The sequence below is a fragment of the Falco cherrug genome, chromosome 4 (genome assembly GCF_023634085.1).
Source record: "Falco cherrug isolate bFalChe1 chromosome 4, bFalChe1.pri, whole genome shotgun sequence".
NCBI classification, from domain to species: domain Eukaryota; kingdom Metazoa; phylum Chordata; class Aves; order Falconiformes; family Falconidae; genus Falco; species Falco cherrug.
The window spans coordinates 107,604,671-107,748,849 of record NC_073700.1 but is presented as its reverse complement, the minus strand read 5'-3'; the positions used below and the strand labels follow the sequence as shown (position 1 = coordinate 107,748,849).

At 39.4% G+C, this 144,179-nt stretch overlaps 1 protein-coding gene across 7 annotated transcripts; it reads left to right on the top strand.

Moving 5' to 3' along the window:
* The first annotated feature begins 38,244 nt into the window (after nucleotides 1-38,244).
* PLCL2 (phospholipase C like 2) lies at nucleotides 38,245-142,154 on the top strand. Of its 7 annotated transcripts, none has more exons than XM_055708496.1 (7): nucleotides 38,484-38,817; nucleotides 39,479-40,008; nucleotides 93,965-96,451; nucleotides 99,889-100,092; nucleotides 116,846-116,921; nucleotides 131,439-131,548; nucleotides 140,878-142,154. In XM_055708496.1, the coding sequence occupies exons 2-7, from the start codon at nucleotides 39,688-39,690 to the stop codon at nucleotides 141,055-141,057; spliced, it is 3,378 nt and encodes a 1,125-aa protein (XP_055564471.1). In that variant the 5' UTR covers nucleotides 38,484-38,817; nucleotides 39,479-39,687; the 3' UTR covers nucleotides 141,058-142,154. The 7 variants fall into 7 exon arrangements, 4 of the variants coding, with proteins under 4 accessions (XP_055564473.1, XP_055564472.1, XP_055564471.1 ...); XM_055708499.1 differs by lacking the exon at nucleotides 38,484-38,817 and adding an exon at nucleotides 69,769-69,849 and having other exon boundaries at nucleotides 39,899-40,008; XM_055708497.1 differs by lacking the exons at nucleotides 131,439-131,548; nucleotides 140,878-142,154 and adding an exon at nucleotides 118,445-118,484 and having other exon boundaries at nucleotides 38,251-38,817.
* Nucleotides 142,155-144,179: the final 2,025 nt, after the last annotated feature.

Below are 144,179 nucleotides of genomic sequence, written 5' to 3'. Positions count from 1 at the left end.
GGAGCTCAATAATGTCAAACCAGATGCGGTTACAGCGAATATATCATATCCCATGAGTAATTAATTCTGCTGTTACAGTGTTTGTCTCGCTTTGGTTTGAATTTTTCCAGCTTCAGTTTCCATTAGTTTGCTATCTTCTTCTGCTAGATGACAGACAGGATAGGGCAATATCAATTTTTCCTATGGATTTGCAGGGGGCTGCAACAGGGTGCATCTGCCTCAGTTTTCTGGTTCATTCCTGCGTCCGTGCCCAGCTGGGCATGCTGCATGCTCGTTGCTTCAGCCCCAGCTTCTCTTTTGGATCAAAGCAGCTGGGTCCCTGCAGGAGAAAACAGGGGTGTGTCTGGGGGCCTTGCCTCAGTTACCGTTCCAGTTGGCAGTAGAGATAAGGCTGCACTAAATTTGTCTCCTTGCTCTCTCCCCAGTCCTTCATCGCTGTCCCAACATCATCCCAACCCCTACTTGCCCTCATGGTGTGCAGCACATGCCCTCAGCATCATGTTACAATAACACTGTCCTTGCTTTTTTTTTTTTTTTTTTTTTTGGCACTTGGAATGGAAAAAGACGGGGGAGGGTGGAAAAAAAGTGATGTTTTAGGATGGCAAGGACAACAGGGGAGACTTTAAATCGGTGCTGTGTGCATGAGCACAGCCACCGCTGTTGTTCGGTCCTGAGCCGCCTGTACACGCGTTGTTCTGCACCCCTGGGCTCGAGGCTGCCTGGGGAGGGTATGTTCAGAGGAGTGGATGTTGCCTTTGAATCGAATTCCCTTCTGTGACAACCAAACATTTCCACTGATGTAAATGGGCTGCTTTAAATGCATGTAGAGGTTGACGAGGCCACAGTGTAGTCAGTGGAGGGAAGGGATTTTCTCCGTTACGCTGCCACAGTGAGCTGGGATGTGCTCAGGGGACAGCCTGGCCACAGTGAGGGCTGTGCAGGTGAGGGCAGATCCTTCCCCGTCCTTCTTTCTGGCTGTCTTTGAATGATGCTGTTCAGATCAGCAAAAATGAAGAGTCTTGCGCTCTGTATTTCATTTAGTTGTGGTTAGCAGTTAACAATTATTTTTTTAAAAAAATAAAATTGCATTTTCCTATCTATCTTTCCACCTCCCTCTTAGTAAAAAGTATCCTTGAGTGAACAAATGAGTGACAGGGACATACCCTGAGTGGCAAACCTTGAGCTCCGGAGACAGATTGGACAGTTCTGTATTTCTAATTAATGACATTCTTCTTACAAGTTTTGAAAAGTATGTCTTTAGTAAACTTTCTACAACTATGTTTAAATTTGTGAACAACGTCTCCACTATTGAAAAATGATAGTTATGCCCGTCATCTGTAAGGCTGTTTACTAGGAAAGTACGCTACATCAGGTAGAGATGAATGCCATGATTAATTTTATAAGATAATGGAGCCCTGAGTTTTTCTAGCTCTGTTTGTGCATTAGCCTGAAATGAACTTTCTTGCTCAGTGGTTTCATTTGTGTCATCATTTTCAGTCACTAAACCATAAAAAATGTACACTTCAATTCCCTGATCAGTTTTGAGCACTTCCTGAATTAGAAAAAGATGTCATGACTACTTCTCAACTGAGTATTATCTGCATTTCAAGTATTGTCTTATTTTATGCATTAACTATTAAGACTTTAGTCAGTTACGATGCTTTTCACTGTATTTTCAGTCTTTTCTTCCTTGAACTGTTTTGCCTTTCTCTGTTATCTGCAGGGACAATCTCAGCCCTGGCAAACTGCTGCCCCTGTTAAGGCTGGATCAACAAGTCGTTATACCAACGTGAGGAGAATGTGAGGCGCTAGGGTTACAATTTCTTTTCCAGTAGAGCTATGTTGTGCAATTCCTCGTGTGCACCATTTATAGACAAGCTAACTGCTATAGTTTATTCTGCTGTTCTACAAGAGAATGAACTATTACAAGGCGAGCACCTTTGAATCGATGTACCAGAGATGACACAAGCTACTCATATTCTTCTGAATTCTGTAGGATAAAATGCTGTAATTTTGGTGTGTAAACACATTCTCCTAAGCCAAAAGCTTAAAACCTGATCCCTCCGGTCACCGTGTTTCTCCACTGCTTTCCTTCACCCCTATTTCAGGCCACGTATACAAAGTGTGTGGATCATGGTATGCTGCATATCGGGTGTCTCTGACAGCTGCCAACACACTTGTAGTACATACATAGCACCAATATTTCCAAATGCAAGAGGGAGCCCAAATACTTCAAAGGTTTTATAAGGTTTGCTCATAAATTATGTTTGCTCCAGGGGGTCTTTCCATGTGTTTTAAAGTTTGAAAAAAATATTCCTGGTTTTCAACCCAATCTATTCTATGATTCTATGAACAAATGATCAGCGCCAAAAAGCAGACACTGCACTGACCACACACAGCTCTTTCTGAAGTCCTGAAGGCCACTCTGGGAACTGCTGGGTTTTTTTTGCCAACAGTTCTTTAATATACTTTGTATTTTAATTTTATATGTAATTTGTTGTGCTATCTATGCAGAGTTGGGTTTGTGGTGGTTGTTTTTTTTTCTTCAGTAAGGAAAATCTCTGTGAGAAGTGGTAACTGGAGCCAAAGCAAGTAAACCTGACATGATAAAATCTAGAAACTGTATAGCAATGGTACTTCCCATTCCTTTTACTGAAACCAATGCCTGTGCTTCCTTATATTTTACTATGGTATTGTAATGTATTGCTTCATATTGGAAGTTATTTTTCAGCATTTTCAGCTATTGTTTTGTGTACCTTTTTAAAGTGACATCATTTCAACTATTTATATAACGTTTTCTCTGATGGTTGTAACTGGAAATCCCAGCTGAGTTTCTGTCTTCAGTATGCTAATTACTAGACAAACAGAGCAAAATCAAATGGTTTCGTCTTGCAGCATGCTGTCTGTTTTAACTATTTAATATGCTCCCTCTAAAAGTGTTTACAACTTACAAAACAAATTGTAGGTTGGTCTTGGGGGATTTGCTGCAATATACAAATATACAAATAAAATATATTATTTTTCCTACCTAAAATGCAGTGGAATAATTTCAAAAGTCACTTGCCTTAAGTGTAGCTGTCTGAAGTTCCGACTATTGAAAATAAAATTTAAATTGGATGACAATAGAAGGTTTTGGAGAGAATTCAGATAATTTAGTTTCATTATTTAATCAGAGCATGACAGGCATATGCATTTATTGATGTAATACTGCTGACTAGAAGAGTCAATGCGTGCAGAAAGACCGTTGCAAGCAGCAGCTGCCACTGTCAACAGATTAAAGTCAAGGGAGAATTTTAAGCATGTTTCTATTAATTGAATATGTAATCATTTTAGTTAGAAGGATTTTAATTACACTCAATCTCAGGGTCCTCATTATGCACTTACATGGACTAGATATCTGTGATCCTGGAATAAAATACACTTAGAAAGAGAAGAAAATGGGACAATAGCAGAAAAGACAGAGCACTTCTGTAGCTCATGTTCCTTGAGAGAGTTGTTTTTATTAACTTGTTTCAGAGAAAAAAAAAGTTAAAAATCAATTAAAAAATCACACGCTGAGTGAAACAGATTTCTGTTTTATTCCATGGCTTTGATTGAACTCTGGGGCGGCAGAAAAAACACTGAGTGGAAACAAAGCAGTATGAGAGAAAGCAATGCTTGCGAGTGATCTAAGGCAGGAAAGCCAGTTTGCAACTAAGGACAGGGGACAGAGATCCTATTAAAAGAGCCCAGATTGTGGCTGGGACACCACAGGGAGAGACTGCTTCCAGACAGGGAAATAAATCTTGTAGGCAGCTTCAAACCATGCACAGTCTGGGCAGTGCCGCAGACAGCAACCCTTCCCAGAACTACTGGAGAGCATTGCTGCAGAAACCGAGCGGGCTGTCATTTGCCAAGCAAATAGAAAGTGCTTTGTTAATTTTAAGCAGGAGCCAAGTGCACCAGTCGCTGCTGCAGCTGTAACAGCCGCCTTAGCTTGGGAAGAAAAGCCACTGTCAGCAGAAGGTAAACGGGTGAAACTTGAGTCTTATTTTTGAAGTTGAGAAGATGTGCAGACGAAGAGGGGAAATGTTTGCCTCGTCTCACTGCCACCATGGAAGGAAGCTGTCTTGCTGCAGAGGTGTGAAATCTGGAGTGCAGCACTTGAGCATCATAGTCGATACTAAAAAGTGAAAGCCGGTAGGCACGCAGCAGGGCTGCAGGCTCTGACAGGCATCTGCAGGCAGAAAGGCCTTCTGTCTTTGTGTGTGAGAGGTTAACATTAGGCAGGGCTGGTCATAAACTGTTCATGTCAAAAAGACCTTGCTGAAAACCTCCCTAAGAATGCAGGGGACCTGTTTTCATCTACAAATACATGTTTACAAGCAGACCGCACCTCCAGAATAAACTTCAGTGGTGGCAAACACTCTGTCTTCAGCATTGGATAGCAGTTCAGTGGAATAAACTGCTTTATAGACTCGTTAATACATACATTAATCTGAAAAGAAAAAAAACAATCAAATAAACCTGGCTGGACATAGGTGAAATGTGGAGTCTAGTTAACTAAATTACTTGTGAAGTCCTAAAGATTTGTCCTATAGGTATTATTGTGGAGTGACCAGAACAGTGTTACACAGCTCCGACTTGACAATTAAAGGGGCAGGTTTCAATTTTATCCATGTTTTGAAGGAAAAAGGACAGAGATTCATAAGGTGTTACATTAAAATACATTAAAATGGATACATGAAGTAGAGACAAGCAAAAGAGTCCAAGCTGGTAGCAGGGAAATTGCTGGCCTCTTAAAGCAAAACAGGTATAGATTTATTGAGACAGGTTGAAAAAATAATCTAGCCTCATTTGTCGCGCACTAGCAGCAGACTGCTGCCGTTCCGCAGTCCATCCAGACAATTAAAGGAAGATTTTCAGTCCACTCACCAGCTGGTTTTTAAAAGGAAGAGGGCGAGGGAATCCCTTGTGATGCTCGATATTGATACTCCTCCGTAAGGGTGAATAGCAGTTCCATCTTGCCACACCACTTCAAAGGAAAAGCAGAGATGGAGTGACATACTGTGTCCCCTGAGGTGTGAACTGATTGCCAGCAGCTGAAGGCTACATCAAATTGACACTCTGCCTACTCCAGATCAGAAAATCTGTGGGTGAGATTTGATCGGACCTTACACATCTTATGCACCTGGATTCTTCTGTTCCTTGCATCCTGGAGGACGGGATGGTATTTGGGCCAGGTCCTTCTTTTCCGTTTTCTCCTCTCCATTTCACACCCATCAGTCACTCTTTACACCTGCCAGGGAAGGCTGTTCCTTGGGGACTGGGGCACCAGGAGCGGGGGATCCCCTCAGAGGGCCAACAGGGCAGGTGCGGGGGGCAGCTGAAGTCAGCCCAGAGTCCCCATCGCCAGGCATATCCCCGCTAGCACGCAGGGACAAGCTCAATCCACAGGGTCAGGATTGGGATCCAGGTAGGTGGGTCCCTGGCCAGGCACAGAGGCAGCTGTGACACAGCTCAGGCAGGAACCGAGGGCAGGAGCCTCAGCTTCCTGGGAAGCAGGACAGCCCTTGCTGAGGTTTCTTCTCTTTCTCTCAAGACCACCAGCTGCACTATCTCAAAACTGGCCTTGAGCCCAGGAGGCTGAACGCGCAGGAGCTCCTGGGTGCTCCGCAGAACTCATTTCATCTATTTGGTGAGGGACTCTATCCTACCTGCCGCTGACGGCTGGCCTGGCTTTCATCGCTTTGTCCTTGCTGCGGTCTTCAGAACTGCCTCACCTGCTCCATGCTACCGCTGAACTGGGTTCAAGGCAAGTTAACGCTTTCTTTGCTGCAAGGTCAGCTTTTCCCCAGTCATTTTCTTGCCCGTTTATCTAGTCAGGTGGCTCTTTGAGCCTGCAGCACCACAAGAATAACAGTGCTTTCTGTTGAATCTATAACGTGTGTGTACAACTTCAATTGCAGATACATCTTTGAGGAAATCTGTCTACAAAGTAAGTATATTCTGGTTTGCCACAAGCTACGGTTTATTGGGCGTGAATTTAAGTAGTTTGCAGAGGAGTTCAGTTGAGCTGTACAAATATGGGTTACCCTGATTGTCAATATTATGGGTTGGTGGGAATGTCAAACAAACAATTAAAAATATGTGAAGTTAAACTTTGAATCATATTTAGCAGGACCGAGTTAGAGAACAGGAGGAGTGAAACCTAGATTTTCAGTACTTACAATTCATTCAGCGTTTGGGTTCATAAACCAAATGTGACCATATGATTGGGAACCGGTGTCAGAAATGCCAGGGACTCACAGAAAGATGGAGACAGGTAGATGGAGCAAACCACCAGTCTGATTTGGCGCTTGAAGCCTGCCATTTCCTTGTGAAAATGACACCCTGCGCATACCTACTGTAGAAAAGAATGTTTGAAAAAGCAGTGCTACCACAAGAAACAGCCAATGGCTACATCGTTGTTTTTACATCAGAAGGATGCAGATTATGGAGATCTAGTGTCTTATTTAAATACCAGGAAGGAGGGAGATAAGGGCATCGATTCAAGGATTTTGTATGAGAAAGTCGCAGGCAGCAAGTCCAGTTATGGAGCAGCCTTAACAGCAAGAGGTGACTGTTCCTAAACACAGCAGCAGCGGATTCAGGGCCACCTGACAAAGCTGGTGTTGATGCTTCAAGGCAGCACCTGTAGGCTCAGGCAGCATTTCAAAGTGATGGAAATATCATGAGCTAATATATCAACCAGTATGTGAAATTCTGAAGTATGTTAATGTTGTCTGTTAGCATTGCTCTGGTTAGGAAAGGAAGTTATGAGTAACTGTCTCCCAAAGGGGCTTTCCTATAAACGCCTTGGGTTTGCTATAAATGCCTTGGGTTTGCTATAAACCCCTTGGGAACAGATTTTATTCAGAATTTCATATGGAGGACTGGAACTGAAACTATGAAAGAAATAGATCTCTTTCATTTTCTCTTTCTTTAAAGCATCATAACTAAACAGACCCTGTACAAAGAAAAGTCTAGGCAAGGTGGGATTTGGAGTCTCGTGCTCTCTATGCAATTTAAATGGTTTTGAAAATCCTACTTATTGCAAAATACATATATTAATGGATATCAGAAAGACTGATAAAATGAACAGAACTTAAAGGAACCGCTTTGGGGCTTAGCTGGGTAACTTCTGTTTTGCAGAGTAGGAGGTGTGGTGTATTGAGTCAGAGAGAACAACATTACCAAGGCTACAGCCTCTGGCAAGTGCAAGGTCATGTTCTTGTGTCCACCATGCATATCTGTGTGCACCGTGGACATACATGAGTCTTCATAGAAGATCGATGTCTCAATCTACTGGCTGAGAATAGGTACCTATTTGCAACTTCTTTCAGTAGTTTTTTAAATAGATTTTCCCTCCAGATGACTAGGCTACGACACTGTCTGTGCCATGGACACATTTTAACCAGTACCATTTGTGAGTGCAATTGGAAATACCGGCTAACTTGGAATTTCAATGCTGTGCATGATGAAGGATGCTTGGGTGCTAGATGGCACAGTTCTTTATGTGTACTGAAGATGACTTCCCTGTCATGTATTTTGCACTTTAAAAATACTAATGGATGTAAATAAAACCACGATTAGCAATTAAAATAACATTTTCAAAATCAAGTAAAGCCCTTATCTGTTAAATCAATAAGTAGTGATTTGATTCATCTGATTCTGAGGATTAATTCTGTAAGCCAGCTTACTGTTCAGATCTGTAGAGAAAAAGGAAACTTGAATGCTATATTAAGGTAAGTTCCACTCAGAGCAATAAATGTGTTTTAAAACTTGTCTGCATCAGAAAAGCAAGTTTAGCTGGCCTGAAATTTTTCAAGCTTTTGGTCTATTAGGTTATACTGGTGGCAAAAGAATTAGTATTCAATTTAGGAAGCAAATGCTACAAATCCTAATACTTCTTTGACTGAAATACAAGTGAATACAAAATGCAAGTTTATGTAACAGGAAAAGTAACCAAAATTCTTCTTTGCATATGAAAGGAAACAACCTCGCTCAGTAAAGATCTTTCCTTTAAGTTATGGGATAACATCTGCAATTATTATAAGTTTTGGCCAGACATTTGTTTTTAAAAGGGCTATTTGTCCTTCTCAAACTGAGACAGGAGAGCAGCTCTGTTGTTAGAAGATATTCTCTGAATGAATGAGGTGAGTTATTCCAGCAGACAGAGAGCAGATGTACTGCAGATGAAATCATTGCCCTGCAGAAAAACTGAGGAATGTTACACGGTACGTAATGCGTTGTACTGGGGCTTGTACGGGGTGAGTGAGCTCTTGTGTTACTCGTAACGTCCAAGGGTTGGTCCGCTCTGGATGCAGACACTGATGAATAGTTTCCTGCTAGGAAGACACATATGCAAAAAGTTTCAAGTGACTGAGCACCTAACTTTGGATAAGCGTTCATATTACTGAAATCAGATCTGTAAAGATGCATATACATATTTCAAAATCCATTTGTATGTTGCTTTGGTTAGAGTATTTAGAGGTGAAAATATAATGTAAATTCTTTATTCCTTTCAAATGCCTAGTGAGTCCTTGGGCTGTGAAGTGCTATATTCCAGCAGTGACCTCTGCCCAGGGAAAGCTGCTGTCCTTCTCTGCCACTGTGATGGCTTTTCTATACGCTGCTAGGGCTTTGTGTTCAATCAAGGTATCTGACTCTTGAAAATTGTCTGGATATTTTTCTCTTCAAAAAATAACCGTAGGTGAGTCAATAATAGGTTGATTAGCTTTCTCTAGAGATGTACCTTTTTAGTGTCTCTTTATTGATTTCTTCTTCTAGCTACAGCACAATAAAATAAAATGACAGAAACAATATGCCCAATTTGCTGATTCCCACTTAAGCAGTACACAAAAAAGGAATTAATTTTTCCTCTCTATCATTGAAATCAGACAGTACATGAAGGACGTTCACATTTTAGAACTACTCCTTATACCAATCCTGAAGTCTTTCATGTTCATTTGGCCATGTATTCATGTTATCACTGGGCAACACAGAGGGGAAAAAATCAATCAATTTAAAACCTTTTTTTCATACAGTCCCATTACTCCAGCTTCATCTTCCCGACTGTGCTTGCCACAAGTTGCTGTATACAGACTTTTTGTATTTCTGCCATTACACTGTTGCCTAATTATAAGGGGAAAAAAACCCCAAAGTGAAACTCAAACAACCCTGCGTCTCATCCAGGCCTTTCGTTAGTCCACCAAATAACTTCTTTGCCCATCAACAACCAAAAGAAAGTTTGGATCCTTTGTGGCTTGGGTGGTTGCTATGTGCCACCCTGCAAAGTAGCAAATAGTCCAGAGGTGATTTTTTTTCTTGCGGCCGGTCAGTTACACAGACAACACCCAGTTCTTGGCTGTGGGGGCCACCTCCAAGAAATGGTGTTTTCCCCAGTCCTCTGACGGGAAGGTGCTTGTGGGCGAGATGTCTGTCTGACATGAGCACTGGTTGCCTGGGGAGAAGGCACGGGAGGCCTGGGAGCCCCTGCTGGGCTTCCCCTCAGGTATGTCCTTCCAGGCAACATCTTCCTGGTCCTCCAGCAGCAGTCAGACCTACGGGAAGGCTTGCTGGGGAACACCATGTGGGAAGTGTGCGGAGGAGAACGGGGAGGTCCTCACCCTGCTGAGCTGCGTCTTTAGTGGTCCACCCTCATTATTTGTGTTGTATATTGTTGTGCTACTCTATTTCTTTTTCCACTTTTCTTCCCAGCTTGATGGACTTTCAACAAGCTACTTTCCCACCAAAGAACTTGTTTCCCAATTTGCCGACTGGTTTTACTTATATGAAGTCTCTTCTGAGCTCATCTAGGTTCACTTCACAGAAAGGGTGTTGATGTGCTGTAAATGCTATCAAATGCTTCCTGGACAAGTCTCAGCATCTCATTTGTCCACCCTGTGTAATTTTTTAATTTATCTTTTCTCTCTTTGTGATGTAAAATGCATTTGTGGCTTTTCCTTAGTCCACAGAAATCCCAGAATTTACTTTCCTTTTCTCCTGATTGATGCAGCTTTTAGACTGGTGTAGGACTTGTGGCTGAAGTTGACCCACTCCAGACTTATTCTAGCATAATCAACATCAAATTTGGACACGCTATTCACTTGCTGTGAGGCTGTTATGCTTCTAATCCTGTTTTTCTCTTCCTCCTGTTTGTTTTTATTATTTATAAGCAACAGTAGACTGAAGTTCTTTGCAACAAAAAGCATTTCCTCGTATGTATTTGTACAACCTCTGACATAAAGGTACCTTGTCTTAGGATCTTTGTGTAATGCCTGTGGTACTATGTAATACACTACAAAACCAATAAAAATACAATAAAAACAATAAAATACAACTGGTGGTAAATAAAATTGGGTACACTAGGGAGGCAAAGTTTTCATTTAATTTCTGAACAAGATTTTAGGGAGTCTTGTTTTGATCTCCCATCCCCTGACCTAGGTAAAGATACAGGCTCAGCTTTAAAAAGGGGTCAGCAGACCTCGTATGCAGGCAGCCAGGAGAGCTGTGGTTCTACCTGTCACACCTACATCATCTCATCCCTTTTGGCACCGAGCATTTCTGAAGAGCATTTCAGTGCCATCCACCCTCTACCTCTGCTCAGCGTATATATGTATATATAAGCCCAGAAAACATTCCTCACATACTTTTTCCCCTCTTCTCTTGAGGCATTTCATGTAAAAGCTTGGCAGAGTCTTGCCCAAATTACCTGAAGTCATACAAAACAAACAGCTGGAAGGTGGAGAAATACAAATCGTGGTTTCGGTTTTCTTGCTTATTTATACTGAGTGAACTGAGTTGAGGGCAATTCTGCAGTAGGTCAAGATGGGAATTTGATAGTAGCAATTGTAACTCCTGGTACACTGCTCAGAGTTTTATTTGGTCTTGTGGGCTTTGATTTGTTCCATGTAGAGCTTCAAAACTCTCAAAAAAATTGTTATTCTTTTCTGCCTTCCTTAGCTTAAGTTTAGCTTAGTTCAAGTTTGTAGCACTAGTGGTCCACATTAAAGTTTTGTTGTTGGTGGTGGTGGTGTTGGTGTTGTTGGTGGTGGTTTTTTGGGTGTTTTTTGTTGTTGTTTCTTGCTTGGGTTTGTTTTGGTTTTGTTTTTGTTTTTTTTTTAAATGCAGGCAAAAAGCTGGATATAGGCTTTTTCACAAAGTAAGTGAAACTGATCTTTTTTTCCCCTGTAGTTTCTACCTATGCTAACCCAGATTTTCACCAAAATCAAAACATTAACCTGTCTATATTATTTCACAGCCTACATTTCTAGGGACGAGGCATTATGTCTGACCTGGGATGTCAATCAAGCCTTGTCCTTCTATTTGAAAAGGAATAAATCTTTCCTTTTTTTGTCTGTGCCTGTGGCCTACAACGAGCATGGCAGTCTGTGCACAGATCCGCTCTGTAAACAGGAATCTTGAAGATACATTGTCTATATGCACTTCCATAATTTACTTTCCATCCTCTCAGGGTCTCTAATTCCTTGGGATTCTGCAAGTGAGCAGGCGTAATGCACACTAGATACCTGTGCTTGCTGCAGAAGGAGAGACAATATGTGTATACATCCTAAAGATACTGCTAACTGAAAAGCACTTGACCTTCAATGTCTATGGCAACGAGCTTGAGGACGACATGCCTGAAAGAATTCCAGATACCTTTTTTCTCTCTAATTGCACCTCACAAATTTTATTCCTCGAAGTCTACACCAGCCACGCATCCTGAAATGTCAAATTTCAGCTATATTTTAACTTTTTTAGCAGATTCCCAGACACAACACAATGGAACAAGTGGAATTTCAGAAACTCTGGACAACCACAAAACCATATTCTTCCCACTTACACAGACATTTCTCAGACATTGAGAATAATTAGAGGTAAAATTGCTGCAAGTATTAACCAAGCGCAGTTTAACCCTGAATGCGCTTCATCTCCAGCTGCTGGAAGAATGGGTGGTATTCCCTCCCTTGTAGTTTCAGATTACCATATTCCTCAAAATAGAACTATAAAACCCAAATTGTAACCAGAGTAACATCCAAGCTAGTAAAAATGGCTTTTAATTGGAAGGGCACTTTTGAAATCCCTGTCCTGAAAAGCCTGAAATCATTTATGGGTGTCTTGGAGGGGAGGGAAGGAGGAAATGTTTCCAAGCAGAGCACACTTTTTCCAATAATAAAATATAATCAAACCTACTGTTTAACATTTAGAATTTACAAGCTGGCAGTGGCATGCTACATGCTATATAGACAGTAATGAAAGTAATTGGTCAGGCTCTTTAATGCAGAACAACCACTTTGTGCTATAAAATAATGCAAGTAGCTGCCCCCCGACAGAGTCACTGGCACAGGGGGATCACTTCACTGGAAGTGCCTGTGAGCTGCACAGACCATCTAGCAATGTCACTGCTTCCCTCTCCTCGTGGTTGGTATATCAAAGCAAGGGAAGGGGGCTGAAGGAAAGGAATTCTCTGGCCGGGTTTATTTGGAGACTTTTCCATTTTCTGTGACCTACAAGAAGCTTCCTTTAAGGTAAGAGGGGTAGCCCTTAGCAACAAGGAGCAGCGGCGATCACAAGTGCAAATGATGTGCAGGTTTAATCTTCAGGTTCCTATCCTAACTTTAGAATTGGCAGCACTGAAAAACAGTGGAGGGTGCATCCCTGGTTATTGTCGCAGACACATTTCGAAGAAGTTGAGATGAATATCTGTCTATAGTGAAGGCAGTTTGGATAAGACCTTTTCAGCAATTGTTAGGGGAAAATGCAGAATTTGCCTTCATTGAGAAGTAACGTCTTAACATTAATATACTAGATATGATGTGACCGGACTTTCTAATCACTGGGTTTGGGGTTTTTTATTTGTTTGTTTGTTTGGTTTTTTTTTTTATTTTGTTTTAGCCTACTTGCTGATCATGAATCATAACTTTGTTCCAAGAGGAAAGGCAGATTCCAAACTTTTTGCTTTTCAGATACTTTTGCAGTGACTTTCAGGGTAAGAGCCCTCAGGACCGGTGCTTACTGAATCTCATAAATACAGTTTGACTTTGAAGTCTAGACTAGAGGAGTTAACTGTAAACCCAAGTGAAATGTTTTTTTTTCTCCTTGAACATGAAAGGTTATGATCAAAATTATGTATAAGGCAGTGACCTTATAAGCAGAAGTGACCAAAACAGCAGTTATCACCTAAAAGATCTTTGATATTTACAAGGAACATTGACATATGAATGAGGAAATGAGGGAAAAACAAGATATACAGAGAAAATAACTACTAGTTCTTTGAGGATTTTAATGGGGCCAACATGCTAATGCAAATTTCTGTTATTGGTTTAAATGCAAAACACTGCAGAACACCAAACTTCATTGAATAGGATTTTCAAGTGTACCTTGGAGAGTTAGTGATTTCCATACAGAGGAAAACGTCAGTCATTATTCTACAGTGAAACTTGACCTATAAATAATTTGTCTAGCAAGAACTGTGTCTCACTAAATCTGTACTCTGGGAGGAGTTTGAGGTAAGTTGGTTATCTGTATTTGATGTTGGATTAGTTATACATAAAAAAGGCAGCTATACATTAAGGGTAAATGATGCTGTGATACCTGAACCTCTAAATGACAGAAAGCAAGGCAGAAATTTAAGAACTGCTAGGACTGGTGAGCAACAAAAGTGGAATATAAAAGAGAGACATTTGATGGTGAAATTGTATCCAGGAAGTGAGACAGGAGATGGAGATTGTTTCCTTGCCCAGGAATATGAGAACTAGATCATTTTCTGGCAGCAGAAATAGCCAGAGTATAGAGCAGAATCTGGATGGGCTTCAAGAGCTTGAATGAATAGTGGAAGGGATAATAGGAGAAGATTGCAGGGTATGCATGTACAGAAAGCGTTCTGAGGAATAGGGGACAGGGGGAGGCTCTGAGAAGGGAGTGAAAGATGCAGGCAGACATTTATGGTATTTCTGATACTGTGTGGAGGTAGGGAATAACGAACAGTACAGAAGGAATGATTTTGTTTAGGGTGGTAGTACCCATGAAGTTCCCGGATGTCAAAAGAAAGAACAAAGATAACAAAAATAGTGCAAAAAGCTGGGGAAATGGAGACTGGAGGGAGGGAGGGAGAGCATGGGGGCCAGGAAATGTGGGAGGTATTTAAAAATACGGAAAGGAGTGGAAAAGGCAAATAAGGACAGTAGGGAGAAGGGGGAGGAGAAATTTTACAATTATTTACTTCATACCTGTAAGTATGAATCCACTGAAAAAAGCAATTTGTCTCAAAAAATTGTATCAAATACAATATCAATATACAATACAATATACAATTTATTACATCTTTTATCAGCTACTCCCTAAGCAGCCCTTTGCAGGGCTGGAATGCATAGGATTTGAATTCTCTGCAGTATAAACTGTCTTAGAGAGGTAGGCAATAAATTAACCATTTAAACAATAATCCCGCTCTATTAATTCAAATCCCAGTTTTTGGAGTTTGTGTGATATGGCATTTAGTTAGTTGTAACATCTGTGTAGATAGACTCCACTCCAGTAAAATGCACTGCTTCTCTTTGTGGCTTGTGGTAAATTTTAAAGCTATGCTACTATTTATTATTATATTTTAAAATTATGTAATAAAGGGGAAAAAAAATCAAATGCAATCTCTCAGTTGATGGACCCCACCGGCAAGGAAATGAGTCACACGGCTCCTGTGTCCTTAGCATTACAAATTATTTCAGCCTGCTGGAGAAGAAGAAAAGAGGAGGGGAAGAGCACTAAAACTAGAGTGAAGAACTAGTATCTTTGTTGGACATAACCCAAAAAGAGTATCCAGGCTTGATGCATAGATGGCTGTGTAAGGTTCTCTGACCTGTCATGCCTGTGGTCAGACTAAACAGACTCGCCCAATACATTCAGTAGAAGATAACATGGAAGATAAGAAGGCAAACAGTGAGAAATGGGATACATGAAAGAGTAATAGGATGAAAAACTGATACTAGGACTTATCTGTTAAAAAAGTCCCTTCAATTAATAGATTTGAAATAACTTTTCCAAAAAATTATTGAAAACTTTCATTATTCTCATTACAAACGGGAAAACTACGCTGAATATTTGATTCTTTTATAAATCGCTAGGTAGAATCATAGAAACATAGAATTGCTTAGGCTGGAAAACACCTTTAAGATCATCAAGTCCAACTGTAAACCAAGCACTGCCAAGTCCACCACTAAACCATGTCCCTAAGTGCCACATCTACACCTTTTTTAAATACCTCCAGGGCTGGTGACTCAACCACTTCCATGGGCAGCCCGTTCCAATGCTTGACAGCCCTTTTGGTGAAGAAATTTTCCTAATATCCAATTTAAGCCACGCCTGGTGCAACTGGAGGCCATTTCTTCTTGTCCCATCCCTTGTTACTTGGAGAAGAAATGGACACCACCTCGCTACAACCTCCTTTCAAGTAGTTGTAAAGAGCAATAATGTCCCCCCCGAGTCTTCTCCAGACTAAACAACCCCAGTTCCCCCAGCTGCTCCTCACAGGACTTGTGCTCTAGACCCTTCACCAGCTTCATTGCCCTTTGGACATGCTCCAGCATCTCGATGTCTGTCTTGTAGTGAGGGGCCCAAAACTGAACACAGAATTCGAGGTGTGGCCTCACCAGTGCCGAGTACCGGGGGGATGATCACCACCCTAGTCCTGCTGGCCACACTGTTTTGGATACAAGCCAGGATGCTGTTGGCCTTGGCCACCTGGGCACACTGCTGGCTCATGTTCAGCCGGCTGCTGACCAGCACCCCCAGGTCCTTTTCCACCAGGCACTTTCCAGCCACCCTTTCCCAAGCCTGCAGCACTGCATGGGGTCATTGTGACCCAGGTGGAGGACCCAGCACTTTGCCTTCTTGAACCTCATACAGTTGGCCTTGGCCCATTGATCCTGCCTGTCCAAATCCCCTCTGTAGACCCTTCTTACGCTCAAGCAGATCAACACTCCCCCACAACTTGGTGTTTTCTGCAGACTTACTGGACCCTCATCCAGATCATTGATAAAGATATTAAACTGAATTGGCCCCAGCACTGAGCCCTGGGGAGCACCACTTGTGACAGGCCACACACTGGATGTAACTCCATCCACCACCATTCTTCCAGCACAGCCACCCAGCCAATTTTTCACTCAGCAAAGTGCATGCCCATCTAAGCCATGAGTCACCAGTTTCTCCAGGAGAATGCTGAGGGAAAGTGTCAAAGGCTTTTGACACTAAGGTCCAGGTAGACAACATCCACAGCCCTTCCCTCATCCACTAAGAAGGTCACGTAGAAGGAGATCAGGTTTGTCAAGCAGGACCTGCCTTTCATAAACCCACACTGGCTGGGCCTGATCCCCTGGTTGATTCTGCATGTGCTGTGTGATGGTGCTCAGGATGATCTGCTCCATAACCTCTCTGGCACTGAGATCAGGCTGACACGCCTGTAGTTCCCCAGGTTCTTCTTCTGGCCATTCTTGTGGATGGGTGTCACATTTGCAAATCTTCAGTCACCTGGGATCTCCTGGGTTAGCCAGGACTGCTGATAAATTGTAGAGGAATGAAGCTGGTTAATTAGCATTGACAATATACAGCTGTGGGTGGGCTTCAGGGGCCGCCGGTTGGTGGATGTAGATAAGGTGCAGGTGAGGCTGGTTCTGTTAAATGGTTGAGAGCCGATGAAGAGGGAGCAGCTGAGGAAGGGAAGAAGAGAGAGAGGCAGAAGCAAGAGAAGAGAGACCGGGCTCTGGATGAGGCAAGATGAGGAGAAGGCAGCAGAGGGACTGGCATGAAGAGTGTGCTGGTATGAGATGGTAGAGAACTTGTTTCGGCTTGATAGTTTGGAGAGTGCTGCGACAATAAGTGATGGAAAGCGGCTCATTGAGCGCTTCTGCCAGCTCCCTCAGTACCCTTGGGTGATCCCAGCCAGCCCCACAGACCTGTGTGTGTCTGAAGTGGAACAGCAGGTCACTGGCCGTTTCCCCTTGGTTTGTGGGGCTTCATTCTGCTGCCTGTCCCTGTCTTCCAGCTCGGGGGCTGGGTACCCCAAGAACGACTGGTCTTACTGTTACGGACTGAGGCAAAGCTGGCATCAAGTACCTCAGCCTTTCCCTCATCCTTTGTCACTATGTTGTCCCCACATCCAATATGGGATGGAGATTCTCCTTAGCTCTCCTTTTGTGGCCAGTGTGTTTATAGAAACATTTTTTTTTTTATTGTCTTTGATGGCAGCAACCACATGAAGTTCTAGTTGGGCCTTTGCCCTTCTAATTTTCTCCCTGCATAACCTCGTGACATCCTTGTAGTCCTTCTGGGTTGCCTGCCCCTTCTTCCAAACTTTATAAACTCTCCCTTTTTGTCCTGAGTTCCAGCCAAAGCTCTCTGTTCAACCAGGCTGATGGTCTTCCCTGATACCTTGTCTTTGGGCATGTGGGGACAGCCTGATCCTGTGCCTTAAGATTTCCTTCCTGAGGAATGTCCAGCCTTCCTGCACTCCTTTGCCCTTCAGGACTGTGTCCTTCTGAGGGACTTTGCCAACCAATCTCCTAAACAGGCCATAGTCTGCCCTCTGGAAGGCCAAGGCAGCAGCTCTGCTGACCCCTCTCCTTCTCCAAGAACTGAAAACTCTGTTACTTTGCGATCACTATGCCCAGGATGGCCTCCAGCCAGCACATCACCCACCAGTCCTTCTCTGTTCACAAACAACAGGTCCAGCGGGGCACCTTTCCTAGTTGGCTTACCAACCAGCTGTGTCAGGAAGGTATCTTCCACACGTTCCAGGAACCTCGTAGGCTGTTTCCTCTCTGCTGTACTGTATTTCTAGCAGTCATGTGGTAAGTTGAAGTCCCCCATAAGAGGAAGGGCTGGCGATTGGGAGATTCTCCCAGCTGCTCGTAGAATGTTTCATCTGCCTCTTCATCCTGGTTGGGCAGTCTGTAACAGGCTCCCAGGAGGATATCTGCCTTGTTGGCTTTCCTGCTGAGTCTTATCTAGAAACACTCAACCTGATCATCACCATCATTAAGCTCTGGACAGTTAAAACACTCCCTTACGGAACTACCTCACCTCCTCTCCTTCCCTGCCCATCCCTTCCGAAAAATTTAGGGCCATCCACTGCAGCACTCTAGTTGTGTGAGTCATCTCACCATGTTTCTGTGATGGCAACTGTGTCAGGGTTTTACTGCTGTGCAAAGGCTTCCAGCTCCTCCATGTGGCATTCATTGGTGTAGATGCAATTCAGCTGGGCTATTGATCCTGCCACCTTTTTTGGGGGAGAAGCCCTAATTCCTACATGACCATTCTCAGACGCTTCCATGGTTTCTAACACATCGATAAGCCCTGTGTCTTTGCTGCCGCATGGATCTCCTTTCTAACACATCGATAAGCCCTGTGTCTTTGCTGCCGCATGGATCTCCATCCCCTACCTCCTTTGAGATGGCAGACTGAAAGACCTTGCTAGCACACTGTCCCTCAAACATTGGCATGCTGCCCTGAGGTTTATCTCTAGCCAGCCTGGTTTCATCCTCTTCCCCTTCAAATCTCCATCGGGTGATACTAGGGATATTCTTCAGCATCAGGATGTGTAGTGATACTGACATCTCACAGCTCCTTTGCGACTCCTAATGTATGTAAGTCTTGGGCCAGTGCTCACTATACACAGGGGGAAGATTCACCCTAACTTTGCTGGTGTTACAGAATCATGTCCTGGTTGCAGAAGTCTTTTCTATCTCAACAAAAATAAAAGGAATACTGTGGTTTCTACCTTTGCCTTATTCAAATCCAAACTTACTGGTAACACAGTAATTTTGTTGAATCATAGACAAACAAAATAGCTTCACCAAGTTACAGAAGCACAAGATGTTAGAGGAATACCATCAGGGTAGATTTTGATAGCTCGATTCTTTCTAGTCTTTTATGGTGACATCTCCAGCCATATGTTTGTTGGCTTGTTTATCTATCGATTACATCTATTGGGGATTAAAGCATTATCAACAGATTTTCTTTAACAGATTATATTTGTTCTTGGCATCTGTTTGAATACTGGCTGGGACTGTTTCCTGGTTAGCTTTGGAGCACAAACTGCTTGGGGAGATAGGGGGTAGGTGTAATTTCTCATGACCGTTTTGTCCTCAAAATGCTTCACAAAGCAAGGATTTCCAAACTGTCAGTCATAAATTTCTCTCTCTTCCTTTACCAGGGAGAAAAAAACCACATTTTGAAATAATAGAGGTTCAAAAGTTCAGTAGGAAAATACTGGTTTTCATTGCTCATTGAAAAAGCTTTTAATAATATGTAACTGTAATTCAGCATCATGTTAACGTCATCAGGGTCCATCACACAGTAAATGCTTGCATGTTTTAACTAAAACTCCAGCTAATTCTAAGCTAATTAGTAAAATATGTTGATGGTTTCTATGGCATTCTACATCATGTTCTTGCCGGTTTGCTCAGGCTTCTCCAAGTCATTTTTGTTTGGATTAGGATGCTGGTATTTTTCCTTGAAATACCCCTGTCCAGAGTGACTGTATTAGCTGACTGTGACAGCTAAGAGTCTCAGTTTCTTGGCAGTGTAATTCCAAAAAATGCATCTGGAAATTTTCATGGTCCTGTAATCAAATAAAAAAGATTCTAAGTAGGCTATTTTTAAAAAGGTTTGGGACATACTGCTGGAGTTTAGGCTTCTGATTGTGAAACTAAGAGGGAGAATAATAACTGCTAGAGTAAGGGAAAGATCTGACATATACGTTTGTAAAAAGCATATTAGATTTCTCTAGTATGAAAATGCAAATTCTGAGCAGGTTTCCTTCCCACATGGACACTGCCCCTTCCTAGTGCCTTCTGCTAAGCTTTGATTTTGCTCTCCGATTGGAAATAAACCTTCCCTTGAACATTAGTGTTATTCCCAAGCCTGGATTCTTTCTCTCTCTGCTCTGCTGTTCCACTCTGCATCTTCTGTCACAGAAGCCAGCAGTTGTGACATTTAGGGAAACATAGCTCTTATATAGTGTGTATTGCTCCATTCCTTTGCCTCCATTCCTGCTTCTCGCTACAGTGTGACAGTGCACGGTGTTAGGCTCCCTAACTGATGCAAGACATCCAGCCGAAACCTCTCCCTGCAGCTGCAGGGAATGGAAGCCTCTCCTGAGCCAGCTCCTGAGCCTTGCTGTCCTTGGGGTGGTCTGGCTGTGGCTGGGACAGCCTGGTTGTGGCTGTGCTTGAAATGCACAGATAGAGCTCCAGAAGTGCTGTAGGCTCCTGGGAGTGTGCTCACTGTGAAGACGGATGTTTTGAGAGGGTGGCAGGTGTCTGCTTCTTCCTAAAAATCCTAAAACTGGGATGGGGGGGAAGGGAGGAAGAACACAGTACTTAGCTAGAAAGAGGGGTTTTTTTCTCTTTCTTCAGCTTATAGTTTTCTTTCTCTCAGTGCAATGCTCTGCAGCCTTCCTGCTGCTGCAGTCTTCCTGAGACACCTCTATGTCTCCCGGCTCTGTGCCTCCAGGGCTATGGCTTCTCTGCTCAGCACCAGCAGCCCACAGCTCGGAAGAAGCCTTTGGAGAAGGCAGCCAGGCCCCCAGGGCGTTTGCTGGCAGTGATCATCCCCTCAGGCTCTACCAGCCTCCAGCTGGCAGCTGTGTGCTCCTGGGAGCATTCAGTGAAGCCACCAAAATACAGATGCTGCAGAGCCATCAGGCTGTAAAAATCCCACAGGAGTTAACTATGCTGTTGCTCTTTTGCCCCACTAGGCAAGCCTGCCCAATATGTCTGAATCAGTCACTACTGGGATCTTTGCATTTTCCCCAATATAGTAGAAATCCAGATTATAACCAGTAGCTGAAAAATAGCCAAACTGTTGGTTTGACTGCAGTGCTCAAACCAACTCCTCTATTAATCCACTAAGAGAAGACATTAATCTACAAGAAAAGCTCTCAATGTTTTTAACCTTTCTCTGTGCCCTAGTCTTTGCTAAAATACCCTGTTTCTCCTTCTCCCTGGTGTTCAGGGCTACGGACAGGAGTAAATGATACCTGACTTTTCCTTCCTGGACCTGAAAAATGAGTGGAGAACCTACGTAAGTGCAGGTGGCCAGAGATGGACAGTGGACAAGATAGGATGATGAAGCTCATTATAGGCTACAGGTACTAATGCTGGGAGAGACCAGTATGAACTATAGGACTGGTATGTATGATTGCAGCTATCACCATAAAAGACAGTTTGAGTTCAAGATGAAGTGTGTCAGTGTGAATTATGAGGCACTGTAATTATTGTCAGGCTGAAAGGGCCAAAATAATTTATGGGACTGAGAAGGTACAGGGTTGAGAAGCATACAGTTAATTAATGTTGAGATGGTAGGCATGTGAGAACCTCTGAGTGAGGATAAGTGATCCAGAATTAGCTATTTGGAATTTAGGGAAAAAAATGAGGCTTTTGTGTAACCAAACAGATGTCTGTGCAAGTATATGTAATTTATGTGAGTTATAAGATATTTGTCATTGTTGCAAAATATTGCCTGTTTTGAAATGCTAATGGCATCTTGCATCACTTGGCCAAATTCTGCTTCATTTACACTACTGTGCTGATAAATTCACCAGAACTGCTCAGACAAGAGAGTGAAATGTAAGCAATTGACTTTTTAATTTTTGGAGTCATGTTGCCTAGCAGTCATTGAGAGCATGTTAAAAACATCTACATTGCAGTTATTTAATCAGTATTTTTTCCAAGCTACAGAAAACTTGTGAAAATTCCTACTGTCTGACTCTGAAATCACTTCCATGCATTTCACGCTAACGTAGAACTAAAGATGCCCCAAAAGTTACTGCAGAATTATATGATAAAGGGGAACTATTCTCTATACAACCATATTATGCAAAATCAAATGCAAAGGAAATGTCGACTATTTAATAACCGCAGGTACCTCACAAAGATATTTGAATCCTTACTACATGAATGTAAATGGAAAGAGGTACTATTTACAGTTGAAAAGACATGCATCCATAGTTTTCCATGTAAAAACTCGTGCTGCCCACTATCTCTAGGACCTCGTGCAGCAGCACATCTAGCAAACACTATTGCAGAAACAGGAAACGCAGTGGTGTGGGATGGGGCAATGGCAGCAGCGCTCCAAGGCCAAGCTGCCTGCTGCTGCTCTCGAACCTACCAGGGAGGATCTGCCTAGGACCTGTCTTCTAGGGCAGCATATGGTTTGCTAAACATTTTTGCAACTGTAGGATGGAACACATCCAGGCGGCTTTCATTCCCTGCCAGAATTTTAAAGAAATGTTAACAATGTTTACACTTTTCAGTTTTGACAGTCTCTAAAAATTACCTTTTTAAACCTTCTCTCTCTCTCTCTCTGACAACACAAGATCCAGCTCCTCCTTCAGATGCGAAGTACCACAGTACTTACTCAGTTCTCACTGCAGGACTCACAGGAGAGGAATCCTGTCAGCAGCGCCGCTCCCCCTCTGCCACACCAGTGGAGCTTTGGTCAGTGCTCGGGCTGCAGGAGAGCCTGTGCCCGTGCCACCCACAACTGAGAAATGGGAACATTTCTGCACTCAACAAATTCTGTGCCTCAGATCTCTTTGGGGGAGCAGCAGTGAGTTTTTAACAGCTGAGGGGTTTGTGTATTGTTCAGCCTTCTGTTTCTCAAAAAAAGGATGATCAGTTTTAGAAGGAGATCCATCCGTAATATAGGTGCAAAAGAGAAGCATGCTTGCTTGACCAGGGTGTGAGTCTTGACAGTCAACTCTCTTTAAAGATAAGTAACTGCCCCTCATTGCTAAGTCAGGAACTTTCCCCTCATCTCCTTCTGAATAAACTCTCAAATAAATAAATAAGTAAAATCTCTACTGTCAGAACGACGAAGGCTGTATGATGTGGGGTGGACTAATGAAAGCCATGGAAAGTACCTCCCTCACTATGTTTGGTAAAGGAAGGTAACGAGGCTTCGGGGAGATGCTGTTAGTGGAATATTACACCACACCAGGGGACGTTTAAATGAAATGTAAAGACCAATAGTTTTTGTGAGGTTAAGGACAGAGACCATAGCCAGAATGTTTTGTTTCCAAATGGACATCTGGCGGATATTGATCTACAATTGTATTTAGTGTGGAATGGAAAGTACAGGTTGTGACATGAGCAGTCAATAGTTTTTTAGACTATTGATCCTTACAGTGGCTATTGATTGGTTTTTAGGAGATAGCACAATTTATTTTTTTCATTTAGCTTAGCTTAAAATAATTGGATTGCAAGGGTGTGTCTGTATGTGTGGAAAAAGACTCAATATGCAAATATTGTTTCTCATCATTGGCAAAGTAAAAAAATAAATACTCATTTTTAAGTGTTTTTTTTTTCTCCCCTGTTATTTAGTGAGACTACTCAAATATAACTTTGATAAGATAAAAAGTGAAGTTGGCTTCAGGGGAGTCCAGATGCCATCATCTCCCCTCTGCTGTCTCTCTTGAACTTCTTTCTCAAAAAAATTGTACTTCCATGAATAAAATCAACTGTTAGAATGAACACGTAAGGGATCTAGCTGATTTCTGTAGACACATCATCTTTTCAGTCGCTCTCATCCCATCTAATTTAATTGTTTGCTTTCTTCTGCAGAGAAAATATGCTGTTGCCTACCACTTGGGGATTTTATATAAGGTTCAGTAAGTACTCTGGAGTGTACTGGATTTTACGAATTGTAAAATAAGCTGATGATATTTTTTGTTCAGTTAAAAGAAGCTGTACATGGGGAAGGACTGGCATACAAGAAACGGCAGTAAACTACAAGCCAGGTCATGCCTTGAGGTGTTAGTTCTTGTGATTGCTATTTATATTTCAGTCCAGACTGGAGTCTTTCTTTTGACCAAGGCATAACATTCCTACTACAGGCAATAGCCAGCTAATGCTCCAGCCATTCTGTAAATAAGTTAGTAAACCAGCGTTTGCATTTGGTCCCTCTTGTGAGAGCTAGAAACAGAACTGACATGTTTATTGTACAGACTCAATGCTCATCTATGCTGACTTTTGGAGTAAATAAAGTGTCAAATGTATGCATTGAGCAATGCTATTTCTGTTATCTAGACAAGCTGACAATGCATCATTATGCTGTACTGCACATTCCCAAACCCAAGAAAGCAAACCACAAATCTTTCTGCTGTTACCTAGCAAGTAGTTGTATACCACCTCTACATCAACAGCAGTAGGAATGGAACTATTTTTTTCAGGTGTGATACATATATTCTGACGCACTGCCTGTCCTGAAGGTCATGATTCAAATCATTCTGGTAACAGATTTTTTTCTAGTCTGAAAACATTAATCACTTACAGTTTTACATCTAATATAAAGCAAACAAAAAAAAGTCTAATAGAAGTGTAACAAAAATGAAAGCTACCCTTATAAATTTGAATAAAAAATGTCTTATAAAATGATGCAATTTCACCACTGCAGAATCAAAAACCAGGCTGTTGAGTATTCTGAGACTTCACCCTTGACATCATTTTAAGACGACTTTGTGTAACACCTGTGAGGGCTATTCACTAACACTGCTGCATACCTTTTTAGTATTTGAGAATTAGGGATTAAGAATACAGTACATTGCATATTTTGATGGGATTACATGGGATATTTGTTTGTAATTACAGACTTCTGTTTTGAGAGTGAAAAAGTTGCAAAAGCCTTTAATTTCTTATCTTAGTATTAAATAAAGGTGAATTTGACCTACAATGTGAAATCTGAAACTGAATCACACAAATGGACCTAGAGTTACTTAGGTCAGGACCTAGAATCAGATCTTTCTTGAATGCAACTTAATTCCAGATGAAGGGCTGCAAACCATGCCTCCATCTCAGTGATGATTTGGGTTAAGGGAAGGTGTGTGGTTAGATTGGATCTGGGCCGATCTTTCATAACTGGTATAAAACTCATAGATTTTTAGGCAAACTGCTGCACTCTTTTGACTTTTATCAACAGCAAACAAAACAGGTGAAAAAAGAGCTTTGTCATACAGGCAGCATTTTAGTCTTTTGGACACTGAAAAGAACTTTAACTTGATGTCTTAGCTGCTTTTTTTTTAAATTAGTTTTGCCTTGATTATAAGATAAGGGTTTGCTCAAGTGGCTGTAGAACCTAAAGGTTGTTAATTGTCTGAAATAATTACTGAAGCAGCAATCTTCTGCAGTGTGGTCTGTTTTAGTGTTACACATTCACTTCGCATGGGAGTTCCTCTATTAGGAAAGTTGGGTGGATTTTTTTTTTCCAATCTCTGCATTTCTATGATGAAAGAAATCAGCATTTTAAGCATTTAAATGTCTTCTGGGCAGTGGCTATTTATCACATAAGAGTACTTCAGGACATCTTTATTTTCTTTGAGAAACTCTGCAGAAATACAGTATAATGTCAGTTATTGCTGGATGTGCATGCAGAGCAATATTGTTCTGTTGCCTGGTAACCAGTGAGAGGGAGGCACTTTGGAAACACTGATAGAAAAAGAGAAAGAGAAAGCTTGACTGCACACACTTGAGCAGAAGACTTATAAAACTGCTATTTGTTTCCATGTAGGTTTGAAGAGGAGTTTGGGTCCAGATTCTCATTGGGTTTTGTGAGGCTTTTTCCCATTAAAAAAATCCAGTAGGTTATTTTCTTGTGCTAGAATTTAATGACTAGGATTGTTTTTTCAAACCATGTTTAAAATTTGCATACTTTGGAAAGAGGAATGTTCCTTTTTCTTGACACACATTCTTGAATCCTTTTGGAAGGTGTGTTCTCCTTAGAATAGTACACTGATAGTGTAACAAAACAAATACACAGAAGTGTTTCGAACTGATACTGTTAACGACTCTGAATGATCGTGAATGTATTTTCAAAGCTCTGACAGTTCCTGGATTATGGAAGTGCTAGGTATTGTAGTAAAAACAATTTAACAAACAATAGATTTGCTGAGTCAAACAAACAGAGAAAGAAAAACAGAAAATACTTTAGCTGGAATTCAGTCTGGCCATTGCTTCCTGTTTTACTTTCAACAGAAAGTCAGCATAAAATCAAGGCAGAGATTAGCTCATAGGAACCAGTTTAACCTTTAGCCAAGCTCAGACAAAGTGCTTGTGAGGACTTTACCAGGCTGGGTTATGGTGTTTTTCTCTGATGCCTCCCTGACTTCCTGCTTCTGCCCCGTGTCAGAGGCAGACGGGCTGTTCGGTGTGGTCTTTCGTATCATAGAGCCAGCAGGAAGTGCTCAATGCCTGCGAGGCAGTTTATTGCTGCAAGATTTACAACACTGTTTTGAGAAGTTCAAAGGGTTGTGTAGCCCAAGTGTGATTCGAGATAGTCTTCGAATTTCAGGGTGTTACTTTGAATGGAACCGAATGAAACATTTATTTTTTCCGGGAGCTAGTTAAACTCAACAGCTTTGTAAACTTTGCTGGTTTTACCCATGGAATAATGTTTTACTTCATGCTGAACATCGGTATACTATGAAGGAGTGACACATCTTTAGATGTTGATCAGTCCACTGATTATTGTGTAGCAGAAAAATTAAGGTCAGAGATCAACACCTCCGTAATAACCTTCTGTGGCATTCAGCTGGTGGCAGAGAATTCAAGTGCAGGATGAAGAACGCATGAAGAAGATGATACCCTTCAAAGCAGTGTGTTAGCTTTTCATTTTTCCTCTTCCAGAACAACTGGGATATCAGAAAAAAAATAAAAGTACACAAGCACTGGGACATTCTTACTTAGGATGCCACTGATTAGTATTTCCTGATTACTTATATAGGTAATGTATACATATCAGGACCAAGAAGAAATTTTGCTCTAATAGAAGGCCTTGGAATTTTTGCTAAATTGATTGATCTAAGTAATTTGATGAAAGTCTGAAGGAAGCTGAAAGATGAGCACTGTTGTTCTGACTCCATGATTGTGTCACTTGTTAACAAATTAATTCCCTCTGATAGAGTAGTTCACTGAGCCCTTCAAGCCTTGTGCCCTGCACCCTTTGCAGCAGAAACAAGCAGCACTGGAGAGGACTGTCAGGGCCAGATGTGGCTGGACTTCCCTGTCAGGCCTCATAAAAGGTGCAGACTTTTTCCCTTCTGTGCTTGGTACCTCAAAGAGAGAACTGGTAGGTGACCACAAAACCTCATTCTTTGTGAATTTCTGCTAATGATGCTACACAGGAAAAATGTAACGGTAATGAGGGCAGCCAGCCATTCAGTTACTGTAGAGGAAGAACAGAAAACTAAATCTAAGCTATGATTTACACTGAATAGTCGACTTGCTGGATCATAGGGCAAAGAGCCAACATTCAGCTGCCATCCTACAATACTAGTTTATGATTAGACAGGCAACATAATGCTGGGGTATCTTGATGTTCTGTTTCCATCAAAAATGTTAGCAAGTTTGGGGTCTAGACATTTGCTTTGTTTTAAAAAAAGCTCCCTCACATGCAGGAACTAGCACTGCTGTAAGCATTTGCCAGAGAGCAAACTAGGGGTGACAGAGACTTAGCCAGTCCTATCCTTTCAATCTCCACACCTCACAACACAGCAGAAATACAGAATGACAATTAGAAACACCTTATACTTATTGGAAGTAATCACATACGTTTTCCATGGGACTGGATTGAAACTTGATGCAGTAATTGTACACTCAATTGTTCACTGACATATTTCAAACAATTTGGAAGGCAATTGTTATTGCATGAAGTGTTTGTGCAATAATAATTGTGTGTGATCTCATGAAGGGTTCAATCACTCAAAGTGCTGAGTAGTCTGCGTCCATCAAACAAAATATTTAAGGACAGGTTTAGCTTTACACAAGTAAGTAGTCCAGTTGACCTCACTAAGGCCACTCATCTACTTAAATGTCAACATGCATCTAAGTGCTTTCCTGGATTAGGGCCAGAACATTTTGTCTTTTGTAAGACAAGGCCCTAAGAAGACCTGTTGCAAATGGCTGTAGTCTGCAGAGCCCTGGAAAGGTGAAGTAAAATAAAAAGGACAGCATCACATTACAACATAGCTGTTCATTTATTTAAGGAATGTAGTTTATCGTTAATGATTGGCATTACTGCAAAGAAGACTATTACTCTATAAAGACAGCGATACTAGGGAATGGAGAGGTAACATCATTAGGTATTTGAAATGTGGAGTATGCCTGGAAAGCAGAGGGACTTGGGCTGACGATGATTATTTTGTTAGTGACTCAGAGTTACAGGGTTCTTTGGCACCCATTTTGCAGTGAGGGACTATTTTGTGCATTACTGCTTCTGGAGTCCCAGCAGTTATTATTACAGCTTCAAAATTGGCTTGCCTGAAGGATTGACTACACCCTTTTGCTCCTGATCCTTAGTTTTCTGAAGGGTCTGAAGCCCTTGAACTGCAGTCCATAAAGGTTCAGCTGAGTGCTCTTTGCCCCATTAAAAAATGGATAAATCTAAATACAAGCTATCCTCTACCTTGATCAAATTGAATATAATGTGAGACCCGGCATGTCACTATGAATCAAATAGAATTCCCTTCAAGGTAGCTAAATGTAGCTGTGGAATGTAAGAAGGTCATACTCTCAGATGGTGTAGCCAACCTAACTTAATGTATGTAGACAGGCATATGTTCATGTATGTAGACAGACAGTCTTCAATTTATGTGTTGAATTTCTCAACTGCTGCCTTTTTACAAGAAAATAAAATCCTGCATGTAATTCATTTTAGTTGAAAGCATGATAAAGAATACCCTGAGAGTAGGTTACAGAACAAAATACAGATATTCAGGTAATTTCTGTAAGTTTTAACTAAGCAATCACTTGCAACGTGTAAACTATGTAATGTCAAGCTGCCGCTCAGCACTTTTTGCTTCCCTGGGAACAACTGTCATCCTGTTTGTATTATACCAACTTTTTTGCCAGTCTGACAACCAAGGAACCCATATATCAACTTAGCTAGCACTCCTCTTTTAGGCTAAGGTAGAGCAGAAGGGAGGCTATAGCTAATTATAGTCTGCATTTGAAAGAAAAGCAGCTCCGTATGTAGAACAGTATGTTTTAATACTTGGTGGATTTGTAATGTTCAAAGTGTTGTATTAAAGTGTACTATCAAGATGGAAGCTTTGCTTTACCTAGCAGATATTTAAGAGAAAGTTGTGCTAGTGAACTGAAAGGTCAGTCTAACTACAAGGAAAAGGAAAAACTACTATGCAGTTTGTATATCTTACATTACTCCTATTTAAATTTAAGAATATACTAGGCAATTTCAGGAAAACTAGTTCATATATAATGGAACAATCTCAGTGCCTTAGGGTAAAGACCTTTTTTGCTGAATTAATTGTGGATTCCCATTGGATTTGTAAGTCATTCACATATTAAAATCTTAAGTTGATTCCAAAACCCAGAAATTCAAATAAAGTACCTATTTATGGAATCTACTGTTTTTCTGGCCATTTTTTCTCTTTTCCTTTGGCAACTCATGTTTACATTTACAACCAGTATTTGTGATGTGATTCCCATGCTTGGTGCTGGAGAACAATGCTGTGTGTTATTCTTAAGCTTTATTTGGTTCTTTCACATAGTTTGTCTTGCTGGAAACCTGTATTTCATCTGCTTCATCTAACTTTTTCTGGTTTTTTTCCAGAGCACAACTTTGTTTTTTATTGGGAAAAACAAAGGATACTCACCACAGAATGTGGTAACAAAGAAAATAGTCATAAACATGTGTGTGTGTGCATAGTCATCATCCAGAAACCATGCTGATAAACAATGTGAAACAAAGCATTATTAATAATTCAACAAACTAGATTAAAAAAAAACCAAACAAAGAAACTGGTTTTTTTCCAGTTGAATTATATTTAAACATTTTAAGTGGTATCTCCTCAGTCAGAAGTAATGACTGAAATCAGCAGAATTGAAAGTTCTGAGATAATTGGTCAGAAAAAGAGCTGAGCTTAGTTCTGAGGAGTTGGAATAAACACACCTGCATTTCTAAATGCCCAGGGTACCTTTGTGAGGCTTTAAAAGATAGGAAGTAAATCAGTCCCTGAAATTCATTGCCTATCCTATGATAAAATGCTGCACTTAATGAAGATTAATCAAGATCATTTTCCTTTCATTGACACCACCCCCCTTTGCACTTGTACAGAATCACTTCTGTAAAATGGCTGGTATTATTATAGCGCCTCTTACTTGAGACTTCGAATAAGCTTAGTGTATGAGCTGCCTAAAAATAATTAAACCAAATGAAAATACAAAGATGCAGACTGATAGAAATCAGTGAAGCCCATTGATGTACACTGGTGGATCCTTTGGGCACACACAGTGCTTCAGTTCTTCACTGCTCTTTGTTCTAAATGCCTTCTAGCTACACATGTATGCACCAGAAGACATTTTTCTCCAGAGGAAAAAGATGATCAAGTGCTTAGAAAGGGAGTCAGGAATTTTGGAGGTCTTGGATCCATTTTCAACTGTTAGACATTTACTAAATTACCCAAAGAGTGTTTGTGGTCTTTTGTGAGCAGATGCAAGATCACACTGTCTGTGTTCCAAGCTGGATGGCTAGGTGCCAGCTCTGAACTGGATGATGCCATGTATTTATCCAGTGTCAGTGTCAGTAAGCCTCGATCTTGACTGGGGCCCTGAGTCTTCTCTGTAACACAGATATAAATACCATTAATTTAAAAAAGATTAAAATCAGTAATCTGATTGTATTCTTTGTAGATATGCAAATTCATGTTCTGTTTCTTGCTTAGGAAGAACTTAGGAACTGACGTGGGAAAAAAGAGGAATTTTAAATGGAGCAAAACCCCAACATCCCCTTGTCCCAGAAAGTGACTTTATTAAGTACTGAAATGACTAATGTAAAATAGTCAAGTAGCGTGCATTTAGGCCTCAGCTGCTTCTGCTGGACAAAATGCATACGGAACATATTAATGTATGCAGTCTGAAAGAGAAAATCCCTACTTCAGCCTGTGTCTGTTACTTCCTGATTGCATCTGAATGTAAGGAGCTCTTGCATTCATAATTATTTCATGAGATTGGTCTGGTTTTCTTCTTCCCCTGTACAGTCATAACCCTTGACAACTACGCTTGTTCTTTGAATTTTATTGTAATATTGGATCTCAAGACAGTCTTTGCATTAGTATGTTTTTCTTCCAACTGATCAACTTTTTATTATTTCCCCCTCTTGTCTTCTGTCTTCCAGTCTATTTTCCAATTCCAGTGGCTAGCAGTTCTTGTTCCCTTTGTTCTACCATAGCTTTCCATTTACAAATTCCTTGGCTTCATTTCCCTCTCCAGTTTTGGTTTGTCCTTTACCTTACAGTTCACTCTTTTCTTTCTCCCTGTCGCTATATTAGTGCTATGGAATATGATGACAGGAATCCTAAAAATTGCTATAAGTAAATGTTAATAGTTTCTACCATAATCTACTTTTATTCTTCCCTGCTGTCCCTTTTCATTAGTTTTCTTCATTCATCCTCTTCCCCTATATACTATTTTCCTAACTTTTCTGGGGTTTCTTCTTTCTGTCCTTGAGCAGTGCCTTAGGAATGCTTAGGGGATCAAACTTGGCGGTAGATTCTTAGACGAAGGAGGAAGCAGCACTTTGTACAATGAGTTTCAAGAAAAGTGAAATGTATAGATCCCTAACAAAAAGGAGGAGCTGGATGGGAGGATGAAGTATGGAAGTATTTTTTCTGTACAAAAAGGAGTTAGAGGAGTGCCAGCTGGAACAGCTTTGTTTTCCAGACTCCTGATGCAGGCAAAAAGGTGAGAGAAATAGAAATTCTTTAAGTACTGCTTAGACTTAACCATCGTCCCACTAGAGATTCCCCTTCCTGGTGACTCTTCTTCCAGGAGTACATTGTCATAGCAAAGAACAGAAGCAGAGAATTTCCCTTCTGTTTTTTTGGCAGAAGTGGTGCTTTCCCCTTACTTGAGCTGCTGTTTACTCAGAAAACGAAGTTGCCATATATTAACAGTGAGATTTTGTATATATACATTGATCTGAAAATCCAGAGAATATAGGAAAAGTGACATTAAAAGTCAAGACCCTGATGTTCATGGGTGGTTTATGCAAAATGTAAATGTTTCAGAGAAATTAAGAAGAGTATTTTCTGCCTACTGCACTCCTATCAGTTTGTGGTAATAGTACAGTAGATGCTTAGTTAAGGTCTTCTGACCAGATGTTTCAACCATAAAGCTATTTCTAGTAAAGTTTTGAATATGCATGTGAAATCATCTATAAATACTGTAACTTCTTAGCATTTTTTGAGCTAAAAATAAAGAAAACAAATATGACTGTTGACTTATGCTTCAGAAGTTGAAAGACTAGGTAATAAATTAAATGGTGGAATTGACTTCTGTTAAGACCTGTGCTGGTTAGTGCAACATACGCAAGCCTACCATCCCTACGGGACAAGAACTGATGTTAATTTTATGTATGTGAACAATATGAAAGAAATTAATGGGATTAAGGAACTACACTGCAAGCTTTAGGACAGGATACAATCTCACCAGCTGTTGTGATGCAGTCTACTAGTCTCTGTGTCAAACAGCAGGAAAACCTATGTTCCACCATGTGTTTAGTAACCTTTTTAAAAACTGTTTCAAATAATTTGTGCTGTGTGATTTTTCTCAAATGACTAAAAGGAAATGCATTGGTGTCATGGGGTATGATGAACTTAATCAACTCCTGTTCTCCCTCCACCTCTTTTGTGGGCATATACTAAGAATACCATATGATTTCTTGTAATTCAGAAAAGCTACTAGGCTAAAGTGAATAATGTGGGTTTTGCCTGCCATTCATTAAAAGAACTTCATTCCTCTTTTGTACATATCTTTTCCTTTTTCTGTGGTATTGCATGTCCTAAGCTTTCTAACAATAGAAACTGATACCCACATGCAGTTAACTGTTTATCAGCAGAAATGTGTATGTGTTAACTTTCCTATTATGTCTTCACAGTGAAGACATAACACACTGCAATTCCTGCTAAGCACGTGTAGACCCAGTGTTTATCCTCATGGACATGATAAAATGAAGACAATATTAGAAGGAATCCGGCTGACAAAAATCAACCTTTTTTATTTACTTACTCTTCTATAATGGAAGAGATGCAATTTTCCACAAAGCAGTGAAAGTGTTTAATATTGTACTATGAAGAGGATTTTCAAAACGTATCATCCTGAAATTACAAAATAAAAGCTTTATGTTTTTTCTGTTTGAGAATTTAATGAAAGGTTTTGATCAGTATTAACACTTTGGATAGTTTGTAAGAGGAAAGTTTAGGTTTGAAGAAGTTATAAAAGCTCATTGTGGGCTATTTTATTTGCATGCTCCTTTAATAATAGAGTCAGATGCCTCAAATTACAAAAATAGATGACTTATGAAATGCCTTATGTCCCAGAAGTCAAATGCCTCTGTATATAACCGATAGTTACTAACAAATATAAGGAGGGACGAAATGAAATCCAATCCTTTGCAGGATTCTGGCTCTCAGCCCATTTTGTAGCTCTGTAACTTCTCCTTAGAGGGCAGAGTACAACCCCAGGAGATGGCAAACACTGTTTGTATGCTCTTTTTAATGATACACCAGAAACACTTCAAGAACAGGTTTGTTGTTGCAGTCTCTCTGGTAAAACATATGTGCCTCAGCTGAAACGCGCATGATACAAGTCTTATCCACTGTGTCTGTCTTTCCTAGTAGAAGAAAATACATATTTTGCTCCACGGAATCCTTACCCAATATAACCTCAAATATTATTGTGACAAAATAAGTTTTTCCAAATGGTGATACTACAATCAAACAAAAAAGATATAATTTTCAGCCTTTTACAAAGCGGCAAACAGAACACAATGAAATCTCTTTTCCAGTTAAGATAACTTCAGGATCCTCAACAGAGTTACTCAAAATTAGTGCCTAGGTCAAGACTTCCAAAAGACACTTAATTTCTAGTTCACAAACTGAGGCCTTGAGGAAACCTCATTTCCATAAAGTCCTTCGTGTTTGCTCTTTAACTTTCCATTAAAGTGTCTATTTCGCTGTTTTAAAAGGCAGGGGATACTGTTGTTTATTTTTGAAAGATCTTGATCTTTATTAAACATATAAACAAAGAGTCTTATTTTCAAAACAATGTGATGTAAAGCTACATTGTAACCAGCTAGCCCCACAGATTGATAGTTTTAATAACATAGTTTAGAGAAGACCTTTTGAATGATTTTAATTTGGGAAAACGCTCCTTCTGGATTCAATAGTCAGTAAGGGAAGAGTTGATTTACTGTTACACTCTTGTTAGTCCTCAACTGTCAATTTAGCAGGCTGGTAGCCAAACTAATTGGTATGATAGGTAGGATACAGAGTAATCATTCCTTAGGCTGCAATTAATAGGCTAAAATGGTTGATCTGCTTAATAAAAAAAATAATCTTCATACTTACTACTAGTATGATGAACTTTGCAAAATTATAAACATAATTAATTTCAAGTACACAATGTTAACAAATGCTTTCCAGTAAACAAATCTGTCAATTTAGCCTATGTTTGTTTACCTACATTTTTGCTGCCTTCAGTGCACATCCTTTCGTATCTCCCCACTTGTACTGTCTGCTCTTTTTATGTGCATACGACACACCTGCACTTTACAGATGTTGTATACAATAATGCATTATTTATAGCTAAACTTTGCTTTGGATTAATTATGGATTAGATTCTGACTGTAATGGGACTGCTTAAACATGTATTCTTAATTATAAACAAGTATAATAAACAAGTACTTGCAAGACTGGGACCTGAACAATCAAGTCAGGCAATTTAAAACATTATCACTGGAATTGTAGAGATCCTTATAATAATGAAAAAAACATATTCCAAGCAGAGATGTCAGAAAAGCAACATTTAAACAAGATAATTGCTAATTAAAGTTTTTCATGTTTGGAATAAGAGGCATTTAGGATATTAGTAATAATCTTTTATCCAGCTTATTTAAATACTGGTCATTTAGTCACTGGTTAGGGGTTTAAACATCGCCTGTTTCTTGGCAGGTTTCTACTGCTGCATTATTTGTTAGAAAAGTTCAATGGGTAATATTAGCTTAGCTGTGGAACTCTGATATTTAATAGGATTTTATGAATATAACTAATATGTGCATATGACAGTCAGTTCTCACAGTTAAATATTGTCGTAGAGGTGTCTTGATTCCGTTATAATCCTTGTTTCATTTAACAATTAAACAAATAGAGCCTGCTGAGGCCACTATTGAATAATGTTAATGGGAAAGTTTCTTCACCCCACGATCTTCAAAAAATTGTGGCACAGAAAGTATGTGGTTTATGTTGAACTACTTTGGAAACCTGAGGTCACTAGGATAAACAAGGTCTCTATAGAGTAGCCCAATCTCGGTGGCCATTTCTGGGACCTTTGGTTTATCAGAAATGTTTCATTTATCACATGGAAGTATTTTACAACTTAATGCATTCAAAATGCATCTGAACAAACACTTTGCTAATGTAAAGGAATTCTGTAAAACAGAATGGGGCAATAATAAAAATCAGTGAATCGTCATCAGAAGAAATCTCAGATTTGGAGAAATATTTGCTACCTCCACCTTTCTAGCACAGCCATTCTAGTTGAGTGTCTGGTACCATGTTTTTATCAGTAATTAAATTTCAGTAATTAGAATAAGCATAATGCTGGTGCTATTACATTGACTTGCAGGCATGTGCCCTTAAAATGAAGTTTACAAGTTTTACTTGTTCCTTTGTAAATCATCACTTTTACAGCCAAAAATCTGGCAGTGTCTGCAGGTCTTGATACCATTCATCACAGAATTGCCAAGGCTAAAGTTAAATGTTTTCGTTTCCGGTGGTGTTATCTTGTTTCTATACAGGTTGGTTAGATAAGCAGTGTTGAAAAGGGGGAGATTTTTTCTTTTTTTCTCTGAGACAGGACTGATCAAATTTTGCTAAAGGCCTTAAAACTTGGTGTTTTAGTATGTGCATCTTAAGTAGCAAAATGACAGAAAGCACACATCTTCCTCACCAGTTTAGTGCCAACACTCTGTGACAAATGATTCTAATAACATTGTGTACCTGTTGCATGTAAATCTCCTCCTCTGGAAGAAACAGCGATGATCCAAACAACAAAGTGTCTCCTGTAGGGATGATTTGTCATGTGCACATCTGCAGGTACAATGCTGAACGTTCCTTTAATATTAAAGGCTGCCTTTTCCTCTTTAAATGGCAAGGCAAGATGTTCAGGCAAGATATGTTCAGATATGGGCAAATGGCAAAATCACTGTATCTCCAGCTAATGAAAAACACAAACTTTGCCTAGCTCAAATTTTAAATTTTATATTAGCGTCCCTCTGTGTTTACAGCCTAACTCCTGCAAATGTCTATGTTTTCGTTTAAACTTAAGCATTGTTAATAGTTTTATTAAAATTGGGGCCATATATATGAGTGATGTAGCAGTGTCAGGTTCTGAATTTCCTTGACCCACTGGAAACGGTACTGAGTAAGTAATATCCTCCAAATAGGTTCATACTTTCCTCCAAGCTGGGTCATACTTCGTGGTCCCTTTTTATCACAGTGATGAACACCATTGTCCAGACTTGCAGGCAGAATATTGCCTGCGATTCATGGCCTAGAGATTAATGACTTATCGTACGTAATTATTATGCATCTGAAGCAAATTTATTCTGTGGGAGTGGTGCGGCACTTCCCTCATACAAAACCAAGTGGGCTCCTGTGTCATAGTTACTGGACCTCTCACCCCAAAGGTGAGTTGTTTGGGTCCTTTCCTTGCTACCAAGACGATTATTTAATAACACCCATGAGCGGATCACTGCTAAACTGCAGTTACTTTCCCACTTGTCCGCTGTCTTCTTTCTGGTCTAGTGTCTCTTGCTGTCCTTTCTCTAGTGCAGCACAGCTTTGTGAGGAGAACGCTCTCACTACAACCAGTCTGTAAGCTGGCAGCCATCTAATGGCAGTGGGGACAAGGATGTGAATCCCTTCAGGATGAGGGGGGATCGAAATAAGGGCTGTCACGCTCCAAGAGATCTAATCAGTAAACACAGACAGGAGAAGGCATCACCCCCCCGCGGCTCTCAGGTGTTTTGGAGGAGTGAGCTGCCCCTTGGTGTTCCAGAGGAGAAGATGGAGGTGCTTTCCCTTTGGAGGCAGCTCAAGCCGGTGGGCCACCAACGGAGGGAAGCATTGCTCTCCAGTCCGTGGCAAGGCCCTGGAGCTGGGGGACAGGACTGAAAACGTACCCTTCACTCCAGTGTTTCCACCGTGTGACTTTGCACCAGCACACAGGGTATTTGTGCTGCCTTATTCTAGGCACTGATGATAGGTATCTGGTCTCTGGTGCCAAGACTCCAGGCACCGTCAGCGATCTCCAGGGGGCAACTAGGGGAACCTAAATTAAAAGCATAGCGCTTTCGTTTGACTATAATCCGGGTCTAGCTCCTGCATTAAGCCCTTCAGCCAAATGCCGAAGGTCAGATGACGTGGGCCGTCTTAGGTGTCGCTTCGCTGAGCGTGATTCTTCGCACTCCTATTTCTGCGATTCCTAATTTTGCCCGTGCTCTCGATGCAGCGCCTCCCCGTCTGACTCAGCTCCTGAATCTCAAGCAGAGGGCCAAGCGCCTCAGCTGTGGCATTTCGTTTCCTTTTATTCAGCTTGATCGTGAAATACCAAGCTCTTGCAGCCATGTCAAGAGGTAAAAATAAACGTGTGGCTCTGTGGATTATCCCTCATACACAAAGTCACTCGTGTTTGCCCCACAGCAAACGTCAACACGTGCATATGGAGCGCGTATGGGCACGCCGGCCGCGCTCGCCTCATCACAGACGCACTTCGTAGGGTAACCGGCGAGTTACAGCTTCCATTAAGCTTCTAATATTCCCGCACTCCACCACCTTCGCTTCTTTATTGATTAATTAACGGATGCGACTGGCCTCAGCAGCGAGGACGCTGCGAGCCCCGGCGCAGCCCCGGCGGCAGGGCCAGGCCACCCCCCGGCGGCGGCCGCGGGCCCCCTCACGCCGCGCGGGAAGGACCGTTGGGCCGCGCCCCCGCGCCGTTCCCGCGTGCCCCGCCGGCCGTGGCCCCGCGCGCGACGGGCAGGGGCGCGGCCGCCGGGCGGGGCGGGCGGAGGGCGCGGGGCCCCGACGGGAGGGGCGGGAAGGGCTCGCGGCGCGGCGGGGCCGCCGTCGGGTGGGTGCGGGCGGCGCTGCGCCGGCCGCCGGGCGGAGGGGAGCGGAGGGCGGAGGATGCGGGCGGGCGCGGGGCGCCGCCGAAGAGCGGGCTTGTCTGCGTTAGCCGGCAGCGTCTGCGCGGGGCCGGAGCGTGTGGAGGAATCCGCCGGCAGCCCCGGGGCGAGGGCAGGGGCCGGCGGCCGGTCGTGCCCTGCGGCGGAGCGCCCGGGAGCCGCCGGAGGGGGGTGCTAGCGGCGGGGCCGCCCAATCCGCGCGGGGCCGGCCCCTGTGATTGGCAGCGGCGGCGGGGGGGCGAGCCCGGCTCGCTCGCTCTGCCTTCCCCGGAGAGTTTCCCAGCGGGGGCGGCCGGGGCTGCCTCACCCCTCGGCGCTGCCGGCATTTCCCCCCTCGGGGCTGCTGCCGAGCGCTGAGCCGGGGGAGACGGCGGCGGCTGCAGCGGCAGAGAGCGAGGGAAGCAACCACATGAATCGGTTTCTCTCTGTATCCGGCTCCGGGCAGAGGCGGCGACCATAGCGGGGAGGAGGGGAGAGGGGGGAAAGCGGCTACTGCAGCGGTAGCGGCGGCAGCAGGGGGGCTCCCCTTGCCACCTTGCCGCCGAGGTGGGTAGCGGGGGCGCAGCGTGCGGGAGGGGCCCGGCCGCGGGCGGGAGGCACGGCGGGTAGCGGCTCGGTAGCCGGGCGGGCTGGGGGTGCCGCTGCCCGGGCCGCGGCGGCGGGCGCTGCGAGGCGGCTGGATGCCGGCAGACAGCGGGGAGAGGAGAAAAGTTGCCGATGGCGCCCGGGAGGGTGCCCCGCGGGGCGGCGGCGTTGTTGCTCGTGCTCCGCCGCTTCGCGCGGGGCCGCCCCCGCTGTGCGTGGAACGGGCTTTCGCCGGGGCCGGGACCGGGGGCTTTGGGGCGTGTTGTTCAAGTTCTCTTTTCGCTCCCGCTTCGCTGCTCTGCCATTGTCGGTTTCACCGTGCGGGCTGCAGATACCGCCGTCGCTCGTCTCCCGGGCTCAGCAGCCCGAGGGGTGCAGTTCCTCCCGCCCCCCCCGGCCCCTCTCCCCTCCGCGCTCGGTTCCCGCGCTGCGCTGCACCAGACCCGCCGGGGCGCGCGTGTGCGTGGCGCCTCACGCGGACCTCGCGCGGTCCCTCCCCTCCCACTCGCGCGTGTCTCCGTGGGGCGGGGGGGGGGTGTGCGCGCCGCGGTGCAACGCGCCCCCGCCTGCGCCGTCTCGCGTGGGGGGCGGCCGTCACGTTTGGTTTCTTTTCCTTCCCCAGGTGCTCAGGGACTGGTGCTCGCCGAGGCGTTTGTCCCCCCCGCCTGGAGTGACGCGGCCTCGGCTGCCAAATGTGCGGAGGGGAGAGACTTTTGCTCAAAATCCCCCGATCGTAAATACACAGAAAGCGGAAGAAGAGCCACCGCCGAGCAGCTGCGGGAGGAGGGGAGGGGGACGGCAATATCGTTTCTGCTGTAGGCAGGGAGGCTGATGGCGGAGTTTGGCAGCGGTGGCGGCACCGGCGGCGGGGGGCTCCCGTCCTCCCCGGGGCCGGCCCAGGGGAAGGTGGCCTTCAAGGCAGGAGATGGGGAAGGAGGAGGAGGCGGCGGCGGCGGCGGCGGCGGGAGATCCCGCTTTGACAGCGCAGGCAGCCGGGTCTCCAACGGGGACTGTGCCCTGCCGGGAGCCGGCGACGAGCCGGGATCAGCTGCTCCTGCCAGCCCGGGGAGCAGCAGCAAAGAGAAAGGATTTACCACCGGCCAACAACGGGAAGGCAAACCCGGCATCCCCCGGAGGAGCAGCATAATTAAGGTAAGAGCACTTGCTCCTCCCCATCGGGGTCTTGGCTCCTTCCCTGTGACACAGGCAGGGCGACAGATTTGGCTCACGGAGCCTTGGCCCTAGCTGAAAGGATAGGGGGCTTTTTTCTTTCTTCCTTTTTCTTTTCTTTTTTTTTTTCTTCTTTTTTTTTTTTATTCCTGTGGCGAGGGGACTTGATTTTTGCTTTGTCGGAACTAGATGACAGAGGGTGGCTTTATACACATCCACGCTTGGGGGTTAGGGAGAGCATCGTGTCTTGAGGTTTATTACAACAGAAGGCTCTAACTCCTGGTGGAGAAGGGGAGAGAAACTGGCTGGTGGGAAGACAACATGGGCACCAGCCTGGCAGGGAAAGAGACGTGGATTACACAGTATCCTTGGTGTTTGGGATGCACCTGTGCAGAGCAGTTTTGTGGCTCCATTGGCTTGTGTGTATGACGGGCGCACGGCAGGTGATGAGAGACGTGGGATCTCATTGGGCCGGGGGTGGGAGAAGGTGGAATAGGAGCATTCTTCTTGTTAGAAGTGACAGCTCATTTAACAGTAGGCTGCGTTGTACTTCACCTATAGAAACATCTTTGTTTATACTTAGCTCTGCATATTCGGAATGTGACAGTTTCAGCTTGAAAAGTAGGGGGAGCATCGACAGTAGAATGTAGGTAGGGCAAAAAGGAATGGGAGTGTGTTTATAATACAGTTCTTTATACAAATAAACTTGTTCTATTTTCTTAAATCCACGGCTCCTGACAGATGACGCTGTCTTGGGTTAGCTTTCCCAACTCCAGTGAGACGGTTGAGAGAACAGAGAGAAATGACTCCACTGGTATAACAGCTGTACTAGCTGTAAAATGAAGCACAACTTCAAGCACTTAACAACTGAGTTTGCTCAAGATCAGTTAGATCAAAATCAAGCTACATTTGTTGTTGTCTTAGATATTTATATGCCGCCACAATCAGCTGTGGTAGGTTGACCTTGGCTGGATGCCAGGTGCCCACCAAAGCCACTCTGTCGCTCCCTTACTCAGCTGGGCGAGGGAGAGAAAATATAATGAAAGGGTTGTGGGTTGAGATAAAGACGGGGACAGATCACTCACCGATTACCATCACGGGCAAAACAGACTTGACTGGAAGAAATTAGTTTAATTTATATACCAAGGGTAAGGTAATGAGAAATAAACCCAAATCTTAGAAGTGCCTTCCCCCCACCCATCCCTTCTCCCTGGGCTTAACTTTACTCCCCAGTTCTCTGCATCCTCGCACCAAGCAGTGCAGGAGGACGGGGAGTGGGCATTGTAGTCACTTCATCACACACTGTCTCTGCTGCTTCTTCCTCCTCGGGGGGAGGCTTCTCACACCCTTCCACTCCTCCAGTGTGGGGTCCCTCCCATGGGAGACGGTCCTTCATGAACTTCTCTAATGTGGGTCCTTCCACAGGTGGTGGTTCTTCATGAACTGCTGCAGCATGGGTCCCTTCTATGGGGTGCAGTCCTTCAGGAACAGACTGTTCTGGCGTGGGTCCCCCCTGGGGTCACAAGCCCTGCCAGCAAACCTGCTCCAGCCTGGGCTCCTCTCTCCATGGGTCCTGCCAGGAGCCTGCTCCAGCACAGCTTCCCACAGGTCCCAGCCTCCTTTGGGTATCCACCTGCTCTGGCATGGGGTCCTCCACGGGCTGCAGGTGGGGATCTGCTCCACCTCCATGGGCTGAGGCGGGACAGCCTGCCTTGCCCGTAGTCTTCACCACAGGCTGTAAGGGAATCTTTGCTCTGGTGCCTGGAGCACCTCCTCCCCCTCCTTCTGCACTGACCTTGGTGTCTGCAGAGCTGTGTCTCTCACATTTTATCACTCCTTTCTCTCTGGCTGCATTGCTCTTGGCCAGTCCCATCCCACCCCTTCTTAAGTATGTTATCCCAGATTGCTACCACCATTGCTGATGGGCTTGACCTTGGCCAGTGGCAGGTCTGTTTTGGAGCCAGCTGGTGTTGGCTCTGTCGGACGCAGGGGAAGTTTCTAGCAGCTTCTCACAGAAGCCCCCCCTGTAGCCTGCCCCCCCCCTCCCTTGTCATACAAACCCAATAGATTCTACCCCTCACCTCTGTGAATCACTTAAATTTAAGAATTATTGTTAAAATCCACATTCATCACACAATCTTCACAAACTTCAGTCACATCAACAGAAAAAGAATTCCCTGCACCAGAATCAAAATCACACCATTACAACACTGAACGAAGTGAACAATTTACACACACAATCCACCCTTCATCCCTTCACCACGATTAAAGCCACAGAAATACCCCACAATCATTCCACTCTCTGACATCGTTCAGTCCGTCTTTTGCCCATCACCTCTGTTGTTCTTTTGGCTGGAAGATAGAAAAACCTGTGTGGAAATGCAAGACTAGGTATCTCAAGTTGTGTTACAGTCTCCTGGACCTTGTTATAAAAACCAAGGGGAGAGCAAGGGCAGTCAGCAGTGGAACACATCTGACAGGCTGCACCCACCCTTCCTGTTCCAGCAGTGATGCTGGGTGTGTACGTTTGAGAGTGTGTTAAAGAAATAACAATAGACAAGGGGCAACTGAGCTTGGTGTTGGAATAGCTTGCTTTTTTTTTTTTTTAACTGGATTTGCCAGTGAATTTTTTTTTTTTTTTACAGATCTGCTATTTCCTAACACTGTTTGGTTTCTTCTGTGGTAGCCCAAGAAAGATACTAGCATTGTTTGCAGTGTGTGTCATGCCATCAGACTGTTTTGTAGTGTATGATTTGATCATCCAGCAACCTTCTGTCTCTCTGGGGACCAAACAAGGATACAATACCTAGGGATTTGTGATGTGTTAAGATCAAGAAGCATGAGATAAAGAAATACGTTTTGGATTACATTTCATGAATACCTAAGTCAAGGTTCTTAGTTTCTACAGAAATGACAGCACTTTGAAATATAAAGTTATTCAACTTTCTGCTGTTATTATTGATGAATACCGTTTTGCAAATGTGAACAGTAATCTGTTTAGCTGCCAAGAACTGATTACTACAACTTTGTGTTACTGTTTGAATAATTATGATGAGTGGAAAAATCTGTCAATGTTACATTTAAAGTTATGTGGTACATATTTATTTTAGGTATGACTGTTTTAATGCTGGGAAAAATCGTTTGTTGTCATATATACTGAATATTCTTCTGCCTGCTTAGTTCAGCAGTTCATTTTGAACCTGGTTGCATAGGTGCCTAGTTTTCGATATGAAACCTTCTGGAAAATCTGGCACGAGTAGGAAACTTAAGATACTTCTTGTCCGCTCTTGCAGAACAAAAGTCTGTAAAACAGAGTGGGAAAAGTAAAATGTTACCCATTTTCCAAAATGTTCCTGGAGTTTTTGTAACATATCAATGATTTAAAACTGCTCTTAAAGAATATATGGAGTAACCCCAGGAAACAGGTCTGTCCCATGCAGATGCAGGTTTCATACTTTCAAGCAAAACAAACATTGCTAGTTGATCTGTAAAATGCATGTTTATGGAATATCTAATACTTTAAATGTTTTGCCTGCCGATTACTGTGTAGGCTTTTGAGTCACAAACAGAAAATTGCCATTTGAATAATAGTTCCAGTTGAGATTAAAGTCTTTAGAACTGCATGTTTGTGCATGAAAATCAGGAGCACAGAAATGTATTTTGTTTTGGTTTTAATCTGTGCTTCCATTGGTTGTCTGGCTTTCATAACTTACTCTCAGAGCAGTTGCTGACTTTTTTTCCTTTCCTTCCTTATGTGCAGTCTCTGTTCTTTCTCTTTTTTCACGGGTTCCACATTTTTATTTATTTTGTGCACCTGTGTAATTTTTTCTTGTTTGTTACAAGAGGATATATACTTTTTGAGGTTGAAGTGTTATCGGGGACGATGACAGGTAGTAGGGCCTGTGTTACTGGAAGAACTAATGTGATCTTCATACCATGGTAGGTTACTTGGCCTTTCACTCATATAAAAGCTATGTTTAGGCTGAAAGTGTTAAAGGTTGTACCCTCCAACTGGAGCAAATTTTGTGGAATAGCCTATTTCATTGCTTACCTTTGCTGAACCAAATTTGGGGTCTAGGGACTGCGTATCTGTATTTATGGAGACTTTGCCACTTTCTGTTTCTTACTCTCCATATTTATGATATTCTGATTTGTCAGAGGTGATGGTGACAACAGGTCATTCATTCATGGGATTCAGGCTCTTCGAATACCTGATTTGTGAACTAATTTATGTACCACTTAGTTGTATGTAGTAGTTTTTTTGGTCACTATTTTGTTTTTCCATATTCTCATTGGTCAACTAACTATGGTTTCCTGTAATGCAATTTCCTACAACAGTTCCTATAATACTCTGTAAAATGAAATTCCACTGAGTCCATCTTGTGTATTTAAGCATCCTGTGAATGTCTCTTAGCTCAAAGAAAACAGCCATATAGAGGAAAGAAGGAGAAACCCAGCATCTACTTTCTTTCTCCACACCTTTTCCCCTTTGGAAACAAAACCCTACAGTGTGAGCTGAATTCTTGCTAATTACAGAAGGTCTGTGTGGAAGACACAAATGCCCTAACAACAGAAGATCCTTTGCTCAGAGGTGTGCTAATTGACACCGAAATTGACACAACAAAACAAGCATGTATTTAGGAAACAAGGCTGTGATAGATAACCTACTCCTCCATCTTACCTTGGGCAGGCTTTCAAAGCACAGATTTTTCTGAGGAGCTGTTTCTGGGTTTATTTTGTTTGTTTGCTTCTTAGTTTCTTCTTGTTGATTTATTGTAGATCTAACTGATCTCTGGTTTGTCAGTTCTGAACTGCTAACCTGCAGCTCCATAAATCCTGGAGCTTGCTTTTAGAGAATACTTTCTCTGGTTTCTTGGACTCTCTGCTAGTGCACGGAAAGTTACTGGCACCTACCGGTATTTGTATTCCTCCTTCCTCCTCTACTGCTTACTTCTTGTGTACTGACTGCCTAATTTCAAAAAATATAATCTGTATTTTAAAACAGTACTTAACATCATATAGTAGTTTTTCCTGAATAATTTTCTGTCATACCGAAGACGTAATTAGGCATATATATAAGGCAGTTTATTGTTAACTGTGACATTGGACCGAGTTATGTCACAGCCACTGAGTGGGTATGTTGTGCATTGCATTTGGTATATATTTTAATTTGCATTAGTACTTTTTGTGGACCACTGCAATCAAAATTTTATTTGGATATGTGTAACACAATTAAAAAATATAAATATGTTTGTATAAATGTATGTGTGAGGATACTCACTTTACCCAAATTAATTGTGTAATTTAGTTAGCTTATGTACTATAGCCCACGAAGAGAAAGTATTGTTTCCAAAATATGACTTGGAGTGAGAGCTTAATTTGGATGAATTTAACTTCTCTGACTTCTCTTCTGGAAGAGCTTATCTCTCTTATTTCTGTTGACTGAGTGAAGAGCTTGGCTAGCGTGAATAATAGGAACTCCTTCACTCCGTCCACCCTCAAAGCCTTAGAGTACGCACAAAACATGTTCAGCGTGTTCAGTGGTGAAAAATCAATTAATGGAATTTAAAAATTATTATGAATACCTGATGAGATTTTCTTATGCCTATTATCAGGCTTGATCAAAGATATGACTATTAGTTTAGACTTTTTATAAACTAGGAGTTAGAGCAGTGGACTCCTACCCGTGGTTCACAGATAATACATTGCTCCCATGGTTTGATTGCATTCATGGAAGATTAAAAATTTTAAACTGAGACTGACAGGACAAGTTAATTGCATAGTTTCCCAGCCTTTGCAGGTCCACGGGAGATACTGATGATGATGTTTGTATTATTCCCACTGACTCGATTAAAAAAACCCTGTTAAATAAAATTTGCCAATTGTCTATCTTTAAGGGCTAGATTAAGTTAAAATGTAATACTAGGACATTGATTCTAAAAAACTTATCTTTGCACACAAATGTGGGATTGTGTTCACAGTTCAGAAATCTAAATAGACTAGCTGGTAGATTTTGAAGGAAGAAAGGTGTATAGTGATTTGTTCAACATACATGGAGAAGAGGGAAATATGATAAAAAGCAGCAGCATATGTGTATTAAAGAATGTTGAAAAATAGGGCTGGAAGAGACCTCAAGAGGTCAGTCTGCTCTGTTTCACTGTTCTGCTACAGGATCAACTGTTAGTAAATTTCAGTATGATGTTCTTTGTCTTTTAATCACCTTTTGTTTGTGATCCTTCTATGCAAACATTCCTCTTTGTATAGGGGCAAAAGCAATCATCTGCAGAGTTTAAAAGCTTGTAGTTGTCCTGTTGACTGCATTCTAGTTATTTAGGTCATATCTTCAATTTGTCAGGTTCTTTCTGATTTTAACTTACCTTCTAATATGCATGCAGCTCTTCTGTCTTCAGGGGCACGGCCAGTTTTAACTATGCTGTCATTTCCATCATGCAATGATACATGATTTTTTTGTTGTTAAATAATTGTAGTTTATGGGTTTTAAATACAAGTTCAAATTCGATACTCCACAGTTAAAATAAAATCAAGTTATTTTTACTCTTTACTGCCTGTAAATACTGGGCAATATGATGTTGCAGAATCTAGTTGAGAAATACAAGTTATGAGAAAAGGTCTTTCCTTCTAAATATATTAAAATAATAGGCAGTAAGTACAAATTTATAATATACTTGCTAGATTGTAGCATTGGCATAAAGAAGGGTGCATTGAAAGAGGATGGTTTGTTTGTCTTTATGGAGAGCAAGTAACAAGTGTCATCTTTCTCTTTTTCTATTGCGTTTAGAAAGACTGTCATTATTGTTTTACAGTTGATTTTAACATCTGGCATGCCTTTTAATCATGGGGTAGTGCTATCACTGTACTTCCTTCTCCCTGTTGTAGGAGAATATGTATGGAGCGATCCTTTGGAAGGATGTGTCGCCCATCCTCTTGACCGCAGTACATGTCTTAATTTCTACTTAAATAGTTTCTTTTCAAGAACAGTCAGTATATGACTCATCTATCCCTTGCTTCTGAAGAGGAGCATGCCTGAGTTCACCCACTGTTTCCCTCCTAGACCTTGACCTTGCAAAACACCAAAGTTCGGGACAGTGAAGAGTGCAATATAGCACGTGACTGGAAGTCAGCAGTACTGAGGCTCACAGTGTTAAGTGGTACAGCCTTGGGAAAGTTAAATAGATGTGATTCATTTCTGCCTCTCCTGGGATTCCTTTTAGTGTCATTTGACCCTTTGGAATAAATACTAAAATATCCCAGAGTACCTCAGATTGTGTACTGTGTTCAGGGATCTTTGCGGATACCAAATCCTCATGTTCTGGAAATTGTAGTACGTAGTTCATAAGCACAGGCAGGCAGGAAGCGCCTTTGAACAAACAAACAAACAAAGAAAGCCCTTTTCAGAATAGCGTCTGAGAGTTTTATAAAATGAAAAAAATAAAATAACGAGATATTAAGCCAGATTTTCATATTTACTGTAAAAATATTTAATCAAATTTATTTGTGGGTTTTATTTTGGTATGAGAAATAGGTACCTTACAAATACGTAGCAGATAATTGATAATATGCATATTAGTGTCAGGACTATCCTAATGCCTGTGCTAAAACTGCTGGAAATTATTTGATATTTCCTCTAAATTATGAGATGATCAGTACTGCAGAAGGAAAAGACCTGTTGCTCCTTTGTTAGAAAGCACTTCCACAGAATTTTCAAGTTCTTTTTATAGTTGAGCTTCTGTGACTGTAACTTCTTTTTTATTTCCTTATTCTGGGTTTTTTTTGTCCTTTCCTCTTATGAACATTATTATTTTGCCTTCACTAAAAAAGGCAGAGCATTTTAAGGTTCTGTGTGTGCTTTGATGTGTTACCATCCATGTATGAGAACATATCCCTGTTCTTAACTGCCCTTTTTAGTCTAGGGTAGGAGAGGAAGAATGTGAAATTCTGCAGCATCAGAACTGTCTGTGTGGGTTGTTTTATGAAGCACCTCTTACGATGGAAAACCCTGGATGCTTTATGTATTTCATTATCTAGTTCCCGATGGTAAAAATGTTTGACATTGTCATCTGTTTACTTTTAACTGCATTCCTTAAAATAAAGTGTAAATTTATACAAATAATTCTTTGTATTATTAAAGTGTAATTTGGACTAAAAGGACAATAATACAGTTCACTGTAAAAGCTTTAGTTTAGATTGTTTTCTTCCTACGAGTTATTGTTGGTGTTTTTAGGATAGGCAGTTGTTTATTGAGTTTAGGTGACTCCTGTTAATGGTACAGGAACAGTTACCATGCTTCTTCCTTCAGTAAATTAGGAACAGAATCTTTCATGTACATATTGTGAGAAAAGCTAGTTTCTGAGTTGCTGAAATAATACTTCTATTCACTGCACTATTTATGTGTTTACAAATGCATACATTTTTGCTACATAAGGCAGGAAAAACTCAGTAGTAGTTGGAAATAAGTTGCTTCAGGAGATAGCTTGGATTGACTGAAATGTATTTTGCCATTTACAGGGAATGCTCACTAAATCAGGTTTTTTTAGATAAGCTGATAGCCGGTTGTTGCAAAAAGCAATTCCAGTCTGAATCCTAGAGTTAAAAGACTAATATTTATGTGAGATGAGAATGTATTTAGTCATGGCACATTACTACCACATAGTGGAGAAAGCTAGGGCAGACATAAGTAGTTTGAGTTCGGATAGTACTATGTTTTTCTTGCTTTTGAAGAGCCCCCAGAAGCATTTTATGCCTTATTGCATGGGTTTTATTTGTTAAAGTCCAACTCTCCTTTATTTTCTCTTTTTTTCTCCCCAGTAGTAGTAGTTGCAGTGATGCATCTCACAAGCATTGTTTGAGGTTGACCTTTTTCAGCTTTATTTCTCATCTGAAATAACGCATACCGTGTGCCTCATGCTTGGTCCTTCTTCAGCGAGTGGCCAGCCTGAATCAGAATTTGCTCTGAGAGAGGTGGTATAGTGTGAAGGCACTGAGTGCTTTTAGTTGTGTTGTCTTTTGGTGTGTTGTAGATTCAGAAGTAAAGCTGCGGAAGAATTCATAACGTTACTCTTTTACCACCCTGCTTGGTCTGGTTCCAGTTTGTGTCACCCTGTCTGTTCCCTCCCCTTCTTTGATCTCTCCCCATCCCTCCTACAGCTTGGCTTGTCTGCTTCAGCAGAAGGGAGAGGGCAGATTCTCTGCTTTGCTTCTTTAATAGCTAGTGGAGATCCTTCGATTCCCAGCGGAGTGCTAGAACAGAGCAGAGCTCTCTGTCTGGTCTGTGCAGCGCTGCAATAGTTCATGTCTGCTGGTGAATCCCCAAAAAGGAGTAACAAAAAGGGAGTGTTGACTCCAGTGCAAGGCTGTCAACCTTCACGGGGGGTTTGAGTTCCACGGGGTTTTCAGCCTGAGCTTACGATGAAGGCTGACTGCACAGCTTAGGGTAGATGCATCTGTTACCCCAGTTTTCAAAAGCTGCCAGCCCTTGTGAATTTGAGAAATTCTGCCAGGGTCAGACCCAAGGTCCGTTTGGCTCGTCAGCTTGCCTCCAACAGCAACTGCTATGGGGTAGAAGAACAGAAAAAGCCTCCTTTCCTGACATCTGCTCCCAGCCTTAAGTGATTTGGAGCTAAGATATCTTTGTGTTTAATAATCCTCATGACGTTTATTCCCCTGTAATTGTCAGAGGCCAGTTTGACTTGTGGAAGCTTTTCATCACTGTAACGTCCTGTGGCAGTTTCTTAACTATGTGCTGTGTGAAGAAGTCCTCTTCTGCCTGGTTTTACCTGGCAGCTACTTACCTGTTTACCTGCTGTCCCCTGGTCCTTGTGTTGGAAGAGTACTTTCTCTGTTCCACAGATGAGTTCAAAGGTGTTCATCATGTTTGCTTTACGTCATCTTTTTTTTTTTTTTTTTTTCCCCAGGCTAAAGAATCTTAATGTATTGAGTTGTTCCACCAATTTGAAGCTTTTCTGTGATGGTGGTTTTTTTTTTCCTTTCCTTTTTTTCGTTCTGGTCCATTTTATCTATTTTTTCCTTCCATTTTGTTAGTTTTTTGCAGTGTGGAACTGAAATAGTATTCCAAATGTGCCGGTCAGATGTATAAATCAATGGCATTATGAAGGTTTAGCAATATTGTGATACTAAGTTGAACTGTAATTTATTTATTTTTAGTGTTGTCCTCATCAAATATTTAAACGGTATCACTGTCGCTAATTGGCAATGGGAGAGTGCTGTTAAAACCTTTTACTAAATATTTAAAACCACCTCTTTGAAGAACTGTGTAAGAATGTCTGTGCCGGTGATGATGCTTGTGTTGGAAGTGCCTGGCATTAACATTGCAGGAGGCTGAATTTCTGTTAGAAATCTTTCAACATGGTATAAAGTCGTTTTATGGTGCTGGTGGCAGAAAACGTTGCTGATTAGCACATCTAGCTTCTGGCTATGGTTAAGTGCATTTGTTTGCCCAGTAACAGAATAAAATGGCGTGGACATTGTATAAAGCTGAAAGATATAGTACTAATAAAAGTGCTTTCATTTTATAGTAAGCTGTTAAATGTGAAAGAAAGAGGAAGGACCTTGTTTTTGTAAATGCAATCTGATAGTATTTTGGATGTCCTAGATTTCTGAGTTTTAAGGTTCTTGCCCAACACTCATGTTAAGGGATTATTTTATTCAGCCTTTTTATTTCTTTTACATTTATTATGTGTGAAGCTCTTCAGGACACTTATGTCAGAGTCCAGAAGAACCAAGAAGGTATTTCTGGACTTCAGGAAACTCATACAAAGTATTAACAATGAGATCATATAGCTTCCTGACAACAGGAGAGCATCTAGCGTTTCACCCTCAGAGAATAATTCCTTTGAGGATTAAAAAGGTTGCTAAATGGTTACAGTAAGCAATGAAGGATAAAAATAACTGGAAGTTTTTAGGTTCCACAAGGTTATACAACAGCATTACTTTGGAAGGAAATCCCAACACTTTGTCACTTGAGCTGTTGAAAGTAGAAATGGTGTGAGGTGTCTGTTAGGACACCGTCCTGAGTTTTTCTTGGGATTATCTACACACACCCATGCACCCACCCACTCCTTCCCTCCCCCTCTATTTCTCTTTTGAGGAGGGAAATTGCTTTGTTTTCTTTTTCCCTTCAGAACTTGGTGGCTGCTGAGAAGCAGAGTAGTTCCTGTGAGCCTGTTCCTTCTCAGCTGGGCTGCCGTGTTGAGACAGGAGAAGACACCGTTGTTATTTGTGAGGATTCTTGAATCCTCATGCTTTTGTGCGTGCACTTTGTGACCAGGTCCAGTGCCTGACTCATAATTTCTGAGCATCGCTGTCAGCAATGTTTTCTTTATGCAATTCTTAAATTTCAAGAGCTTCAGATAATTCTGCTGCTTGTTTTCAAATGTTTGATTATGTGTTATTTTTCTTCTGGTTCAAAGTGACACACACTCGGCTGGAATAATAGGAATAGAGTATGACATGGGTTTACATTGTTTTATGTGTGGAAATTAATATTTCTGTCCACAAATACCGAACTTAACCTCCCAAAATAGTAGTTTAGGAGTTCCTGCCTTGCCAGGAGAAAACTTAACTTTTTTTGTCATGGTAATTGCTGATGGATTTTGATATTGACCAGAAATCATAGCTTAAATGTATACTTTCAGTGTAGTCAGCTGCAGCAAATATGTATTTTTTTTCTTCCAAGTCTGATCCCAAATTCAGCTCTGTCCTCAGTGGGTATATAAAATTCACTGCCATCATTTGTGGGGGTGAGGTAAGGGGAATAAAAAAGAGCCTTGTGATTAAGGCTTTGGCCTCTAAAAAAAGATTTGCAAAATTAACAACTTGCCACAGACCTAAGAAACTAGAATTAATTTTATTTTTTAAAAAATTAGATTCTAATGTTTAGATTTGTAGTACAGTCTACAAACAATCCCTGCATGTATTGGAAATATTCTGATGTGAATAAGTAATTAATTTATTTCAGGTCTTTCTCACTTTTTCTGGTGAATTTAGTAAAATTACAGTATGGAATACCATCAGCTAAATGTATCTTTTGACAAGAAAACATACCACTTTATGATTTAACATGGTACCTAATTGTCCACCATGAAACAGGTTTTATCTCAATTCTGTAGATGCTCAGAGTACTTTATCAAATGGTACTTGTGGCTGAGGTGATGGAGAAGTAAAATTTTTCTGATGTGTTCTGTTAAAATATAGCACAGCTGTTAAATGTGTAAAAGGTTTTTGTATAAAACAAACACAAGTGAAATTCTTTAGTGTATAAACCAGAAATTAAGAGCAACATTACAGTTCTTTTTTCTGTTTGGTTCAGAACCTTACCTCTATCTGCCATGTCACTAAATTTTGTAAGAGTCAAAATTAGTCATAGTGAAAGCTACTCCTTACTTTTCTTTTTTCTTTTGCTTACTACTTAAAATATTTAGAATATAGTTCTGTGCTCTAGAAATGCACATCTGCTAACCCTTACTTATTCTATGTGTCTGATCTGCACCATTTACAACGGTTGGTGGGAGTAAGTCATGGGCTCCTACTGCAAACTTCTGTTTGCTGCTTTGATTGTAAGCTCAGTGGGCTCTTGTGTTTCGTTTCTTTATTCCAGGATTTTTCGAAAATACAGTAGAGTGAACTCTTGGTCCATTGATTTAAAAATCTTATATAATTGTTAACAATAAACCTGTATGAACCTTCCTCTTTTTACTTGCCTAGAATTCATCATGAACAAACTTTTGTTTGTTCATGGACAATGTAAATGGTATTGGTCTTGCACTGATCAGCTGATGATGCAGTTTAAAGTCCTTCATAACCTTCCCTTTCCTTGGATTCTGATTGTATTCAGGATAAAACTGATATTACTGAATATCCCTGTCCATGAAATTGGCTTGCAGGAAGTCCTCATGAAAAGAGAGCTCATAAGCATCGTAGTAACGCCTTCAGCGTGATCCTTGAACTTTTTGGGACTCCCCAGCTGAATTTTCTTCCTTTGTTGCTTTAGGTCCCCCTGTTGCTTTAGACAGTGCGTACTCTTTTGCTTACTTTGATTGTCCTTTTCTTTGGTTAAACTGTACTGCAGCCCTTGGAGATGAAGTGTATGAAGTACATGCTTTGTGTTCCTGTTATGTTTGCCTACAGTACTGTCTAACCCTAACATTCAAAAATTACAAGTCAATTCCTCAAACTAGGATTTTTTTCAAAAATCAGAAGACATGAGAATTAAGGTATTAGCTTCCTTTTAGCGGTCCTTTGATTTAAGCCATTCTGCGTGTGCACCATATTTTCCAAGTCTTGGCATAGGAATGTGTGAATACGTAGAAAATTTATGTTAATTTGGAGATCCTAAGATCTAAGTATTCGTAAGGATTTTAAGAAAACACCAAATATCATCAGATTTGCCTTAACATTTGGAAGACCATTTGATTATTATACAGACGGCTGTTATGTTGGGCAGATAACATTAGGTAACTGAATATAATACTGATAAACCGTTTTCATTTTACTTTTTATCAATTTACATACTTTGTCTTACTCTTTTGTGTTTTTTGGTTTTTTTTATTATTAGCAAGACTACCAAGGTGCCAGTGTATATTTTAAGTAGTTTCAAACTCCTTTCAGCAAGGATTTCACGAGTTTTGTAGTTAATTGTCTGATGTGTAGTTATGTTTAGGAAGAATGCTAATGCTAACTGTTCTTTAAATTGTTCCTATATTTAAACTACTTGAGCAATTTGAGAGCAATTACCATATATTTCTGAATTGTGTTAGAATAGAGGCCCTGCAAGCTTCATCCACATACTGTGGTGGTAATAGGAATCAGATGTTCACAAGGTTCTGTTTAGCTGACTGTTTATGAAAATTTCTGTAGAGGAAGAGAAATTGGAATAAACAGCTCTACGAAGCTCTCAAAACTTACAACTGGTTGCAAAAATCCGAGGACCTAAAGTATACCAGTTAAAAAAACAAAAGACGTTCTGATAGTTAAAAATTGTTAAAATGCTGTTCTTGACAGGCAAATCTTCAGAAGAAAGAGTGAGGCCTCAACTTAAAGCTCTTAAATTGTTATACTAGAAAGGAAAAAAAGTATTGCTGTCTTATTTCAGGCCAACAACTTGGCAAGAATTTGAATCTGAGTCCAAGGTTTCTGAAATGAGAGGCTTGAGAATGTTAGCCGATTTCAGGGCTGGTAATGAAGGGGAAATACAATGATTTCAGAGACAGCTGAGAGATAAATCAAAGTCGCAATGTTTAAAGGAGTAACTTGGAAAATGTAGAATTATCTATGATAACAAACAGAAGGAGGTGTGTTAAGTGTTGGTATTGTATATGTTCCTTGTTGCGAAGTAGTAGAGCGGTTTTTGAGAGCCAGGGAAAAAAATAAGGGATTTCTGGTTGTGGATCAGGATGAGTTTTATGCCAAGAATAATGTGACTGAGTGAGGCAAAATATTTTTGATTCCTTTACCTACAACTTTGGTAGCTCATAAATGATTTCAGCAATGGTATAGCGCAGTGGAAAGCTACACTTACTAGTTTTTTATGGTAGTGTTTTTTTTCTTTCTTTCTGGGATGCCAGTTAATTTCTTGCTGGAAAGTGTCTTGGGAGATCTTATTGTGAGAGGCAGTTGCTGAGCAGCAGCAAAACCCGTCTGTGACTTGTCAGATCATCTTCTCTCAGCATTACAGTGTATGAAATTAATGTGACATTTCTTAACTCCCCTTCTGGAAACACAGCTCTTTTTATGATGGCTCTTAGTTTGTAAGATTTCTTTTCTTAATACAGGTGGAATAAAATTTTGTGTCTAATGTATTTTTATTTTGTTTCTACCCTGCTTTTAATGAGAGCCATGGTCACCTCAGGGAGGAAGCTGCATTTTCTCTCCTATGTTCCAGTGGGAAAACGAACATGACCGCCATTCTTGCATCTGCTACACTGAGGAAAGGGAGACAACACTTTAGAGAAAATAAAACATGTTTGGACTTCTGTCTTACATTGCACTACTGCTCAGGAGTGAGAAATGTTCTCATCCAGCTATGGTTATGTACATGGTAGGAAAATTCTCTTCACTATGTCTGTGGTCATTCTGTGTGTTAGACTAGCTGCAGTTCTGCGAGGCAGAAATTCTGCTGTTTGAAACTTCCTCATTTCTGTCTCTGTTGTTTTTGTAGCTTGCCAAACTCATTACTTGTTCTAAAACAGCAGTGAAAAGCCATTTCTCCTTGCCTCCAGGAATTCTTTGTTTTAACGTAATTTGTTACTGTAAAACACGATGAGAAATGTGCTAAAACTGTAGGAGACTTTGAACTGAACTGTTACTAAAAAATGCAGTTATTTCGCATTTTAAATTTTCTTTTGGTGTTCACAATAACTGATTGGGAGAAGATGACACCTGCTAGAATTTTATAACCCTGTTTTGTTTACATGTCAGAATTTTTTTAGAAAGAAAAATCTGGTTTTAAGCTGTAATTTCAACCATGAACACTTGAAACATTTCGAAGTATATGGGCATCTCTTCTCCAGTTCCTTGACCAAATCATTTTGAGATGGCTTACTAAGGGTATTTGTTATGCTCAACTTTTCACAATATATTTTCGTCCAGTTACTTACTGCAAAGCTTATTAGGGCTGAGACATTTGTTTGCACTTGTATATAAACATAAAGAAACAAGGTCTCAGAAATCAATGTAAAGAACAGAGCCATAATCAAGACAATGTTTCTTAACAAATACTTTGGAATGAAATCTGGCAGTTTTTCAAATAGAAGGAAAAACTTGAAAACTTGATGCCAAAAGCCATCTTTTAAAGTGGCATCATGTATCCTTCACTTCTAATTCTATCCACACATTACCTTTCCCTCCCCCCCTTCTCCCGTGTTCCCCCCCCCCCCCTTCTTAAGTCTTTTGTTAAGAATGACCTTTTTGCATCTAGCCCATCTCCTATCCTGTCTCCACTGAAGTAGGCGTGCAGAAGAATGCTTGAATGCAGGGTTTGAGAAGCATGCAAGGAAGGCAAAACTGTAGGTCATCTAGGCAAAGGATGAGCAACAGGGCAAAATAAGCTGATGGCCGAGTGCCCCATTAATGGATACTAGTCGGGGACAGTCCACTCAGAAAAGTACGGGGAGTGGAGTTGCATGGCTTGGCAAAGGCTGAACTCTTAATAACTAAAAAAGACAACTCAGTCCTGAATGTCCAGGCTGCCCTGGCCCTGATCTATGCGCGCTGGCTGGATTCTAGCACAGGGAAGGACAAGGTACGGAAGAACCACACTGGAGCCCCTCTAGCCACCCAGGTGCTTCACAACAAAGTCACTTGGAGGATATGGTCACGCTATGGCTAGTGCAGCCATCACTGCTGCCTTCGCCTGCGGGGCTGCTTTGCCCTTGGCAGCAGTCAAGGCTGCCAGCCTAGGGAAGCTGGGTGAGAGCTGCAGCAAAGCAGCTTTGGGAAGCCAAGCATCCAGCTGTGCAGCCTCATCACCTCTGTGGAGATTGGGAGGCCTCAGGGAGGTGCACAGGTGCTGTAACAACCTCTCAAGTTCCACAGTGCTTGGGAGCAAGGACGGCATCCTCCATTGTCTCAGAAACCTCAGTGTGGAAGGAGGAGGAGGCAGGCAGTGAAGCTCTGGTCTGTGCTTTGACTTTAATAATAACAAAGTTCAGTGCTTCCCCCCCCCCACCCCCGCCCCATGCCACTTTTTGCAGAGAGAAGTGCAAGGATGAAGTAAATATGTATCATTATCCCTCAATATGGACCTTGTGTTTTTCAGTGACCTATTGCACAAGGTTTTTCTGAGTCGGATGTGGTATTCTCATATTTAGTACCTGTATTTAAACAACAGGTTTTGCTCCCATTATTTTTCAAAGTTTCTTTTTGAACCCTGTACGCTTTGGCATCTGTAGCATATCCTGTGGCTCAGAGTTCCATGTCTCAAACGTGTTTGTAAGAAAAAGGTACCTTCTTTATTTTGAATCTGCCAGTTGCTAGTTTAATTTGATGTCTCCTTAATTCTTTTTGTAGGGTGAGATAGTGAGCAATCATTCCTTATTCATGTTCTTTATTTCACTTTGTATTTAATATTGTGATGTCACATTTGCTATCCTATAGAGAGTTTGATGTACAACTTACAAGATACTGGAATAATATTTTTAACACAACAGCTGTCCAGTCTACTTGCAAAGAATTCAAGTCTTTTATTAAGAACGTGCTGTGTCCCTCAGCCTCTTTTTCCTTAGAATGCGAAAGTGTCTTGGCCACACCTGGAGTTGCAATGCATGTGAATCTTGTGACGTGTTGACAGTGAGTTTATCTGATTTAACTGTAAGTCACCTTTCACCTGTAGCAGAACTATTCCACAATAGCAGCTTATTTTGACTTCGTGAACTTGAGTGCTGGTAGTAATTTCCCACTGATAGTTTTGGTTACATTGAGCTTCTGAAACATCTGTCATATTAACATCCTCATTTAAAGTTTGGCATTCCTGTTTCTGCATCTTGTCTGTCTGCATTGTTTAAGTGTCTCTTCTATTTTATCCTCATTCACTACTAAAGTGTAGTTACTTTCTGTCCTTTCTTATTTGAGTATACAGTGTTACTGTGATTATACAACAAAGGATTAATCTTAAATTGTGTGCTGTTGAATCCTTAATAGCTTTTCTCCACTATTAAAATTTTAAAGATCACAGAAAAGTATTGAAATAAATTGCTGACACTGTTCCTTCTTGGTTTAGATGAAGCCTTCTTCCAGCACATGCTCACTCTGTTTCTTCTAGTTTTGGCAAATGTGCTGAGAATTATTCTTCCCAGGATTAGCCTCTCTAGGGAGATACAAGCTTTATATTCTTTTATTTATTCTCCTCCCCTTCCATTTACCTCTTTCACCCAAATAAAAAAGAAAACCCTTCTTAGTTCTGAAAATGATTGGAATGATTTGATGACTTCTGCTTGTGGGAAAGAGGAAGGTTATTTCTTCATTCTTGATGCTTTTTTCCTCTTTTTAAGGAGTTCAAGCTGGCCTTTTGTTAACAGAAATTGCTTGCTGATTGAATCCATTAACAAAGTTCTTGCATTGAACTTAAGATATCTGTGTCTGTCTCATGGTGGGTACTGGAATTACTTCATCATGCTCAGCGGGGGCAGGAAATGTGTGTATGAGAGATGAAAATGAACAGAAAACTGTTCAGTGATTGTCCATAGCGTTTAGTAATATACTGATGGGAACTGGTAAAGTCCAGTTCATCTGGAGGGTCCTTAGCAGGTCAATCTGAATCATTTGGAACCGGAGAATATTCTGCAGATATGAAAATGACAGTTCTCAGTGTTCATCCCTAAAAGCTGAGGCTACAAGAGAATTTCTTCCACAACTCCTGATTAGGATTCAAGCTTTACTGCTGCCATATTTTTATTACCGATTAATAGAAAGTAAGATAAAACCTATTTGTATTATTTCCGTGCTTTTCTATTTTATTTATTTATTTTTTAAAAATTGTAGATCCAAGTTAGGATGTAGATTTATATACAAACCCCAAAAACTTAAGGAAGATGACCTTGTAAATCTGGTTGCTTAGACTGGCAGAATCTCTGCCTGGAGGGTTAACAGGAATTGTGGTTTTGTTTTCAAGTGAGGATTCTTATGTTACTTTTGATACTAGTTGGAGGCTTTGAACTCTGCTGTCTGTCAAGACTTTTGGGAGAAATCTCCTTTTCTCCCAAGGGAAATAACAGAGAATGGTTAGTTCCTCAGACGATGGTTGGACACATTTTCTGTCTAGAGTACTAGAAGCCATAGATAATTTGGAAGTAGAATTGAGAAAAAACAATCTGGACTGTGACTGGTTAGACTAAACAAATGGCAGTTTCTGGGCTACTGAGAAAAAAATTTGGAAACACTTTGGCAACACAGCTGTTGAACAACATGGTAGAATGACTCCAACTTCAGAATCTAAAATTATTTCTGTGACTTATAGAAGTGTATACAGGTTTAGTATCAATGTAATGAGAATACAACCCCAGAAGAAACTGAATCGGTAAGTTTTCTTAGTCAGAAATTTACTCATTTTATTGCTTGCTCTGCAGTATTTTTATTTTTCTTGGCTATTTTTTCTCCATATTCCCCCCCCCCCCCCCCCCCCCCCCTTCCCGATACTGATCTTTTAAATAAAACAAGGCCAGTGTTATTAATCCTAAGAAGGTGCTAGTGATGATCCTTTTAGCAGAAAACGGGGCTGGGAAGGATCTTGAAGTTACCATGTGTAGCGGGGTTGATGTTGGCCATCAGCCAAGCACCCACACAGCCGCTTGCTTGCCCTCCTCTCCCACACCCAGAGGAGAGAGTAGGAACAGCAAAAGCAAGAAAATTCGTTCAGTCTAAAGACAGTTGAATATGTGGAGAGGAAAGAAAAACAAGCGATGCAAAGGAAATCACTCAGTACCTCCAACAAGCAGACCAATGACCGGCGAAGTCTCTGAGCAACAGCCACATTGGAACATAAATCATCCCCTTCTGCTGCCTGAGTTTTATTGCTCAGCATGTTGTTATGCAGTATGGAAATATCCCTTTGACCAGTTCAGGTCATTTGTCCTGGCTATATCCCATCCCATCTTCCTGTTCACCCCTAGCCTGTTTGCTGGAGTGATAGAAAAAGAGCCTTAACGCTGCAAGCACTAACCAGCAGCAGCCAAAACATTGGTGTCTTGTCCACACTCTTCTAGTCACAAATCCAAAATTCAGCTCCGTACAGGGTGCTGTGGAGAAAGCTGACTCCATCCCAGCCAGACCGTGGTTTTCACATGTCCCAAATCATCAGAGTAATAGATTTCTCCCAAATAAATACATTATGTATGGTCTAGAGTTCCTCTGTGTGTGTATTTCGGTTTGATATGCTGATGTCTTTTAAAGAAACCACTTTTGTGGTTTAGTGTCGATGAATGTACAGAATATGATAGATTTGTGATCAGAAAACTTGCTTACAGCTAGTACAGCTTTGCAACGTGATTTTTCAATGCTTAACAGCTCTTTAGAGTACTTAATTTTTTAAATATTACATACATTAATTAAAAATTTTGGCTCAGTCTGTGTTAGAGATTGAATCATTACAAAGCTGGCATAGCACACAGGCCATCAAGACTGGCTTTACAAGTGCTGTCTTCAAATTTCCCTGGCTGCTGCTAATACCAGTTTCTCTCTTTTCTGCAATTGTACATCTCTTCCTGTAATTTCACCGACTGAAAATAGAGTGGTGTTAATAAAAAAATCTTGAGGCTATCATGTATTTTTATTGACAACAAAAAAAGACAGGTCCTGGTCATTTGGAAAAGGGTGACAACTTACTCCTCTCGGTGCCAGAGAGCTGAAATCTTAGTGAGTTTTTCAAAGTGTAAAGTTTAATTTTAGTAACAGGCAGAGACTTTGATCAATTCTAATTTTCATCTCACGATCTACCCAGTGCATCAAACTTCCTTATAATTTCAGTAATTCTATTTCAGTTTTTAGGAATGATCTAGTACATGTAGGTCAAAAAGTCTGATAAGATGATAATATTTCAATAAAGTTTTAAAACAATTGCTTCTGAGCTGTCAAAAACTTGTCTTGAATTCAAAGAGAAAGTGCTGTGGCTTATGATCTACAGTACTCATGTATTTGGGAAAAGGAAGTTTGTTTTTCACATAAAAACTGTTACACAGAAACCGTAGAGAAAAGACCATAGTTATTGTTCCATTGTTCAGACTGTTTCTTCTATTATACAGGTGAGTAGCTTAGCAGGAGTTAGTTTGAGAAATAGGTCATAGATTTTTTTTATCTCCTCTTCTTCGTTTTCTTTGTGTAGGTATTTAGAACAGGACCTTAATTTAACTGCTTTTGAAAATCCCTGTGTATTTTTCTTTATAGAAAAAAATTGGTTTAGATGGTTGATATAATTTATAGATAAAATTTGAAGTTATTATATTTGCATAAACAAAATCAAAGTTTTTTGATTCTCTTAGTTGTTTCTCAGTGTATGTGGGATTTTAAAAAAAGTATTAAAAGCTTACAGAAAATGCAGAGCTTCACTTGAGGTGTTTTCCTGTAACTGACTACATTGGCACAAATAGGTGAAATTTTATACATCAGTGGTTTTGAATTAAATGAGAGATACATCAAGTGTGTAATTAGAATTAAATAAATTGGCATACATATATTACTACTTCCTGTAGCCATCGGAATATTGCCAGCTGAAGTGCTTTTTGGTTGTCGTGTGAACATATATTGTACATTCTCTGACTAAAGTTTCTTTGAATATTTTACAAACCAAGTCAGCATTGGTTTTACTTCTGTATTGTTACAGAGCTCGGTATGTGAGTGCCCTTAGTATCTCGGGCTCTTGTGGTTTTATGCAACACAAACGGGGGAATTGGAAAGAAAGCCCTTTTGCTGCAGAACTTGCAGATTGGTTTACCATCCAGTGTACTGGCCTTGCTGGTTTACCGTCCAGTGTACTGGCCTTGCGTGCAGCAGCTGACCAGGCTCCCAACAGGTCATCAGAAGGCTTGAGAAGCAGACAGCTGGGAAGGCAGCCACAGGCTGAACTGTACCGACGGAAAAATACATTCCCGAGCTTTGGCATCCGAGTCTGCCACTGCCCAAAATATCTGTGAACGGTCTGTTCTGAAACACTTTAGGGAGAAAAGGTTAAAAAGAAGCACAATATTAGTGCTACCAACATACCAACAGGAGGAAGCCGTGCCAAGGTAGTGCTGGATTTATCCTCTGGCCAGTTTTCTTTCTGGATGCAGTGTGGTAGAATGCCAGAGTCAGAGTTGCAGACTGTTTCATTTACACCATACAGAAGTTGCAGAGAAGGGATTGCTGGGCAAACATCCACTATCAAAAAAGTTTTGGTCATCTGTTACTGAAACACAAATAGTTCAGGTTTTTGTTTGTGCATTGTTGGGGAAAGTTCATGGGTCCTATTAAAGCACAGTAGTTGTATTAAAGTTGGTATCTTCAAACAGGAGTGAGAAACCACTATTGCTTTAGCATCTAGGGATAGAAGAGTACTAGAATTGTTAATGCTGGAACAAGGATATTATCCTATTAGAAACACTTGTTTGAAGTGGATGTTTTTACTTGTTTTTTTTCTTAGCAGTCTTACACTCCTTAGTTATTGTAATTTAACCTACAAAACTTGCTGAAGTTAAATAGAATGCGGGAAGAACATGTTCTTAATTAGCATTTAGCAGCTGGGGAAGGGTGGTAGGGGAAAAAAGACACTTTGTAGAATCTATCTGTTACTATGTTCTTAGTCTTTGAAATATAAAAGCTTTTTTTTTAAATGTTTTAAAGCTTAAGAAAAAGATAGTGTTTAATAGATGAAGGTAGAAAGGAAATGTGAAATGTCATGGAGTGTTCAAGAGCCAGTTGGCATTTTTTTGGTGCAGTGCTGAAATGAAGAAGCCAAACCATACTGATACCGCACTTTGCACTCATTAAAGTAGAAGTAAGCAGCTGTTACGTAGCTCAGTGTTAAACACAGGAGTGCAAGGGTCATACCAGTAAAAGCAAAAAATTAACTTCCCATGTTATGTTGGAGAATTTTTGCATGTGCTGTTCTCAAATGAAGACTTGACCTGAAATATAGTGTTTGCTGATTCTGAGATAATTGTCACACTTTGCTGCATTGCCTCCGAAGGTACAATTCTGAGTAACTGGCTCCCCCGCCACCCTCCCGAACCCCACTTTGTTAAATTTACCAATGGAAGGAAACTTTTATCTAGATTCTGTGGTCAGCTGAACAGCATTGCTTTCTCGACTTGAAGTCAGAAACAGTAAGAAAACTGCAGATGGGTTTCAGTATTTTTGATATCAAAGAAAATGGCATGACCAAAAATATTTCTCTAAATTGCAGGCGTATGTAGTTTGAAGACACTTGAAATCAAAAATGTAAATTTCCATTTGATTTGAACCTTTATCAGAGTGCTTGTAATATTTAGGCAGGACAGTGTGTTAATAAAACACAGTAAAATAATAGAAAAATCACTCAAGCTTGAAGATAAATAGATGATTCTTAAGGTGCTTGGGTATAATTAATAAAAGTAAGACACCAGTAATACACAAATGGGCTGACCACTTTCAGGATCTTTTTGTAAATACGTTTTTTCGCTTGTAGAGACAGTAGCAGGCCACAGCAGCCAAGTGACTGCCCTGATATTGTCTGTTCTTGGTCACAGTATAATGTACCTTGGAAAAGAGTAAGAAGGAAATTGCAGTCTTCTATAGTTGCAGAATTACTTCGCTAAGATGCAGATGTTCAGAACTACTGATTATTAATGAATACTTATTCCAAGGAGTAGGAGTGGACATAGTTCTATATTGCCATTTATAAACATGCCTGCACAGCACCATTCTAATGCTGGTGCGTTTACCTTGCAAGGGACTTGTGTGCTGGGAAAGGGCATTCATTATCTCTGTTCTACGAACATAGGTTCTAGAGATGGGGTTTCATTCCACTGTGGTGTTTTCGGGGAAAAGCAGCCCAAAGGTTAGTTTAGTTACCATGTGAAACATTGCTGAGAGGTTGCCACATCCTCCCTTTCTTCCCCTCTTCTCCTTGTGAAGACTTCTTAGGCTGCCTTTGCCTTTTCCTCCAATTACGTGGTCTGGCAGATCAAGCAGAACTGCTTTCCCATCTTCATCAAGTTGCACAAAATAGTCTTAATGCCGTAAAAAAAAAATGGCCATTCAAAATGAATATGGCATTTGCCATCTACTTCACCAGTGCTGTTTGTTTCCTCTGGTTGCCCTCACATGACAAGCTGTGGTGATACAATACCTTCTTGCTTCCGGTTTCTCCATACATAATTTTCCTTTTATTTTATTTTTTTTATAATTTTTTTATAAATTTTTATTTTCCTATTTATTTTATTTATGATTTCATGACATGAATTTTTAATTTATTCATGATTTCATGACAACAAAAAAAGCTCATTCTGTATGCCCCGTCAGCAATGAGAAGGAGCACACCTGTACGTGATTTAATACTGAAGGATCTAGTAGCATAATGTGTGATAAAATTCCTGATCTTGAATGACACCTTCAACTGTATTGTGTAGCACTATGCTGAGTAGTACTATAGAGCGCAGAACAAAACCTACGGATTTGTTTTCATAAATTCTGGGACTGGCAGTTTTTAATAACTGCATTCAGGTGCCTCTCCAAATTGTGCATCTAGGCATTATCACAACATATTAAAGTAATTGCTTAACCGACAAAGTTTTGTATCCACTTCTGTTTAAACTTTGGAGGACAGTGTAGAGGTTATGTCCCTTCCTACTGCTGGCCTTCAGGAGTTAGCCAAATGTGTGCAAACATTTGTAATCTCTCACCCAAGAGCAGAATAAATTCGCTGAGATAATTCTGTAGTCAGTATGCCTGCAGTAGCTGTTAGTATTTGCTTAGATTTTATAGTATGGCAGCTAGAAATGGGAGTATGTAACTAACAAATCAATTGCAAAGCAGCAGCCTGTACCAGCTGTAAATAATGATAGGCATAAAATGCAGCATTAGCATTAGCAGCTTGTTTTTTGTAAAATGTTTATTCAAGTATACTATCCAGATTTTGTAATTCAGTAAAGCTTAAAAAATATTTACATTGGCCCTTCTGACTTCTCAGGTTTCTTGTGTTTATTTCAGTGTGTGTATGGTTAAAACAAAACTGCAAATATGATTTGAAAATACTCTTATTCTGTTAAATTATATAATGGATAAGGCAGTGTTTTGAAAGCTACCCCTGCTGTGCATATAGAATATCCTCCTTCACTGGGGACTTGAAGTGGAGAATTCTAGTGGGATATATTACAAGCTATTACTATTAAGGACATGAATTTGACAAGGTAATATACAGTAATGACAGAAAAATGGGTAGGAAATTTACTTTCAAGTTTCCAGGTATAAACGAATGAATGTACATCAGTGTTGCCTGTTGTTATTAAGGTCTGTAACAGAAAACTTCCAAATCAATACAGATAACTTAAATAGATTAATTAAAAATTAGAACTTGAAAATTGTTGGTTTTTTTTTTTTCTGATGTTAACATTTTAAGGTATATCAGGATACGTCTAACCATTTATGCCGTGTTGTGACAGATTCTTACTAAAAAGTGGGGTTCAGGTGCTCACTGCTCCACTAAGGAGCAGCAAGATTTCTTTTGTTTGTCAGTAGTCTCAGGAAATAATTTCTTCCTCCCCTGATGAAAGCAATTGAAAGTTGGCTGAATTGCTCCAATATCTCAAAGACTTGCATAACCTTTGATATTGAATCCTTTTTTGTCTATCAGATCATTAGGATCTATATCACTAGAAAAAAAAAAAAGGATATAATTGTTTTCACTCATTGATTGTGGCTGCTGCCCTTGTGTCAGTATAGATCGGTAGGGTAATACCGAAAGTGGAACGTGTGAACTACTGATTTCTTAACGAGCATTATTACTTCAGTTACTTACATTTATCTGGGTACTTGACTGTGTGTGCTGCTGATGCAATCAGAAGTTTCAAATAGCTAAATCTGCTGACATTGTAAGTAGATCTCTGAAAAAGGTTGTATAAAGGAGTTGCTAATGCAGTTCTTATAAAAATCACTATAAAAATGTGTGGGAGTTAAAACTGTCAGATTAGGGTTCACTTGGTTCTAAAGTATTTTGGAAGTATGCTGAAGCAGTTCATGTGATGATAAAGTATTGATAGGTAGGGCATTCTGCTGCGACAATCAAATCCTGTTGGACTCAGTTGTCTGAGGAAATTTTTTACAGATGGAAACATATACCGTATACATCTTCCATAACATGTATATATAAAAACATATATAACATATACATCTTTTGGTGTATGATGTATATATACCAAAAGATGAGCCTGCGTTTTTTTGATGTTTCAAGAAATAAGGTTCTGGTAAACAAGAAATCTTGCTACTGATGTTCTTATTTGGTAAAGTTTTATAACCTCATGTAAGAATAGGTGAAAATAAAAAGTCCATTTTGGCCCTGCAGCCAAGGAAATCCTAGAACTTGCAGCTTGTTGCCAGAAGAGGTAATGACTGTTGACTTTGCCAAAATCAGAAAGCAATTAAAAATAACTTTTTTTCCTAGATTTTCAGAGCATGATGTCCTCAGTTGCAAATTAATTTTAAAGGGAAGAAATAAATGCTACTTTTTGATATTTGGAAAGTAAAATTGAGAGAGCATTTCATAGTGTTGTGGTGGGAGTTTTGGTTTCAGCTTTTATTTTTTAGAAGCACTGGACACTTAAGGCTTCTATACACACTCGTGTGCACAAGAATAGATAGAAATTAATAGAAAATATGTAAAAGGTATAGAAATATGTAAAAGCTATAGTCCATATAATGACTGTTACTAGCTGAGAAGAATCTAATGTTTGGAGTGAGGGCCCCCCCCCCACCCCCCAGATTAAAGTCAGGAATAATAATGCTTGATTATTTGTTAAGGGACTCATGCTGGACTGTTGAAGATGTCTAGAAACAAAACAGAACATGTAATTGGTTTTAATGTGTCTTGTTACCTATAAACAGTGATCAAACCTCAGATGTACCATTTTCTGCCTTGAGTAAGTAGCACTAGCTCTTAAACGCATAGAGCTAATTTATTCTGCAAACCAAATCAGATCATTAGTTTTCAATATTTTCATTCTTAGCTGACTACAATTCTGTAAAACTCAAAATACGCCCATGATAGCAGCACAGCAGTAAGACAAAACATGCTTTAAAAACTGCACTTGCAAATTAGAAATTCTAGTGTAAAATTGCAATTGCATGTCTGACATTTTTGAAAACTGCATTAACTTCATCCTAAAAATACCCCACACCAAAACTATGAGATGTAAGCCATCGCAGCATAGTGTCTTTCTGAGATTTCTATAATCCAGAGAAACTTGTGATATTCCATAATCAGTTCTACAGCCCAGGGGGAATGGGATATGCTTTATTTATAGGATGATATACCATGAGGATATTCTGGGGCTGATGAGAGATTTCTGATTACCATCTGCTGCAGCTACTCCAGTTTCAGAGTGGATTAACTATGTATACGGAAACCGTCAGATCCTAAATCCAGCTGTAGGCTGTTTATCAGTAGTGGTAGACTTTGTGAAACCTCCTTGGGTAGAATGTCTGAGCCCTTGTGTACTGCAAAAGACACCAGTCAAACCACAGATTTTTCTTCATTAAAAGCTACTTTTCCATTTTGGAAAAGATGAAATTAGAAATGGAATCCCTTGGCTCTAAAGGTGAGACAGTGGCCAAAATGGCTTGGTACAGGTTTGCCAAATCAGCAGCTACGGTGTTGCTGTCTGAAGGAGCTGAAGATGAGGGTAGGATGTACTTTTGTTTGAAATTTGGAATTTGAATCTAAGACATGATTAAATGCAGATCTTAAGATTCTTAAACACCAGACTTCTGTGCATCTTTCTGGATAGGAGCACAAGGTGTTTTATGGGTAATAAAAAAAAAAAAGAGGCTTTACAATAATAATTGTGAAGTCTGATACCTATCTTTAGAAAACTAATGACGGGAGAACTTCATAATTACTGTTGTAAAGACTTATTCTTGAAGAGGCAGCTGTATAGATAGCTATAGTATAGATATGCCAACTGGGTGATGGGTTTTGATGAGCAGCTTAATTTTGCCCAGTTTTTCTAGTGAGAAATACTAATTTGAGCCTCCCTCTTTCTCACATCAATTTCTAGGAAATATACTGCAATAAAATGTTGTTAGCGGATGACTGTCTCCTTTTTCAAATTTAAGATAGACAAATACATTTAAAAGCTATGAGTAGGGGACTGTAAGAGGGAAAGACAGACAACTAGGTGAATATTTAAAGTATTTACATAATCTGTGTGTTCTTAGGGAAGTTACAATATAGACTATCTGTTTTTGAAGGAAGAAAACTAATTACATCAATAAGGATGAAAAACCTTTTTTAAAAGAATGCAAAGACCTTATGTAACTTTTGTTGTGCTTCGGTTGTCGGACTGTTGTAATTTTCCTGCTTGACAGTCTTGTATGGGAATTTGTTTTTAGGGAAGCTTTTTACTATTGATAAGATAGCAATGTAACTGAGATACTAGTGAAGCTATGTATTTTTTTAATGAACCGTAGTTCATAACTGTAGCTGAACCGAAGTAGTTTCTTGCTTGAATAGATTTTGCCATCCTGCAGTCTGCTGCCTGTGTCCTTACTAACTCCTGATGCCTGGTTACTCTGTTAGTAGAACCCTACAGCCTGGAAAGGGAGCAGGGAAGCATCTTCCTTATTCTTAAAACAGCTGCAACAGGAAAGAGAATAAACTATGTTTAAACTCTTTTTGGCCAAGTGCTTTTCCAAGCTAATTGTAGTAAACATGTTTTGTAAAGGCTGTAAAATTAAAATACATGTTTTGAGGGCTGTCTTTTTTTTGTATTTTTTATTGCAGTGGTTGATTAATCAATGTTTGTGGTACGATCAATGGCCTTATGAGTGGTAGTTAGAGGCTCTTGTGGTTGAGGACTTGGCAACTACTTCTAAATGAAAAACACTGGCTAGTTTTTGCAAAATGGGTGGTAATCTTTCTGACAAGCTAAAGTAGCATTAGTGGAGGAAGAAACATTTTTGCTGTTGACTAAAGAACTTGCTTTCTAACCTCATGTCACTGATTTAGTAAAAAGTTCTTTTCACTCTTTCTTGTCCTCGTAGTTGCCTAGGAGCAATTGGTTTACAATATTGGAAAGTACAGAATGGTAGATTTTCACAAATCAGACGGTACTGGGTTCAAGAAAAGATGAATATTTTTGGCTTCTTCCAGCATTGTGGTTGTTGTTGGGATGCATACTATACTATGAAGATTTCTGTAGCTTCTGCAAGGAAAAAAAGATTACTCATGAAATAAAACTCGTAGATAATAAAGTAGATTTCCTATGAAGTTATATGAGGATGACCATGGAGACTGTGAACAACGGGTTCACCAGCTAAATTTAAAAAAATGGCCAGAACAAGCTAGTTCTAGTGTAATTTTAAGGCTGTTGAGTCAAATTCTGCTTAGTTGCACTGCACTGAAAATCCAGAACGTTTGATTTTAACTTTTGATATGAAAGCAAAACAACAAACATCTAGTAGTTAGAGAGTGGTTAAGCAAATAAATAGTTTCTGTTGGAATTAGAGACAGGGTGGAATATAAATGCCAGCAATTTTGGAACCAAAAGTTCTTATTCAAAAATTGTTAGAAATTGTAAATTTTTTTTAAAAAACTTCAGTTTTTGCTTGGAATAGTTTCATGTGCTTTGCAGTAACTCCTAGAAGACCTCAGATGGGGTTTCATTTTGCAAATTGCTAGCACTTCCATGAGAAATTTAGTTGAAGGCAAATAATATATGCAGTAAGAAAGAAGTAATAGATAATTCAGTTTGAATCGTATCTGAAAATGTGGTAATACATTTTATTATAAATGCAACCTTTATTTGCCTTGTAACTGGTAATTTTTCCCCACATATAATCATTCTTACAAAAGGAATCCTTTCTTACTCCACTGTAGTTTCTGCTTATTTGTGGATGTTGACTTTACAGGATTAGAATCAGTTGCAAAGATTGGTTGCAGGGCAGACATGATCTTCACATTAAATAGTTTTGTCATTGTTTGTTTTATGTGAACTAGGTTAACTTATTTTTAATCATCACTGATTTCCTTTTTGCCTGTTTTTACAGACCAAGTTCTTTGAGGTTGAACTTAAGAGAATCATGTGTTAACCAAGTTCACATACAGAATTCAAAAATTATTTATGTCACGTAAGTTCCAGATCAGTCACTTATGTTCATGTCTGTGTATACTCTATGGCTTTCTAAATGCAACCCCTTCTAGAGGATGTTAGAATACAATTGTGATTCTCAAGTAGATGGATCAAAATATCTCTCCCTCTTCCCAGTCAGAATATATAGCTAATACCCTTGCAAATGTTTGTTCCAAAAGTAAACGACATTGGGATTATTCTGCTGCTCACTTTATAGTAATTAAATATGCCTACAGATATTTACGTTGAAAAGTGAAGATGTAGCCCTCTTGGGGGGAACGGTGAAAAATTAGAGAATGTTGGGAATGTCACTTTATACAACAACAGAGTTTCTGCTTCCAGTCTATAGCTATGATCACTTGACTTTATGTTTAGAAATGCCTGGAAAAGTTTTCTGACTCTTACTCTTGTGTGTTAGTGGGAACAATATTGCGTATCTTTGTTATTATAAAATGTACAGAATATATTGTACAGATGTAAAGACGTAGAGAATGTATTGGGTAATACTTTGAGCCCAATCTAAATAAACATTTGCAATTCAATTTTATTTTTTCATTCCTTTTTGGTATATTTCACTGAGCTTTCAGAATTAATACAACTATTCTGTTTCTTTCCCATTTATCTGGTACTCTGATACTATGTGCATCATTTGGGCCTCAGATGTTGTAGGTGGACCTTATAATTCAAATAGCATTTTTAATTGGAATGAAAAATACTGTGTTTCTAGAAATTCTTGTAAACTGTTTTTCACAGAGCTTCCATCTATAAATTATTGAATGCACTCAAACTGCCCAGAATCTGCCGATCTGGGTAATTCTTGGTAATTGTAAAGCACTGAAAAATCTGCTTGAAGTGTGTTTTGATTAAGTTTTGAAAGCCTGTTGCTCTGAAGTCAGGGCACTACTGCATGTGACAAAATGTATGCAAACATTCTATAAAATCCTGATGCAATCATATTCGTATCATTAATGCTAATGAGAAGAAAGCACATAGTACAGGAGACATAATACAGGTGGCAATACTTGGAAGGATGCAGTGTCTTGTGCTTCTCTTCGAAGTAGAAACCATGTGAGGCTGGAATATAGCTATTCCCTATTTTTTTTTTTTTTTTTGTGTGTGTGTGTGTGTGTTTACATGTATGTACATGTACAGACCCCAAAGCCCCGTAATTTCTCTCTCCTCCCAGGCAGAATCATGGCGATTTTGTTACATTGTTTTATTCATTTAGCATAGAGCATGGTCTGCTATGCTTGAGGGTCATGGTTTGGTCCTGGTGTAAAAACAGGTCTTTTTAAGAAAATTGAACCCGTGCTGTGAAGTGTTTTTAAGTCTAATAAATAAGATGTGAATAAAAGATTATTTTAATACTGAAAATGAAAATACAGGAAAACCAGATTAGTTTGCCCTTTTTTTTTAACTTTTAAAAAGCATATTACTTCTTTCTGAATTAATGGAAAAACTTGCAAAGAATCTTCACTTTTTTGTATCAGTTTTTAATTTTTAATATTGCATTTTTAAAAAAATATCAGTTATTTGAGACTGTGATGATGATTTTGTTCTCTGGTACTGCTGTGCTGAAGAGGAATACGGTTAGCTATTTTGAAAGTTGTTCCAGAGCTGTGCTTTCCCCTGTCTGCAGCCCTGAGCTTGGAGAATGATGCCAAAACTCTTACTGACCATCTCAGTGTGTTTTGTGGAAAGTTTTTATAATTAAAAAAACTCCACTGGATTTCTCTACTCATCTGACGGCATTTTCTACAAATGAGCTTTTCCTTTATGCTACAGGCTTGCTTGGCTAGTCTCCTTCCAAAACCAAGGCATAATAAAGGGGAGATACTGTCAATATTGCTGGTTTAAGGTCTTAGCAAAGGCTTGTAAATGAAACTAAATACAAAGCTGTGATTCTTTCAGAGAATAGTGCAAGTTAGTTTGAAACGTTAAGAGTAGCTATAGTGAAGTAAAGAAATTAGGAAGTTTTGTGTGGCAGTGTGACTTACTACTAAAATATTTTTGATAAAACCCTGGGTGTTTTCTCATTTACTGTGTTTTCTCCAAGTCTGTAGTCTTTTTTTCCTCCTATAAAAGCTATTAACTGGTTTTTATAAAAAGAGGATTGGCAGGATACCAATCTTTTGTATGTGCTTCCTGTCTGGACTGTTCAGACAATGGAAAAATACTTGATTTGTAAGATTCTAAGATGCTAAAATAAACCCTTAAGAAGATTTTTTTTTGTTTTCCAAGAGGCAAATGATAATTGCTATGTCTTTCCCATATAATGTGTTTTCCCTTTAATGATTGGGAGATCCAGACAGATCACACCTCCTCACTTACCTGGAAAAAAAAAAAAGCTGAAAGACAGTGAAGTGTATAATAAACTAGTAACCTTGATACCAGAGTTTAATCCAAAGATTTCCATATGTATTTATAAAAGTTAGATTATAATTCTATGAGAATATAATTTTTCCAGCCAAGTTTCCTGAGGAAGTAAGTTATTCCATCTGCCTGCCACCAGTTAATTTCTACTGAATAAGAGTAAAGGATAGAGGTCTCTGATATAATTCATAATTAAGTTTTTGTAAATTTCACGAATGCTGTCAGCTGGGCAGAGAAAATAGGTACTGTTTATTTTTCATTACAGTAACTCGGGGAAAGTGGTGTCGCTGCCTGTTCCTTTAGTAGTGGCTTACTGAGCAGGCAGCATGCCCGTGTTGCCCGGCCTTTCAGCACGGGTGTCGTTCCAAATGAGCTGCAACATACGCTGTCCCTCGGCTGTCCTGCAAGCCGTGTAAGCATGCACGAGAGGGAAGGATCCGGATTCACGTGAGGAGGGTAGGAGCATTGCTGGCGTTGGGAGCGAACCATTAAAGATGGGAAGAAGTAACGGAGAGGCTGTGCGTGATTGGGAAGATGAGGGGTGTGACGGAAAATGAGACTATACTGTAGCAGTTAGGGGATCTGGCAGTGGAGAGGACATGGCTTCAGGCTGTGTGCAGGTCAGGTTGAGAATGACTGTTTTGCTCCCTGTGTCAGCCTTGTTAAGAGGAGGTCTCTGAACCACCTTCTGGGCTTGGGCTGTCTTCTACTGCTGCACCAGCTGTACTGGTGTGGTGTGGTGCAGTGGGTTGGGTTCATGCATGGCACATTCCGTTTTAACAAATTGTTGTTTCTTGAAACTTGCGTAGTTTCAGTTAGTTGATGGTGACCTCAGAGGTTGCCCCGGTAACTGGTGTCCCAGGGGACCTCTGTAAATATACATTAAAAGTGGCCTAAAGTCTACGTGCCAGTGCAATGTCTAAAAATATTGAGTAACTGTGTTTATATTTAAAACTGTTTATATTAAGGTGGTTTTAGCAGAAGTCCTGCCCAAATATAAAATTCAGAAGAACCTTTAAGATAGCATGCGCTTTGAAATTACGTGGTTGAAAATTCCTAAAAGACATCAGCGAGCACTTTCCCAAAATATAAGCAGTTATTCGATGATGCTTTCTACTTTTACCACGATGACATAATTAATGAATAAAGTTCATTTAGTAAGAATTATATTTAAGTCATTAGAAAAATGACTTCTGCCTTCATACAACGTAAAAGGAAGAGGTGTGGATCTCTAACTAGGAGACACAAACGATACTGCTGTAGGTGGTTCTTTTAGAAAAGCTTCGGTGGAAAACAATTACGCAGTGGTGAGATGTTCAACTGAACAAGTCTCTCCATGTCTTAATTATCCAGAATTCAAGTACATTATATAATGGTCAAATTCATTAATAAAATCAGTGAATTCACATATAATAAATGATAAAATTAATTAACTTGCAAAACTGTTTCTTTCCCCTATGGAAAATCCATATGGATTAGTATTACCAATTGATCATTTGATAGTTTAGTAGAGTTTTGGTAAATACAACTTCTAGTAAAGGAATAACTTTCTTCATTGTATGTGTTTCCTTTCTTTTCCTCCCTTTTGGTTGTGAACCCTGAACAGGATGCGGCTTTGTCATGTTGGCACCTTGCATATGTTTATGCAGTCCATAGGAAGGATGAGCTGCATCACCACTAGCTTTTAGTTGGAAGATGCATAGTATTGCACAAATCATAGAATGCCTATTCTCTTGTAGTTACCTTGGCTTCTGAAACGCTTTTTCTTTCGTTTTGTGGATTTTCATGACGAGGTATAAATAGAAATTGCAGAAAGCCGTCTAGTTGATGCTGTTTAAGAAAAAGTGGGACTTGTGAATCCTTATTTAAATCTTGACATGTGGTACATATTTAAATTTAGTAGCCGTACAGCTTGGTTTCAAAACATGCCTCAATGGAATTTTCCTAGTAAAACAAGAATTCAGACCAGTGTCATGAAGACTTCTTGAGTCTACTGTAGTTTTACTAAATTAAGAAAATCAGAAATGTATACACTGGTGACACAATTATTGGATGGTGAATAATATCAGTGAAGAAGAATGTATTAAAATATCAAAAGCTATAGCACTGTATACAGTTGCTTTGGTTGTGTGTTCTGTGGTAAAGTGAGAGCGGTCCATTCCTGAAGGAAATGCTGATTTATTCTTCAAAGGGAATCAAAGTGATAGTCCTTAAACTGGTTTGTGGTTACAGGAGTAATTTATCTAAATACTTTATTTCAATAAAGAAAAAAAGATTACCGGGTGAACTTCATGACCATATCAAGCAAACGTCAGAAGGTCACAGATTCTATAAATACTGGCCTGCTATGGCAACATACAAATAAACCAAAGAAAAACATATAAAAGTACTACTAATCTCTGTTGCTATGTATTAGGGAGCTGACTGTGAGGTAAAGAATATATGATCGAGCCCAGTGTCTTTTATGCTCCTGAATCTTAGTCTTTTATCATCTTCATGTTCTTTATCGTTCTTTATCTGATGATGGCAAATGAGCCTATCCATTTTCCTCAGACTTTGGACCACATTTCTAACATTTAAAGTCAGTTAAAACAAATTAACGTTACACAGTGAGTCAGCGTTGCAGTCTGAATTTGGAACAAATTCTTGCAAGTTGTTAAAAGTCCTTAGATGAAAAGCACCCAAAAGATTCACTGTTGTTTACTGTTCAGGTTCAGCTGTTCAGTTTGTTTCTGGGACCTGCCAAGGACAGATGTGTGTGCACTCTTACTGTTAGCACTCATTGCCATCCTGTTACTTGTTTTTATGACTTCTCACATGCTGCAGGATTCAGACCTGTGAGAAATCTCAGTTTTTCTTGTGGAATCTTGCACTGCTAGCATGTATGTTGTTCAGTTGTGTCCACGACAGAAGACTGTGTATGGCAGACTTGCAATTCATAAATTTATGTATATACCTAGAGTCTGCTTTTGGATATAGCAATTTACTTTTAATCTCAAGTAGAATTGCAGTCCTGTTACTATACAGCATAGAATTTTAGGAAAGTTGCCCATGTAAACATTTCTTTTTAGCTGCCAATGTCTTATAAATCAGTGAATAATACACTTGTGTGCATCCATAAAATGTATCTATTTTCTCCACATAACATTTTTTCAATCTGGCATATGGGAACAAAACTAGAATCGTAATTCTGTAGCTGTGATGCATTCACAGCAAAGTGCAGTGAACAGCTAAATGGAGTAGAAAATTTTGGATATGTTTTCATGCATCTGGAAATATAATATTGGTGTTATGATACTGCTTCAGTAACAATTTATTAGTTAGGAACTAAAGAAGGATTACAGGCCTCCAAGATTTCCCTAAGGTTGAAGATACTCACATTAACGTAGGTAGTGTTGCTGACGCTGGACTGTTCATTTTGGGGTGCCTGACTTCCAGCACCCCCTTTAAAGGAGTGACTGATTTTTGCTAAGGATCTGGGAAATAGATCACTTACAAAGGTTTGCTGAAAGCACCTGAAAGTTGAGCTCGAAAAATCAAGAGCTGCTCCAGAAAGTTTGGGGATATAAAAACATTTCATAATTTTTTGAACTTTGTGGGTATTTTAACCTTGTTTAGTTTATAGACCCCCACATGTCATAATTTTTGAACTTTGTGGGTATTTTAACCTTGTTTAGTTTATAGACCCCCCGAGTTAATCTAGTAGTCTTGTAACAGGGAAAGTGTCTTAACAGCGCTCTTGCTTTGAGTTACCTTTCATGTGTCACTTAGAAATGATCCGGCGACTCCAAGAAAACCATAGACTATGAGTCATAAATCTTGAAATCATAGAAGATACTATCTTGATATTTTTCAGAATCTTTATAATCACTATTAACAAGCTAAACAGCGAGCTGTGGTATGTATAATATTGTTTTGAAGCATTTTCAACACAAGTTCATTCTCATTAACCAGTGGGTAGGTTGCGCGCTCAAATGGTGTCTTTTCTCCTAATTTGCAGAACTTTGAAAGGTGTGTGACTCAATTGATCATTAGGTGGGCCCAAAGAGCTGCAGTGAATGGAGTTTGCGGAAGACACCAAGTTGGGCCGGTGTATTGATGTGCTTTTGGGTAGAAGGGGTTTACAGAGGGATCTGGACAGGCTGGACTGATGGACTGAGGCCAACTATATGAGGTTCAAGAAGGCAAAGTGCCAGGTCCTCCACCTGGGTCACAACAACCCCACACAATGCTGCAGGCTTGGGGAAGAGTGGCTGGAAAGCTGCCCATCAGAAAAAGACCTGGGGGTGCTGGTCAGCAGCCGGCTGAACACGAGCCAGCAGTGTGCCCAGGTGGCCACAGACGCCAACAGCATCCTGGCTTGTATCAAACAGTGTGGCCAGCAGGACTAGGGCAGTGATCATCCCCCCGGTACCCGGCACTGGTGAGGCTGCACCTCGAATTCTGTGTTCAGTTTTGGGTCCCTCACTGTAAGAAAGACATGGAGGTGCTGGAGTGTGTCCGAAGAAGGACAGCAAAGCTGGTGAAGGGTCTGGAGCACAAGTCCTGTGAAGAGCACCTGAGGGAACTGTGTTGTTTAGCCTGGAGAACAGGAGGCTCAGGGGGGGACTTTATCCCTCTGTACAGCTCCCTGAAAGGAGGTTGTAGCGAGGTGGTGTCCATCTCTTCTCCAAGTAACAAGGTATGGGACAAGAAGAAATGGCCTCCAGTTGCACCAGGGGTGGCTTAGATTGGATATTAGGAAAAATTTCTTCACCAAAGGAGCTGTCAAGCACTGGAGCGGGCTGCCCAGGGAAATGGTTGAGTCACCAGCCCTGGAGGTATTTAAAAAAGGTGTAGATGTGGCACTTAGGGACATGGTTTAGTGGTGGACTTGGCAGTCCTGACTTAACAGTTGGAGTTGATGGTCTTAAAGGTCTTTTCCAACCTAAATGAGTCTGTGATTCTATGATTTTTAGAATATACTTGTGTATGTGATTTTGTTAGAATAAAATGCACGGTGTCCTGTAAAGGTATACTATAAAACAAAATACTGTGTTAGCTGCATAAATACTGTGAAGATAAAGAAGTTTCTACACTGTTTATTAGTCAAACTGATAGAACCATAGCTAGTTGCTTTCTCAACATGGTTTCCTAAAGGGAAGGCAGTAATTGGAATGCTAGTGAGAGAAGCAATTTTCCCTGTAAGAGTTAATGTGATGGAAGAGGGGTGTCTTTCCCTCTCCCACCGCTGTATATCCTGTCCTTGAAATTGTAAAGGGTTTTGTTAAGTCTTGGTGAGTTTGATGTATTCAGCTGTTTCATCTCTGAGGCTGATAATGGTGAGTGGGAGAGGCAATTGAGCAAAGGAGTTCCTAACAATGGGTAAAGAAGCCATAGACAGCATTGTCACCTTCTTGAGAACTCATGTAGCTGCTAAATTATACTGAAATTTTCGTAGGTTGCAGCCAATATGAACCTTCTGCATAATGAATTTTCATTCCATTTTTTTTTTTTTCACTGAGTACACCACTACCTTTAGGAGCAAAGCTCCTAAAATGGGTAGTGTTTAAAAGCAAGCAAATACACAGAAATGGTTCTTGTGGTAAAAATTATTAAGAGTATACATACCAATGCTTCATTAACTCAACTTTTCTTTTTCCTCATGAAAGACATTTAACTATTTTTGTCCTTTAAGGCACCTATTAATGAAACATGAAAATATTTATACTTTGTCGAGAAGGACCTTGGGGTTCCGGTGAAGGAGAAGCTGCCCACGAGCCAGCAATGCTCCCTTGTGGCAAAAAAGGCCAACAGTATCCTGGGATGCTTTTGGAAGAACGTTGCCTGCAGCTGGAAGGAGGTGATTCACCCCCTTTACTCAGTGCTCCTGAGGCCATATCTGTAAAGAGAGGTAGTTCAGCTGTGTAGGTCTGAGCATTGTGTATCAGTTTAATTTATGCAAAGCCAGGATGAAAAAAATGAAGGGGAAAAATTATTCTTTGGGCTAAAATTTTACTTGCCTCTGGGAGATGTTGTGGAAAGAGGCAAGATCTTTTCTTTACTTTGGACTCAGTTTCTGCCACAAGGTTAGTGACGTGCACTCTAGCAGCGTTGTGTCTTCTTGGTTGACTTGAAGATCTAAGGAACTCTTGATCTATGCTTTTTATTATAATCTGAATTTTATTGATTTTTTTTTTTTCCCCTGGCTTCTTGGTTTTGGAAAACTTGTGAGGTCTAGTTGTCCTTAATCTCTGCTTTTGTCAGATTTAGCTGAAATCAAGAAATAAATTCTAAAGTTAGGAGGAGGGACACATTCAGGCGCGCACATAGACAATGTGATCCTTAGGATTATTTTCCTAGGAAACCATCTAAACCATAATATATGGTTCACTGGTAGTCCTGGAAACAGCCTGCTTCTCTCTCAATCACTTTTATCATCATGAAGCTTACTCTGCCATGATTTCCTTCTCATAAATCTGTAGCTTGCTTTTAGGAAACAGCTTTTATTGTAACTAAATGCCATTGTGAGAAGTATGCAAATACTGTGGTAGGGAAAACGAGTTAAAGGTTCTATGTAAACTGGGATATGTTCCTGCCGTATTTGAGTGCAGATCATTGAACAGAGGTTTCTGAAGGTTGAGCTCCTTAATGTTCTGGAAATAATATTGTGCTGGATGGGACCTGCAGGATATGAAGGGTATTTAAGCAAAAGGTATTTAGAGTAAATTACTGAGCCCCAAATAAATCCTTTATGATATAGTGCATACAACTGCAACATTCTTAAAAAATGCTGAAGCAAATAATCTGGTGCAGAAAGCTGGGACCAAATTGTTGTTGATTTTCCAAATTTGTGAAATTTGTATACTCCTCTATTGTGAAGTTATTTTGTTTCCTATTACTGCAGGTTCAAATAGCTAACTTATACTTTGGCAAATGATTGAAATAGAGTTGCAGCATAGAGCAAGTTACTGATAGAAGATTCCAACGTATCTTGAATGAGAAGTTACCAACCATCAGTGAAATAGTTATACCACTTACTGTTTTTTCTTTCCTTCTAAACTATGCTGACAGTTAAAATCCAGTGTTAAAAATTGTCCAGCAACAAGTTACTACAGATACGAACAGACAGTTCTGTTAATATTGCCAGACTGCTTTTGCTGTGTTCAGTTAACTTTGTACCTCAGCGAATTGGTTGATTTATAACATTTTCAATTATAGTATGAAATTTTTAGTTCAGAATGAGAAGTGGTTAATAGATGATGAATTCTATATTCAAATGTATAAATATGCAAGGTGCAGTATTCAAATAGTTCAATATTTTTTTAACTTTTTAGTTAACCATTGCATCACATTAATTCTGCATATTATTTTCCCTTACATGTATTTTTCATACTCTGTCTTATTACAGAAATCTAAATCTTCTAAAGCAGCATTCCACTAATGGTGCATCTCCTTCCTCTCAGTTTTTATGCTTCCCTTTGGCTCTGTCATTTCAGACTTAAATTTCTGTTGAGTCTGACAGGGCAAGTCATATTGCATCATGAATTCACCAAAATGTGTGGAAATCTGGGTAAAGTTGGTTAAAGGTGTGCTTTTAAAATGTTTTACATACAACCTATTTTTAAAGGAAAATAAAAAAAAAAGCAGAGCGTGTTTAATGTCAGTGCTTTTCATTTTTTCTAATCTAATAATTCCTTTGGCTTTGTAAGAAGTTAGAAGATGTACTATTTTAGTCTGTGTATGAGTTAAACTATTCTGAGAGTTGTTAATATACAAAATGTGGTTCCTTCATTTTTTTTTTATTATAGCACTTGAATGCTTGCCTTTATTCCCAGGGTTCGAAAGTATTAATACTGAAAGCTTGTCTGCTTTTTACTAGATTTATTGGTATAAGTGACATGAAGGGCAGCTCTATTTTTAGGGACTACGCAGATTCCAAGAGCAGGCTTCTTTTGGTGGTGTATAACTACTGAAAGGAGTAAGCTAGGTAACCAGGAGATGCATTTGCAGATACTAGTTTTGTCCAACCTTTCTTGTACACTGATGTAATTTAAAAATGGGATTTTCATTACATTACTGTCCACTGTACAGGCAAACTTTAAAATATAATCTAAATATACTCTCCAGCACATATAGATTAGACTATCTGCATATGCTTTATGTACAAAAGTGGTTACTCTGATTTATTTTCAGCTCTGATTAACAGTATTAGGAAAAGAAAATGTATTTTGCCCAAATGTTTCTGTGTTGAAGATGAATGTTTAAATGATTTTGAAATAATGAAATGCGAACTATTGAAATATTAAAATGTGTTTGGAAAGTTTTGTTAAATTAGTAATTATAACAAAATAGAAAATAAATGGTTCAGTCTGGGAAGCTGGGAGAGTGAGCAGGATGACTGTAATGGAACAGTTCTACTTTCCATCTCTGCTACGCTGAACAAGAACAAAACTTCTCCTCCTCCTTAATAACTGTGAGGTTGCATCGTAGGTGGCTACAAGGTTGAGATAAGGAAGATTAATACAGTTTCTAAGCATTATCTACACTTCTCTTCAACCTTTCCTTGACCACCCAAGCCATGCTAGTTTTATCCCATTGGTTTAGGCAGATGGGTCTTTGTGGTGGGACACTGGCCTGATTTCCAAGGACAGGGATCTGACTCTTGTGCTGTGAGCAGAATCAGTGCAGGCCCTTGGTTTCAGAGTGAGCAGTCAGTAATTCCCGGTGAAGTAAATAGATGAGAAAATTACATTGCTTCTGTGATTGGTTTTAGGGTTTAGTTGTCATTTTGAGTTAATTTTTGTGGTCTACAGCGTGACTTTTTGACTTTGTGACGTGTAAGGCACTCAGAAAGCTGCATACAGTGTACTGAGATAGGTACGTGAATATTTTAATGGAAGGTTGGTACTTCCCTGGTACTTCTTAGAGAGTTTAAAAAAACTGTGTTCCTCCACAGAACACAATTACAATATTACTTTATTTTCGTTATTACCCTTACCAAGTGTTAAATACTATGAACTCTGAAAATTGAAAGTAGGATCATTTTTACCTGCCATATTATACTGAAGTTTGAGTGCTTACTGGATCCCTAGCCCCCTTCCACATTTAGAAAGGTTGTAAACTTTGTTTTAAGATCTTTAAAATTCTTACATACTCTTTTGCCACCTGAAGTGCTACAATTCTAATTTGTGTTGGGAATTTCTGTTGACATCATCAGCTGCTTGCTCAGATGCTGCTGTTGTAGATGGGATTTCAGGAAGTATCTTCAATGCGCTTTATTTTGGCTCTTGCATCCTTCAACCGTTTGAAACTAATGTCCTGCAATGTTGCTTGTTTAGCATTCCTCACGAGGTAATATTGTAGCAAAGGATCAAATAATAAACGTCTGGAGAAAACAGCTGTATCTGGTAATTTTTATTTGTTTAATTGTAATTGTTCGGCAAAGCATACAGATCACTTACTACTTCTGGTTTGTCAAAGCTATGAACATTGTTACAAATTTAAAATCTAAACAGTGTATGCCTTGCTTATTGTTTGTTGGCTTCAGATAAACAAATACTTTATACTGTTTGATTTTTGTAGTGTCTCTCATGTCTGTCTGTTACAGGCATCTTGTATTAAATATTTATGGTTCTCTGTTCTTTTCTAAGTGCTTGTAACTGTTATGAATAATTAAAGAGCAGAGTTAAGGAGGAAGGGCATTCATGTAGCATTTAAAATGAGAATTGCCTATAATTGTTCGACAACTGTAAATTACATAAATCTGAAAATCAACAAGGAAAACATGAGAAGCAGCAGTATGTGGTTAGCAAAGGTACTTCATGTCTTCTCTGCCTGTGTGATCGCTGAGCAGTGGTAACCTAATACATATTTTTTGTCATATTCATAAGAACCATCTTCCTTTAAAATAAAGTTAATTATCGGTTTAATTATCGTTGCCATCTAAGTAATGAGGCTGAAGTACCAGCTCAAAGAACAATTTGCAAGATAACCTTTTCTTAGTAGGTAGTAAGTTTTAAAAAGTTCCAACTTTTGTGCATAATACTGAATTATGTGCATGAACTCTTCATGGCACTGAAGAGTTATTGGTAATGGTCACTCCCCTACTTGATAAAATGTAACTTACCTCAAATGCATAAGCAGAACAATTCAGCTTGTGAAGTTCCATCTCTTTCTTTAGAGGTATGTTACGAAACTTACTAGTTCAATTGCCATTAGTCAAGGAGAAGATTTGAAGACGCCATTCATCAGTCACTAGAATGAAGCAAATCAGTTGATGAATAGAAAGTTGCAGGGCAGAGTTAATGATAGTTTTTAGAATAATAATAAAAAAACCCTCTCCATTTTATTCTTCGTAAGCCTGAAAGTTTTACTTGGATAAAAAAACCCTTTAGGCAATAATTTTACACCTGTGTTGTTCCTGGAAAACATTCAGTGACAGGAAAGGGCAGAAAAAGATACCAGGAACTTTCCAAGAGAGCAGATGATACTTGGATTGAAATTTGGACAAAATATATGAATTTGCTTACAGGTGGAAATTAACATTTTGCCACTTCAGTGAAATTGCATGATTTAGCCATAACCTTGTGCTGAGAGGTTGGGTGGGATGGCCTGTATATGGATGTGTGAAAAAGTCAGTCCTTTAAATTGTCTAACACATCCACGGTCAATCTGCTGCTCATCTTTTATGAGCAAGAGTTGTTTGGCAGTTAAGGGAATATCATGCAGGCTACTTAGTAGAGGAGAGAGCCAGTGTACTTTTCTGACTAAATTACTCATTGATAACAAACGCAATTATATTTATTTGTTGACTGCATTTGTAGCACTGAGAAATATGAATGTTGCCTGCATGGAGTAAGGTGTCATCTTCCATATCATTGTTTTTTAGTATTTAAATTTATGTAACTTCAGTAGCATCACCTGTGATGGCACCCTAACATGCATACTCCACAAGCTTGGTTTTGTCAGGTGGTTTGCCCTTGTCTCCTTTAGCTCTGGGTAACACGCAGAACATAGGAATGTCGATATTCATAAAATGAAACAATACAGTTAATTGCAGAAGGACTTGGGCACTCCATCTCTCACTGAAAATAACTTAGCTCATGGCATTGAAAATGTCCTTCGGCATGATCCCCTCAGAATGATTCCTTGCTTGTCTTCTGTAACTCTACCATGTGAAATCGTGTAAGTATGAAATATATCATGTACACACAAATAAATACAATTATGTTGCTTTTAATAATTGAAACTTCAGTTCTTCAGAAGGAGTTTAGTTTGCTAGGAATGCTGCTGAGTTAGGTGTGTGAACTGATTCTTCAAAGGTAACAATTGAGAGGCTGACGCGTTAGAAGTTTCCCTATTTTGTGAACAGAGGACTGCCACCTCCACCTTCATGTTTTAAAACACATTCAGTGAATCTTGCATTTTTTGCACCATTGTCAAATTCTTAAAAACCTCTTTTAATTCTGCTTTGCTTATTTGGATGTAATGTAGAAACAGCAGTCTAACTTACGAGCAGCACAAATCTGCACAGAAATGGCTTTGTGGGTTGTGAATCAGATAGATAGCGTCTGGGCCTGCTAGGTAGGAAAGTTTGTAAAAACCCAAACAAACAAAAAACCCAGCCCAAACCACAACCAGCCCTTATGTCTGTGGGAAGTTTTGAAAAAGCTGCTGAAGGCTTTACCAGCAGAAGCAGGAAAAGGGTAGGGAGGCGTGAACTAGTGCTTGGGCTCACCTCTTGCTGGTCCTGCTGTTGGCTTCTCTTCTTTCATGCTGAAGAGGAGCAGCACAGAGAGAAGTAAAGCAGCTTTCTGCAGAGCCTGTGCTGCATCCAAAATTAAAAAAAATCTTAAACGCAGTTGTTGTGTTATCTTTATAAGTCACCCACATGCTGTATTTTCGCTTTAGACTGTGAAGCCTGACAGCTGTGTTATGGAAGTTACTTATTTTGCCAATTCAGTCAAATTGTTGTTTATGCCTGAAATGTGAAATGGAAAAATGCTGTGCTTTCTACCAGTGGAACTGACTTGCAGCTATGAATATTTGAAAAAAATCTGAGATTCAACTTCAGAATGATTGCCATAGTATTCTGCATATTAAGCCTTGTTGATAGGTTTCAATTAAAATGCTGGTGAATTGTGTGTCTTTGCTATGACACTTGAACAGAAAATGAAAATGCTGTGAGTTTAGATAGTGCATTTATGCAGAAAGAGTGTCTTGCTGGTTTCAAGGGTAACAGCAAAGCCTCACAGGCTTCTTTGCTCCTGAGCTGTATTGAAACCTTCTGAGCCAGCTTGCTTGTATGAATTGTCCAGTACCTTCATCTGCAGTGTCAGCTTTGTCACCTGCAGTTATTTATTCTTCAGGCGAAAAGCATATATAACTCTTATTCCTTTTTCTGATTATTGATGGCTGAAAAAATAAATGCTTATAATAAACATCAGTTTCTCTGTAGTCTGTTTGTCAAAAGTTAGTTCTTTGTACATGAGAAATTACGAGTCTAAAATGCTTTCTGTGTACTTGTCTAGGCTTTTTATTCTTCATGCCATCAAGTAATTTTTAATAACTTTCCATCAATGCAGCTTCTTCAGTTTAAGACTGAACAGGACATAGTAACTGCTGGTTTTCATAAATAATTATTGTAGTTTATATGAATTTGGTTAAAATACTGCTTGTGTGGATCCAAAATGTACATGTTTTACTTTTATCGAGTTCATGAAAACTGGATGCTTCTTTTGCTCCATTGGAAATGCTACCCAGAAGCCTGAACTGTAGCTGACTCAAATCAGACACTTGGATGTTCATGCCAAGCGTAACTCAGGTTTTTGCTCTCCCGGTGCTCACAGCAGTCTGGGTAGTTTTCTTAGATGCTTCCTATTTATTTTCTTTTGAGATTAGACTTTTCCCCTTTCCCCTGCTCATCTGTGTTGTAAATTAACCCCCGGGCCCAAATGCCCTTTTATTTTAGTATCATAAATATGCAGATATACTTACATATGACAGCATGCCTATGTGGTGTTTGAATGCCATTTTTGGTACTGCATTTTAATATTCAGATATAATATTATCAAGTTCTCTCATCATGTGTATTGCTTTATAAACATCACCACATTTCTGTAAGTTAACAGTAGTTGCTGCCAGAAGGCAAATGTACTTGGCAGCATGAAACTGCAGAATGGAGAAGCCTTAGTTACTATTCTTTAAATTTAGGTCAAAATCAAACATAGTGTAAATAGTTACAACTTCTTTATTTTCAGCAGAGTGAGCAGCATCAGATTGTTTACTTTCTTTTGAGAAGCATGTGGAATGGATTTATATGTGCTGAATTAATATGGTGAAATACCACTGTGATTTAATGTTTTGTTTTAAAAAACCTAATTAATTGATCCTCAAGAGATCAACTGAGCTGTCATTTCTTTCTTAGTTCTCTTTGTAAAATTTACAAAAATTACTTTCAAACACAAACATTGAGGAATGTAATACGGTTAACATTTTGAGACGTGAAATGTGTTCATGCTGCTTTACGTCGGAGTTAGGATATTCTCTTACTTTTCTTGTATCTTAAGCGCTGAGCAAGAGTGAGCAAGCGGCAGCATGCTTGTGGATGTTTTGGGCATCTTGGTAGAAGAAGTGTCTGCCTGGTGTCAGAGGGTCGTGGAAAGCTCTCTGGTGATGTACTGCAAGAGCATTAGAATGTCGAAGAACCTAAGGATACTTAAGAGAGCAACAGAAAAAATAAATAAAAAATTGTTTCTTTACTCTCAGTAAACGGATCAAATGACTAAATAAGATCTTCAGTAAGAAGTTTTACAAAGAAAGCCTTAGTCTAGACTTTATTTGCAAAACCATATCCTATTATTTCCCTGCTCATCACAGTCACAGTCTTTGACCGAGTTAAATTTGCCTGCTCTAAAAGCAACAAAAACACAGGCTACCATTTTTTTCTGCTCTTACTAATAGCTAGCGTAGTAGTGAATGATTCTCATATAATATACTCATAAATTTTCTGGTGTCTTGTTTTCTTGAAGCAAGGCAGAACAAAATGAGCCAAAGGAGCCCCGAGAACCTCAATTCTGTTATTTTATCATGTTGTTAGTTCTTTTTTATACCTTGGCATTACGCTCAGTATGTTTACAAAATTGTTGATGTACATTCTGTGAGATGGACCAAGATGAGAGGTTTTGTTTTCCCTAATGACATAAAGTTCTTTTGTCAGGTCATGTAGGATCTGATTTCAACACAAGTTTCAACTACATTGATTTTAATTGAATTAATTTATTGATAAAAGTAAGTGATTCTGTTCTTTCCTCCCATTTGTCATCAATTCCCTGTTTTCTAGTGGTTATTTTGAACCGGCTGTAATACCTCGTCACGTGGCAAATTGTTCCAGCACATGAAAACTGCAGAAAACTAATTCAGCAAAAAAAAAAGATTTTTCATTTTCTGAGGGTAGTGAGGTAAATTAATTTACTGTGTGTCAGACAGGTGCTAATGCAGCTCTGAGGATCTGGGATGCGGAGAAGGGAGTTGCAGCTAGGTGAGGAGGAGGAGAGAGGGCAGAGAACTAATGTTTTGAAGATGATTTGGAGCGGGAATCGGTTTCACTGTATCATGAACCACACAGTTACCTGATCTGAAATAATATAGATCGGTTTTGTTCGAATGCTAGGCTAAAACTTGCCCCTGTGTCCATACTCCTTTAATAATATAGTTTTATTTTATTAAATTTATTTTTTATGTTTTTATATATCTATCAATTTAATCTATACAATTTAAATCTTTATATTGATTTTTGAGATTTTAATGGATAATTTATCAAAAATTATTAAAAATCAATTTATGTATTATAAGAATAAATATATTTTTATAATAATAATAATAACAGAACTCCCTTAATAAAGAAAGATTAAAAAAAACCCAGGAATTGTTACTTGAGCAGCTGATCTTCGTATTTTCCTTTCTTCCTCACTGTTACTTACTGTGTAACCGGGTCTGGCTGGGGTCAACCCACCACACGTTGAAAAAATACATGTATCTTAAAAAGATTTCCGCAAACAGCAGATACGCCATGAATACCAGTCTGGAAAAGTATTTAAATGTTGAGCTCAAATGTAGTGATTCATGGTGAGTGGGAGGCCCTGTGTTTGCCAAAGAGCTGATGTTTTGTCTCCCCCCAGATGCCTGTTATTTCAGTTGAGGACTCTACTTCATCTTAAATGCAACTGCTCAGTCCTGCGTGCTGTTAAACGGTGGCTACAGCTCTATCCAGAAAGAAAAAAAGAAAAACATGATGTGATAGAATATGTGGCATTTCTGAAGTGTTAGGGATTCTGTCAGCTGAACTGCTAATCACTTGGAGAGTTTTTTCTTTTTTTTTTTTTTTTCTTTTCATATGCTCTGAAAGCTTTGGACAGCTGTGTTAAAACATGAAGTGTGTGCTTTTTAGTGAGTGTGGGTCACTGTGTTAGTAAGAATCTCCTAGTAATGGCAAAGTAGAAGGTACGGATGAGGAACGTGGGTACTTGTCTGGAGGACAGAGGCTGGGTGGTGGCTGTCAGCAGATCCTTCTCTGAGGGGTTATTCCAGGGGAGTTAGGCTGAGAGAGGGTACACCGCGGACATAGAGCTGCTGCCTTCGAGTACCTGGCTTGTAACGGTGAGATGCCTTTCCTGCCTGACCTTCTCTCTTCCTCCCCTCTGCCTTTCTCCCTTTTTCTCACCCTCTTGCAAAGACGACTCTCACTCTGCCTTTAACTGCACGTAATTTTTGAAATCAATGTTAAATTTTATGTAACAAAGATGAAACGTTGCTGATTTTAGTTACCTGTTATTTTCCTTCCTTTTTTCTACCGACCTTTTCATACAAAAACTTGCTTAGCTTCTTTTATAATGTTGCATGTTTGGTTCTAGAATGAGCTGGTAGCTGTACGTAGGCAACCTATACATAATAATTATTTTTTTTGTGTTTGAAAAGATACAGAAATAATAAACAGGACCACGTATCGGTTAAAGATTTTTTCAAAGATGAAATATTTTTAAGATGAAAATGTAAAGAGAAGGATAACATGAGACACTGCATTTTTAACTCATTTGTTGATCTGTGTCTGCATTTATAGCTCTAAAACCACAGGTGAAACCTTGGAAAAGAACAAATTAATGATAATATCATATTATATTAAAATGCATTTAGAAATTTTACGTTTTAAAATACTGTCTTAAATATCTGTGTTTTTTTCCTTTGAATAGACTTAACTATATATAGACATACCTGAATGCCTTCTTAAGTATAAAGAAAATCTATAACATTCAGGATTTTTGTTTTGCAAGGTTCTTAAGAAAAATGCTTAGGAATCTTAAGTAAACAAAGCTTTCTTTTTAACTAACCACTTCCTGAAATAGGCTTATGCTCTACACCATGTTGTTAAGCTAGGCGATTTTGCAATTTCTTCTGAATTGTGTTTGATGAAGACAGGCAGTTTTCATCCTCAAATTGGCTACTGAAGTATCACATGTGATATAAATGCAAGTAATCAATGAGTTGTATAGTGTCAGAAGAGTAGTTCACTCTATGTTCATCACGAAGATCATTAGACTGTTCTAGTCATAAAATAGTGAATTGTATTGCAGCTGTTGGCTACAGATGTACATGAAATTACTTCTAAAACAGCTTTTACACTATATGACATTAAATAGTAGTGCGATTTAAAAAAACCAAACTAACCAAACTTAGGCATGGTATGTGTTCTCACCTACTCACCAGTAATTGCTCAGAGTATTGCCGCAACACCAACTCTCAGATTCACAAACCTGTCACTTAAATTACAATTTACATGAAAAAAAAAAAAAAAAAAAGACTTATTTAAAAGCTCGTGACGTATACTGTATGTGGTTGCAGTCTTGTTACTGCTACACATAGGTGCAGACATTGCTGCCTTTGCTGGGCTGAGTGGCTCAGTGTCCACCTTGTTGCTCAGCCTGTTTGGGATTAAGTTTTCCTGGGACTGTGGTGGCTCCTGTAGACTGTGTACCATCATTGCCACAAGGTGTGCGCGTTTCTTCACATGTTGTCAAAGCTCAGGCATTAACAAAAAGCCTGCAGTGAGGTTGCTGCGGTTGAGGGGAGGTGTCTTGTGCTCTTCTTTTTATGTAATTGCTTTGTTGGCAGAGCACTCACCTGCTCGCTGAGTGGTGGGGCTCTAGGGCATCCTCAAATGCGCAGCTCCTCTTATGAATGCTCTCTAGACCAGGATGGAGCTGCCTTCCACACTTCTGATGAACCAATGGTCTACAAACATGAGTGGAAATTTTTTATGGTTAGAGCTTAAACAAGAAGCAGCAGGATCTGGTCACCTGGGAAGGTGGGTATTCCTCTGAGAGGGCAAAATTCAGTGTTCAGGTCTCTGCTGCATGGACTGTTCGTACATTCAGCATGCAGGGTCACCAAGTGAAGTGTTTATGGAGTAATGACATGAGGGACTTTCACTTCCCAGATGAGTGCTCTAAAAATGTGTCACTCTGCCACTTCCTCTTGTTACTGTTGTCTTCTTTGTAAAGTCCTCTGTCCCAGAAGGAGTACCTGAGTTGGGTAGATGCAGATAGAGGCCTTAATCTTCAAATTCCAGTTGGCATCAAAGCTGCAGGTGGCTTCTTTAGCTGTGGAGAGAGGCAGGATCGCAGACACCCACCTCCCAGGTTTGCACTGGCGAGTGTAAGGACCATTCTGTACTGGCAGAGGGAAGGACTGTCCTGCACCCTGCTCTGGTTGCAGCCCCTAGCTTCCCACCTCGTGGGTGACAAGCCCCTGCCTTGGGCTGTGAGTTCTAGATTCCACTGTACCAAGCAGTACCTAAACTTCTCAGTAACGCTGGGATTGAGTGCTTTTTGAAGTATGGCTTTCCCCATGTACACATCAGAGAGTTCATGCTCTACATCCTTTCCTATAGTAGGTATTTACAAACCTTGCACTATTCATTGTTTCCTCTACCATCCTGGTCTGTTACGCTAGCCAATCTCCGTTTGAACTCCACCACTCTCCCTGTCAGTACCTGTGGTTATTGCAACTGCTCTTGAAGTACTTATTATCATAAAGTTGCATGTATTAAAAGCTTTGCTGTTCAGGAATGATGTGCTGTCTCTCAGCGTCCAAGATTCTATGTCATGCCCAGAATTCTGTTTTGTAGATTGTGCTGTCTTACACAACCATTTCTTTGCCAGTACCGTGAGAGGAATAAAAGAAAAATTTATCATGGAGATGCTCTTCCCTGTTTGCTCTTTTAAGCCATTTTCTGCAACTGTCTCTGTCTCTTAAGTGCCATAGATGACAGCTGAAATTATTTCTGTTTTTTTAAACTGCTAGATCCTTTACTTTCTGTAGCTATGAAATCCTGGATAAATTAAACTCTTTGTGTTGTCACTTGTAGGTATTAGCAGAGTTTCACAACAGTTTTATCTGTAGTCTGGTCTGTTTCTCAAAATGTCTTGTAATGACCTTGGATGTGGCACACATGAATTTAGGAGATGTATTGATGAGGTGGTCATCCTGGTTTCAATTATAAAGTCTTCTGAAGAGCTGGCAGTCTTTAGGGGAGATCCTGAGTTACAATGACAGTACCTGTTATAATCTGAAAATTGACATGGTCTTCATTGTCTGAGAGATCCTGGAATGACTCTGAAAGTTTTTTCAGTAAAAATTGTAGCTTCTACTTTGGACAGAATTATGGATCTGCACTGTAGAGCCAGTCTTGGTTCGAGCATCTTGAACAGCAAGAACACTAAGTCTCATGAATGCCAAGAAGTGACTCCTGTGTTTGTGCAGGTCATACATATGGTTTCCTGCTGTGTCAGTCTCTTTGGTTCAAGACAGACTTAAGGCCTCGAAAGACCTAACCTGGTTCATGAATGCCACCCCCCTTTCACAGTGATATTCTCTACATCATATAGCAGAACGTATCTGCCTCCTCCTCCATGCCAGTCTGTCTTGGAGGCTCAGAAACCTGTTTCATACGCTTTGTGCACACTACGCAATCACATTCTCAGTTTACGAGTGAAACTTTCTTTTCTGCTTCTTTTCAGACAGGTGGATAATTCTGGCCAGTGTCTTTGGGAAAATATAAGTTCTGTTTATGTGGACTGATTGTGATAGCCATGTCTCTGTCAGGATGGGGACTAGCACAGGCAATTTGGTAGCTCCAGGATCATTGATCTGTGGATGTTCTGGAGCTCAGAACTTTGGGAAACTCGCAAGAATATTTTAAAATTTGTTTTCATGGTTGTCACGTTCAGGCAGTGACGTCTGCTGCCAGCAGGCTTGATATGAATAAGCCAAATGGTGAGATTGCTTTACCCTGCAGAAATGCAGAATACTGTCAAAATAGCTTCAAATTCGGCTGGCCGGCAAGCAAAATAGTCTTGCAGGTGGTAGATTGAATTATTCCTCTGCATGTATAAACTCAAATTCAGTCTTTTGGGTAACTAGGGTTGGGAATAGGCTTGCCTTGAGGTGGACCTATTCACATCAGATGGCATCAAGAAATGGCAGATTTTTTTTTTTTTTTTCCTCCCTTACCGTTCAGGGTCTTGGATCAGACACAACCGTGATCATAGTGAAAGGCACAGACCTTCCTTCTGCTTGGTAAATACTGATCACGGTCAGGCAGGTAATACTTCCCAGGCCTTGATGGTTGCGGTGTCAGGGTGTTAACTGTCAGCTGCCTGTCACTGGAGCGTTCAAGAAATAGATTCCCCTCCCAGATCAGTGACTGGGAAATCTGGAGCATAAAGCAGTTTCACCAGGCTTCATTCCAAGCCCTAAACTACTGGACAGGAATGTTATTGCTGGTTTTTTGTGGGGCTGTCCTTTTTCAGGCTAGGCTTAAAACAGAACAAAAATATCTGTAAACAAAAATCACATTTGTAATTTATTATCTTTTTAAATTAAGGAAATTTGCTTTTCTTTGAAAGCAATCCTTATGCCCAAATACACGTGATGAGATTCCAAGCGTCAACCCTGTGTGGTATTCATTGCAGGTGTTTGATCTGGGGTTGGAAATAAAAGTCCTCTGTAGGGGTATTCACTTTTACTGATCTCCTGAGAACTTGCATAAACCAAATTCTGCTGTCATTAAAGGTGCAAGAATTGTATGGTTGATTAATTTTCTCAAACGTGGAACAGCAAATATTAAGTCTGCTTACTTTACTAATTGTTTTCAATGAAAGGCTTTTCAGATACTTATACATTAAATTACAAAAACAGAATTCTGCATTTTTAATTTAATGAAATTAAATATATGGCACATATGCCCCAAAGTGGAAATGCATTCTGTAATGGATGGTTTTTACTTGAACATCTGCTCAGAAGCAGTCATTAAAAGTTTTCTTTTCCTCTTCATTCTGCCATATAGGCAATGTTCATTTGCACTGGAACATACTTCAAATGGAAAGCTATTAGAGGGAAAATCAACGTTCTTTTTGTATAAAGCAGGAAAAGTAATTTTTTGAGCTGTGCTGGAATATTAGAAGAACAGTTCTACATAGGGTATCTAACATAAAAAGATTATTTCAGGGAAGTGTTATTTCAGACTAGAAGTTAGTTTATGGTGACACATGACGCTTTTATTAAAAAGCTAAACACAGCATTTTTTCCAGTCTCAGAAAATGCAGATAATGAAAATGCATAGGTTTCTTAAATTCAGTTCTTCATCATGAAAGTGCTTGTACTTAAGTTATGTTACTGATTTAGTTGCACTTGTTTGAATTAATACAAACAGCAAATAGAGGCAGCTAAATGACTCTCCGCCCCCCAGTTTTTCTAATACCAAATTTTCTACCCAAGCTTTCCCTAGTAAACTAGAGTCCTCTGGGTTATTTCATTGTTTTAAGAGCAAAGGTGAGTGACATTTGCTTCCCTTCCTGACCAGGTCTTGCATTTTCCATTCGGGTTCTTTCTAATGATACGCAGCTTTAGACCCAGTTTAACTTTGATCCTCTCGGGCAGTTCCCCCCTGAGTCACTATCTTCTCTCCTGAAACTCAGTACTTCTCGTTAATCGTGTCTGCTCCAATCCAGTCACTTGTGTTTCAGTGTAGCTTTTTAAGACTCATGTGTATGTTTTCCTAGTGTAGAGAAGAGATGTATGTGTCAGTGCTGTGGGCAGCCTGTGGGAAGAGCATGGATGGGTGCGGTAGAGAAGCTACGGGTAGTAAGTGCTGTTACCATCGTCTATGCTTAGATTAGGATCGTGTCCTGTGGATTTTATGTAGTTAATTGTGTATTCATGTTTCTTGGGTGTTCACGAGGATCCTGTCAGCATGGTATTAAACCATTGTATTCTATACTGACAAAGCTCAGCAAGTATCTGTAGGACTGTGTAAAGACTCTGAGGAAAGCTTGCTTCCTGCTGCCTTGGCTGTAGAATCTCTTATCTAAGTTATTACTGATAAAATAAAATGCATGTGCACAGCACTATTACTTCACTAGCCTTCAAAACTTGCTTTGTTTAATGTAGTGTTCATACAAAATATTGGGGGGGGGAGGGGAGAGACCGTGGAAGATTACTTATATAGCCAAGAACAATAAGCCATTATTAGTATTTTCATTTGTGATGATTCCAGTAAGAATTTCCATCTTACTGGTCATTACACAAATGCTAGACCTTTTTGAACTGCTTTATGAACTTTCAGCTTTAAGTTGCAACCTGTTTCAATGTTGAGCAAAACCATACTGATAGATGTTTTCTTTCCCCCTCCCCTTGTTTACCAGGATGGTACGAAACAGAAGCGAGAACGGAAAAAGACTGTGTCGTTTAGCAGTATGCCAACTGAGAAAAAGATCAGCAGTGCAAGTGACTGTATAAACGCAATGGTTGAAGGCTCTGAGCTCAAAAAGATTCGATCCAACTCTAGGGTGTATCACCGATATTTTCTTTTAGATGCGGATATGCAATCTCTACGCTGGGAACCTTCAAAAAAGGATTCTGAAAAAGCAAAGATTGATATTAAATCAATCAAAGAAGTAAGAACGGGAAAAAATACAGATATTTTTCGCAGCAATGGAATATATGACCAGATATCAGAAGACTGTGCATTTTCAATTATATATGGAGAAAACTATGAGTCACTAGATCTTGTTGCTAACTCAGCAGACATTGCAAATATTTGGGTTACTGGCTTAAGATACCTGATTTCTTATGGGAAACATACTCTAGATATGATAGAAAGTACCCAAGATAATATGCGGACTTCATGGCTTTCACAAATGTTCAGTGAATCAGATGTAGATAATTTGGGACATATACCCCTGTGTAATGCTGTACAGTTTATAAAAGACTTAAATCCTGGTTTAAAAACTAATAAAATAGAGCTAAAATTCAAGGAGTTACATAGATCCAAGGAAAAAACTGGTACAGAAGTAACAAAAGAAGAGTTTATTGAAGTTTTTCATGAACTTTGTACCAGACCTGAAATCTATTTCCTGTTAGTTCAGTTTTCAAGCAATAAAGAATTCCTAGATACCAAGGACCTCATGATGTTTTTAGAAGCAGAGCAGGGTATGGCACACGTCACGGAAGAAATAAGCCTTGAAATTATTCAGAAATACGAGCCAGCCAAAGAGGGCCAGGAAAGGGGTTTTCTTTCTATAGATGGATTTACGAATTATCTTACTTCACCAGACTGCCACATATTTGATCCAGAACATAAAAAAGTTTGTCAAGACATGAAACAACCCTTATCCCATTATTTTATAAACTCATCTCATAATACATACTTGATAGAGGATCAGTTTCGAGGGCCTTCTGACATCACAGGTTACATTCGCGCTCTTAAAATGGGTTGTCGAAGTGTTGAACTGGATGTATGGGATGGTCCAGATAATGAGCCTGTGATTTACACAGGGCATACAATGACATCACAGATTGTTTTCCGTAGTGTGATTGACATTATTAACAAGTATGCCTTTTTTGCTTCAGAATACCCTCTTATTTTGTGTTTAGAAAATCATTGTTCTATTAAGCAGCAGAAAGTGATGGTACAACACATGAAGAAAATTTTGGGGGACAAACTCCATACACAGTCTCCAAACATCGAAGAGTCTTATCTCCCATCACCGGAATCACTTAAAGGGAAAATACTAGTTAAAGCAAAGAAGCTTTCCTCTAATTGTTCCGGGCTAGAGGGAGATGTTACAGATGAAGATGAAGGAGCAGAAATGTCACAGAGAGTGGGGAAGGAGGGTGTAGAACAGCAAAACTTGATGACAGGGAAAAGATTTCAGCTCTGCAAAGAACTCTCCGAGTTGGTAAGCATATGTAAATCGGTTCAGTTCAAAGAGTTTCAAGTTTCATTTCAGCTCCAGAAGTACTGGGAAGTGTGCTCGTTTAACGAAGTGCTTGCTAGCAAATATGCCAATGAGAACCCGGGAGACTTTGTAAATTATAACAAACGTTTTCTTGCAAGAGTATTCCCCAGTCCTATGAGGATTGACTCTAGTAATATGAATCCCCAGGACTTCTGGAAGTGTGGTTGTCAGATAGTAGCAATGAACTTTCAAACGCCTGGCTTAATGATGGATCTTAACATTGGCTGGTTTCGACAGAATGGAAACTGTGGCTATGTCCTTCGTCCTGCTATCATGAGAGAAGAAGTATCCTTCTTTAGTGCGAATACGAAAGACACCGTGCCTGGAGTTTCACCTCAGCTGCTTCATATTAAAATCATTAGCGGGCAAAACTTCCCTAAACCCAAAGGATCAGGTGCCAAAGGTGATGTTGTGGATCCTTACGTCTATGTTGAAATACATGGAATCCCTGCCGACTGTGCAGAGCAAAGGACGAAAACTATGCATCAGAATGGGGATAACCCAATTTTTGATGAAAGCTTTGAATTTCAAATAAATTTACCAGAACTAGCAATGGTGCGTTTCGTAGTTCTGGATGACGATTACATTGGGGATGAGTTTATCGGGCAGTACACTATTCCCTTTGAATGTCTACAGACTGGTTATCGGCACGTTCCTCTGCAGTCTTTAACTGGTGAAATTTTAGCACATGCTTCCTTGTTTGTGCATGTGGCGATTACTAATCGAAGGGGTGGTGGGAAACCTCATAAGCGTGGCCTCTCTGTGAGGAAGGGCAAGAAATCAAGGGAATATGCGTCTATGAGAACATTATGGATTAAAACAATAGATGAAGTGTTCAAGAACGCTCTCCAACCTATTCGGGATGCCACGGATTTGAGAGAAAACATGCAGGTACTGTTTTTACCGTGAATTCATTGGTTGTTATGTGTGTTTTTGTAATGTGATGCATACAGAATATATGTTTTTAAGGGTCTTGCTGCATTTTGTAGGTTACATTATTTTGGTCTAATGCTGAACAGCTTTAAAAATGGTATTATGTCAGAGCAGCCTTTTAGGTGATACCATCTACTGAGGTAACCTTGGGTGCATCTGTATTTTGTTGAATGTGAACTGGAAATATGACTCCAGTGTTAGAAGTCAAGTCTCTTGACTTGTCCTCTGCCTTTGAACGAATGTTAGATATACACTAGAGGAAAGTATATAAATATTTTAAATTTAGAAAGGATAAATAGAAATGCAGGATGAAAATACAGCTGATAGAAAAAGGAGGCTTTACTGCTAATTAGAAGACTTCTTGTATGTGAAAGTATGTTTAGTATAGCTTTGCTAAGGTTTTGTTTCTTCCTTCTTCCGAAATAGAAGGCAATACTTTCAGAAGGACCATATGCTTTCCGTGATTCTTCCTAGCAACAATGTTAGAAATACATGGAATTAGTGCTGAGGTGTTAGAAGGCATCCACTAAAGTAAATTACCTTACCTTAAAGGTCACGTATAGTAAACACATCGAATTTCAGGAAAAAGTACAGGCTGAGGTGCTTGTTTTTGTGGAAGCCAAGAGATCCCCCTTCAAAAATGCATTGTTTGGAGATTCCAGTAAAGATTCCAGGTAAATAAACCCTTTTAGACATAGATTAAAGTGAGTTGTACAGTTACATTCTATTTAATAAAACTTTTAAATATCTATAAACTTCTGATGGAACACTAGCGGTGATCAAAGCAGTTAAGCGTAGTCATTTCAAATGAAGTGACCTATTAAATCCTCTTATGTAATGTTAAGGGGAAACTGTTTAAAATAAATGTCTGAGACTTGATTCTGAATTTAAAGGCACATCAGTGTAGATAAATGTTCTTCACGAATAATCTTCTATCGAAGAGATTTTAATAGTAATACAGTTTTAAAACTGATTTTTCTTCAGGTGAAAGAAGAAATTAGTACAGCATTATGAAACACTCCCATTCAACTTGGTATATAGAACTGCTATACAGAAAGGTTGTTTAAAAAATATGGGGATGATATTTTGACTCATAAATGTTTCACATTATGGGCTATATATAAAGTGAACTTGTATTTAACGTGTTGAAGGCTAGAATTCTGTCATATAAAGGACACTGGATTTTAAAATACCTTTCACGGAAGAGCCGAACCCAAGATTCGAGGGAACAGTGAAAACATACAGTTTTTGTAGCTACTTTAAACTCCTTCCTGTGCATGCTGCAGTATTTTGCAGAACTGATATAATTGAAAACAGGCTCAACAGTGTGGTTTCTTTGAACATGAGATACTGAAAGGTATTTTATGTATTTTATTCTGTCAGTTTGAAAGTTGTGCTATCAGCTAAATTCATCATTATCATCTCTCAAAATGCTATCAAGAAGATATTTTAGGTACATGAGGGAATATTAGTTTTGCATAGCTTTACTGACAGATTATATAAAGTGCACATTTAAACTGCGTAACTAAGGTTTTACAGCTAATAAAAATAAATAAACCACTCTAAGTATCAACTTAGGGAATGTGAGATTTGTTTAATTTCTATATTACTGAAATTTTGTGTTATAGGTTGTTACGATTTTTATGATACAGAAATAATGTCCCCACAAGCCAGATTATAAAGAGCAAAATTGTTTTGTTTTATTTTGTTTGGTTGGGTTTTTTTTAATATAAGATGGAAGAAGAGGGAAAAAAGTGTGCAGCAGTGCGTTAAACTGTTTCTCAAAATCTGTATAAAAATAGCTAGGTTTTTTTCTTCCTTGTTAGGTACCACATTACTGTGACAAAACCTAAGGTCATGACATTACATACTAATCACTGATAAAAGTATAACATGAGTGATTAAGCTGGATATGATGCTGCATGTTTAAATTGCTTGACAGTACAAGGGATGGTCTCCGGATGTAGGGTTGGAAGTCCAAAGGGAAGGGTTACAGCCATGGTTCTGTCCTGCCTGCCCTTAGTTAATATATACGTTCCCTGGGTCCTTGTTAACCTCTCTGTAAAATTGTTGTTCATAATGGCTTACCCATGATGTTTATCTCAAACAAAATCTGTTTGAATGGATTTCCCAATGTCTTTGTCTTTTCAGCTATGTAACTATTCTGTCATTAAGGTGCAGTCCAGTTAATAAAAGTAGTATCTGTTTCCTGGACATTTACTAGATAGTAGTAAACGTTTACTTAAAGTACACTGTAAATGACTGTAGTAGATGTAATTTAGTATTGATGTAGTTTTGTATGAATATACTATATATAAGTATTTTGAAGTCTACTTTGAGTATTTTGTCTTGTAAAGGGGCAGCAAAATATTCCTGTTTGCATTAAGGTTGGCATTATGTGTCTCTACGAAACGTGTCCACAAATGAGTCTTACCGTGCCAGCAAGATGGAAAGCGATTTTGCTTAAAATGAAAATCTGTGTCAGATACCCTGCTTGGGTAAGGCAGAGAATGGAGCACTGAGCACATCTGTAACTTAAATATACCATGTTTTTGTTTTTGTTTCCTACAGGAACACAAACTCCAGACTTGCCATAGATCACCAGCTCCCACTTGGTACAAAAATCCTAAATTCATTACAGTGCTGAGAATATTCCCATCATGGAATTTCAGTGGCTACTTGGAGTCACGTTGTATTTCTAATAGTGGAAATTTTCTCCAAGTTTAAACATACGGTTTTATGTTCTACCATATTGGATATAAAATACAACTATAATACATTTTAGAGAAAGGTACAAAATTGGTGTTTATATTAAAGTACCTTAAAAGATTCACTTAAGTGTGATTCTGTGATAGGAATGACATCTCTAGGGGAGTGCTGGATTTGTGAATCACACCAAATGGGAGCCAGCAGATCCACAGCACGTCTGGACTATAGTTCAGGTATGTTTAAAGTTACAAATGGGCTGAATTCCTCCTTCCGCTCCACTTTGCCTGTGGGGCATTCGGCACTTAATATTTTGTTTCTCTTGGTGGCATAAAAAAATTACTTTGAAATGTCTTTTATATTTTTTCAAAATATATAACCAGTAAGTTTTAGAATTCATCTATTGACATGGTTTAGTAGTGATAGAGACCAGACATACTTGTTCTAAACAGATACTATTTTTTTTCTATACTGTGGCAAGTATTAAATTCTGTTTGATTTTTTAAATGTTTTTGGTAAAATACATGTTTAATACTGGTTGCTTTGGAAAACTGCCAGTTCTTCAGAGAAAAGCTGCGGTAATTCCACATTGTAGCTCAACTTATGACAGTGAAGTATTTTATCCTGAAAGAACGAGAATTAAAATTCATACTTAACTGTAAAGGAAACTCTTTCTTTCCTTTTTGCAGAATGCAGTAGTTTCATTCAAAGAATTATGTGGCCTCTCTCCTGTAGCAAATCTTATGCAGTGCATTTTGGCAGTGTCGATGCGCTTGGTTGGACCTGATAATGCACCCTTGGTAGTGCTGAATCTCAATGATCAGTATCCAACTATGGAGCTCCAAGGGATTGTTCCAGAGGTCTTGAAAAAGATTGTAACGGCATATGACATGGTGAGTAGTCCTTTGTGGTTATTTTATATGGTATTTGAAAGACTTCCTTTTTATAATGCACAGTACTGTGCCTGTTTTGAAAGGTCATTTTTAACCTGTGACTTCCTATTTCATGCTTCATTACATGTGCTTGAAAGTCGTTCCCGTGAATGTACAGCAACTGGTGGTGTTTTCATACTGAGTAAAACACAGAGATTAATATACTGCATGCAAATACGTGTTTGTACACTTCAGAAGGCAAAGTGGTTATCATCAAGAGGGTTTAACATGAAAAGGATGTACCTCTGTTTTGCAGCAACTTGAAACTTTATACATATCTATAAGCCTCTTAAATTAATTTGCTACCTCACATTTTCCAGTTTGTGGGCTTCGATTTCTTTTGGCTTTGATTCAACACACGATAGAAGAACATCAGGAACTGCTTTTAGGAACTGTAGTTTTATGAGCACCTTGCAGTGTTAAATTCTACACATGCTTTTTCATTTTCCTTTGCTATGTCTTTCTTACAGATCTCATTTGATTAGGCTTTTTTATGTCTGTAAGCGGCTGTAATGTTAACATCGGTCCTTAGACTTCAGTAAATATGTAAATTCTGTCTTTAGAGGCTGGAAATTAAACATTTTGCAAGAAGGAGGGAAGGGCTAATACACTGAGAAATATGGGTTTACCTCTGCCTTGCATTAATTTAAAGCATGGAAAAAAGATCCAAATGAGTGTGACTTGAAATGTCTTCTTTCTACTGAAGTAATCTGGGACAGAGTAATTGAGCCTTTATTTATTTGTTTAATGATTTCTTTGATTTAATATATAGTCTGACAATAAGTAAACGTTTCTAGGATAATCCTGCATTAATTTTGTGCACTAAAATGAGAAAACTCATCTGACAAGATCAAGTCACTGTTTTAAAAAACAGTCCTTGCTATTTAAAGAGAGAAAACGAAGGAAAAGAAACCCATAGCCAGTTTCATATACATCTTTTGAACTGCTTTCTAAAGAAAAAGTAGCTTTAGAATAAGCTATACCAAGGTCCAAAAAGCACTCATTGGTAATTAGCAGTTTAGGTAGGAGTTTATGTAGTTCAGTGATGATGTAACTACAACAGAATTTGATTGAAATGGTAGCACAGCTACAAGAAGATAGTAGTATATCCTCTTAGTGGTAGCTTATAGTATATCACTATAATTAGGATGCAGACAAGTTTGATTGTTGGGATTACATCTGTAATACGTTTGTAATTAAGTTCTGTCTTGTTGGTGGAGATGCCTCTACCTGCAGTTTGTTCTGATGTGGTGATGCTGCTTGTTAGGTATTAAGCTATTCCAGATACTTAGTATCTTTCTTTAAGTCTACGTTAAATTTTTTGTTTGAATGCCACTTAGATAGAGGTGACTCATGACTCCAAAAATCTTTACAGTCCAGGCTTCGTTTGCTCTTTGTCTTTCACGTAGTTTTCCCCCCCCTGCATCCTGTAGTCTACGTATGATTTGAATATCTGTGTACTTCAGAAATCTATACTTCATTTTCATAAGTAAGAATAATAGAATATTTATTTAGTGGCACGTTCAAACCATTTCCCATCTCCTGTTCCCAAAAGGATAACGACTCAATTTCAAAGACAGAGGCTATGACAGTGCTTCTAGCTCTAAATGACATTGAAGAGAAGTAAAAATAAAGGTTGTTTTTGTCAAATTAAACTTACAGATTAAAATAATGGGATGTGTTTCAATTTGTGAATCTTTTGTCTGCCGATGCTCTGTCCAGTTTGACAAATGATCAAGCAATTAAAATCTGTAGGGTATACTGGAAAATGAAGTCAGCCATGGGAGATGCTTGTTTCTGAAGGTACATTGTGAAACAGCTGGAGGCATCCATAGCATCCTTTCCTCAAGGGCAGGAGGAGAGATGTAAAGCTATTTAGCTAATATATTGATATTTCCTATAGTAGCAGATGTTTTATAGAGTCTGATACTGTCATGGTGTTCTTTGTGGTTTTGGTGTAAATTCATATAGTGAGCCCTCAAAATGATGCTTTTTATCTCAATGGTTGATTTTGGCTTAGGGATTTTTCTGACATGATTAACTAACAGGTGGATGTAAAATTCAGCTTAATAATGAGAATTATTCATAATTAAGACAGGATAAATATGCTGTCGAGGTAATGATGACCTACTAGTCTTATTTTCTGCTGGCTTAGACCTCAAGATAGGTCAAAATTCTGTAACTGTGTTCTTCCAGTGTGTCAAGTACTGTACGCATGAGATGATGTTGATAACAGAGATTGAGTTGGATGTTATTAAACAAAACTTGGTTAGCATAAATGCGCAGGCTGTCATTTACCTTGTGTGCATTCTCAGTTTGGTACACATAATGATATTCTCAAAGTACTGTTGTTTCAAGATGACAATATTTTTGGCTAATGAAGGGATTCTTATTTGTCAGAAATACCCTTCTTTTTATAAAATGATAATAAACATAGAAAGCAATATTCAGCCAAGGTTTTTAATTATTCAGAATTTGTTTACATTGGGAGTACTTAAAGGACTCATTGTTGCTTTGTAAAGGGAGAAAGGATGTAAGACCTTTTCCAGTGGCACAGTCAGTCCACACTGAAATAATTATGGGAGAGTGCAAATACTGCAGGGACACATGGGACGGTGAGAATATTTTCTATGTGGGCAGGTACTTATATTTTTTAAATAAACAATGAGGCAAATGGTAAGTTAATTAGTATATCACTAGATACTTGGGTTTTTTATATGTAAACAAATAGCACATCATGCTTTCTTAAATTGTCAGCATTCATTGCTACATTAATGGAGGAGCTGTAAGTGATAGAGGCTAGTACTGTACACAGACTAAAGTACTGTATTTTTGAACGTAATGAGTAATTTATCACCAGCATTATTGGAACCAGAATTTTAGCCAGGAAATAAAGGGATATTTTGCTTTTATTCACATTATAGGAGCTTTTGTATCTTTTCAGAATAATGAAAACCCAAAAGAACTAGGAATTTTTGGGAAAAACAAAAGTTTAAATTGTGTATTTTTCTCTAGCTTCTCCATGCTCCTGAGTATTTTTTTTACCCTAACATCTTTTCACTGTTTAACAATATTTTATTTTTCCCTCTTGTTCATGAACTTCAGCTTCCTTTATGTGATACTTCAGCATGCATTCTGTTGGTGTCATCACACCCATCACTGATCAGTGCTGCAGACTGAAGCTTGGAGTTAAGGCAAGTGCCTCTTCCACACCATTGCATGTTTGTTTTTTTAAAATGTCTTATAACCTTTAATACGTAAACCTGAAAAAAGTTACACTGTGGCAAGAGAAAAAAATAATAATGATCTTGTCCCAAGTCTGCAGCATTATTCAGTGATGAGTATAATAGCACTGCAAATAGATGCTAGAGGATCATACAGATGAAGCCAGGTATTGTTGAGAACTTGACTGGCTCTGTGTGCCCTTAGAGGAGGATAAAGTGTCCCATCTGATAAAGATGAGGTTTTCTGAACTTTGCGAGCAGGTGTTTACTTCTAAGAGAACTGCAGAAAAGGCAGAGAACTATACCTGTGTGAAAGAAGAGAAAGTAATGCTGCTACAATAATTAGGATTAAATGTTATTAAATCCTAATTAGGTAATGCTGCTAGATTAATTTTTCCACAATTTCTGGTGGTGTTTGGTGTTTTGTTTTCTTTTTTTTTGTTTAATGTTGAGGTTATGTTGTAATTCAAAATGTCTGCAGACTACAGTGTAGGAAGTCTATGTCTAATTTGAATGAAATCAAACAAAATGAACAGTTTTGTATATACATCCTAGGGATAGGCTCAGGAGCAGGGCTGCGTTTATTGGTGGTGGGAATTGTGAGATGATGAAAATGAGAGGTATTAAAATATGGCAAAGCTTGTAAACTGGAAAACACCATATGACTAGTGATTAGTAGCTCTATAGTAAGTTTAAATCTGGTTACCTTATAGTTGGCTCATTTCAACTACTGACTCTACCACAGATTGCATATGCAATCACATGGAAGTTAACTTCATGTTATAGAATTACAGATTTGGCTGATGACATGAATTAAATATAATAGCCCTTATTTTGAACTTGAACATGTCCATCCCGTTGGGAAGTAGGTGGTTTGACACTATACCTTGAAGTGTTATAGGCTGCACTGCTACTAGTAGGGCTTATCAAAAGACTATTTAAAAAGGACTGATTGTTAAGGTTTTGGTCAAACGTTAATAGTCCTTTCATACTTTGGCTACTGCTCAACCCCCTAAATATTCTTTACTTTTAAAACTCACCTTGATACCAATATAGATGAATTGAGTGGAGCACTTCTGTATTGGGCATGTTGGATTGAAGCTCATAATTCTGAAGGAAGCAAAGGCTCTTTCACAGGGCCTAAAAAAATGATTAGCAGATCTGTTTTGAGTTATGCTTAGCTCATAAAGTCTGTGTTAGTTATTTTGTTGTTGATGCAGGTCCTTGGTTACAATTAAATTGCCATTCCGCTGTAGTTTTAGAATTGTATCCTGAGAGAACAAGTAGATGAATACTTCTCTACTTCATCTCAGTTTAATAATGTTCCAGTTGCTCAGTTAAGAAGCCTTTGTTCCACAAATCACCCTCTGAGGCTGCAAACTTTTGGGGTAACCAAAAAATACTAGATCCAGTGCTGGTAATTACCAGTTAATCTCCTAAAACAGAGTGAGTGAATAGGTTACGTTAACTCTTGCATAACTTTCTTTTGATCTAAATACTCTGTTTCTGATTGTGGCAGAGAAGCCTGAGTTCAAGATGATCACCCATCTTCTGCAATTGAACTCAGTCTTTGGATCTCATGTATTTTTAAATCATGTGGTAGCATCTGACCACTCTCTGCTTTGTGCACCTGAAGAAAATCCAGATTTTTCCATCTGGTACCTTTTCTGAGGAATACATGAATGGTATCGACTGAGTTCTGTTTCCTTGGTGGTTCAGAATGTTGTTCTTGAGCCCATGTCTTCTGGTGTCCAGCTCCATGGGTGTTCCTGGTACAGTTTAACTCTTAGCATCATCTGGCATATAAAGCAAAGAAGTTAGGCTTTGAAGATGGAAAAGCTATTATTCCTTGTTTTTATACTTTAGAGCGTAACTATGTAAAAATAAGAAACCTTGTTAAAACAAAAAAGTAAGAGAAGTAGTCGAAAGAGCAGACATCATAGACATTCTAAAGATACCACACAGGGGGCATGAAGTAAATATGTGCCACTTACCAAAAAACACTTGAGATGGACAAAAAGGAGGAGGTGCTGTTCAAAGAAAGAAGGCGTTTTCCAGAAAGCTGAAGTCACATGCAAATGAGAAGGATAGGATAGATATTTAACCTTGCCATGGTTAAATAAAAAATAAAAGAAAGCCAACAGTGAAGAATTCCAGGAACAACCTGCACAGACTTAAAATTAACAGTAACTTATTTTCTGAAAATACCAAAACCTGGAAGCCTGTCAAAGAGAGTGCATGACCACTAGTTGATCAAAGTATAAAAGAAAGCCCAGGAAAAGAAATAAAGCCACACCACTAAATTAATTTTTGCGTCCGTTTACCTGTGGCGATTAAGGTTTCACATGAAACATTTCTTTGTGAAGGACTCACTGGAGAATTCATCTTGAATTTAAAAGCTGATAGAAGATATTACACAGGAAAGGCAAAATGAATGAGAAAAAAAATACAAGGAAGAGGTGATACTCATTCAAGGCTTCTGAAAGATCTCAAGAGTTAATATATCCAAACTGCTAATTGTGTGTATCCTCTCACTTGAAACTGACTATTGAAGTTGTTAGTGTGGTGCCAGTACTTTAAGAGGTTTCCAGGGAAGATCATGAAATTACAGATCAGACAGGCTGACATCTGTACTGTGAAAATGGGTAGAAACTGTTTTGAAGAAGAAAATTAGAGGAAATATGGAGAAACATGTCATGTTGGGGGAAAGTCAATACAGCTTTCATAAAGTGAAGGGCTCATTAATCTCTTGGAGTACTTTGAAGCCAAGAAGCATCCAGACATGGAAGATTAGTCTGGTTGGATTTTCCAAAAGCATTTGACAAAGTGCCCTTTCAAATGCTCATGCTGAAATGAAGTAACTATTAAATTTTTAGCCTTTTAAAATTTTTAGCTCTTCTCTGATAGCTGTCGTAAATGCTGAACTTAACCTGATGTTCCAACAGGAAAAAACTATTAAAGACAGTTGCTTGTGTTGATTTTTACATTAGGGTATGTTTTCCCGGTAAGTGGATTAGAGATAGTAGGTATAGCTCCAACAGCTTTGATCTAGCTAAACCAGCTAAATACTCTTGAAGATGTATGACTTAATGATGCTCCCAGATTTGGGATGATCGTCAAGGTGTGAAGTACGTGGGTTCTTAGAGTTTGAACAACTTTCTCAGTGTTAGTGGTGGATTGTTAGCGTGTGTGTTATAACAGTGTTTCAGAGTTGGCAATATAAATGTAATATGTAAATACCAGTAACACACACTGTCTCAGTATTTCCATTATTGCCTCTGGCTTTGTACGGTATGTTTACTTTCATTATCAAGTCTCTGCAGAGTTAGAACCGTCTTTATTTAGGTAATAAATGGATACAGTTCAGTGGTGAAGAGATCTAAGGAAAAACATACATCATTCATTGCAATTTAATATTGCAAATAGCCCAGGTAAGGATTTTTGCCATGCTTAATAAATTATAATTGTAGATCCTGTTTTTTGAAATGAATTTAAAGTTACTGGTTGTGTAGTTGTTAGTCTGTCACAAAAACTGATGGAAAAGCATCAGAAAAAAAGTGAATAGCTTGGGCAGTTTCTTCAAAAAGAGTTGTGTTGCTTATTATCAGTTTTTATTTTCCTGTTTTATAACAAGACAGTCATTTTAAACTGAGGGTTGCTATTATGCTTCCAAAAATAGAGCTACAGATGATACCCTCAGCTTATGTTGGGCTTTTCAGTCCACAAGGGCAGAAACAAACATCTAATTTTGGATATTCAGACTCCATTGCCAAACGCTGTGAAATATGAGCTGGTTTACATTGATTGAAAAGCTCTGATAATGACAACTTGGTGCTTCTGGGAAGTCAAGATTTCTTCATTTTGTGTTAAGAGCATGAATGGTGAAGCTTTTTGTGTCCTCTTACTAATTCCGTTTTGGCTAATGGCTGACTCAGTATTCATAAAAGCGTAAAATAATATGACTACTTAAGAAGAGGAGTTCATCTAGCTTCCTGTCCTTTTTCTAATGTAGTCCAATGGAATGTTTATGGAAGAGCATAAAAATAGGTCAGATGCATTGCAGCTTCTCTTAAATGTAGTCCATAATTCCAACAGCAGGTCTCCTTTTCTTCCTTGATAAATTTGTAATCTTCTGTTTGTCTTTTTGACTCATTCTGTGTGAAAAAAAATGTTGTTATTGGAACTGTTACCGATAGTTTTAGTTTCAAAAATAACACGGCCTCTTAATTTTTTCACAAGGATGATAAATTTGTGCTTCTCTTTACAGATACAGGATATTTTCTTTTCATATATATGTGCTTCCTTCTTGTCCATGTTGTACATAGTGTTTTCATTCTGTTCATTGTAGCTTAAAAGCAATGAAAAGAATTTTGCTGTAAACAGAGTGTCAGGAAAACAAGGAGAAATGACTGTTGGATTAAATGAGTTTAATGTCATTGTGTGCATAGTTTAGAAGAGAGTTTCTGATTATTTTATTTACTCTGCTTCAGCCTAGTCTTTCTGAAATACTTACTTATGAGGAAGAAAGAACGTAAGACTTTTTAATGGAGAACTTGTGGACTGTTTGTTCCTTTGGTAAATTTTCTGGAACTGTGGGAAATCTAATTCATTTTGGGCTACTGCAGAATTAAGAACAGATGATGTCCTATTTTTTCTCGGGTCTACAAGAATTAGTTTTCCTAAGTGGATTTTGTCTCTTATACTCCTGCACTGCATTATGGCATAATCTCAGCTTGCTTCTTTCTGAGGACAAAAAAACCCTGTTCCATGTATGTGTTTCTTAGAGTACAAAACATCTTAAAAAGAGGTGAGAGAGAAAAGGAAGGCTGAAAAGGTGAAGCCTTAAGTCTGTTCCCATGTTTTTACCACTAATGGGGATATACTGCCACTGTCAATTAGGTACGGCATTATGTTTCTATTATAATACGCCGGTGAGTTCAGGAAGCATAATGGAAATTTCCTCTGCATTTGTTTTGGAAGAAGATGGAATTTTGAAGTTTAAAAGGAAGTGTAATACTTAATGATAGCATAATACATGGTATGTGTTATGGTCAAGGGAGGTGATCCTTCCCCTCTGTTGGGCATTGGTGAGGCCACACCTGGTGTACTGTGTCCAGTGCTGGGCTCCCTGATATGAGAGAGATGGGGAACTGCTGGACGGAGTCCAACAAAGGGCCAGGAAGGTGATCAGTGGGCTGGAGCATCTCTCCTATGGGGAAAGGCTGAGAGAGCTGGGACTGTTCACTTTGGAGAAGGGAAGGCTTGGGGGGATCGCGTCAGTGTGTATAAATGGCTGAAGGGATGGTGCAAAGAGGACAGAGCCAGGACCTTTTCAGTGGTGCCCAGTGACAGGAGAAGAGGCACAAACTAAAACACAGGAGGCTCTGTTGGAACATCAGGAAACACTTTTTTTTACTGAGCACTGGCGCAGATTGCCCAGGGAGTGCAGTCTGTATCCTTGGAGATATTCAAAAGCTGTCTGGACATAGTCCTGGGCAGCTTGTTCTAGGTGGTCCTTCTCGAGCAGGGGGAGTTGGACCACATGACCTCCAGAGGTCCCTTCCAATGTCAGTGACTATGTGTTTGTGTGCTCATTTTATTTTCTTGCATAGTTGGAAAAATAATTTCTGATGTAAAAAATACGTATGCTAAAAACCTTATTGCTTTAAGGCAAATTTAATTTGATGTGAGGAGTCCTCTGTGTGTACAGAAGTAGCTGTTACCAACTTTGTTTTCTCACCTTGGCGCTTTGGACTGTGCTTGGATAGTGGGATCAGTTTTCTTCTTTATAGAGCAGATTTGGAGTGTCTGGGCAAAACTACACCTGATTTTTATCTATAACGAAGTTATTATTGATTGTTGCCTTGAGCCAGAAAGCTCAGTTCTAAAAATTTCTTTCCATTAGAGATGTCAACTTTACTAAAATCCTTATTTACATAGAATCACTGAGGTTGGAAGGCGCCTCTGGAGATCGTCTAGTCCAACCTCCTTGCTCAAAGCAGGCTGAGGTAGAGCAGGTTGCCTAGAACTGGGTCCCACTGGGTGCTGAATAGCACCAAGGATGGAGACTCGGCAACCTCTTCCAGTGTTTGACTAGGCAAGGTCCGAGGCGAGCCCTCTCTGCTCCAGCCTGGAGAATCCCAACTCTCTCAGCCTCTCACACAAAAGATGCTCCACTCCCCTAAATGCTCTTTGTGACCCTACGCTGGACAGTAAGTCCATACCTTTCCTGTACAGGAAAACCCCAAACTGGACTGAACGCTCCAGTTGAGGCCTCCCCAACGTGGAGCAGAGGACAAGGGTCACCTCCCTCGGTCTTCCGGCGCTGCACTTCCTTAGCTATGTTCAACTTCTTGTCCACCAGGACACCCGGGTCCTTTTCTCTGAAGCTGCTTTCCAGCCAGTCAGCCTCCGGCCCGTACTGGTGCGTCATTCCTCTCCAGGTACAGGGCCTGGCACTTCCCTTTGCTCGACCCTTTCCATGGGGTTCCTGTCACCCATGTCTCCACCTGCCAAAGTCCCTCTGAGGAGCAGCACAGCCATCTGCTCTATCTACCCTCCACCGAGTTTGGTGTCTTCTGCCAACATGCTGAGGATGCGCTCTGCCCCGTCATCCCGCTGAAGACACTGAAACAGTAGTAGCTCCGGTATCAACCCCTGGGGCACACCGCTAGCGACTGTCCTCCAGGCAGACTTCATGCTGCTGATCACAATGTTTTGAGCTTGGCTGGTCCGTGACTTCTCGGCCCACCTCACTGCCCGCCTGTGTGGCCTCCACTTACTTCATCAGTTTGTCTGTGAGGACGTTACAAGAGACAGCGCTGAAGGTCTCAATGCATTCAAATCAAAGACACCCACTGCTCTGCTCTCCACCGGGCTGTCAGGTTGGTTAGGTCTGATTGCCCCTTTGGAAATCCATGCTGACTTTCCCCAATCATTTTCTCATGTCCTTCGTGTGTCTGGAAGTGTGTTAAGAAGTCTGGTCACCCCTGCACCACCACAAGTAAGGGCTAGCTGACAGAAGACGTACAATTTCCTAAGTGCTTGCACAATAAAGACACTTCCATTTTTCATAATCTGATTCAAGCCTTCCATGTTAAAGACCAGCTTTTCAGCGAAATGTTCAGCCCAACTGTTGCAAATCATGTAAATACACTGTAATAAATTTAACAAAATAGCAATACCATGATTCAACAGTTGGGTCAATCCCAGGGATTGAAGTGAGGCTGACTGGCCTGTAGTTCCTTGATCCTCCTTTTTACTTTTGGAGGTAGGAGTGAAATTTGCTTTCTTCCGCTCCAGGAACATCCTCCAATTGCCATGGCCTTGCAGAGATAACTGTGAGTTGCCTTGCAATGGATGTCGGTCCAACCCCTCAGGACTCATTGGTGCATCCCACATACATGTCTCTGCGTTTGATGAAATTGTCGTTAAAGAAGGCTCAGTGTAACTATTCCCAATCAGTACCTGCTTTGCATAACATGCATTGCTCAACTTACAGCTAGATTTAATCTTTATGTCTTAATTTCTAAAATTTCTCTGGGTTTTGAAGAAAAACTTTGAAAGAAAAATAATAAAAATCTATTCTGCTGGGGCCTATGCAGGTGTTTTGGTGTTTCATCACTTGACAGTGGTAGTTGTCAGAATGTTGTAGTCTCTGAAAACTGTTCAGCTATCTTTTTAAAGTTATCCTTTCCATGGAACTTAGCGAAGTATTCAGATATTTTAAAGTTCGGCTAAGTGGTCGTCTGAAAGAGTGTAACTTGAGCTTGGGAGAAATTTATGTTGTCCCTTCTGTGTAGATGCTGCTTTGCAATCACTTCAACATGTTTCTTTGCTGTGTATCACTCCTGTTTGAACTTGGGGACCCTTTACTCTTGAAAACTGAGCAGCACTGATCTAGTGGTGGTAGCGGTCTCAGGGGTGGTAGATGTAAGGTTTTTATCGCTGCTTACTGAGTTTTGAATTGAGCTCAGTAATGTGAACACAAGTCACCTGCTTATTAGAAGTCTACTTCTCTTGTTTTGTGGTGGTGCTGGTGTAAAGGTTGGACATTTCAGAATGCTTTCATTGTGGTGCCTACACCATTAGAACGATTCATTTGAGTTCTGAGGTTTAATATGAATTTATTATCTGATTTTCCAGTCATTTCCTTCCTTATTGCTATAACACCATTCTTCTCCAGTGGAAAATCAAAGGCAGTATATATAGTTCAAAACAACTCTCTACGCAGCTTCAGAGCAAGGTAACCCTGGCAGTTGTCACTGAAAGGACTAAGGACAATTATTTTGCTTGTTCCAGTGCCACAACAAAAATGCCTTGTGGTGTATTGGCATTGAATGCTGGACTGGATGGGCACGGTTTATACATATATTTAATTAAACTGACCATAGTTCCTGGTAGGTATAGTGGTTCTTGAGAATGGAAGTGTTTATATGCTCTCTACCAGAGTCCCTTTCCTTGCTGTTATTGCTTGGGGCAGTGGTAGCAACTTCTGACCTTCTCTGGATCACACATATCTTTTGAAATGGTGTGGATACTATTAGCGGTTTATGTATTGTAGTTTGAGATGATCTGTTTTGGTTTCCTTTTTTTATGACGTGCTGTTTGCTGTTGGTGCTATTTGTACTATTGTGGACTTAAATTTTCTGGAAAATGCAAATGACATTTTTATTACTACTGGTAAGAGCACTTGTTTGGCCACCGAATACTAAACTTATTTCAGAAATAGTATAGTTTGTGGTTTCAGAAGTATCATCTAATATGCTGAGATTTGAGATGAAAGGAGAATGTCAGCAGCATTTTGTGGAGAAAACCATTTAAATAAAGATTTCGTTTATTCCTACTGTAAGTATGGTTTCAATTCTACTGTTGGAATGTAGGTCTAAGAGTACTGGCAACACATGTTCATAGCTTCCAAAATGTGAATGTGTAGTGTGCTTTACTTGCGAAAAATAAAGGTAATCCTTGGTGTTGCAGCTCTGTCAGTGAAGTTATTTTCTCTCCCTGAGTTTCATCAACCAGACAGTTTATCATTGGCTGTTTCTTCCGTTTTAAAATGCAGCTGATGTCTCTCGTTGTGTGCTACCAACCAGCTTTGCATGCAGAGGAATTAATAAATCCTGGCTTTTTAAAAAGATTTCTTTCTCAAGGTCTATATTCTTTGTTGAATGTGATGTTAAAAGTATTAAGGTTGAGTTAAATCTGTCTTTTCCCTAGGCTGGGGGCATAAACAGGGTAAAAGTAGATCTTCGCTTGTTCAAGTTCAGCTGAAATTGCATGAATGGTCTCAAATACATACATGTGTATGTGTGTGTGATTGCTTATATACATGCATAGACATACACAGTCTTAGTTCATAGCTCTTAGCTCTTTCATAAAACAACAAAACAGACCTACAAAGCTTTGCAACATAGAAAATAAGCCTAAAGGGTAGTCTAGACATGTATATCGTTTCTTTAAATTTCTGTAACTCTCTTTTAATGAGAGTTCTGTTTTGCAGAGGAAGAGGATAGATATATTTTTAAAGTATATTACTTTTTCATTTGTGAAGGCACAGTTATATAAGTGATGAATGGTACTCCTAGCAACATGGTTCCATCAGTCTGAAGCAAGATTTTTTTTTTATTTCTAACCATCGTCATCATGCATTTTAAGGCAGGGACAATATATAATAATAGAGATCTCTAATCCTCACTGAGAACTCTGAACATTTAGTGTTTCTTTTTAAAACCCTTTAAAAATATTTTTTTTTTTTACATCTTTCTTGACATTTGTCTTTTTGTTAGAATTAATGACATTTTTTTCTGGTAACTAGGTAAACTGCATGATTTAACAAACAGAGTTTGATGAATAGGTCAAGCTGTCAGCCTGGCCTCTGCAAAAATGTGATGACTTCAAGGCTCATAAAGCATTCCATTCTGCATTTCCCATTTTCCATTGACCAAAAAAATAAAGGAAGATAGTCCAGTCTGCAGTGAGTTCCAGAGCAGTTCTCTGGTCATATTAAGGTTGGGGTAGGGAGGGCAGGAATTGAAAGGGGAGTTGAAGCAATTACAGCGTTCAACATTCTGTATTTAAAGTATATTTGTTGGAAATTCTGAATCTTTAATTCCAGAAAAAAGCAACAGAAGTTAGAGATAGGAATTAATATTGTGGAAGACTTGCTAGAAAGTATAGCTACTAGACTTCATATTATATTTCTCTTCGTTTCTTAGAATAGCCATGGATAATTTTCAATACATTTTAAATGATCAGCTGGTAACTGGTTGTTCCCTATTAAGTTTGCTTTGCATTTCACTTTCCAGTTTTGTCACTGATAATATTCTCAGAGCTGGCTGTGATTAGCAAATACCTGCTTGTTCACTGGCTTGTTCAGTACAGACTAGTTTTAGTATATACTAGCCTTTGTCTTTTTCCTCACTTTTCGTAATTTTTCCTTGACAATTTAATTTCTCATTCTGCTGCAGGCATACTGTTTTCACGCTGAAGCTTTTACTTACTCAGCATTTTCTACTCCACTTTTGTACCAAGCACACACATGCACATATAATTTGGATCGAGCTAATTTTCTGTGTAGATATAACCATTTATACTCAGTTGCTCCGTATGCTGTGTCTACCAAAAGTCTTTCAGTCCCTTTTAATATCTACATGAATGATTTAATGATTTTATAATTTTGGCTTGAATACCGGAAAGAATTTATATGTTCAAACACCCCTTAAGAGTCATTTAACAAATAGCTGAACGCATACTAAAAGGTGACTGCATGGTGAGGAGCAATATAAGAATAAAATTATATTGAATTAATCAAACACAACAAAAAGGTGACACCTGCTCATGCACACAGCATAATGCTCCATTATTTCCCTCATGAAGGACATCAACAAAATTGGGGTGTAGCATAATATTGATTGAATGGTCAACCTCTGAATTATTGCTAGCCCAGCCAGTATTGCTTAGTGGCGCTGTTAATCTTAAATACAGCTTTGTATGTAGTTTAGAGACCAAAGATAAAGAAAGTAACTGTTACTGGCCTTGGTAATATAAAAATTATATTAGAATAATTTGTCACATGAAAAGCATTGGAATTTTTCTTCAGAAGTTGCAAAGAGGGCATTGCTTTTGATCTGAGAGTATTTAGGCAAAGCAACTTTACATACCAAAATTCTGCAATATGAAATCTGCACATTATTATAATTTCTTTTTCAACGTCATCCTTGTTGTGATGGAGCACTACTACAGTGATTAATTTCATCTGCAGAACTAGTACAACTTTCTTGCTTTGTCAATACAGAAAGTAAACAAAGAAACAGTGATGTAAGCATTTTTATTCGACATAGGGCAGTTGCAGTATTTCTTACAGTTCCTTCAGAACGAATACTAAGAGCCAGCTGGTCTCCTTTTTTTTATGAACTCTGGTCAAAAGGGTTCTCAGGTGAAAGGTTTCTTACTAACAGAGAATCCTACTGCAGTCCTTATTATTATGTATTAGCATACACAAATCTGACAAAACAAGAGCCATACATGCTCAGCATTTCATTTTTCAAGGTGATTCTCCGTGCAGCAGAATCTCAGTGGAGGGTGCTTTACATCATCCTTTCAGCTAGTAAGCAAAATAACATCAGTTATTGCAAGTACATTTGAGGCTGAATGCGGCTGTTTTCGTTCTCTTCATTTAAGTGCATTACAGAAGCAAATGTGTTACATGACATACGTATTGAAACACGTAAAATCCTTGCCTTTTAGAAAGCAAATTTATGGTGGCTGCATTTAAATTTCTGAATACTGTTTCAAAAACCGAATGGTAATGAAACATAGTGAAATGCAGCTTTCTCCTTGACGGATCAGGAGCAGTCAGGTTGCAGTGCTCCCTATAGAAGCCTATCTGGGTGAAATACAGTATTCTCTCATTTAAGTATAGTTCTCTCTAAAAACGTCGTCTTCAAGTTGTTACACCTAATTATTAATCAGCATAAATCTACTTATAGGCAGTCTTTGCTTGAGTAAACATTGACATATATATTTGAAGAACAATCCAGTTTAAAATGAGTGAACTAAAGTATTTCACTTGCAGCTTAGTGACCTGATCAAGTTATTTTTTCCTCATATGCTATAATTCACAATTTTTTTAAACCGACATAATACAAATCAAGACAAATAGATACTTTGAAATTAAATACAGATTAATCTGGATGTGAAGATTAAATTTTCCAGTATGATGACCTCCATATACTCTACAGTTGCTTGTTCACGTGTTTTTTATATGTAGCATAATTTTCTTTATCATTTTATATTGAAATGATAGAAACGGAGGTAGAAGGATTTTTAAATGCTTTGTTATTTACTTAAATCAGATTTTTGTGTAGCTGAAAATAAGTCCTTCGGGTAGTTTACATCTCTGCAGCTGTTCTTCTTCCTCGCTTGCACACTTGCCATGATAAAAACCTGAGGCTTACCTGCCTGCTTTTCCAAATTGATTTACACCTCACTTAGAGCAGCGTTCACAAAAACAGCTTCAGTGTCACTCAGCTGGAGAAGGCTCCTTCTAATTTGTGTGAGGAAGGGCTACTGCAGTCCTGCCTCTTAGAGTAATGTTTCTCTGAGGAAGAGCATTAAGAGAGGTTTGGGTTTTTTTCGCTGTAACAAGGCACATTCCTGCTCATAATAGCAACTGTGGTCTGCTAAGGAAAAGAAAGTTCCACATGAACACCCACATAAATAACATGTCAAACTTAAGTGATTGTTTTAGTGGCAAGAAAACTGCATGAGTGGATACCAGAGACATCAGCGGGTAAGGTGTGAAGCGAAGGTGTTACCTCTCAGTACATACCCTAGGCTGAAAAGTCTGCAGAGTTCCATCTGAATTGGTGTGCTTTAGCTGAGCTTCCATGAAAAGGCTTTTTGTTTGGAAGGATCAGGTAAAGCACTAATTTAGTTTCCTTATCCTCCAGTACCAGCCTTGAGTGATGTGTTTTCCTCCATAGAGTGCTGTCTCATACATACATACGGGTCAAGCCACAAAAAGGGAAAATGTAGAAGGAGCAAATCTGGAAGAGCAGTGGGATGATCCCTAGGAAAAAGGAAGCACTGGGTGGTGAGTGGTCATCATCCTGAATGGCAGAGAGAGTGAGGAAGAGGAAACCTGCCTCCAGGTTATCTCACTCAAGCCGCCAAAACTTAATTACCTGGTATATAGTTGTATAATTTTCACTTTTTTTGGTAGGCGATGAATTATGGATGAGACATTTTACTTCAGTGTTCACACATCCCAGCCCAAAACCATCGTATTTTTCCTGTCTTTATGCTGCATTTAGAGCACTTCTCTGCGTGGTCATGACCAGGAAAATGAATATATTCATTATGTTAACAAGAAACACTAGATTATTGTTTCGAGTTCAAATTTAAGCATCTTGTACAGATTAAAAATTTTCCAATAAAAATTGAGTTTTACTGATATTTCTGTATATTGTAATTTATTTTCTCTACAGATGATTCAGACCATCAGGACTGTAGTTGAAAATACAGATAGCTTATATGAGAAGATTGTACAGTGTCAGAAAGCAGGTAAGTACAAGCTGTTCTTTAAAGATTTTATCAAGAACTTGCTGTATGTTTCTTAATTTCCCAAAACTTGTAATTGGGTTTGTTTATTCAACCATAGCAAAAAAAAACCCCAAACCAAACAACCAAACAACAACAAAAAAACTCAAAAAAAGAGATTCTTGTAATTTAGGCATATACAGTAACAGTGAAAAGGACATTTTAAATCATAGAAATCAAAGAACCATAGAATTGCCTCTTGACTTTGGAAATGGTGAACATTTTATATATGGATAGTAGCTTGTCAATGCAGTGATTTCCACAAATGCAAACACAGGATTGCAGGAAAGAAAGAGAATGATCTTCCTTTAGGATGAAATTTTTTAACCATTTGCTCCTATCTCCTCTTCTTCCTTTTTTGTCATGGTAGCATAATGTTTTCAAGAGCCTTGGGGAAGTACCTTGCCTTCTGATAATTACATGACAGTAGTTCTGATTTTTCTTCCCTGTGTTTCTCTAGATCTGTTGGGTGGATACCCTCTGGTTCTGTTGATTTGTTACTATTTTATCTTTTCAGAGTAAAACTGGTTTTACAGGCACATCTTCTGTGGCAGGCTTTTCATACCACATGTGCTCATAAAGTCTGTTTTTTAAACTTTGTAATGACCTCTTGGTCCCATAGATTCTCTGAAAGTTTTCCTGTTTTGATAACTAACTTTACAATCTGTTTCAAATATTTCTTAATCCCTTCACAAATTCCCCCTTTTTCACCTGATACACTGTAATGGAGGTTACCTTCTATTTTGGATAGCATGTCTGACCTTGCTGTTTAATCACGCTTGATCTTTTGATCTTTCTTAAGGATTTTTTAAACAAGGTTATAAATTTGCTCAGAGTAATGATGCATTGCGTTTCACATCAGAAACAGAAGTCTGACGGGGTTAAAGTGTCTACAACTATGTCTTGCATGACTCAATTGGGACAAAAGCTTTTTATATACAAATATGTTTTTACCTATCTGATATTCAGCATCCTGCAGCTCCCATCATCTTCCATGATTTGCTTCCATTCTTTGAGCCACTTCTATGTTGTCCTGTAAATTTCAGTCTTGTCTCTTCATTCTCTTTTCCTGCAAAGAAAAAAGTCATATTCTTCTACCCTCACTCTTCCGTTACAAACTCTTTTCTGCTAGCAGTACCTTCAAACTCACATGAGCAGCAGGAAGGCTTGGAATATCTCGATCTAAGCTTTATTCACAGCGCACGTTCCTTAGACTCAGTGAACTTTAGTCAAACCACAGAACTGTCAAAATACTTGAAAATTTGAGTTTGTTCTATTTACTTCAAGCTGTCAAACATAAATCGTTATAAATACCGTGTGTGAGAAAATAGTATTTCACATAGATTGTTGGTAAATACAGGCGGTTGTCTGAAATACTGAACGTGAAATCCATCATGCTGCCATAAGGACATTGTCTTCTAGACTTGTACGCTTACTTCTTGAATCATCTCCCATTTTTGTGGTGATAGTGTGCCGTATTTTTTTAGATTAATCAGTGTCTCTAGCAGTTCAGATCCTTGGTTAGAGGTAAGGCAAAAGCTAATTGCCTATTTTACCTCTTTTTTTAGAATTGTTGCCGTATGTCTGATTTTCTCAAGTCTTACAACCTTGTTTTACATGATGTGCAGCTGGGTTCAAGAGTCCTTTGTTTAAGAATGTTAAAGACTTTAAGCCTACGCTAAACAGCAGAGATTTTGATCTCATTTAAATGAGAAACCTCCAGTATGGTCACATAAGCCTAAGTATGGATTATGTAATAGATCCTGCTATTTAGGGCAGGTTCGAGGTACTTTTTAAGATGAATGAGCTGAATTGAAATACCTTTTAATACCAATAGTTTTCAAAGATTTTCTTAAGATTAATTGATCTCATGATCTCAGTAGATGCTACTCTGTTTAATTCTGAGTAAAAGTTTATGTGTTTTCCTGTGTAGTTTGTTGATAAGGAAAAAACAAAATTATGCCCTTGTCTGGGCTTTTTTGTTCTGTGCCTCAGAGAGTGAAAAAGCTGCTAAGATAAGAAGAAATACTGAAGCTGCCAATAAGCAGTATATTTTTGTTGTCATGAACAGGCTTATAAGAGAATTCTGTTAAATAGACAAAGTGGACTTGCTCTGTTAAACTGTTTTCTAACTTGAGTTTAATAATAAGACTTATAGTCTCCTTTAAAATTCAAAACTAACTTTAAAATAAATGCACCATTACTTCTTACTTAGGTTGATGGCTTTTTTAAATAAGCCATCTGATTCTTGAGAGGACTCTTTTCAGAATTCAAGTTCTTTGCTATTAATATTCTCTCAGAACATTTAACTGTAAACTTTTTTCCTCATTTTGGTTCTTAAAAATGAAAGCATATCAAAACCTCTCAGTTTTCTTCGTATCAATGTATTATTTTCAGCTCAGCATGTTCTGGTTTTATTTAAGTAGTTACTGAAAGCATTTTAGATACATTAATTAATTAAAAGATATGGGAGCATAATATTGCTTTGGTTCCCACTGTACCTGTCATTCTTTAAGAGAATTAAGAAAAAAATCTGCATAACTTCAAGTTGATTGCAGTGCTATTTATTTTGTTGCTATTAAGCCAGCTAAAGGTCCTGTGAGAAAATAGAATGTAGGCACTAAAGGGCATTTAAAGATAATCCAGACCATCTCCTTAATCTGTTAAAAGACCTAAAGTGCTCCTGTATCTTCTCCAGAGTAAAGGATTTGAGTGTCCAGGTCAGCTTACCCCATTCCTAGCCTCCTTGTACCCAACTCACATCATTCTTGTGCTTCTCTTTTGAATCTTCTATTGCATTCTTTTGCTTTATAATTTAACTACTGCCTGAGCTCTTCAGTGGTTAAAAGAGAACCACAGCTTAGGAATTCATTTTGGTGTTCAGCAGTGGGAGCTCAAAAGGACATGTGATAATCCAAGTATTCATTAAATGATCAGGGGGGCAAACAATGAGTGAACACAGCTGGCTGGTGGCAAAGAATTATTGAACGTCATCATATGTAGGTATGGCTGTGGAACAGTAAGGCGGATCTTGTGACACTGAGAATTATAAAACAGTGTGTGAAATGTAACATTAGTAAGGGTCAATTAATGTGTGTAGGTGAAAAAGTAGCTTTGACTTGAGAAATGGTCTGTAAGATTTCTGTTTCCATTCAGGAGATGAAGTCACTGTGCAGTTCTAACAGTGTCAGCTCATTGCTGGTATCATGTATAAATATGTGTTCCAGCATAACTCAAACCACTTTTTTTTCTGTATTTTAGAGGTGTAACCTTCCCTAGTCATCTGTGCAGCCAGAACCCTTGTTCAGGTTCTTACCTTCTGGGATCTCAGCTACACTGTGCTTTTCCCTGAGTTTGACCATTATAGTTTTGCTTTATGTATGTTATTTTCCTGGCTGTCATTTTGATGATGTCTGTCCCTGTGTTCGTTTCTACACTTGCTGCTCATCGTACGTTAGGACTGAGCTGCTTTCACTTCCCTTGTGTTGGCTCATTTGGTAGCAAGAGTTTGCACAGCCTGATGGATTGTCAGCCGTCGTCATGCTCTCTGTCATGTTGTCCCACAGGCTCACTGTAAACATCCACCAGGCTACTTCCTTTGAATTGCTTTTAAAAGTTATCCCACAAATATAGCTAGATTGACACATGTCCTCCTACCACCTTAACCAAAATAGTTTTCATGGCTTCCTTGTACTCCCCACTCTTTCTTTATCCATCTGTCCTCATTTTTGCCTCGTCCTTTGATTCTAAGTTGTTGGAGCAGGGACTGTCTTATTCCATCCGTACAGTGACTGGAACAGCAGGGTCTTAGTTTATTAAATAATGCAAGTAGTAAAAGACAAAAAATGAGTACATTTTCTAACACGTACTCCAAAGCAGTCCTTGAACAGTGTCAGAAACAGGATACAGTTTCAAGAAAGGGAATGCCCAGCCATTCTGGCTGCTGTCAAAGATGAACAAGATGCACAATATCCATTGGGAAAAGGCATGTCTGGGCTGCATACAGAAAAAGGTTAGGGTGATGGCCGTTCAAGCACTCCAAATACTTCTTGTAGTTGAGAATTAAAAGTAATAAAATCATTTTTGTTCAAATAGCTGTTACTCATTTCCCCACTGTTACTGCTGAAGGTTTTCAGCAAAGTGATAGTTTCTTTTACTATTTGTTCCTTTTATTTTGCATTCTAAGTCAGTTTTTGAATTGGCATCCAACAAAACAAAGCATGTAAGAGGCAGAAAAAGTCATATTCTGTGTTATGTGTTATGTACAGATTAGATGATGTTAATAGAGGAAAAGAAAATTTATATAATTAGATCCTGAGGAGCACTTTCAACTGCGTGTGTAGGCATGCAGTTGAGTTTTTATTTGAACACTGAAAGGGAATGACTAAATCGTTTGTTCCCAACATTTTTGTAGTTATCCCCGATTTGAAAGGAATTTGCAGTGTTCGTGGTCTGGTACTGTAGAGTTTGCTCAAGTTCAGCAAAACTTGTTAATCCATGTCTGCTGAAATACTGCCTCTCATCAGGAAGTCTTTGCATTTAATCTGTGGCTTCGTCTGTAGGGAGTGAAGAAATGCTGCTGTATCCGTTACCACTGGACTTTCTAACTGTGCAATATTTAATGTGTTTGACTGCATCTGTAGGACATGGTGATCTTCAAGTTTAATCTTAAGAATTGCGTCCTTTACTATATTTTTCATGAGGTTCACTGTTAAAAGTAAACAATGTACAGTACTTAACACCTTTACATAAACTCAAACATCATCTGCTGTGACTAAAACAGCACTTTGAAGCCCCTCACAGCCAGTCTCCATTCTTCTGAAATACCTTCTTTTTCCTGTTTTCTCCTTGTTCACATATTTTCTAAGCCAGGTATCGAATTGTTCTAGCTCCTTTCTCCACACATGTCTCCACACAACATAATTTTGAAGCTTTATTTAGCATGATAGGCTGTCTCCAGTAGTTAAGGAAAGGTGTCAATAAAGGGCATATTCAGGGAAGTCCTTCTCTTTATATGTCTTAACTTTCTTTCTGTATTCAGTCCATCATTTTTATCTGTTTTATTCTTTCCTATTTACTCTGTCAGCTCCATTATTATTTTTTTTCACTTATTTCCTTCCTATTTGTCCTTCCTCGGATAATTCCACTAAGAATCTCCAGGTACATCTCCACAGCAGCTCAGGTTATATGTCATTGCATATAGTCCATGGCCCTGTAATCCTGTTCCTCTCCTATGTCTTGAATAATCTTGAAGCGACATTCTACTAAGGGGAGGCAGGGAGTGAGGAGTTGCACTTAGATCAGCTTAGGTAGCATTGTTTGAATAGATGATCAAGGTTTTTTTCTTTATGCTCAACTCTCTCTCCATTGTTATTCACACTAGTCATACACCATACTTTTCATATTTTGCTCCTCGTACATAGCTTACCATAATACCTTTGATGGTGGTGTTCTTTTTGGCGGTCTGATCTATTTTGCACAAGGGTGGATGATTCCTAGGATACATCTCCCATACTTCTAGGTGTTCTTAACGATATCACTTGCTGCTCCTAGGGCAAACACTTAAAGTAACACAGACCTGTATTGTTCTCCTGGGTTTGCCCCTTCACATGAAGTCTTTTTTTTCCCCTACTGTTAATGCAATTCTAGCCCAGTAAAAGATCAGATTGTATCAGTGATGACTATGTAGAGTCACATGTTCAACTTTCAGCAACCTCAGTGATCGAAAGACTAAAAAATTTTGTGTGCTGGAAATCAGAATAACATTGTAAGAGGCTCAAATAGAATTCTTGATTTTAAGTAGCCTTTCCCAGTACAGAAATATTTACAAAATCAATGTTATGTTAGCTTGTAGCTCATATTTTTAGCAGTTGCCTTCTACTTGCAAAAATGACTGAAGAGACAAGATTAATTATATCTCTTTAAGATATAGAGAAGTATACTGTAGTGCACCAATACAGCAAACATTTTATGTACTAAGAACTGCTCAAAGGCTACATAGTTATTCTAACTACAGTCTAATCCAAAATGGTAGGAAAGTACGAGGAGTCCGTTTATTCCCGTGTGTTTTCTGTATCTACATGTGACAAAATAACTAGTACAACAGCTGTTGACTAAGACTAACCAACAGTTCCAACCTATCCATAGACAGGGGTTAAGAAAAAGCAGAGGTGTTATAATCAGTATGGTTGAAGACAGATTTTGTGACATGCTATATAAGCTGAAGTGCTGAGAAGTTGAATGGGTTTTCTGATACACAGTCCTCTTCTTTATATTTTAAACAGTAACAACAAATCCCAAGTTAAATACAGATGGGGAAATGGCTCTGGGTTTGAATTAATTGTATTAATCAGGCAATTTCTAAGAAAAAGGTACCCAGTTTCTCCGGTGTAGAAGGTGGGGAAATTACATTCCTGTGTAAGCAGAAGAGATAGTAGTTACTATTGCCAGTGGAACAGTGTGGGCTTAGTGGGATCTGAAGACTGGGAGAAATTATAATGTGCCATAAATCAATGTCTTTATTAAGGCTGCTTTCAAGCATTCAATAAAATCAAGGTGGTTTTTTTCCTTAGACTTCGAGATCTCTTGAGGATCAAGGCTGATAAATAAAAGATGGAAATGGCAGTCTGTGGAAAAAAATCCTCTCCTTTGTAGCTCTATGTTTCTGCCCTTTATTGACAGCATTAAGGTCCATTCTCATATGTGGTAGTGACTTAACTTCACCTACATTCAGAAATGTAGCCCATCTTAATGGAGGACTGTCCTTGTGGAATAAAGTTTTCCATACATTGGGGGTGGAGTATAATGAGTCCTCTTCTCAGAACAAACGTTTTAATATTTGAGGGCCTGGTTTTCTGTGTATTTTGTCGGACTGCTGTTTTGAGGGTTCAGAAAAAGTGGTGTGTGTGTGTGTGTTTTATGTGTTTTGTAGCTTGATACTTCTTCTGTTGACTTTGGTGCCCAAGGTTAATGTTACATAGGAGTGTTTTTAAAAGTGTTTGAAGAAGGTGGGGCTGGTTACTTAATTCTTGGAAGTAACCCGAGTCTTAATTAAATCAAGGCCAGATGTCACAGATGTCCTCTTGGTAACTTCAGAACAGTGTAAGCTTGATGCTGCAACTACTTTGAGTCTCTTCTGACAGTGGTTCGTAAAGAAGTTGGCGATCATCTTGTGTCATAAGTGATTTTCCAGCATGGAAGTGTCTTACATTGAAAACTGAATTACTGTGATTGCGCATGGAACTGGATGAGTCTTGACTGGAAGAGTAAATACTAATACAGTCCTTGTAGAGAGGATTGCTTTCAGCAGGCTGCAATGCCATTGTTGTTTGGGATGTTGGGATAAGAAGGTTATCTCAGGCATAGAATTTGTCATTGCTATTTTTAAAGAATTAACAGGGCAGCAGGCACCAAAATGTGTTTTTAGCCAGCTAAGTAGAGGCAGTACATGGCTGGCTGTGTTTGGGGAACATTTCCACTTGCTACAGAGATACTGCACATTGCCAAAAAAGTTGAAATAATTAAAAAATACTGGACAACTAATTTAGTTAATGTGTTATTTCGTCAAGTATTAATCTAAATATTTGGAATGCAAATAATTCAGACCTGGAGCTTCCTGAAGCTGAGGCACAGCACACTCAGAATCTGCAAAGAAATTCTCTAGTTTTGATGTAAAATATTGTGGGTGACTTCAGTGGGAAGCAGGTGCTTGGAAGTACTTGTGGATCTACTCCTTGTTCCTGTTAAGACGCAGCTTTTGCAGTTAGTAGTGATACTTAGATAATACAGAAGTGCTCTAAGTATTAAATTATTAAGGTTTATTTTAAATCTTTGTGTCTTCTGTAAGCAAAATATGTGAGAATTTAGAAGTTTAGTGACTTCTGTTGCTTCTCTACCATGACTTACTTGAATTATTTTTGATGTGATCTGGAAGCCAGACTTCTTTCCCAATCACTTTTCTGATAAACTTCATTTTAAAAGGAAATTGTGAGGTTGAAACACCTTAATGCTCAGGAATATGATCTGAAATAAAAATATTAAGAAACTTATTTAATGATGTAAAAAATTAATGCCCCCTGGCTTTCAAAGATGTGGCCAAATGTAGCAGTTGTATGTGCGGATTAAATACTTACACGTGGAAATGAGTAGTTAAAGCTTAAGTTTTTTCCTAGAATTCTTTCCTTTCCTATATTAATATTCCTATATTATATATTTCCTATATTAACCTACACAGTGTAAGAGGAAACATTTTAATATATAAAGTGCTTTCTTGGATTTTTTTTTTTCTTGTAAAGAACAAATTGGTGTATGCAAATTATTCACAAAAACTTTGTAATGATTCAAGATGAGCATACATAGTAATTGAGCTGCATTATGTGATAATCTAATCAAAAGCTGTATAGTATTTTCCCTTTGCATTTTAAAAATATTTAATGTTTATTTCTTTTTTCTTATTTACTTACTACTCTTTTGAAAAGTATTCTGTTTGCTTTTAAATCATGCTCTGCCAAGAATCAAATAAAATATATTTGGCTTGACTGAATTTAAGTGCTGACCCGCAGTATTATCAGTGTGTACTTTGGATTGGTGTAGACGTAAATGTTCCATCAGAATATGCTAAGCATAAATTAATGAGGGTTTGAGGTCTGACATACAATACTGTTGAGAGAGGTCATTATGCAGCTGGTTGAGGAAACACAGGACTGGAAGGTCCTGAAGTCTACTTCCAGGTACAGTTTTTGAAATTGATCATATCAAGCTCTATTGTAAAATGAATATGAGTCTTTGATTTGAGTAATTTTCTCCTTTTCAAGGCTGCTTACAGAACCACATCCAAAATGGTTATAAATTTTACATAAATTCCAATTTTACTGATGGACATTCATCTTAATATTGTCCTCTAGCTGAAATGATTCTTTGATGTCCAAGGCCTTACCTGACTGATGTGTATCTAGAGAGCAATTACTCCTCTCTTGGTTTTCTTTTTGCTAGACTAACCAAGCAAATTTTTATTAGTCTCCTCACATCGTGATGTAGGGATCCTACTGCATTGAGCAGCTTTATAGCACTTGTCCTCATGCTGTTTGAAGTTATTGAAAATGGGACGAAAGAATTGTATGTAACATTTCAGAGGAGCATCTCGGATGGTAAGGTATTCCCAGGAGGTATGGAAGTGTTAAAGCCATCTAATCATTCCAGGGTTGGGGGAGAGAGAGGGGAAAGCTGAGACAGCCATGAAACTCGAACTAATCTAATCAGCAGTGGGGAACAAGAAAGTTATTCAGCACTGAACCTGCTGTTAAATCATGGTATTGCTATTTTGTTAAATTTATTACAGTGTATTTACATGATTTGCAACAGTTGGGCTGAACATTTCGCTGAAAAGCTGGTCTTTAACATGGAAGGCTTGAATCAGATTATGAAAAATGGAAGTGTCTTTATTGTGCAAGCACTTAGGAAATTGTACGTCTTCTGTCAGCTAGCCCTTACTTGTGGTGGTGCAGGGGTGACCAGACTTCTTAACACACTTCCAGACACATGAAGGACATGAGAAAATGATTGGGGAAAGTCAGCATGGACTTCCAAAGGGGCAATCAGACCTAACCAACCTGACAGCCCGGTGGAGAGCAGAGCAGTGGGTGTCTTTGATTTGAATGCATTGAGACCTTCAGCGCTGTCTCTTGTAACGTCCTCACAGACAAACTGATGAAGTAAGTGGAGGCCACACAGGCGGGCAGTGAGGTGGGCCGAGAAGTCACGGACCAGCCAAGCTCAAAACATTGTGATCAGCAGCATGAAGTCTGCCTGGAGGACAGTCGCTAGCGGTGTGCCCCAGGGGTTGATACCGGAGCTACTACTGTTTCAGTGTCTTCAGCAGGATGACGGGGCAGAGCGCATCCTCAGCACGTTGGCAGAAGACACCAAACTCGGTGGAGGGTAGATAGAGCAGATGGTTGTGCTGCTCCTCAGAGGGACTTTGGCAGGTGGAGACATGGGTGACAGGAACCCCATGGAAAGGGTCGAGCAAAGGGAAGTGCCAGGCCCTGTACCTGGAGAGGAATGACCCCCTGCACGCACCAGTACGGGCCGGAGGCTGACTGGCTGGAAAGCAGCTTCAGAGAAAAGGACCCGGGTGTCCTGGTGGACAAGAAGTTGAACATAGCTAAGGAAGTGCAGCGCCGGAAGACCGAGGGAGGTGACCCTTGTCCTCTGCTCCACGTTGGGGAGGCCTCAACTGGAGCGTTCAGTCCAGTTTGGGGTTTTCCTGTACAGGAAAGGTATGGACTTACTGTCCAGCGTAGGGTCACAAAGAGCATTTAGGGGAGTGGAGCATCTTTTGTGTGAGAGGCTGAGAGAGTTGGGATTCTCCAGGCTGGAGCAGAGAGGGCTCGCCACGGACCTTGGCTAGTCAAACACTGGAAGAGGTTGCCGAGTCTCCATCCTTGGTGCTATTCAGCACCCAGTGGGACCCAGTTCTAGGCAACCTGCTCTACCTCAGCCTGCTTTGAGCAAGGAGGTTGGACTAGACGATCTCCAGAGGCGCCTTCCAACCTCAGTGATTCTATGTAAATCTTTAATGGAAAGAAATTTTTATAACTGAGCTTTCTGACTCAAGACAACTGTCAGTGATCACTTCGTTATAGTTGAATACATTTGTGCAATGGACTCAAATTAAAACCCAGGAAATCCCATTTGAACAGAATAACATACATCGTATATACTCTTCATGATCACTCAGAAACTTGTGGATGATATCCTTTCTAAGATCTGCCAGTATAAATGGAAAACATAAGTAACTTGCTTTTTTGATCAAACAGGTGGTACATGGAGAAATACATTAGGAGTGATAAATCAAGTTAGTAGTATGGCTGTTATCATCCAAGAACTCTTGGACAGCTCAAAATTACTAATACTATTAGATGTAATTAAATGTTATAAAAGTGATTTCTTTTCTGTATCTTAATGAGAGCAAGAGCTGGATTTTTACTTGAAAGGAGATAGAAGATTCTCTGTATTTATTAGGAAAATTCATTTAACATCCAGTTTTCTTTGCAAGCATGTCTTAAAGGCATGTTTACATGAGTTTATGTGGACATATTTTTTATTTTATTAGTTTAGCTGTAAATTAAAAGCTTTTTCCTCTTTTATCTGTTATCTTTGAACTAGTCAGTTTCATTTTGGAATCTGATGTGTTATTACTTTGCCACTATTAATGTATGAAATAGTTCCAAGGCAAAATGCAAGAAAACCAAGCAGGGACATAGAAGAGGATGATGTATTCATCAAGAGATATGTATTCAACAGTTAAATACTGCGCTGCATTCATACTCTAAAATTAAGTTGTCCGTATACTCTGTAGTGAATGCCATTCATTCCATTCCATTAAGCAGGTGGAGAAACTGAAACTGAGAGGTGAAATAATCCAATTCAATTTATCAGGCAACCTAGTAATAGGAACAGAAATAAAATTCAAATCTACTTGGTTCTATGTTTAGGCTTAGAGTAGGATAGCTTTAGTTTAGCATGATGATGATGAGGAGTTGGCCTATTCAGTACATAAGAGATCATAGAATCACAGAATGGTTTGGGTTGGAAGGGACCTTAAAGATCACCTAGTTCCAGCCCCCCTGCCATGGGCAGGACACCTTCCACCAGACCAGGCTGCTCAAAGCCCCATCCACGCTGGCCTTGAGCACTGCCAGGGATGGGGCATCCACAGCTTCTCTGGGCAACTTGTTCCAGCATCTAGCCACCCTCACAGTAAAGAATTTCTTCCTAATAGCTAATCTAAATCTACCCTCTTTTAGTTTAAAATTGTTACCCCTTGTCCTATCACTGCAGGCCCTACTACGAAGTCTGTCCCCATCTTTCTTATAAGCCCCCTTTAAGTACTGGAAGGCTGCTGTAAGGTCTCCCCGGTGCCTTCTCTTCTCCAGGCTGAACAACCCCAACTCTCTCAGCCTGTCTTCATGGGAGAGAGACTCCAGTCTGCTGATCTTTGTGACCTTCCTCTGAACTTGTTCCATAAGGTCCATGTCCTTCTTACACCGGGGCCCAAGGGCTGAACGCAGCGCTACAGGTGGGGTCTCACAAGAGCGGAGCAGAGGGAGAGATTCACCTCCCTTGACCTGTTGGTCACCCTGCTTTTGATGCAGCCCAGGATTTGTTTTTTCTGGGCTGCAAGTGCACATTGCTGGGTCATGATTGAGTCCACCAACACCCCCGAGTCCTTCTCCTCAGAACTACTCTCAGTCCTTTTTGCATCCAACCTGTATTGATACTGGGGGTTGCACTTGCACGTGCACGTGCACTTGGCCTTGTAGAACTTCATGAGGTTTTCTCGGTGTTGAGGATAGTGGGGTGATTAGTGCTATTTAAGCAGGAGGTGCTTGTTTGTTGAGGGTTTACATGTGTGTGCCTGGTAGGATGACCTGACTTGGTTTCATCTTCTGGAAAGGGGCAGTGGGATTTTGTTGCTAACCGCCAGGTGTGTTTAGCTGGAGTGCAGTGGCTTTGGCAGGACAGAAATGTAGTGTACGAGTGTAAAGAAGGAAGAGACTCACGGCGGAAGGCAGTCAGCGAGCCAGAAAGGAGCTTTTCTGGCTAGCACAATAGATGGTCACCGCTGCCTGCGTTTAGGGTACTCGTGACTTTGGATATGTAAAAGTAATCTGAAATCTGCAAAGCACCAATTTCACATCGATCATGCAGACCCTCGGCGTTATTCTTAATCTCTCTGGCTGGCTTCGGTCCAAGGTTATTATCGATCACTAATGCCCACGGATTTGAAGAGCAGTTCTAAAGATGGAAATGAGGCACAGAACTCCAGAAGTTTAGCAGTGTAGTCTCATAAGTCATGGTACAGATCAGAAAATGTGTATTTTCATGGTGGCTTTAGGAACTTCTGTCATAAATACGGATCTGCGCATAATTTTCCCATGATCCTATTGGGAGTTTATTGTTTTGGATGATGTGGACAGGAAATGGATACTTAGAAACTGATGGATGAAGAAACTTTTAATTCCTCACCTGATTAGAAATCTGTTTTGGGGAAAAATAATATGAGTGGTTTACTTGAGGCTGTACTCTAAAGGCAGAGGCAGAGCTATGAAGCGTTTGAAATAAAAATGATACAATATTTTAATTCAGGGAAAATACTTGTTGTTTATTTTCCTTGTAGTAAAATTGAAAATAGTAAGAAAAGCTGAAAAGGACAATGATGTCTTTCAAATGAATTTATGAACAATTTTTAAAGTGTACAGATACATATTTATGGGAGTAAGGTAAGGAATATACAAATAAAACATTCAGTCATATTTCTTTCTTGTAATGAGGCATGAGTGTGGGGTAGAGAGATTATGAAGAACAGGTAGCATAATGTCCCTAAAAGTCAGTCTACTCTAGGACCGGCAGCCAACAAAAGTTCGTATGCTTATTCCATGATAATTACATGTATATTTTGAAGCACAGATCCTCACTGGGCAAATAGAAGATCTCAATCAACACAGTCAAAATTACAATGTCTACTTAAGGTATAACTTGGTTTTAATTTCATAGGTGTAAGTCAAAACCACTTGCCAGCTTTTGCCCTCAAAATACCCTTTAAATTATTCTGAATGAGATCCTGAGAGCACAATTGAATGTATGACTTCTATAGGAGATTTGCTGTAACCCATGTTGGGTTGATGTGTGTACCTGTGGAAGGACATTTTACTTCCCCTCTAGGAAAGAGACTGTTCAAATTTATTTTTCTGTGACTTGTAACAGCAGCATGGAAAGCAAATTATTGTTCTTATATCTGTGCAGTGTGCTGGGTTAAAACTAAAGTTTTGGTCACCCTTCTCAGTGTTTAGATCAAGCTAATCTGAATTTTGCCAGAAATTTTTGGTCTGGAGTTGGTCGGATACAGGTTTTGTGGACACAGTAGTTCACGCAGGAGTGGTAAAAGGTCTTTGGTGGTTTACTTGGCACTCCTCCTTCACAGTTACGCCTCTTCTTGTCAGGGGTAAGGGGAGAAGGTTATTTTCTGGGCTGGCCCCAGCATATAAGCCATTAGCTGGACAACTGTGATGTAAATTCAGTGCATAAAAGAGCAAGGAACAAAACAAATTTGTTGGGATAGACTATTTCGTGAAATTACTGTTTCCCTCCTATAGCAACTCACAAAAAGGTTTTTACATATGGTGCAACAAATACAGGTGTGCTTAAAGAAAATTTTTATATAGTAAATATTTGCTTGGCTCCATCTTTGTGTGGCAGTGACCCAAGAAGAACCTCAGTGTGCATTTTGGCTTAGAGAGATTTTATATATTGGCATGTTGTATAATGTCACACATTATTAGATCAGATACATTTGTGCTTGAAGAATAAAATTTCTTCAGACTATTTCACTGGCCTTTTTCCTTATTAGATTCAAATCACTATTTCTGTGATCACAAAAATGCATTAAAATAGATTCTATATTCCTCTTATTCTCCACAGCGATGGAGTTTCATGAAAACCTGCACAATATAGGAGCAAGAGAAGGCTTAAAAGAAAGAAAACTGCAAAAATCAGTAGAAAGTTTTACGTGGAACATTACAATTTTAAAGGTAATTTGCCTTCCTTTGTTGGTTAGTTACTGTATTTTTCCATTCATAACTGACATTCTAATATTGTTACTTTTCATTATTCTGTGTCACAGTGCAACTGGATTTATTCACTTCTGTAACCATATTCAGTTTAATTTATATAACTTGAAAACACAGCAGGCTTTCAATGTGAATTTTTCTTCTTTTCTTTTGTTGGGGGGGTTGTTTAATTTAGTTTGTCTGACATTTTCTTCTTGAAACCTTCTAACGTTAACAGGATCTGCTGTAATCTTGAATACAGGGTTGAAATAATGACTATTGATTCTGTGAAGCAACTGGGGCTGCGAGGATGCTATGCCACTGTTTAAACCCTGATTTGAAAGGGAGTAAGAGTGTTAAGGTTAATGCAGTTATTGAAAAACAAAAGGGAAGCTATTGCTACCGCAGTCAATGATGAATGGTACATACAAATTATGTTATTAATCCAGATTGAAGTTGCATGTTTGTGAGCTGGAGATTTTCTTTGCATTTTGTCAAGTGCATTTGCTTATGTTTTGACACAACAGTAAGTGGTGAAGCATGAAAAAGCTTTTAGCATGTCGTGGTTTAACCCCAGCCAGCGACTAAGCAACATGCAGCTGCTCACTCACTCCCCCCGTAGCGGGATGGGGGAGAGGGTCGGAAGAGTAAAAGTGAGAAAACTCCTGCATTGGGTTAGAGGCAGTTTAATTGGTAAAGCAGAAGCCGTGCACGCAAGCAAAGCAATACAAGGAACTCATTCACCACTGTCCATGGGCAGGCGGGTGTCCAGCCAATCCCCAGGAAAGCCGAGCGCCATCATGCGCAGCGGTTACTTGGGAAGCCAAACGCCATAATGCCAAATGTCCCCCCTTCCTCCTTCTTCCCCCAGTTTATGTACTCAGCGTGATGCCATATGGTACGGAATATCCCTTTGGCTGGTTCGGGTCAGCTGCCCTGGCTGTGTCCCCTCCCCATTTCCCGTGTCCCTCCAGCCCTCTCGCTGGCAGGGCCCAGGGAACTGAAAAGTCCTTGATTTGGTATAAACATCCCCCAGCAACAACCAAACCCATCCGTGTGCTGTCGGCGCTGCTCTCACACCAGCGCCAAAACACAGCCCTGCACCAGCTACTGGGAAGAAAACTCTTATCCCAGCTGAAACAGGGACACAGCGAGAGACCCTCAGGAAACGAGAATGTAGAACACTTCAAGTTTCTTGCTGATGGTTTTTCATCTCAGCAAAGTATATAAAAATTTATAGAGAGCAAAACTGCCTCCCTTAATTTATTCCCTTGATACTGTCTTTCTAGCCCAAATTATTCAAGTTTTCTGTTTACATCCACTAATGAGTTCTTCTCTCCCACTCAAATATTTCATCAATACATTAAACTATAAAGTCTGTTTTAATTATAAAGAAAATTATTTTCTCCCGCATATTTTTTTTTGGTTTTAGTTCTTACTGAAAACACAATTCCCTGTCACCTCTTCTTACAGTGAACTACTACAGAAAAGCAGCAATACACATGTATTTCTCCTGCTTTCCGTGCTGCTTTCAGCTGTTGAGCTTTTCATGGTGTTGCTTGGTGCTCCAGTCCCCCTTGTGTTACACTGCACAAATCCCGTGCAGGGGCAAATCAAAACCAGGTGAAATTTACTACAGTGTGTACAGTTGATCCGTTCTAAAAAATATGCATTCAGGTTCTGCTTATAGGTAAAAGGACCAGATGGACTAAAAATGGACTAAAAAAAACCCAAACACTTTTCCTTTATTAGAGCGGAGTTTCTTGAAGACAGCGTATGGGGATGTGTCAAGTACCATTCCTGTGCTGCTTGAAGGATAGGAGGGGAGTCAGTTCAGCGGGTCTGGGCGAATGTCAAAGAAATAAATTCTTATCTCTTCTTTGCTTTTCTGTCAAAGGTTCCAGACATCAGCTTGGATAGGCAAATCTATTTTAATGCTGCCTGAAACAGCAGTACCTTTGCTGCATCTCTGCTTTCCATTCGGAGCATAATGGTTAGGGGGGGGAGAGGTTTGCAGTTGATAAGCGACTGAAATGTGAAGTCGTGATTTCTGTGTAATCAGAGAACCCACGTGGAAGATGTGGCTCTTCAGAACGCTGAATGGCTTTTGTGCATATCCTTAGGATTAACGTAATTATGAAGTTAGAATGCCTTCCTTTTGAAGAGATTACTGAGAAAATATCTTCAACATTGACTTGGATTTTTTTTCTACGTGCAGATTAAGGTCCTTTCTATAGGAGGTACAATTTGTCACATAGTTAAACACCTCACCAATCTTTTTGATAAAGTATTAACCAGTCTGTTGTCAAAACTTTGTCAGGAGGTATTAAAGAAAATGCTGGTAGGTTGTTACATCTTAAAAGTTATTTACAAGTATTACAGTTCACATAGGCATCCATCAAGTGCATTTAGATGTGCAGAAAGTTAGAGGTTGTCATTTATTTGAAGTAACGCATTGAGGTTTTTCACTCCAAACTCTTAATTATAGGCTATAACCACAGCTTCTCTTGCATTACACAGTTAAATAGAAAAAGTTTATCAGTTTCTAAGACACTGCTCTTCCTGTCTGAAGAAAAAGACTTGCAATCATAATTTTCTAATCCTATGTTTTTCAATTTCTGTTTTTCCAGTTCTCTAAAAACCATGGGAGGACAGGAAGTGAAGGCCTACATTTTTTAGAGTAAAAAACGATCAGGAGAGTGACAGTCTGAGCCGCTTTCTTTTTTATTTTTTTTTCCTGTTGAATTCCCTGCCTGTGCCAAAACAACTTCCCTCTTGAACAGCAGAAAAATAAACCCCTGTCTATTCAGTGGCTCCAAATTTTGTTGTTCAACAAGCAATATGGTTGAGCGACAAACACACCAAAAGCAGTGCCATGCATAGATGGATTAAACTTTCTATTCTTGTAATTAAGAACAGTAATTTACATGGTCTCTTGGCTATGATTCAGGAATTGCTGTGTGTGGCTCTGAACAGCATTACTAAATAAATCTGCATGAGCACCATCCTCAGCTCCCTCACAGAGGGATCACAGAATGCTCATATGGTGTGGCTGATGTATTTTCCAAACCAATTAAGCTGCATTTTACCCTCAAGGTACATATTGGTTTGGGTTTTTTTTTTCAATTGGGACATTTTGACTGTAGTTGATGCAATGGAAAGTTTGATAAAATAAAAAAATTGACAGCTTAATTCTAGGGGAACTTGTTTAGGACATCTGACATAGCTATTCAATATCTATATGAGAGTGTGTGGGCACACACGTTACAGTTACTATTTTAGAGGATTTTATTTTTCCTAACTTGAAGCCATGAGGCCAAATTTATTATTGGTATAGTATGTTTGAATTCAACTGAAATACCTCTAATTTGTGTATGTATATACGCACATGTTCCCATTATTATGCACCCCATATGTGCACATACAGATGTTTGTTTAACTTCAGAACATCACTTAGAGTAAATTTAGTCTGCTTTAGTGAACTGTGTTGCCTCTCAGAGAGATGTAGAGGTTGTACAGTGTTAAATATTCCTTTCTTTCAAATAGAGGGAGTTTGCGAGATCATTTGCTAGTAATTTATTTATTGTTATTACTCAGACTGATAGCGCTCATATTTTCTAAACTTACATAATCACATTTTCTGTCAGGAAGAGTACACAGTGGAATAAAGAAAATTGCTCTAAAGTGCTGTTGCAGCAAACTCCTACAAACAATCTAATGTAGCAATTTACAGACTTCTCTGACATAGCAAAACTTTGGAAAAAAACCTTTGTAGGCTCAGAATTTGAGCTGCTCATAGAAAGAGCATAATGGCATCTTTAAATTAGTCTTTGCAACAAAGAGCTGTCCTAAACATATAGGGAGGAGAGTTAAATGGGAAGTACTCTGATTCAAAGTGGGGCTCCTAACTCCAGAATTTGTTAGATGATGCTTGTCGGCTGTGAGTTTTTAGACATGTCACATTAGACATCACAAATTACTTTCTCTTGAAAGCAAGCCCAAGGCATGTAGTTCGTGGCGTCTGTTACCTCTGTAATGCCATTGGTTCTGCACCTACATTATTTTTATAAATGTATTTATAAATGGACTATTCAAGGTACTTAGAGGGGTGCAGCTGCTAGCTGCTGCCTAGTCCTGTAGGTACTCAGAAAACCTCCCACGTTGCAGTTCAATTTAAATATCTAAAACTACTAGTCTCTTGGTGTTGCTGGACTGGTGGGATTTTGGCTCCTAATTAAACCTATATTTAGAAGTTAGGAAGTTAAGTCCTTTTTGTCCTGATTCTGTAAAAGCTCCTGGAGCACACCAGCTGCGCATGGAGCACTGCAGTATATCCCACTGTCCCTAGCAGCCACTGCTCAGAGAAACAGTTTGAGAAAGGGGTACTGGCTTATTTTTTCTGATGCGAGCTTTGTGTCCCAGAAACTGAGCTAAAGCCCAGTAATTACTGTTGCAGTTTCTTGGGATTTGTGGGGGGAAAGGGTGCTTTTGCAGTTATTTCAAATGTCATCTCTACGGTTTTAATTTAATGCTCATGCACTCACTGAAGAACCCGATAACCAAAAATCATGAGTAAATACATACCAGATTATACAGGTAGCTGTGCTGAGACACAGTGTAGTTTACGCTATATCCTATTGTCTCTGAAATGATATAATTTCATGGGTATGAGAACTGATAGGAAGCATTTTGATTTTGTTTTTAATTACCTTTCAGGAGCTATGATGTAAAAAACACTGCCTCTTAGCCAAAAGCTTCAAAACAAACTGAAGATGTTTAATGTTGATTTAAAAAAAACAACAACCAAAACAGAGTAGTTGATGCAGGCATATTGGGACAGAGAGGTGTGAAGGATACTGAATTGGGCTTCCACATTAATTCACTTCCTTTGTTATTGTTTATTAAAAGCTTAGGAATGAATATCAGTGTTGTTCTTTGATGTTTCTTAAGGTCTTTTTCATGTCTGCCTGCAGAACAGCTTGGTGCTTCATTCTTTTTCTGAAGCTTGTAGACATCAATATGTGAAATAGGTATTTAAGTTACATAGTGCTCGGCGCTGTTTGTGATTTTTAACCGCAGGGAACAGAAGGGAGCAGCGTTTGCTGCCTGCTGCTGTGAGGACAGTGCTTTCTCGGTGCTCTGCACTTGGGATGTGCAAGACCTGTATCAGTCCTGTTCCCAGATGGGAATTACCACAAAGTGCTGGGAGTATATTTGAATTTTATGGTGTGTTTGCCAGACAACACTAAGGACTAAATTAATTTACATTTTGACTTATCTGAGGTGAAAGCCTGACATAGCAAGAAACGTTTGGGTGTGGTTGTGCAGCTGCTCCAGATTCCAGCATTGAGTTGTCTTCACGAAGCAGCTTTGTTTCTTTGAATGGAGGGTTTTTTTTTTTAAACTTCCTGATGATAAATCTGATTGACTAAGGTTTGAGCTGTTGATAGGTTTCTTTTATCATTTTATCATAGGGCATTTTATCAGAGCGAGTAGCCTACAACCATTTGGGCCTGGTAAGAAGGTGAAAAGGCACCGAAGTAGTCCGTAGATCTGAGAGATTCCTGTGTTCCAGCTTGTAGTCAATGACTGTATTATTAACTGACTTTCAAAATCAATGGCACCTACTGTGAAAATCAGTATCTCAGGCAGCTACAGAATGCGTAGACTATAAAGAATTGAAACTTAATCTTGAGAACCCTTGGGCAAGAGACACTTGATATACAGCTAGAAGGAAGGTCTTTGCATTCTTTTGATTAAGTGCGTGGGGGCAACTTTTTCAGATCTGGATGACTTTTTAACTTTTCTGCCTTTTAGATGCATTGTATTACTGTTCAGCAGTGTTCACTGTGACTACAACTTGAATTTTTAAGATTCACGCTGCTTTTTTTCCCGCAGCATATGGCTTCACGATGGCACATCAACAGAGCTAGGTACCTTACATCAGTTGCACAGACATCTCTCACTTGAGCTTGTGCTGCATTTGGTAGTAGTGGTTGGCTCTTCTTTTATCTTTGGATGAAGGCATGCCAGCAGATAATGACAATGCAGTTGGTTGCACAGACATTTTTCTGAGTTCAGTGGCATTCAGAGATCGATTGCTTCATTCTAAGGGTTAGAGAGTCGTGTACACAGATTGATTTTTCTGTTTCACCCTGGTCTAAACTTGATCCCACTTGGCCAAATCTGTTTAGTCTGAACCCACTCTTGTCTGCAATAATCCAGCCCCTTATCCCAGATCCTCTCTTGTCTACAAAGTTCATCTTCCCTGATTAGTGTTGTCCAGACACTTCCAGTTATCTGCTGAAAATCCAGACATTCCCGCTAACCCCTGGCTTCCTCTTTTCCCTCTCTCTCTCGTTCAGTATTCTGTTCCCACCCTGCGACTAATTTTCTCTTCTGGCAGTTCTTGTCATTGCTTTCCAGGTCATACCGTCCCCACTTTGCCTCCTCTAGAGGTCCTTCCCAATGAGTGGTAATTTTAGTTTTCTCATCACCTTATCGGACTTCATTGTATTCTGCAGTCTTTTTCTGCTCTGCATTTTTTGTTTGTTTTTCTCTCTCACCAGCTTTTAGTCTCATTACCAAGCTCTCTCACTCCTTGTTAGTCCTTCTACTTGTCTGTCATTTTCAGGCTTCTTTCAAAATGGCGGGGTTTGTCAACCTGTTTTCTTTCTGTATTGTAATCCCAAATGTTGCCTCAGTCTTTTCTCTTTCTCCACTGACCCTGTGTGATCCAAATTCAGCCTTGTCGCGGTGTGTTTGGTTTTCATTATTTCACAATCTCCTCTTTCAGTAGGACCTAGTCTCTACTTTGTCCAGCAGTCCACTACAGTCCAACTTCCCTTTCTGCAGCCCTAGACTGATAGCCAGGTCGGTCCCAGAGATCACTCTTGCCCCTTCATCTTGTCCATCTGCCTCCTCACCGGAGTCCCTGTCCCAGGATCTTCTTCCCGCTCTCCAGTCAGCCTTTTGGACTGCCTGCGTTGGCAACCGAATGTTGGTGGCAAGAGAACTTGGAGAAGCCATGCAAGAAAACCCCAACTTTTTCCTCTAATGCATATTCATTATTGTGTGGGAATGGAACATGCATTGTCTTACCACATTGCTGGAGCTGTCAAGAGATGAAGAATGATTGAGAATGAAAGCCTGAGTGATTGTACTAACCACGTTCAAAATCTGATTTTTGTTTATTAAAAGCTCGTAACTTGGAACCACTACTCTGGGTCCCTGAAGTCATTTGAATTACAAGTCCCTACCTCAAGTGGGAGTGTGGAGGGAAGGATGGAAGATTGTTAAAAAATTCTGACAGCATTTTTCTGTCTGTTCACAGAACTCAATGAACCATATGGATGAGATTAAAGAATAATATTGAACTGTAATAATAATAAAATCTGCCAATGGCAGAAATCCTGCGTAGAAAGTGTCAGCTCAAGTAGTTAGTTTGGCAAGCATATAGGCAACTGAAAGCAAATTTTTTTTAGATGAGAAGTTTTGGGCAACCTTATTAATAGACTGTTGCTAGCAGCTCTGCCTATAATAAACAAATCGATTAAAATTCCAGAACTATATTCTACTAATCCATGTAAAGTGGAACTTGGGCTAGCAACAGATGCACTCCAGATATGACTCATTTAGTCTGCTGGAGTGTTTTAAATTAGCTTTTAGTTGTTTGTCAGTTTGGAAAAAAGTATGTGATTTAGAAAAAAAAAAAAAAAAAAAAAGCCCTGGTTTTCTTTAGAAGAAAGTATTACCAAAGCTTGTGCTGCCATTGGTGAATTTCTGGATTTTTCTCCTGTCTTGTAATCAGAAAAAAACCCCGCTTTGGCAGTCGTAATCTTGGACAAGGGGAGGGTGGGCACTATTTCTTTGAAGAAAGCAATATTTGTTTTCTATTTTTGTGCCTCAATTGCGTGGTTTATTACTTCATAGGATAGTAATTATGTTCTGAGTTGCTAAAGAAGTAAAGCTGAAGTATCACACCGAGTGCACACGTGGTTTTGTCTGACTGCTGTTCTACCTCTCCTTTATTTTTTAAATCAAAAAAAGTTGGATTTCAGCCTTATCTGGCAGAGGAGGAGAGTCAACATATCTGTTCTGTCTCCAGAAGAGATGTAAGCATCTCTTGAAGAGAAGCATCTGTCAGGAGCCAGAATCTACCCAGGACAGACAGGAGTACTCCAATTGCAGGAGAAGTTGCAGTCGGTTGTTCATAACCTTGTTAGACGTTACAGGAACTGACAGTCTCAAGGCACTACAGTACCTGGGGGTTTTTGTGTGTTTGTGTGTGTGTTTCATGAAATGAAAAAATAAACTTTATTTATTCTTTCATTTCAGTTGGAAATGACACTGTTTAAGATCTGCTACTTCTGAAGCTTTTACCTGCTTTCCTGTGAGCTGTGGGGCTGTTCTCTTTCAGGAGTGCACACACAGTGCGATCACTTTGGCCCTTACAGATTTCCTGCGTGTGTTTGCGAGCTTTTCTGCGCTCACCGTGTGCTACGGCACTGCTCGTTCCCTGCGTACGGGCAGGCAGGCAGGGGATGGCTGCGGGCAAGGCAGTCTGTAATCTGCTCATGACAGCTGTTGCTGTTCGAGGGCTTTAATCAATACAAAGAGATGGAGTAGCTAATACTGCAGGACAGAGCCAAGTCACCTGTCTGGGACAGTTTCTCTAACACCTTTACCGAAAACTTAATTACTCTGAAGTGTAAAAGTGCAAGTGAAGAGGGGTAGCAATAGCACTGAACTGCAAACAAGCCTGTGAAGTCTTTGTCATCACTGTCCTTTTTATGTGTTGCTTGCCAACCTGTATTTTTGTATTTCATGCTTTGATAAACATTGATCCTTTACCATGCTGCTGTTGAATGAATCACATTGCTAGGGAAAAAAATTTCTAAGAACCAAAAACCCCAAATGGTTTAATAGCTCCCTGAAGTATTAAAATCAGCCTTCACAGTTTTCTTTATGCAGAAACATGTATAGTCCCCATGGATTAAAATTACAGCACAGATTACTTTCCTGAAAACTGTTAGGTAGAGATGATCCCAACCCCTTTATTTATGCAGTGGGTTGGCTCCAGAGAAAGCAAAGAGCTTGATTCTTACTAGCATCAAATAATCCAATCTTGAGGGTTTTTTTGGCTTCTTAGGGAGAGGTGTTGGGGGTTGGGGTTTTTTTTGCGTTTTTTTTTTGAGCGGGGCAACTCTACCATTAATGTGAAACAAACAGAACGGGGGTGGGAGGGTGGGGGGGTGTGAAGAAAATCCTAGCATCAGTTGTGTATTCTAACTACATTTTTCTTCTTACAGGGACAAGCTGATCTTCTCAAATATGCTAAAAATGAAGCACTGGAGAATCTGAAACAAATCCATTACGCCACTCTTTCGTGTGGACTCAATAAACCAGGCACTGAAAATGCAGAAATCTCAAAGCCCCGTCGAAGTCTGGAGGTCATACCTGAAAAAGCAGGTGATGAAAATGGAGAATGAGAGAACGCTGTTCTCGTAATTATGGAGTTTATAACTCTGTGACCAATCGTAGCTGCGTAGGACATTTGCTTTGCACTTACTGTTGGAAAATATTTGGAATTTTTAAAGCACAACTGGAGAAGCTAATTACAATCTATTGAAACTGTGAATGTATGTAGCAGCTCTGCTTGTGAAGGCAATGATATTGTGTAACATGGAAATTACATTATTGGCCACAGTATAGTATATATGTAAAAGATACTGTAATTCAGTAATAGCGTGCTGAAAAGTTCATTATAGTGCCATAGGGAAATGGCTGTTTTTGAAATGAGCTATAACTAGACGGAAATCAGTGGACAAAATTTGACAAGATGCCTTGATTTTCAAGTAATTGGATGCACAGGTCCTTTATTTCTTTGCACAATTTGTGAATTGTGCTAGTGAAGTGAATTACTTTTTTGAAAATCAGGTCCAAAAAGGTAGAATCCATATGTTTCACACTATATGTAATTCAGCCGCTCGGATAGTTGGGTTTGACGTGGTATTGATTTTATTGTTGAGCCATAAATTAAGATGAGAATGTAATCAGACAGTGATCGCTGACTTCAGTGCACTATAGGAGAGCCATTATGTAAAAGGAAAATGTGCAATCAATCTGATAGCCTATGTCGGAAGAAGATACGTACCTATTTTGCCTAAGATCTTCTGCAAATGTGTGTAGATAATGTGACCAAACTGCAAGCAAAATGTTGTAAATAGTTTTTCATTTTGTGAAGTGAAGTGCTCATATAAAGAAGTTTTATGAGATTGCTCCCAGACAAGTAAAGCTTTTAACTAAATTTTAACTTTTTTATTTTTCAAGTATTTTCTTCCTCACAGAATAGGTGGTATGTCAATAACCAGGTTTGTCAAAAAAAAAAAAAAAAAAAAAAAAAAAAAGAGATGTTCTGGTTCTGTTTTGTTTTTTTGACAACATTAGGTAAAGGTATTGTAGCTGATATGCCCATTGTAAAATGACTATACCAACCTAGAGTGTCCTCCTACTGTTTCTGATTTAACAATAAAATGGACTATATAATTACAGAAGCTAATAAATTGGAAGAAAACCAAGCAAAATCCTACAGAGATCAAAATACAGTTTTTGTTCAGTTGCGGGGGAAAAGGGGAAGATGGTGATGTCTGTTGAAAAGTATTGTTTTAATTAGAGGTCTTCCAAGACATGCGTTCGACACTTGATTTTTATTTGTTTCACCAATTCAGGGTCCAGTTTCTGCGTTCAGATTGTAACAACCATCTATGTGTATATAACACCCTGTAGAAGTCAATGGAGCTCTGACCCAGAACATCAGCATACTTGCACTTAATCTGAATTATTAGGGCCTTAACTTTGTAATGACTAGGAAATTAATTTAAAGAGGGGGAAAAAGATGAAAACTATTTGCATAGTAAATGTCATATATTGAGCCTGCACTTTTAAATGTCAAACTGCTTGGGTTAGGAGCAGTTTTAGAAGGTGCTAAGCTCTTTCAGTGTCTAGTGACAGATTGTATGCCTCAATATTACAATCTTGCCAGGAGCCAGTTCTGTTCTGTGTTGCACAAAATGAAACATTTAACCTGTGGTAAACACATGCAAGCGTTGTTTTTTGGACGGTCCTTCTCGGTGTTGCCAGCTGGAAGTCTTGCGATTGCACCTGGAGTTGATAGGAAGCAGTGTGAAGTTCACTGTTGCTAACTATATTCTTGAGCCATATGAAATTAGTCTTCCAGGGCCAAATCTATCAGATCTAAATCTGATTTATCTACAGCAAAATAACTGTGTTACATTAAGAATCAGCTGGGCCGTACATACACAAGGTCACTTCCACTTTATCGGAAAACCCCAAAAGTCAGCTGTTGGAACTTTAGTTCTTTTAGTCCTAATTGAAAGATGTAGACTGTGGAAAAATGTCGATACAGTTAGCATTATACTTCAAAGAGGCCTAAAACCCAGTAAAGCTCCATTTGCAGTCCTGGCCCACCACTGGTTTTGTGCCATTTACAGAATGACATAATTTATCTCACAAATGAAGCATTTCTGCACAGTCTCCAGCCAGGTTACCAGAATTGATGGCTTGGGTATTCTTAGCATTTATATATTTCTGTTTAGCACATTGCAACCTGGGAAGAGGTGAGGGAACATTGAAAGGATTAGACAGTTTGGTGGTTTTTTCTTCGTTTTAAGGTGAAAAAAGCTAAGTGAAAGATGAATATCACTTTATAAACTAGGGCTGACAGATTTTCTATGTCCAACTCTACAATATATATAACTCTGCTTACTCTGATCCTGTTCTATCTTGTTAGAAAGGAAGGTAATACTTCTTAAAAAAGTAATAACCTTACATAGTATCTGCTTTAAAAAAAAAAAGGAAAAAAGTTAAAATATATGCATTCAGCTAAGTGACTATTTAAATATATTTGGATTTGAGCGTAGTGCAGATTCCTTAATATGGAGGTCACTTTTGTGCATTATTCATATGCAGTCCAGATCTGTATGTACCATAAAGCCTTAAAATGAACTCAGTGGAGCAGATACTCTGGAAGATGATGTGTAGCTAAAAATCCTTTAGGGAGTTTACGTGTTGCATGTTAAAAGAATGCAGGGTAAACACCCGCAAGCAAAGTATCAGGCTCTATTGTTAACTCAGTGATGCTAATTTCAAAACAAATTCATTAGCGTATTTTTCTCAGTTGTATTTTCTTCAAACACTTTTTGCATCCATGATGCAATTTACTTGTATTATTAATCTACTTTGTACAGTCTGTATTTTAGAGTATATAGAAGAAGAAGCACCCAAGATCTGATGAAGTATTCCAAACAAAACCAAGCACAGGTTGACTTTACCCTTTTTTTTTTGGCCTTTATTTTCTTAAATGCGCTGTAATACAATTGAACTATTTACATAGATTTGAAGTGTGAAATGCGGAGCCAAAACACAGCTGACTATCTGACTGCCTGTTTTGCTTTTGTTTGGCTCCAGTACTCGGTGAGTATGGGTATGTATGGAGACCTAAATCAGCGTATTGCTCATTTTAAAATAAAATACTAATTGGCAAAGGAAAAGTTCACATACAGTTTAACCGTGTAGACACTAACAGTTAATT

Excerpts from the sequence above, each read along its gene's own strand:
- PLCL2 (XM_055708496.1), top strand. The coding sequence starts at position 39,688 with ATGGCGGAGTTTGGCAGCGGTGGCGGCACCGGCGGCGGGGGGCTCCCG. Across the intron at positions 100,093-116,845 it reads TTGTAACGGCATATGACATG|ATGATTCAGACCATCAGGAC; the intron begins GTGAGTAGTCCT and ends TTTTCTCTACAG. Across the intron at positions 131,549-140,877 it reads GGAACATTACAATTTTAAAG|GGACAAGCTGATCTTCTCAA; the intron begins GTAATTTGCCTT and ends TTCTTCTTACAG.